The 144,179-nt window shown below is 36.1% G+C and overlaps 1 protein-coding gene across 1 annotated transcript; it reads left to right on the top strand.

Annotated features, from left to right (window-relative positions):
• Positions 1–50,256: 50,256 nt before the first annotated feature.
• Gabrg1 (gamma-aminobutyric acid type A receptor subunit gamma1) lies at positions 50,257–126,692 on the top strand. The gene is made up of 9 exons (XM_051165035.1): positions 50,257–50,642; positions 78,249–78,397; positions 91,801–91,868; positions 104,297–104,517; positions 105,791–105,873; positions 108,877–109,014; positions 109,135–109,287; positions 111,423–111,634; positions 125,193–126,692. The coding sequence occupies exons 1-9, from the start codon at positions 50,542–50,544 to the stop codon at positions 125,460–125,462; spliced, it is 1,395 nt and encodes a 464-aa protein (XP_051020992.1). The 5' UTR covers positions 50,257–50,541; the 3' UTR covers positions 125,463–126,692.
• The last annotated feature ends 17,487 nt before the right edge of the window (positions 126,693–144,179 follow it).

Genomic DNA, 144,179 nt, shown 5'->3' with positions numbered 1-144,179 from the left:
AGAATATAGGCAGTAAGCTTCGAACCCCTCCCAAGACCTAGCCGACGAACATGATATTCTCCACCGTTGAGTGGAGAGTGAGATCTGACTCCCACACGAACTCTGGTGCCCCTTTTCTGACCATGTCCCCCAGATGGGGAGACCTGGTGGCACTCAGAGGAAGGATAGCTAGTTACCAAGAAGAGACTTGATATTCTGAGAGCATATATAGGGGGAGGAGGTCTCCCTCAGTCACAGACATAGGGGAGGGGAGAAGGGGAGATGTGGGAGGGAGGAAAGAATGGGAGGAAACAGGGAAAGGGCTAACAATCGAGATGTAATATGAATAAATTAACAAAAAAAAAAAAAAAAAAAAGATAGGAAAGATGATTCCTTCAAGGCTGCCAAACACAAATCACCAAAATACTAAGAATGTAACATCTATATAATTCCTGCTTGTGTCATGGTTCTTCTTGCTATAGGTAGTTTATTGTATATATGTGCAATAATATAAATGTATATGTAAATAAAAATATTTAATGGATAAAACAAAATAAAATATATACACACCAAAAGAAAATTCATCAGGCTGATTTAAGGCAAATAATACCTTTGAATGGGCCCAAATAAAATTGGGCAAAATGGTTAAACAGACCAGGGATAGCATTTGTGTTCAAGTTTCTAAATGTTGAGAAATTCCAGGTTTAATAGGAGTCCTATGTGGGACAGTCTGAAATACTGGACCAATTGGTATCAGAAGCTTCCTATAAAGCTGTCATGGAAGCTGTCCTGTTCCAATGGGTAAATGCTACTGAAGTGCCTGGGGCTGGAACATGAAGGATGCCGGATGTCAGTGTTCAGCATGCTGAGAGAAAGGAATCTTGTCAAGTCTTATCCAGGATTAGTGTCCAGTTCTTTTGTTCTGAAAACAAATAATTTCTCACAAGCATTATACAGTTATATAATTATAATTGTATGAGGTGTATTGGATGCACAGAAAAATGGAGGCTGGTTCTTGGCTCTTTGTATGAGCAGAAGTAAAACATCTGCAAATTTGTCTTCATGCCATAAAGAATGACATCTAATAATAAGTCACATGGACTGTGACCAACAAGGAGCCTTGTCTATACATATAAGACATTTATAACTCAGCCAGTCTCAGAGCTATTGCCATGTAGTGGGATTATCAAAATAAGTTACCTCTGAATTCTTTCCATCCCAATTGTAGGCCCCTCCCTCATCACATCTGGATCCCATCCCCTTCCTCTCCTAGTACTCAGAAAGGTTAGCCATACCCCCTAACATTTGACCTTAGCCTATCCACTGTAATCTGTACTACCTGTGACCTCTTCCTCTGTAGCCTGGCAAGGCTACCCTTCCAGGGGAGAAGTGATCAACATTAGGAGGCCCGAGTCCATGTCAGAAGTAGTCTCTACACTTTAAACTGTGGAACCCACAAGGAGACTGTGCTGCCTATTTACTGCATCTGAGCAAAGGGGTTAGGTACCCATCATGCATGGACATTGGTTGGCACATCAGTCTCTGTATTGTAATATGGTTATCCTGAGTTAAATGGCTAACATCCACTTATGAGTGAGAATATGCCATAGTTGTCTTTCTGGATCTGGGTTACCTCACTCAGGATGATTGTTTCTAGTTCCATCCATTTGTCTGAATTTTTTATGATTTCCTTGTTTATAGTAGCTGAATAATATTCCATTGTGTAAATGAAGCATAGTTTATCCCTTCTTCAATGGAGGGACATCAAGAATGTTCCCAGATTCTGGCTATTATTAACAAAGCTGCTATGAACATAATTGAGCAAATATAATTATTATATATATTCCCAGGAGTGGTATGGCTGGGTCTTGAGGTAGAGTTATTCTGTGTTTAGCTCTGTACCCTATTTTTGATTGGGCTATTTGGTTTGGTGGTGTTGAATTTCTTCCCCTTTCCTAACTACTTCCAGACCCTCTTCCCCTTTCCTAACTACTTCCAGATCCTCTTCCCCTTTCCTAACTACTTCCAGACCTTCTTCCCCTTTCCTAACTACTTCCAGACCCTCTTCACCTCCTTACCCATGCAACTTTGTTTTCTTCCTTCTCTTTCAGAACTACAACAAAAAACAGAACAAACAAAAAACCAATGACAAACACCACCCCCCCCACACACACAAATACATGATAATGGCAATCAAAATAAATAGGCAAAAGTTCAATAAGACAAAAACCATGTCAAAACAAAACCAAGCAATGTGGGCTTGGTGGTACACTCCTTTAATCAAAGGCCTCTGGGGAGACAGAGGTAGGTAGATCTCTGCGCATTGAAGGCCAGCCTTGTCCACAAAGTAAGTTCAGAACAGCTAAAGTTACACAGAGAAACACACTCTCAAATAAACAAATCCAAACAACCCTCCCCCACACAAAACTAAACAGAACAAACAGTCACAAAAGACCATCAATCAGTTTTGTGTTGACCAGTTGCTCTGTGGCATGTGGCTTGCCATGGAGTATGGTTGATATACTCAGTAACATTCTACTGGAGAAACTGATTTTCCCTTTGCCAGCAGATATCAATTGCAAATAGCTTTCTGTTTAGGCAGGGACCCCATGTCAACTGCAGCTTCTCAGTGTTGAGGCCCCATCTGCCCTGAAACTGTGTAGGTCTTGGGCTGATACCATAGGTTCTGTGACTTCACACATAGATCCGTCTTGTTGTGTCTGGAGAATGTTGTTTTCTTGGAGTCATCCATAACTTCTGTATGTTGCAATCTTTCTGTTTCCTCTTCCACATAGTACTCCCCGACCCCTGGGATGTCCTTGATGGTTGGTTATTCCCCTAACATTTGTGCCACTGTTACAACAGTATATCTTGTAGGAAGGTCATTATTGTAGGTTACAGGCTTCATACCTGAGTGATACTCAGTATGGTGTTTCTCCTCCAGTATCATACAGAGTACCATATGGCACCATGAATGCTCTTCAGAAGGGGAAACACTTCTAGCTAAACAACATCTCAGCTTCTCTGTGTTTGGTGACATAAGTAAGTTTTGGTTTCAACAATAGTATCTCGCCATCCGTTTGTGAAAAGCAACAAATAGTCTTTGAAATAGCTTGTGGTGTTAAATGGATTCCATGGGAATTCTTTGTCCAATAATTCTACAAGCTGTGATCTACTTCTATCTCTGGAGACTTTAATAAGTGGTTTTAAATATCCACTTGGGACATTCTCTCCTTATATTATTTGATGACTCCACTTAAACATATTTCTTATATGTATATAATTCAGTAAGCTTTTACAGTAATAGGTTTCTGATGTAGTCACTGTTCTATTTGCTGTGAAGTTATAACATGACCAAGGAAAGTTCTGACAAAAAGCATTTAATTTAGAGAATACTTACAGTTTCAGAGGATGACTCATAGCACTGTCATGGAAGAGATCATGGATTTGGGGATGCAGGTGGCACTGGAACTGTAGCTGGAAGTTTGTATCTTATCTACAAGTTGGAGTCAGAGAAAGAGATAATTGGTCTGGCTTAGACTTTTGAAACCACAAAGCCCATCATCAGTCACAAACATCCTCTAATAACGCAAAACCTCCTAGCTTTCCAAAAACAGTTCTACCAACAAGGTACCAACCATGTATGAGGCTATGGGTGCCATTCTCATTAAAACCAGCACAGATTTGTTTCAACAAAATAGTAGGGTACAAAATTAACACACAAAAAGTAGTAGCCTTCCTATATACAGGTGAACTGAGAAAGAAATCTTATAAATAGTACCTTTTGCAATAGTCTTAAAGTATCTTTGGGTCACTGTATCTAAGAAAGTGAAAGACTTATATAATAAAGTATTTAGATATTGAGAAAAGAAATTGAAGAAGACACCAGAAGATGGAAAGATCTCTAATGGTCATTGACTGGCATGGTTAATGTTGTGACAATGGCCACCTTACCAAAAGCAATCTACAGATCCTGTGCAATCTCCATAAAAATTGTAGCACGCTTTTTACAGAATTTGGAAAAATAATTATAACTTTATTAGTAATTAATACAATTTCATGATAGATAAAAACATTCTGAATATTATCAAAACTGCTGAAATGAATCGCCATCCCTAATCTCAAATTTTACTTCAGAAGTATAGCAAAAAAAGCAACATGTTATAAAATAGACAACTTGGTCAATGGAATTGATTTGAAAATGTAGATATAATGTCCACAAAACCACCAGCACCAGATTTTTAATGAAGAAATCAAATATACACATTGTAAAAATGATAGTATATTCAATAAGTGATGGTTATCAATTTGGGTGGCTGCACGTAGATCCAACTTATCACCCACCCCAACTCAACTACTAATATATCAAAGCATCAACATAAAATCAGATAAACTAAGAAAAATAAGAAAGAAAGTGGGTTGGATATAGTCGTCAACACATTGGCACAGCAAAGGACTTTCTGAACAGGACACTGGGAGCACAAATAAGAACAGCAATGAACTAATGAGACCTCAGGAAGATGAAAAGCTTCTATATATAAAAGGAAATGATTATTTGAACAAAGCATCTTTCTACAGAATAGGAAAAGTTCTTTAGCCATTAGACATCTAATAGAGGGTTGGATTCTACAATATATAAAGAACTAAATAAACTGAACATCACAATATATAATTGAACTAAACAAATAAATTGAGTTGGCGCAATTAAAATATGGCATACAGAACTTAGCCGAGAGGTCTCAAAAATAAAATACAAACAGCCAACACAGTCTTTAACAATGCTCAAAATACATAGCCATCAGTGAAATGCAAATTATAAAAGCTTTAGCATCCTATACAGATCAGAATTGTCAAGATCAGTAAAACAAAAAATGGCTCATGATGGTGAGGATATAGGGAAAGAACACTCATGCATTGCTTGTAGCAGTGCCCATTGGTACTGCCGTTATGGAAATCAGGTGATTCCTCAGCAACCTGGGCTTAGATAAACCTCAAGAACCAGCTAAACCACTCCTGAGTATGTTTCTAGAAACCCTATGCCCTGCTCCAGAGACACTTCTTTATCCATGTTCATTCCTAGTCTATTTATAATAGCCAGAATTAGAAACAATCTAGATGTCTATTAAGATATGAATGTATAATGAAAACATAGTAAAATTATATAATGCAACACTATTTATATTTCAGGAGACACACAATTATTAAATTTGAAATTAAATGGATGAAGTAGACCAGAACTAAAATAGAAATATTTTATATTGTCTCTTTTGTGTGAAAGTTAGCTTTTAATCTTTCATATATGTACTATGATCTGGATAATAAGAGAGATAAAGTATCTATTAACGGGCCATGGATTTGAGTGGACCTCTTAAGAGAAGGGAAGGAGAATATAGTGTAATGGAGAAGTAAGGAAGAAACTAAAATAGGAGGGTAAAATGGGGGAGGCGAATAGGAAAGCAGGTAATGTGGGGAATATGGGGAAGTGAAACCAGCAATAAAGACAATTTAAACTTGTGCCCTCTTAACAGTGTTATGGTGGTGAAGTTGTACAGCCACATATGTAAGCGAAACCAGCTGTTTGGGGTCTTCCGCTAGTCATTTTTCACAAATCTTTCTTCCTTGAAATTTATTCCTTTCCTTATTCTCCTTCCCACTCTTCTGAACCATGTTTACTTAGGTACCACTCCTGTGTGCTGCTCAATTATTGTGTATTTGATGGTGGCCTCAGCTCGGTAAGACCTCCAAACCCTCCTCACTAAGTTACATACTTATTCAAAAGTCTCAGACAGCTGAACTACAATAAATTTAGAACGAAGCTTACTGGCTTTGCGTGGACCTTATCTTCTGCTAGCCCTTTACCAATTCATAGTGAATGAGATAATTGGAAATGGAATCCCAGTTCCTGTGTTAGAAGAACGTCCATGACGTTCCCTCGGACACGGGTTTGGAGTGTGTTACACCCTCCCTTTCCCAATCATTCATTTCTCCTTTCTGCACTCCCATCCTCAACTCTCCTCATTTCAGTAGCTCACAGGAAGGTATCTCATTATACTTATTTACCACATGGTCTTCCATGCCAGACTGTCTTGATGAAATATGATTAAACAAGTCTACTTCGTGGCACTGAGTCTGTGAACTTAACCTTTGTCTGCCTTCTAAAAGAGTACAACCCATTACAGTCGGTAATAATGATATAATCACAAATGTATGAAGTCATAGTGTTTGTAAAAAAAAATACAGAAAATGTTTACTCTTTTTATAAAATCCCAGAAACTCTGGAAATAAATTATTTCTTGGAATGGGTGTAGCAAAAATAAAAAGCGGACCTACCATGACCTGTACTCACTCAGAGGCAAGATCTGACCTGAAGTGCAAGTATTTTTGGTTTTTCAATTAGAATAAATAGTTCTTTACCGAAATAGAAAAAAAAATACATATAATGGGCTGCAGAACCAATTCCCATTAGTACTGTGGTAAGATATACTATGTGTACACTCTATTACCTTTTGTAAACTATAGGAACATCTGAAGCTGAAGCAATACATGTGGACCGAAGATTTCAGAACAAGAGTCGCTACCTCCATTAACCATAAAAGTTGCTTTGAATAGTACCAAGTTTACTGAAGCCGTCGGTGACTTCCAAACCCAGGTTAGAAATATTGTTGCATATTTCAGTTGTTTTCCAAGTGATTTTGCCTTAGCATTTTCATAATACATTTGCCTGTGAAATATATACTCTAGTACCCAATATATTAACTGGAACACTGTAGAGATTCAGCAAGGACCTAACCAAACCAGTCACCACAACATTTAATTATTGCTTTGCAGATTTACTTTGATGCTAGGATTACAAAAAAGAAAAGGGCAGAATTTGTCCTTGATCTTGTTGCAAGTAACAGTGACCCTAAAATGTAGACATTGGGATCATTTTGATAATGATTATAAATAAAATAGAGAAATCCATTATTGGGTGCATAAGGCTTTGTGGAGGTATTTTCTTGATTCTGATAATATTCAAAAAGATATCATGGTGTAAAAAAGAGAGAGTTAATAAATAAATGCATAAGAGGTAGAACCTGTTAGAGGAAAGTGAGGAAGCATAACTTTACAATAGAAATACGTTTGTCATGGACAGGGAGAAGAGATTAACAGGAGTATGTGTACTTTTGCTCTTAGTTGCCCACAATAAGTAGATAAAACACTTCTGTTGATGATGCCCACATTTTGGTTCTGGAATAAAGAAATGAATAGTAAATTGGTCAAGAAGCTTCCTTTCTGGTTAACTTTAATAGTTCTGGAAGTTGATAGGTAGGTTTCTCAGGAGAAAATACATTAGTGGGCTTTCCCAGTGCCAAGTCATGCATTCACACAGGCAAGATATGTCAAGACTGTTTATGGTGACAACCAACTGCTCTCTCAATCAGGCTGGATGAAATTCATGTCTTGTACTGTAAGTGTAGTCCAAAACCATGAATCTAAATGTCATAAGCACCCAAGGAAATTTACTATTGTTTTTCTTTTTTTTTTTTTTTCAGTTAGTTAGTTAAGGTTTAGTGAAGAGTGGATTGTAATCTTTCATGGTGCTTCTAATTTTTTTTTCTTTTTTTTTTTATTAATTTATTCTTGTTACATCTCAATGTTTATCCCATCCTTTGTATCCTCCCATTCCCCCCCCCCATTTTCCCATTATTCCCCTCCCCTATGACTGTTCCTGAGGGGGATTACGTCCCCCTATATATTCTCATAGGGTATCAAGTCTCTTCTTGGCTACTTGCTGTCCTTCCTCTGAGTGCCACCAGGTCTCCCCCTCCAGGGGACATGGTCCATGTCCCCTGGTGCTTCTAATTTTTTCCTTTCTTCTTATTTTTTTTATTAATTTATTCTTGTTACATCTCAATGGTTATCCCATCCCTTGTATCCTCCCATTCCTCCCTCCCTCCCATTTTCCCCTTACTCCCCTCCCCTATGACTGTGCCTGAGGGGGAATTCCTCCCCCTTTATATGCTCATAGGATATCAAGTCTCTTCTTGGTAGCCTGCTATCCTTCCTCTGAGTGCCACCAGGTCTCCCCATCCAGGGGACATGGTCAAATACAAGGCACCAGAGTACGTGTGAAAGTCAGACTCTCCACTCAACCATGTTCGTAGCAGCCTTATTCATAATAGCCAGAACATGGAAACAGCCTAAATGTCCCTCAGTAGAAGAATGGATAAAGAAACTGTGGTACATTTACACTTTGGAATACTACTCAGCTATTTAAAAACAAGGAATTCCTGAAATTTGTGGACAAATGGATTGAGCTAGAAATGATCATAATGAGTGAGTTAACCCAGAAGCAGAAAGACTCAAATGGTATATACTCACTTATATCTGCATACTAGCCCAAGGGGCATGTCCCATGAAAGTCTTCACTTACCAGGAAACTGGGACAGAGGGGAGGGCATCCTATTGGGACTGTAGATGAGAGAAGCATGGGAGAATAGCAAAGTAGAAGGACCCAGAGGGTCCTAGAAACCTACAAGAAGAACATTGTGATAGGCAGATTTGGGCCCAGAGGTCCCGCTCAAACAATGGCACCAGCCAAGGACAATACAGGCGGTAAACTTCAAACCCCTACCCAGATCTAGCCAATGGACAAGACTATTGTTTTTCTAAATAGTCTGATTTTCAAACTGATATCTAAATGTTGTATGTACAGCCATAGACTAATGTTGCTCTTAATCTAGACAGAGGAAGTTTCTTACTGAAGTGGGTAATTTCATGCAGAGATTTCTAAGTGTTCAAAGGATCAGGAATAAGTGAGTGTAAGTGCTTAGCTATACATAAGGCATCAGTATTAACCCCTTACCCTTCAAGTTCAAGCTATTTTGGATGAAGGGGAAGAAAAGAATTTTAAGAGCTGGAGGATGATGACAGTGAAATGTGTGTCTGTGATACAGACATGGCACAGCTGTTGTAGACATAAACTCATAACAACTCTTATTATCCTCACAAGACCTCGACAAGCTCAAACCAGTTAAAAGTTTCATCGTGGAGAGGGGATGTTTTACTAAGATCCTAGCTGAGACGCTGTTGAGAGTTAAGGGCTGCTGGGGATGGGAAAATAGCTTTTCTTGAGACTGAGGCCACCTGTCCATTTCCCATGTCACATTGGTTAAAGCCAAATTCATGTGCGTATGAACCACACTAACAAGACATAGCTTTTGAAAAGTAAATAAATAAGCTGGGCATGGTGGTGCATGCCTTTCATCGCAATATTGGGATGCAGAGGCAGGCAAATCTCTGTGAGTTCAAGGCCAGCCTGGTCTCTAAAGTGATTCCAGGACAGCCAAGGCTACACGGAGAACCTGGTTTGGAAAAAAAAAGTAAATAAATAAAAATAAAAAAGAGGAGGGCTATATGGATGTGTTCTGGGTATTCCTGGGAAGGTGGAAGAGCAATAGTAGATGTATATGAGCAAGATGCATTGATCTCATGTGGAAAGTTTCAAGGAAAATATAAAGAGTTAGTAAAATTGTTTTTCTCTAAATATATTTCTTCACAAAGGCAGGTGATCAGAATTATCTAAAGCAGATTGTCAAGTTCTTGAAGATTAGAACAGCACACATTATTGTGAATCTGTTAGCAATATTTTAATGAATAGGACTGAAACCTCTTGAATTGATGCCATGAAAGGGGTTATGGTTTATGATACTCTTGACAGTATTCAGTACCAGCAACCAGAGTAATAGTCTTTATTGAAAAGAGGAGATTGATACAATTTGAATCTCTAAAGAAATTATTGAGTGGTCTTGTTGTGTAGTTTCTGCATGTAGTTTCAACATTATTTTACTCAAAATATAAGCATAAGTATTTCAAAATATAAACAACACTGAGCACTTGAGTTAAAATAGAGGCAACAACCTTCCAGTGCAAGGCTAAGCATTAGCCTCTTTGTTCCTTCCAGCTTCACATGTTATTCTGAAATCATAGGCTTTGGGCTCAATACTTAAATATCTTGCATTGAAAATGTATATGTGAGGTTTTTTCTTTTATTTTTAGTGTTTTAGGAACATACTTTTATTTCTTTACAATCAACAATTGTGTTTTGCTGTTTGACAAACAAATAATATTTGCTTTTATGATTTAAAAATAACTACAGTAAAGTTAATTCTGTGTCCATATTATGCCATGAACAGTCAACCAAAAAATGGGTTATATGAAAATTGGTTGAGTAAAAAAAAGAAACTTTACATACATATAGAAATTTTTCTTCATGTACTTTTTAAATGAAAGTAGATTTTCTTTATATAACATGCTCTGATTACTGTTCTCCTTCCTCCCAATTCTTCAACAACACCCAAGTCTACACTATTTCTGGCTTTCTCTCATTAGAAAAGATATGAATATCTTAAAAAATAAAAATAATTATAAAATAAAATAAAATAAAAGCAAAAAAACCTGAACAGAACAAAACAAACAGCCAAACAAATAAACAGAAAAACAAAGAACCAAATAAAAATCACAATAAATGTATATAGATGCAGACACAAACACAAAAATTACATTGACACATTATCAGAAAACTGTAATATACAAGCAAAAGACCTGAGGGTAAGACAACAAAACAAACAAACAGCATACCAAAATAAAGCATTATGAGATACAAAACCTCCTAAAATATCACTGAGACACTTCATTTTGTGCTGCCTATCTTCCGCTGAGCCTGGCTTTAAGAGTTGTTTGTTTCCCTAATGAGACTCTATTGGGAAAAACCTAATTTTTTTATTCACAAATGGTTATTGATTAGAATAAGCTTTTATGTTAGGGATACAGGCTTGAGTCCACTTCCAACCCCAGCAAATGGATCACATTTAGGCTCAGATCTGTGCAGACCTTGTGGACGCTGCCACAGTCTTTGAGTTTGTTTATGCAATGGCCATACTGTGTTCCGAGGGCCTTGTTCCCTTGGTATTATCCTTCCATTTTGTCTTTTACTAGTTTGTGCTTCCTTTCGCCGGCGTTTCATAAGCCATGAGGAAATGGAATTGATGGATATGTCTCATTTATGACTGAGTGCTCCAAGGTCCCTCACTCTCTGTACCTTGTCCAGCTGCGGGTCTTTGTAGTTACTCCCATCTCCCGTGAGAAGAAGCTTCTCTGGTGATAACTGAGCAAGACATTGATCAATTATCATAACAGAATGTCATTAAGAACCATTTTGTTGATATGCTTCTTTAGCAGAATAGTAATATATCATTTACCTCTCGGGCCCTGACCTATTAAGTTGTTGGTTCTTGGCCACCTGAGCAGTTTCAGGAATGGACTCCATCCCATGGATTGTGCTTTAAATCCAACCAGACATTGGTTTGTTATTTCCAAAAGATTTGTATCACTATTGTACCAGAGTAGCTTGCAGATAGGACACTATTTTAGATCAAAGTGTTTATAGCTTGGTTGGTGTCTACCTTTGTCTTTTGGTATCCTTTACAGCAACCTTAAGTACCATGAATATTATAATGTCTATAGGGGTAACAGCTCTAGTAGGCACCATCTGAATTTCTCCTTGTTCAATGAATCATGCAGATATTGTATTCAACAAATAGGCCCTTGTAATCATTTTGTGGTGAACAAGTGATAACACTGGTAGTAGCATGGGTTCTTTGGTCATTACTGTGAGATGCCTTTGGGCAAAAAGTCAATTAGATGTAACCCATTTCTGGAACTGGGGTCTTCCTTTGGAGATGAGAGACTGGAATGTCTAGTCAGCTGGGTTTTTTAAGATGCCGTTTAGATTACTTTGATATAGTCTAGGAAGCTTCTACTGTATTCAGTTTCCAAATGACTCCTTACATGGCTTTTAGAATTACCTGTCTCTCTCATTTCCTCCCTCATCTTCCACTTCTCTCCATGACCTGTTTGATTCTCCCTTTCAACACCCCCCTGTTTATATACCTATCTATTCTATTTCCCCTTCCTAGGATGATATAGTCCTGTCCTCTTTCCCTTACTTTATTCTTAAAATTTTTGGTTATATGATCGTAGCCTGTTTGGTGAATATTTAATATTTAACATTCACATCTAAGTGAATAAGTACAATATTATTTGTGTTGGGTCTAGGTTAACAAACTTGAGGTAATTTTTTTCAAGCTCCATCCATTTCTATGAAGATCACAACAACTTCTTAAACAGCTAAGTGTTTGAGAAAAAGGAAACATTGAAAGGTATTTAAGAATGGAATCCTAGCTGAACAGTTTGGGGAAATGCTTACTCAGTAGGTTTTTAAAAGACAGAGATGGTAAAGAGGAAACCTTGACTATTAATAAAATATAAGTGTGCAGGATGGTCATAATACCTGCATTCAATAGCAGCACCCGAGAGGAAGGCAGAGGCAGGAAGATCTTTGAGCTCGAGGTCAGACTGATCTACAGAGTAAGTTCCAGAGAAGCACTGTCTTGAACACCCACTCAAAAGGAAAGAATACAAGGAAGATTAATTGGGAATTTTCTGCAGTGGCAAGGATTGAAAGGGGACATGTACATAGCGGCCACGTTAAGCTTCCTTCTACAGTAGATGGGAATAAATACAGAAATCTTCCTCTGGACAAGGTGAAACAGTGAGAGTTCTTGGAAAACGTGGTCCTAATTGTGATGTCTCCATCAATTTCTTCTCCAGACTCATCAAATCTTTTAAAAGGGAGGTGCTAGAGTGGAACTTATGGACCCACCAGCAGTACGCAGAGGCTTTTTAATATTTTAAAGCTTAGATGGTTTATCTAGGCAGATTTTCAGCAGTTTTTCTAGCTTAACTCAACTAAGCATGGCACTGTGTCCCTCCACATGGCCAGCCTTTCCTCTCTACTCCTGTTCTCATCCATCTGTTCACCTTAGTGATCCAGTGGGTCTCTCATGTTTTCCTTCTTCTCACAGAGACCCCCCTCTCTCTTAGAAGTTCTGCCCTCCACCTCCTGCCCAGATATTGACTGCCAGCTCTTTATTACATACAATAGGCAGGTGTGGAAGAACACATATTTACAAACTATGAGAAGAGCTATGATCCATAGAAATAACAATATAATATCCATCTAGTAGGCTAACACTTAGCTCTCTACTAGTTTACCAATCAGCAATCCAATATACAGAGACACATCTTCAAACAATGGCCCTAACATCTCTCCTCTTAGTCTAATTAATGGCTTTCTCTCTAACACTAGTAACTTATATTCAATAAATACAATTATGAGAACTATCAGACAAGAATTATATTAATAATGTCTAGTATATTGTATTTGGTAACCTTGGAGAAAGTATTGCACTACCTATCCTATCCTGGTGAGTCCAAAATTCTCTGTCTAAACCATTTTTTATCTGTATTCAAACTTTCACATAAAACATATTAGATTCTAAAACATTTTCTTTGATCCTAAACAACTTATTTTTTATGTCTTTTAATCTTTCTGAATCTAATAATAAATAAAACTATTACTATCTAGTCTTCAACCCCATCAGAGACCTGAGAAGGATGAAGTCTACCTGAGAAACAGGAAGTGCAGAGCAAGCAGCTTCCAAACTAAAACACGACAGAGTCTTGTAGACTACCTGGACACTCACTCAAGATTACTCTGTGTCCTCGGGGCATCTGTCTTTGGCCATCAGGCCCAGAAGCTCTGACAGACTTTTCTGTAAAGAAGGAATTTTGAATGATTTTCCTACCTTATCTCCACAAAGCTGAATAACAGACTTCCTAGTGTCCACAGTGTGGAGAGCATGCTATTTACAGCTGAGGTGAGTACAGTTTTGTTTTTGTTTTGCCCAGTGGCTAGTTTTGCCACATTTGAAGCTGGGTGCTGCGAGCGGTTGATGTGTCTTTCAGAAACGCCTTTAGTTTTTAAACCACCTTAAATGCCATATTCTGTAGATCTCTGAAGCATTTGAGGACCATCTACCTATCTAAATAATTATCATAAACAGTCTACAATAGTAGCTTCTATAGGACTAGAACTTTGCATTATATTTAAATGAGTTGCCCATGAACAATACATTAAACAAGAGTTGAATCGTATATAATATTTATTGCTGCAAATATACCTTAAGCTTCTATCATCATTTGGAAATCCATACCAATATAGAATATTTGATACTTGTTGTTTTCTTAGTTTAGAAGGAGATACAATAACTAGAACTGTACAATACAACAACTCTATAAATATGTGAAATTATACAGGGACAATGTACACTATTCAATAGTGGTTTTCTTTTCTTTTATGATTATTAAAATTTATATATTTATACAATTTATGTCCTTTTTGTAGCCTTATCTCTCCTCACCTACCAGTACTATGCTCCCTCCCTCTCCTCCACCCCCTACCCTGTCCCTCAGAAGAGGGGAGGCCCTCTTTCCATCCACCAAAGCTTTCCTATCAAGACTGAGTGTGTCCTCCTCAATTCTGGCCTGGAAAGGCAGTTCTGCCTGGAGGAAGTATGAAAAAGTGGCAAGAGTCCATGTCAGAGAGAGCCCCTAGTCTGCTTACTAGGGGAGCCACATGAATTCTGAGGTGACAATCAGCTACATTTTTGCAGGATGCCTATGTCCTGTGCAGGCAAGGTCCTTGGTTGGTGCTTCAGTCTCAGCAGGCCCTTCTGGGTGTTGGTTAGTTGTTTCTGTTAGTCCTCTTTTGAAAATCCTGTCCCTTTCAGGTACTTTCTCCTTCCCCCCACTTTTGCACAATGATCTCTACTCATTGGACAAGTTTGGGTGTGGGTCTCAGCACCTATTTCTAAGCACTTCTATGTGGAGCCTTTCAAGGACACCTGTGTTTGACTTGCCTGCAATCATAGCAGAGTATCCTTAATAGTGTGAGGGATTGGTTCTCTCCCATTGGGTGGGTCTTGGGTTGGGGTAATCGCTGGTCAGACCTTCCCTCAATTGCTGCTATATCTGCCCCATCTATATCCCTGCACATCTTGCAGGCAGGGTGAATTTTGAGTTGAAGTTTTTGTGTGTGGATTGATGTTCCCCTCCCTCTATGAGGAGACGTGTCTAGTTAGAAGCTGTCCTCTTCTGTCTCTATGGCTCCTGCTATAGGTGTCTTTGCTAGAGTCCCTCTCATATTCCCTGGGAACCTACCATGACTTAGGTCTCCAGCTTGTCACAGAGATGCCCCTAACCACAGTTTCTCTTTTCTCTAGAGGCATTTTGCCCTCCCACCCCTGCTCTCCCCACGTCTGATCTCCCCCCTCATATCTCTCTGTGTTTCCTCTCCTATTTTCTTCCCTCTCTTCAACCTCTGTTTATTCTATTTCCCCTTCTGAGTGAGATTTAAGCATCCTCCCCTGGGTTCTCCTTGTTACTTAGCTTCTTCAGCTCTGTGCATGGCAGTCTGTAAATCCTGTACTATATGGCTAAAATCCACTTGGAAATGAGTACATTTCATGTGTGTCTTTCTGGGACTGGGTTACGTTACTCAGGATGATTTTTTTCTAGTTTCATACATTTACCTGCAAGGTTGATGATTTAATTCCATTGTATAAGCGTACCACAGTCTATTCATCCATGCTTCAGTTGAGGGACATCTAGGTTGTTTCCAGCTTCTAGCTATTACAAATAAGGATGCTATGAACATAGTGTGCAAATGTCCTTGTTGAATAGTAGAGCATATTTTGGGTATATAGCCAGGAGTAGTATAGCTGGGTCTTGAGGTATCACTATTCCCAATTTTCTGAGAGAGTTCCACATGATTTCCAAAGTGATTGTCGAAGTTCGCACTCCCAACATGAATGGAAGACTGTCCCCTTTATCCATATCCTCACCAGCATATACGTTCACTTGACTTTCAGATCTTAGACATTCTGATTGGTAGAAGAAGAATCTCAGAGTTGATTTTATTTACATTTCCCTGATAACTAAATATGTTGTGCATTTCTTTAAGTGCTTCTTGGCCATTCAAGATTTCTCTATTGAGAATTCCCTGGTTAGTTCTGTACCACATTTTTTACTTGGGTTATTTTGTTTGTTGACATTTAATGTTTTGAGTTCTTTTTATTTTATTATTTTTTTTACATATACATTTATATTATTACATATTTGGACAATAAACTACATAGAGCAAGAAGTACCATGAAAGAATCAGGAACTATATAAATGTTTGTCCTTTGTGGGTTATAGAGTTGGTAAAGCTCTTTTCCAAGTTTGTGGTCTGTCATTTCATTCTATTGACAGTGTCCTTGATCTAACATAAGCTTTTCAGTTTCAAGAAGTTCTATTTACTAATTGTTGATTTTAGAGTCTGAGATGTTGGTGTTTTGTTCCAGAAGTTTCTCCTATGCCAATGAGTTCAAGGATCCTCTCCACTTCCTCTTCTAATAAATTTACATTATCTGGTGTTATGTTAAAGTCTTTGATCCACTTGGCCTTGAGTTTTGTGCATAGTGATAACTATGGATTTATTTGCATTTTCACATGTATACATTCTGTTAGACCACACCATTTGTTGAAGATGCTATCTCTTTTTGATTATATGGTTTTAGCTCCTTTCTCAAAAATCAAAAGCCCTTATTTATGCAGGTTTATTTCTGTGTCTTTTATTTGACTCCATAGATCTTGTCTATTGCTATGCCAATATTATGAAAATTTTATTCCTAATTCTCTGTAGTATAGCTTGAAGTCAGGGGTTGAGATATTTCTAGAAGTTCATTTATTGTGTTGGATTGTTTTGGTTATTCTTGTTTTATTCCATTTGAAGTTTAGAATTGTTCTTTCAAGGCCTATAAAGAGTTATGTTGGTATTTTCATGGGAGGTATATTGAATCTGTGGATTGCCTATGGTAAGATGGCCATTTTTACCAAGTTAATCTTATCAATCCATGAGCATAGAACATCTTTTCATCTTCTGATATCTTCTTCGATATTTTTTCTTGAGAGACTTGAAGTTCTTGTCATTCACATATTTGACTTGTTTGGTTAGAGTTACACCAAGATACTTTATATTATTTGTGGCTACTATGAAGGGTGTAGGTTCCCTGATATTTTCATCCCCTTTGTCATTTGTATACAGGATGAACTATTGATTTTTCAAAATTAATCTTGTATCTGGCAACTTTGCTGAAGGTATTTATCAGCTGTAGGAGTTCTCTGGTGGAATTTTGGCATCACTTATGTATACTATATCATTTGCAAATAGTGATACTTTGACTTCTTCTTTTCCAAATTTTATCCCCTTGGTCTCCTTTGGTTGTCTTATTACTCTAGCTAGAACTTCAAGTATTATATTTAATAGATATTGAGAGAATGGGAAGTCTTGTCTTCTTTCTGATTTTAATGGAATTTCTCTTCACTTAATTTGATGTTAGCTACAAACTTTCTGTATTTAGCCTTTATTGTGCTTAGCTATGTGCCTTGTATCCCTGATCTCTCCAAGACTTTTATTATGCAAGGGTGTTGGATTTTGTCAAAGGCTTTTTCAGCATCTAATTAGAGGATAATTTGTTTTTCTCTTTAAGTTTTGTGGATTACATTGATGGATTTTCATATGTTTAACCATCCCTGTATCCCTAGGATGAAACCTACCTGATAATGGTGGATGATATATTTGATGTGCTCTTGGATTCGGGTTGAGAGTATTTTATTGGCTACTTTTGCATCAATGTTCATAGGTGAAATTGGTTTGAAATTCTCTTTATGTTCATTAGGTTTGTGCCCTTTAATAAAGCAGTCTCTAAACTTTCCTCTTCTTTTCCTTATCCTACTTTATGGCAATGAAATGAATAGGGTTTTGTTTGTTTGTTTGTTTGTTTGTTTGTAATGTGGCTGCCCCACATATACAAATATCCAAGGCCAGAGTACATGGACAGATATCTTCAACACATTGAGCCAAAATGCATGTTTGTCCTTTATAATTTGATTATCTCAGATGTTTTAATAATAGAAAGTTAGCAAAACAATTTACCACATTCATAAGCATTTGTAAGCATATAATGTGTTTCAGTATTTACACATCAATATATGAACTATCTATTATCTATCATCTATCTATCTATCACCTATCTATCTATCTATCTATCTATGTATCTACCATCTATCATCCTATTCACCTTGTTGAACATTGAACATTTTAGTATTTACTGGACTGGCCATCTTGCCAAAAAACATGCATGAACAACAAAAGGTACAGATTTCTTTTTCTCTTCTTTTTTTAAACTGTACTTTCTTTGCAAATCAGATCTTATGGCGATTTGTCATTTAGTTTTCTAAAATTCTAAAAACTCGTAAGATGATCATAGTGGTTAGAAACTCATATGATATTCACGTTGGTTTGAATATAAAATATCTCCTGAAAACTTAGTCTGCATGTTATTACTTCATTCAGTTGTGATACTTTGAGAGGCTGTGGAACTCATATAGGACACGAGGCTTACCTACAGAAGTGAGTCTTGGAAGACTGTAACAAGGCTCTACTTTTGGCTTCTTGGTAATGTGCTATATGCTTTCTAGTTTATAGTGATGGGTAGAGCCCTTTACACAGCCTCTGCAGACATGAGTTGACCTGCTGTGTTATACCTTCAGTTAGATAGCATAAAGCTCCCAAAACTATCAGTCAAAATAATGCTCTCTCTTCCTTTATGTTGCTTCTGCCATGTATAGAAATGCTAGTGTAAACAATAACATGATGTAAAAAACTCCTTTCTCATAGATTCATAATTTAGTGAGATTTCTTTTCCTATGACTGAGATGTGTATGTGTGTGTGAAAGATAATTTTTATAACCATCTCTTATTGTTCACAAGTTTCTACAAATATTATTGTAAATTTTAAGTAATTCTCACAAATTATTGTATAATAAATGTTTGCATTATTTGAATTTGTATCTGGAGAAAAAAATCTAAGAGTTTAAAAGGTACATATCCCGGCGCGTAGGAAGCACGATCTTTATGCTCATATGCTCATTTTGATTGTGCGACTGTTCCGCCACAGACTCTGAATAAAGTCACTTCAGGAAGATGGTTGTACAGAGGCTTTTGGGTGTTGAGAAATTCAGGTTAGTACATAAACTGTGGCTAAGATATTCGTAAAATGATTGACTGAAAATTCATGCATGTCTGGATGCAGCATTTATCAAATCAAGCAGAGGAGTTCTTAGTAGGCTGTTTCCATGCTAGTATTGTCCTTTTGATGATAATGTATTCAGTCTCTCATATTGGAATATCCAATCATAAATTTCTCAGACATCACTGTTAGTAAGTAACTCTTCTTTATTGTGTTATGTGCTCATCTTGAAGATATTCTGGTTCATTCCTTGTGAAAACTGGGTTTAAGCATAGAAAGCGGTTCATCTTCATTCTTTTCAGGAAGGAAAACAGATTTTTCAGGGCAACTTTTTTAAATAGTGTGCCACTCATGCTGATTAAGAACTGCTTACAATTATATGCATTACCAGAAATATAGAAATCAAAGGAGGCTTTAATGAAATACAATACTCTCAAATATGTTTAAAGTTTTAGGCTCTGATAATCTAATTTTAGCAACTCTCCTAGGGCATGATTTCCATATTAAACGGAGATATTACCTGCATGACGTTGTGATGCTATAAACGGCATGGGTATATGTTCGTCTCTATCTCTCCTTTATCTTCAGCATTGCTGATGGCTCTGCCTGGTGGAATTCGTGTAATTCTCTGGATGAGAGTTTTAAATTCAGAAAATTGTTAATCATATTTTATTGTCCCTACTATGACACATATAAGAAGACTTTGAGATAATGTTTAAGTACATGTCTGCGTGCCTAAAATGAGCATAGATATTCTGCTGATTTGTACTTTACATGAGGATTAAATGAGATATATGGTGGTTGTCCAATTCTAGTCTTTTTTTTTTTTTTTTGTCTCCCATATAATAGACTTTTATGGCAGATATATGCTATTTGAAAATTATTTGTTTACATATAATACTTAGTATTTCAAGGTACACAGAAAATCCCATGTTGTATGTTAGTTTTATTTCCAAGATCTATACTCTTTGCTACCCCTGTGGTGTGTGTGTGTGTGTGTGTGTGTGTGTGCATATGAAAAATTTAAGCTTTTGTAGATGATACTATTATATATATGCAGAGGCACACACAAACACACATGTATGCACACATATCTCTACATATACACATACCTATACTTCCGGGACAGGAAAAATCATGTATGTGTGTGTCTTTGTGTGTTTGTGTGTATGTTGTGTGTGTGTGCACGACTGTGCGTATGGTACACTTAAGTGGATGCATGTGGCATGGCATGAATCTGGAGGTCAGGGAAAACCCTGTGTACATTGGTTTTCTTATTTCCCTTTTCCATGATCTCTGTGGAGTGAATTTAGGTTTTCAGATAAATGCTTATACCCTGGAGCTAACACAGGGGCCCATGACTTTTAGTTTAATCTTAAAAGGAAAACAAAAAAAAGGTACAGATTATTCTATGTAAAAAGAACTAATGATTGTGGATTATAACTAAGTTATTTTATGTGTAACTTGCAGAACTCTTAAGATTTTTTCCAGTTAACCATAAGTGGCACCTTGAAGGAATATAATTGGTGATGGAAACCAGTTCTTTGTTTTTAACTGTCAACCAATTAAATATCTTAACTATACATTTTTAGGTGAGAATTTAAAACTTAGCTAAATTATTTCCATGGAAATCTTGAAATTTTTGAATTCCTAGCCTACTACATCATTAGAAACACAGTCATTGTTTTCACTGGGCAATGTTCTTAATCAAAGCATACAACTCTAAATGAAGATTGATCTACTTCTTCCTGTGTAAACTAATCATGTGTGGTGGGTTAATGTGTTTGCATGAATTAATTTTACCCATAATTTAATGCTCATCATAATTTGTGTGTTTATATATAGTCAAGACTTCTCTGTCAGGATTAGTAGATGATACACATGCCGGTTCACACACAAGAGGATCAATACATCAGCCTGTCAGGGATTAGGCAAGGCAGTGATGCTTTTCCAGAAGGGCCTGTGCGTATGGTACACCTAAGTGGATGCACGTGCCAGGCATGAATCTGGAGGTCAGGGGAAACCCCTGTGCACATTGGTTTTCTCATTTCCCTTTTCCATGATCTCTGTGGAGTGAATTTAGGTTTTCTTCTTCTTTCTTTGACTTTTTTCTTCTTCTACTTTCTATGACAACATCATTTGTTTGGCTTTTCTGAACAGTTTTTCACTCTAAATATGAAAGAAAGAAAAAACAAACAAACAAACAAACATGGCAGTAGCAACAACAATGTCAGTACCATCAGGTAAATCTTTTTCGTGATGAATCTTGGGATTTCTCTTCAGAAAACATTCAAGATATAACAATTGTCTACCATATTTTCTTTTGCTAGTATTTTATTTGTGAACCTTATTATTTTACATAGATATGATCAAAGTTTCCTTGGACAGACTTATTGTTGACACTTCCTCTCCCTCTTATGTATTGCACATTGAATCACTAAAATAAGCCAACTTTTGGGTTCTAAACAGATAAGACAAAATAAAAATAAAACAAGCATATTATTAAACAACACTATGGCAAATTATAAAAAAACTCTCTTGAACTTTTAAGACAAATGCTTACAAAGGGGAACATAGCTAGATGATTTGCAACGGATAAATGTATAACAAAAGCACATAGAAATAGTGGGTTACTATTTCTCCACATAAAGAATTGCATCTTATAATTTGTAGGCAGATAAAGTATGTCATTTTAAGTGGAATTATCCAAATGCTCAAAAATTATGAAATGTTCTATCTCATATATGAACGTGAATATGTGTGATATAAAATTTATTCATCATTACTGGAGTTTAGGAAAGATGGAGAAATTAATTAGAGGGAGACTAGAAAATAATTGAAAACACAGACAGAAGAAATGAGTCCTCATGTTCTACCTAACAGTGGGAAGATTATAGTTCAAAATTACTAGCATAACTTTATGATTAGCAAGGATGGAGAAAGTCAAAGATGGTGAACTCAAAGTCATAACAGTGAAGAAGAACCATTGGCTGTGCTAGTTTTATTTTTTCATATCTTATATGCATGATGAATGATAACCACAAAGAACCCTCAAATAAGTACAAATACTATGTTTTAAGCAAAACATAAAATATTTATATAGTATTTGTAGGACACCAAGATGTTAAAAACTCTGACTTCCTCATTGCAAATTATTCACTACTATAGACATACTATAGTTTTCCCTATAAATGTGTACAAATAAAGTAATGATTAATAGAAATGAAAATCACTTTTGAATTCATCTTTATTATTTTATCAATGTAATCAGTTGCTGACATGAATCTTGGGAAGTATTTATGTTTTTATATACCGTCTATCTTCCATGAAATAAGGCTTCTGAATCCCTACACACAACCGAAAATATCAACCCACAAACATTATTTATTATCTGCTTTCTGTAATGAAGTATTATGAATTCCTTAACATTGTGCCCAGATGCTGCTTTGATGAGTTCTGCAAAATCAGTGAAGTCACATGTTATTATGTGTCTTTCCAGAATACAAAGCATTTGACAGAGTCTTAGGTTTTTATTCTAATACTCAGTATACTTATTTTCTTTATGATACACTGAGAGGGATCATAATACCAAGAATTTAGAGGAATACTAATGAATGATAAACAGTATTACTGAAAAAATGTTTAAAGATTAAGTATACACAAAGATCTCATGTTCTCAAGTATGGAAGGAAGGTTAGTAGACTTTAAGTTATAGTTTTGTCAAAACAGTAAGTAAGATAGTTACTGTAGCTTCTCTAATGTCTAGCTTTCGGTTTGACATTTATAAATCATTCCTTAGCCAAGTGACCTCCATTTCAGTGTAACAATATTATTTTGAGGAGCACAAGCAAAGAGAAACAAAGAAAACAATTTTTTTTAAAGATGAGGAATGTTTGATTTTGACAAAATAAGCAACAAAAGTAAAGCAGTGAAAGGCTTATATTTTATAGCAGAATGGATCCCTACAGCTATGAAACAATGAGAAAGGTGGATGAATATCTAAACCTGCAAATAAATAGCAGTGAACCCGAGGAGAAATCACAACATTCAAGGAATATAAATACCATTTTGTGGGTGAGATAAAATCAAACATTGTGGGAGGATATTGATTTTCTACTCTTTTGCACAGAACTATCAATAGAAAAATATAAATAAGATCATAAACTTATTAAGTAAAAATTATTAAGTTTTTTGAGATTATAATAAAATTATACCAGTTCCTCTTTCCTCCATCCAAACTCCTGCATACAAATCTTTGAGGTTTCCTTCAAATGCACGATCTATTTTTCAGTAGTGATTGTTATACACACACATACACCACAACTATATACACACGTGCGTATGCGTATACATATATACACAAACAAAACGTGTTTTAATTGAAGTAGAATTATATAACTTTCCTCCTCTCTTTCTTCCCTCCATCTTCTTTTGGGAATCTTATTTCCAATCTCTCTCATGCTCCTCTCTCAAGTGTGATAGGCTGTTTTCTTTAATTATTGCATAAATATGTAAATACAACCTATTTAGCTTATAAAAATCTGTGGTTTTAATTCTCTTAGAAGCCAAAGGCCTAGAAGAAAGAAGTAAACCATTTTGTTTTACAGAAACTAACTTTCAACTATTGAGTAAAAATAAATAAAATAAATAAATAAATAAATAATAGTTGGATTCTAGAAGCAGTCAAGTAAGTCCATTCTTACTACTGGGTCACATTTTATGGTAACCAAATGCAGATTAATATTATCATAGTGTTTTGTCCTATGAAGACAGAATACATTTTGATATGTTTTTAGAGTTGAAAAAGTTTAATTCTCTAAAAACAGAAACAAAACATAGGATCCTAAAACTTCAGGATACAACTGTAGTGAATTAAAGATGTTATCTCCTACTGGTTCAGATTTCCTGGAGCATAGCATATAGCTGAAAGCTTTATCTCCCTTTAGTGACATGCTCTGTTTTGTGAGATTTATGCCTAGAAAGTTAACAGTTTGGACTGCTGTTAGTTTTTGTATATCACATCTTAACATTTGACTTGTCTTAACTCATCAGCCCAAAATAAGAATGCCAGGCTTCAGTACTTAAGACTGATTTTTGTGAGCAATACTTACTGCACTAAAAGAGTCAAGAAAAAAAAATCAGCTAAACTTCACTTTATCCATAGATGGCTGAATATTGACAGGAAGAAAGAGGGAGGATCATGGGACAAAGCAGCCACACCAAAGTTAGAGAAATGGAAACTTTAACAGAGATAATATATGCATTTATTGGTTCAGATATATCCAGTGCCTGGCAGTAAACATGGACATTGAGACGCCACCTTCCCCTAGAGACTGGAGCATAGAGGCACTTTCTACAAGTCTTCACAAGAGGCAAAAACAAATTATTTGTGTAACCCTGAGTTTTCTCAAGCTTTTTATGGGAACGTTGAGCGATATGACCTTGAACTACTATAAATTTTATTAATGTTTTTTTCCATTCTAGAATCCAAACTAATAGGGAATGGATTTCAAATGAGGTGTCCTGAAGTTTGGCCTTTGTGTGAATTTGTGGCATCACTTGAGACCACAGCACTGCACTGAGCATCTCTTCCTCTCCACTCACCTTCCCTGCTTTTTATCCAATCCATAACTAATCTGTTAAGCAGAGTGCCTTGTCTTATTATTTATTGTCTTATTTTTTAACTACAAATAGTCCTGGCTTTTCCCGCAGTCCTAGTGACATATCAAGTCTTGTCATAGTGACAAATTAAACATTCCACAAGTAGTATTTGTTATCAACATTGTTTTATGTTTCCTTTTAAAACAAGAAAGAAGGATGTTTACTGTGAAACATCTCTGCATTTTCAATACCCATAATTCAACTGTGATAAAAAGTACTGAGACACATAGGTGGTATGGACATAAGTAACATTTATGTGGCTACTATGCAAAAAGTTTAAAGTAAAATATGACTTTAAATACCTTTTATTTGTCCCGGAAACATTGAACTAAAATAATCAATAGAACTTGTCGCTGTAGCTGAATAAATTATAACTGAAAACATCTACTGAAATTCCTAAGCTGGTAAATAATAGTAACAGCAATTAATGGTGTAAGTTATGTAGATAGGACTGTGCAGTTAAGACTGCTGTCACTCTGGATCTCTACCTTGTGATTAGTGTAAACAGACTGGATTTTATTTCCACACAAGTCAATTGCCCTGTACCATTTCTGAGTTTTCCTTCATTTTGTAGGTCAGGCCTAAATTCTAGCTTATCCTTAGAATTTTCTAATGCTTAGGTCATAGTTACTATCATGTCAGTGTATGTGTGAAAGACTTTTTATGATAAGCCTTGGGCTATTTTTTGAGCATCATTTTGTTTTTGTTATGATAATGGATGTGTCATAGTGGCAATATCTGTAGAAGACAGGTCATATTCTCCTCCATTCCAGTCATATGTTATGATTTTTATAGCCAAAAAATACAAATTACACATAATTTTAAGAATGTGCTTCACAGTTTCTGTTTAAAAATAAAAACACTGAGAAGCTTTCTGAGTACTCTCCTAGGATATTTTTGAATTGTACAGCTTTCTTCATGCGACATGTAACAGCTCTTCCATCTCTTGATTTTTAAGTTCCCTGTCTGCCATTCTTTCTTTCTGCTTGGCTAATTTTGTATCACTGTTCATTTCAGCTTATGATGAATAGGCTTGGTTTTGATCTAGTCATTAAAAGGTTGCAATGACTAACAACGGTCTATAATTTTAGCAAACAAAAACAAAAATGTCAGTACGATTAATATGAGATTGGCTTACTTAATCCCTATTGAACTTATTTTTTTAAGAAACATGCTTAAATTATGGGTTTTTTTTCTGTATTGTTTAGAGATTGGGTCCTCTTCACCTTTGCCAACGAGATGAATCACTATAAAATTTGAATTTAGAAATAATATAAAAATTAGAGGTACAAACTTCTGTCTCACCCTCCTCCCTCTGTGGAGAAATTAGGAATATAGTTTTGAGCCCAAATGCTGGAGGAAGATTCTTGGTTCGTACCCTTTATAGGCAGTTCCTCTCAAAAGCCAATGACTGTAGTGTTGCCTGTCTGATTCTTCACCTCCTGGCTGAGAGAGGATTAGGTAGTCATTGCTAAAGGCTTACCCCTGGGTCTGTGTCTATATTTCTTTTTGTTTAACATCCTAAAAATACCTAAGTGGGGCCTGGCACAACTTAACTGATCAAGAAAAGGGTATTATCATTCATTGATTTTTTTTTTTGCATCTTGTTCATTATATACAAAGCCTCTATGAAAACAAGGACACACTATCTAGTTCAGTATTTTGTACAAATGGCAAGATAGACATAAAAGCGTACTTTTAAATTTTCTTTTGTTCACAAATGCACACTGTGAAAATATGTTAGGTTTGAATTGTACTTTTGAAAATACAGTTGAGACTTTATTGTATTTCTTAGGCAGTAAATAACTTTAAAGGAATGCTTAACTTCAATTACCATAAAACCTGAACAGCACATTGAAACTGAGCTCTTAAGACACATTAAGAATATTAACTATACTAGTAGAATGGGAAAACACATGCATGTCAGAACTCAATACTCATGCCTGGATGACAAAATGAATTCAATCTATATCACACTTAAAAATAAAAATCCTGTCATGCAAATTAAACCTGTTTAAATGAATATTTTGAGCATATTAATAGAAAAGATTGACTGTACAGTTTCTCTGTGCATTCATTACTGGCAGCACGAGCTAAGTGATATTTTAATTAGATTAAGAAATTATCTTTCAAATTAACTGAAGAGGAAAATATAGGATTCAGAAAGAACCATACTTATGATAGAATCCTTAATCTTTAATTATCTTCTAAAATGTTATATACTTTAGTAATTATAACTACATTATTCATTAAAATTAAGGTGCTTTAAAGGAGTCACAGAGACTCTTTTAAAGAAGCGTATGCTCAGTTCTGGTGCAACCTGATGAGCCTTGGGGTGGGGCTGGTGGTCCTCTCTTCTGAGGAGTGGAGGAGGTGGGTGAGGGATAGGGAGAGTGAAACTGGGAGAAGAGAGGTAGGGCTGCCACCAGGATGTGAAGTGAATAAAAGAAATTAAAGTTTCCAAAAATGTCGAAATTATAAAAAAAAAATTGTGCAGAAGTATAAATATAAGAGCAAAATTGTTTTTGAAAAAGTCGAGAAAATTTTCTATCATTAATACCTAACTGACCATTATATTTGTTTTAGATATATTCACAGTTTTTCCCCTTCAAAATCCTAACCATTGCTCAGTTGTAGCAGCAAATATGTGTTAGGGTTAGGGCATCGTGCTGGCATATGACATATTAAATACTTCATGATTCAAATTACTTGTAGGCAGACACATAAACAATATTTAAATGAATTGTAGTTTATAAACCGCTTTTGGCAGTCCAAAGGAAAAGTCACATTAACGAATATGCATACCAGATAATGTAAAGGAAGAACCAGAGTAAATCAATAATTTAGGCTCAATTTCCCCTGAGTTTGTTTCAGCCAGTTCGTGCATCCATTTCTACCTTTTTTTTTTTTTTTTTTGCACACCGAAATTCATGAAAAGTTTGCCTTGGAGTATCATAACAGAAATTGAGAACAACTAATTCTTTTAGCGAAACTCATTTAAATGACTGGTATAGTTCAAGGTCTAAGCTGTTGAAGAGGGTGGATACTCCAGGCCTAAGTAATGCTTTGATTAATGTTAAAGACATCATGTAAGACCATTTCTTCTTTTATGATGTTTCTCTTTATAAAGCACACATTGCTTTTCTTTGTGCTGGTCTTTATTCATTCATATTTTATTCAATTTATTTTTAAAAACACTGAGCCCCAGCTGTATTCTTTGCACAATGCTAAGCACTAGAGACATGAAGATGAATAGTGCTCAATTCTCCCTTCAAATTCTCAGTTTACTTAGAATACAAGTGCTAAATATAAATTTTCAAATACAGAGGCAAACGCTCCTGTGATGTTCAGCATACTCAAACAGAATCAAGGCTTTTAAAAGCAGAATTACTTCAGCATACTCAAATAGAATTAAAGCCTTTGAAGGCAAAATTATTCTTGGTTTTGTTCACTCTGTATAGCAGACCCTGATTCTAACATTCAGAAAAGGCCCTTGTGGTTCATACATCAATATCTGAATATGCTCATTTTTGTCTTAACTGAATCCGTTTTGAAGCCCATAAAAATAATTTAGGTTCATTTATGAAAACCATATGGAATTCTTTAAACTACTATATATAGGGAACTCAGAGAAAGAATATCTTTAGTCATCAAAATCTAGTTCTTCATATGTAAATTATAAATTTTACTAATACAACAACACATTTCTGGTTCAGTTTTTACTACCTCTTTCCCACTTAAAAGCAGCCTATGGCTTTCACTTTTTTTTTTTGTTATACTGAAATGTTCATATTTGATTTAAAGAATCTATTTACCAAATAAACAGTAGTAAGATTTTTTTCTGTCGTTCTGGATGGTGTGTGTCTGTGGGAGCTCCACCAGACCCATGTGTTCTCCTGGGCATCACTTTCTGCATGTCGGATGAAGGTGGGTAGCACTGAGGACTCAGGACAGGAACACAAGGCAAGAGGAAAGTGGGTCAGAGGGGAGGACGTCCTGTTGGGACTCTAGATGAGAGAAGCATGGGAGAATAGGGAAATAGAAGGATCCAGAGGGTCCTGGAAACCTACAAGAAGAACATTATGACAGGTGGATCTGGGCTCAGGGGTCCTGCTCAAACTGTGGCACCAGCCAAGGGAAATATAGGCAGTAAACTTCAAACTCCTACCCAGACCTAGCCAATGGACAGGACACTGTCCACCGTTGAGTGGAGAGTGGGATATGACTTTCACACATACTCTGGTGCCCCATGTTTGACCACGTCCCCTGGGTGGGGAGGCCTGGTGGCACTCAGAGGAAGGATAGCAGGCTACCAAGAAGAGACTTAATACCCTATGAGCATATATACAGGGGGAGAAGGTCCCCTTCAGTCACTGTCATAAGGGAGGGGAGTTGGGGGAAAGCGGGAGGGAGGGAGGAATGGGAGAGTACAAGGGATGGGCTAACAATGGAGATGTAATATGAATAAATTACTAAAATTAAATAAAAAAAAAAAAGAAACTGTAGGCATGAACTATTGCAGAGACCAAGGAGGAATGCTGCTTACTGGCTTACTCCCCAGTGATTACATAGCCTACTTCCGTGTAACACTCAGAAAAACAGACTCAGGGGGCAGAATTGCTCACAGCTAGCCAGGTTTTATCTTATCAATCACCCATCAAGAAAATATACCACAGGTTTGCCCACAGGCTTTCTATATCAATTGATGTTCCCTCTTCTGAAATGACTCCAGCTTGTGTGAAGGTGACATAAAACTGTGAGGACCATGGGTTTCATTCAAGTCTCTTTGCCTATAAGATTCTGCTCTATGAAAAAATGGAGCCCACATTTGTGTACATGGTAGTTTCATGATTGCCATGAACAATAGTTCATAACTGACCCTTTAATCACATTTTGGTCCATAGAAGATGGAACACATGCAAGGTTAAATTCAATTTAAAAATAAATTATCAGAATATACAGCAGATTTTACTGGGAACCCTGTCCTGATGGAAGATCTTACAACCTGACAGAGATGTCACTGTTCTGCGTTATACATGACACTAGCTTCAAATATCTTTGAGATATTACTAAGCATTTATATTACTACCACAGAGTTGCTTAAGGCTTCAGAGACCGCAGCTTAATATTTGCTTATATGATTGATTTTTTTCTTTGTACTATTCCCTGTAGTCATCTTTACTGCATGTATTTCTGTGCTTGATAAATTATGTTCATCTGTATAACACTGTGGTCGTTTAATCTTGTCTCTGTGTAAGCCTGTGATGTCTCTGATGAAAGAATCTAATAAAGACACTTAAACTGATATGTGTGAGACTGACTACTTAATTAATAAATTCTGATGCCCTGAATTTAATTTGCAATCATAGAATCCTGATAATGAACCTATGCATGTAATAAGCAAATTAGAAAGAACAAAGGAAACCGTGGAGGGCCTATTCTTAAAATTAGATGGCAAAAGTAGTTTTAGTTATTTAAGTATTCAAGTCCCAAGTTTCATTATGATTATAGAAATCGATGCTTCCTGTGCCATTACCATCCAATTTGCGATTTCCTTCTTTGATGTTCTTCTAGCACCATGTTAGTTAAATAAAGGAAATGCGCTCTTAGCGTTAAGCAGCTACTTAAATCCTTTGAAGTATGGTGGGAAGCACTAGGGGGTTATAGCTAGGAAGTCTGATATAAATATTAGTTTCGCTATAGATACTGTGTAACCTTAGGCAACTAATTCAACTTCTCTGGGTTTCCATGACTCCATCGAGAAAATTATCATAATAATGTAGCAGGGTCCTTCTAGTGACTAAGAAAGTGATAGATCTATGTGAGAAAACACAGATCCCATCAAAATCAATTATCACTCATAACAGCTTTTATTACTTTTAATCTACTAGTGTACTAAATTTTTAGTCAGTTTTAATATAAATATTTTAAAACAATGTCCTGAATGTAAATGGTGATTCTTTAGGATATTTTAGAAGATTTCAGTTAGTCTTGCAGAGCTGATTTTCTTCTTGTTTCTCAAGTTGTCTTTCCATTTTGAAGCATGTTACTTTATTCTCACATGGAATGCTTCACAACTGAAAAGACAAAACATGACTGCTAAACCAGCACTCTAAAGATGCCCTAGGTTTGTGAAGACATATGAAGATGATCCCCGTAAAAAGGCATTTTACTCTAACTACAATTATAACTAAAACTATATATATATATATGTATATATATATATGCACGCGCATACACACACACACACACACACACATATACGGAGTATGTTGTCATAGTAAAATGTGTTGTGACTAACACTTTGAAAAAATTTTAATTTGGAGAGATGACTTGAGAAGGCAAAATTGAAACCAATTAATTTGGTGAGACACTCCTTTAATCCCAGCACTTGGGAGGCAGAGGCAAGCAGATTACTCTGAACATGAAGCCAGTCTGCTCTACAGAGTGAGACCAGGACAGCCAAAGTTACACAGAGAAACTCTGTCTTGAAAAGACAAAACAAGACAAAACAAAAACATAATCTCAAATTAGAAGTTGATTTCTGTCATTAAATATTAACTATATATCTTAGATATTCATAGGTTACATAGAGCTTTTGTTATTTCTGTGGGAATAATACCCAAGTCTCCTTTGTCCAGCATTGTCACTAATTTTAAAAATTAGGTATTTTCTTGGGAGCAATCTGTATAATTTTTAAAAGGCATGAGATTTTTAGAAAATTAGTTTTAAGATGGCTGGAAAATCTTTTTGGAATATTTGACACTAGAAATGCACTTAGGTAAAACTGCGATGTGTCATGATCAGTGTTGGACTACATCTACTCACATCACTCTATGAATTCATTTCCTATGATCCAGATTAGGTAGAGTCTTCTCAAACATACCCTCAAATCTCAGTTAAACTTTGGGGATATTAGTGGCAAGAAGAAGTGTTAATTATCCTACCTAACTGAACAAACTTATTCTAGGCAGAGAATTAATTACTAGATTTATTTCTGTGGAGATAAAACAATTGAGTAAGACAGAGTTATGGGCCTTTGAATATAAGTAGAAGGAGAAATCCAGAATTTTAAAAATTAGACATTATAATTGTTAAAACACGGAGATATGAGGAAGATGCAAGAAGTTTGTTGTTGTTGTTGTTGTTTTGTCTTAAAGATTTATTTAGTTTGTTTATATCTATGAATTTTCTATCTGCATGTATATGTGCAGGCCATAAGAGAGTATCACAGATGGCTGTGAGCAACTATGTGGTGACTGGGTATTGAATTCAGGACCTCTGAAAGAACAGACAGTGCTTTTCACTACTGCCCTAGCTAAGACTCCTAGCAATAGGGGGCATGGAACCTGAAATGGCCACACCTACAACAAGGCAAGACTTTCAATTGAGAGATGAAGACACCAACCCAGGTGCAAAACCTTAGGGTCACAGCTTTTCCTACCTATAAGATGTGCAGGGATAAAGAGGGAGTAGAAATTGATGGAATTGTCCAATGAACAATCCCCAAACCTGAGTTCACGGCATGAGAGAAAGCCACCTGCTTACACTATCAGTGATATTCTGCTATACTTGCAGACAGGAAGCTAGCAAAGTTGTCATCTGAGAGGCTTCATCCAGCAGCTGAAGGAAACAGATGCAGAGACCAACAACCAATCTTTAAGTGGAGATTGGGGAGTTTTATGGGAGAAGGGGAGGAAAGACTGTAGGAGCCAGAGAGGTCAAAGACACCACAAGAAAATCTACGGAATCAGCTAACCTGGGCCCACAAACCAGAGAGTAAGCGTGGGATGGCCCTACGCCCCATACACACGTGTAACAGGGGTACAGGTTGGTCTTCAGGCAGCTCCCCTGAGGGCAGGAACAAGGGCGGTCTTTGTTGCCTACCGTTGGATCCCTTTCCCCTAACCTAGCTGTCTGTCTATCCTCAATAGAAGAAGCACCCAGTACTAGTGCAACTTGATATGCCAAAGCTGTGCGAGATCCACTGAAGGTCTTCCCTTCTCTGAGGAGAAAGGGAGGCTAACGGAGGGAAGGCAGGTGAGAGGGAGGGACTTTGAGGAGAGGAAAGAGGGGAAGCTACATTCGGGATGTAAAGTTAATTAATTAATGAATGAAAAACAGAGATACTTTATACACTTACCGCGCATTTGCGTTTGTGAGCGTGTCTTTGTTTTGTCCTGTGTACACTTTGTTCTACCTGGCTCATGTGTAACAGAACTAAGGTCATCATACTTGGGAGATAAAACCTGTCTTTAATGAGTCATCTCCTTAGCTCAACAGCACACGCATTTTTAATTAATAATATGAGACTTTCTTAATGCACATTTTAATTATACTTCATCCATTTTCCCAGAGCTCCCTGTCTCCCTACCTGCTCATTAGACTTTCTCCTTTTCTTTCCTTTTCTTACTCCATGACATCCAGTTTTGCATCCCAAATACACTTAGGCGTAGTGCTAAGTCCTGGAGTGTGCTCTACCTACAATCTGTCACACCCTTAAAGAGAACTTTCTTCTGGTGTCTTCCAGTTGTTGACGGCTTCTCAGATAACGATGCAATTTTGCATCCATCTCTCCACTCCAAAATGGCATTTTTGTCTGGCTTCCATATATACAGGTCTTGATATACTCTTACTTTCTTGAAAGTATTTATTTGAAGTACATTAAGCTTAACATGTACTTTATATATACTTTTAAAGAACTATTTTAATTCTTAAAAATTATTTTTAAGAATAATGAATATTATCAAAGTACATAATATGTGCGAATGAAAATGCCATGATAAAGTCCTCCACTGCGAATATTATCTAACTGAAAGGAACTAAGATAATGAAGATAAAAATAAAGATTAATAGTGTGCTCCTTAACCATTGTAGGCAAGCCGGATTGTTTCTGTATTGTTGGTGTTCTCAATCTTTGGTAATGATGGTAATCCAAAACTACATTTGAAATTTTCTTTTTATTTGTGCTGTACATGTCTATTTCCACTTCTATTTTAATAATACAGTTTAAAATTATACTTAAGTTGCATTTTCATGCTAATAAACAATTATACAAAATAATTGCCCTATCCATTATACAAAGTTGAAGATTGGCCTCTTGAAGTTGAATAATTTTTTTAACCAGGGAATATAAGCTTATCAACAAGGGGATTTATTGTTCTATAGTTAATAAAAGAGCAAGACATTACTTTTTTTAACCATGGAATATAAGCTTATAAACAAGGTGTTTTATTGTTCTATGGTTAATAAAAGAGCAAGACATTACTTTTGGACTTATTAATCCTAATTCTACACAGGGAGCTTTGTTCGGGTAGCTTTTACGTTTTTTTCTTTTTAATTTGGTTTCCATTTATCTTCAGACATCTACAGTTTAACAAGGTCTAGTAGGTGGTTACTCCATTATCAGTATATTTCATTTGAACTTATTCTTTATAATTTCATAGATGTATAAATGATATATAATTATATCTTATCCAAAGTTTCAGCTGCAAAACGCTTCTGGATCCTCCTCTCCCAACTTCTTGTCTTTGTCTCTAGGCATCTAACCAGGAAGAAGAATGTATTTGCCCACATGAAGACTGATATACAATTGTCTGCAACACAAATTAGAAGGCAATAACCTTTTGTTGAATGAATAAATGTTAGAACATTTAAAAAATACAAAAATAACAATAAAATGACCAATATAATGACAATGTCTAATAATCAGAATCTTCGATTTATATTAAATAAAATATATACATATATAAAATTGCACAATTTATGATTTCATTTGTAGTACAGAGTAACAGATGAAAGATATACAAATAGAAATCGCATCAGTGATTACTAAGGATGGTCTACATTGGTGAGCTGAGTATAAAGATATAAGGTGAAATTTATGGTTTATAAAAATATTTCACACTTTCCTTCAGATGGTAGGCTTGTATCAATAATAGGATATATTCTACTACTTGTAAATTATTCTTAGATTGTCATGGTTTAAACAACCCAAATGATGCTGTTTATTTTTCCATGTTAGAGTGAAGAAGTTCAATGACGTCATCTTATAAGAGAAGCTGCTGTCTTGGAGACCATTGTGGCAGAAAGAAAACTAAAATGTTTATCTCATACTTAAATTAGTATGAAAATTAATATCATGTGGCCTCACTCACTTATCATGCCACTTCCTTATATATTTGGTGATCAGGTCTATAGTAACTTCATTGAAATTTGACATATCAAAATTGTATGTTGCTGGTATGTAGTAAAGAGCAACAAACACACGAATCAATCACTGTATGGATATCGGAGCATCGGTTACTAACCATTGAGGAACCCGTTCTTCTCAATGATAACTCTGCCAAGACAGGGTAAGCCAGTCCTCAGTAGTGCCTGCCTCACAAATATGTATGTGAGACACTTGGGCCAGAAGGCTGAAGATGATGCTCCAGCGTTATAGAGAGTTCAGGATGACTGTTAGGCAGCACACTGGCTCTGTCATCGTCTCATTCAGGAAGCTGCTAACTTGCATTCCCTCTATACTCAGGCAATTAATTTTATTCCTTTTGAAGTCACTGATAGGGTTGAAGACCAGATAGTTCAGTTTTACAATTAAGCTTATTTGTTTAGGAGTTAAGATGTTTTTAGTTTTAGATAGATGTTTTAAGTTGATAATAATGAGATATGATAGGTATTAATTTACGTTCAGAGTTTTAGACACACCAAGATAGGAAAGATGTTTTCTTCAAGGCTACCAAATACCCATAGCCAAAACAGTATAAATGTAACATTTATATAATTCATGATTATTTCTTGTCCTTCTTGCTGTAGGTAGTTTATTGTATATATGTGTAATAATATAAATGTATATATAAAATATTTAATAAAAATTTTAAAATATGGAAAATTTTCTGAAATTTTAAATGCATAGGTAGTACTATACAAGACCACAAATCTCATCTATAATTTTATTCAAATGTCAATAAATCCTCAAAGGGAGTCCAGCAAAATTTCACCAGTTGGTGAATATATATTATGATATAGAAAATACTTTAAGCTTGTCAGAAAAATAATACATTTCCCAAAACCATAATCAAGTCTTCTATGTATTCATTGTTGGTTATATAGACTGAAATTGCCGATGTATTTTGTATCTCTGACTTAGCTTCTCTTGCATGAGAATCTCTTGAGAGGGCTTGAGAGATGGTAGAGCACTTTAGAGTAAGTGCTGCTCCTCTGTGATTCCCGGCATCCACATGGAATCTCACAGCCAACACTAACACCAGCTCCAGAGGACCCAGTACATCTGGAAACGTAAGCTGCTTGTACACACATGTACTTTGCCCCTACACACATTTAATGAAATAAATCCATTCTTAATAATCTCTTGACAAATGTCTTCACCACATTCATCCAGGATTCACCTATTCAAACTGTCCATCAAATTATAAAGTGTCAGGAGGTTTGCATTTTTCAAGTCTTCAGTAGGTCTTTTTGTGAAAACCCAGTGTAAAAAATGTGGCTAAAAAATAAGTATTACCAGGTTCACGGGCCAATGTTTTCTTGCCTTTTTATTAAATCATATCCTGCATCCAAATCAAGTATGAGACTGTCTAATTTGTACTTTGTTTCCTCTACCATGAAGAATATTCCCCATAACAAATACAATGTAAACAACTATGGAAGATTATTTCATTCATAATAACCTTAAAGTATATCTTTGGAGCAGAATGAGTTGCCATTATTATTAGCAATAATTAACGTACTTAGTGTAAGATTGACTTCATAGTTAAAATAACGTTTATATTTTCAGAACATTTTGAAAATACTAGTGTTCAAAATATCTACAGTTGAAGAAGTGCCTGGGAACTCTTAGGCAAATGTGCAATTCTGTTAAAGTAGTCACAACCACATGCACATATCTTGTGAAAAATCTCTCACAGATTTCTCCTCTTTTTCTACACCACTTGTAAACTTTTCTGACCTCTGTCTTATGTGTCTTATAATGTTGCAGACTTTAATGTAAATATTCCTGACATAATTTGCATTTCTACCTTTCCACTCCGATTTTGTGCATTATATCACAATTATAAGGGTTCACCTGCAGCAAAGCTGGAATCATTTTTATTTCATCTTTATATCTCTCTGTTTTATTTATCAGTCCTGTGCTGCAAGGTGTGCTGACAATATTTAATTCTTGGTTATTTTTTCATGACAAAAAATTATCATTTTACCACTGCTTAGTGGAGCCTCTCAGAGGACAACTCTGCTAAGCAACTTTCTAGAGGCATAGGAGAGTATCATTAATAGTGTCAGGTGTGGGCTCTCTCCCATGGGGTGGGTCTGGGGTTGGGCCAGGGTTCGGTTGGACATTCCCTCAATCTCTGCTCTATCTTTACTCTGCACAACTTGTAGTCAGACTACATCTATTGGTTGAAGTTTTTGTGGGCTGGTTGGTGTTCCCCTCCCTTTACTAGGAGTCTTGTCTGGTTATAGGGTCTCTGCTTCAGTCACTATGGCCCCTGCTGCTACATATCTCTTCCAGAGCCTTCCATATTCACCTACCCTGACTTATGTTCTCCAGCTTGTCACAGAGATTCCCGGCCCATAGTTTCTCCTTTCTCTGCAGACCTGCAGACATCTTGCCCCACTTTATCCCAGCAGCAGCTCAAAACAGATGTTGAGACTCACAGCCAGACATTGGGCAATGCTTAGGGAGTCTTGCGGAAGAGTGGAGGGAATGAGAAAAGGACCTGAATGTGACAGGAGCTCCACAAGAAGAACAACAGAGCCAACTAACCAGGGCCCAGAGGGGCTTTCTAAGACTAAAGTACCAAGGGCCATGAATAGACTGGACCTAGCCCCCCATACAGACGTAGCAAATGGGCACCTCAGGCTTCATGTGGGTATCCTAGGAAGGGGAGTGGGGATTTTCTCTGTTATGGACTCTGTTGCCAGCTTTTTTATCACTTCCCCTTGGTGGAACTGCCTTGTGGGGCCAGAGAGGAAGAGGACACACTATGTCCTAATGTGAATTTATGAGATAGGGTGAATGGGAAGTGAGGCTCCCCTTTTCTGAGGAATATGGGAGAAAGGAGGAGGGAAATGGAGGGAGGGTGGGATTTGGAGGAGAGAAGAGATGGGCCTATATCCAGTATGTAAAGTGAAAACTTAAAAAATATATCATTTTACAAATAAACTACTTACACATAAACTCAGAGTATGATTGTAAACATTTAGTTGTCTGTTTTTGCCATTCCAACCAATTACATTCAATTATTTGCAAATAATGTCATGCTTTCTTTTTTCCCCCCTTATATAAATAGCTAAAGGAAACCCTCAGATACTGTATAAGTAGAGTCTGTAGATAGTACATCTCAGCTGGAATAAAGAGTACAATATTGGAGCTTATGGTTATCCATCTAATTCACTTTTTATAAATGTATAATTCTCAGCAAAAATAACTATTTAATTCTATACCTGTGTCATTCACAGTAATACCTTTCTTTCCTGCCAGGTTTGCTTTGTTTAGGCATGCGTTAATTAAGAACAGGACTGGCTGGAGAGAGAGGCCTCTTGATGTTTACCATGCAGCTCATCCCCATCCCACTAATCTGATTTTGAATATTCTATTCTGTTAAGGTTTTTTTTTTAAAGTGAGAATTCGCAGCAGGCATAAATATATATCTTCATACCCTATACTTGTTTAGATTGTCCATCTAATTTTTTTCCGCGCAATCTTTCTTATCACCAGTTTTCTAATGTTGTTTCTTGTGCCTCTGAGTGTTGGCCATGATCTATAATTAATGTACATCCTACCTTTATGAGGCTATCATTTCATCAAAAAGACTCTAAAACTTACATATGTTCAGAATGTCCTGGAAATACTACCTTTAGCACTTTATTACACATAAACTCAGAGTATGATTATAGAAACTTAGTTGTCTCCTTTTTGCCATTCCAACCAATTCTATTCAGTTATTGGCAAATAATGTCATATTTTCTTTTTTCCCCTTAGATGAATAGCTGAAGGAAACCCTCAGAGAAACTGTACGGGTATAGTCTACACATAGTATGTTGCACCTGGAATAAAGAATACAGTGTTGGAGCTTATGGTTGTCCATCTAAATCATTTTTTTATATCAGGTAGTACTAATGAAGCATAATTGCCACTTCACAATGGATTTGTTTTCATACCAATTTTATGATGTTAGTCAGAATGAATCAGATCACAATGGGTACTTCACGTTATATGAAGTACAGTCCATGATTAGTAAAAATGGTTAATAAAGGTATCTTATAGCCTTCATATGACTTTCCTCAAAGGGATTTATGATTATTAAAAATCAGTGTGTCATAAATTCAAAGAGTCTGGTTTAATGCCATCTACAAATATAATAAACAATAGCATCATTCTTTGGACAACAAAGACTAAAAAGTAAATTTACAGGGTAATAATTTTGTTTGTATTAGCATACCCGAGGTTTTGAGAAAGGCTAACAGAAATAGATAAGATGGTCTTGTTGTTATTAAACTAACTCAGCTGATAAATTTCCTTATCATATAAGGAATATTGTGATATTTTTCTCCTATATTCATCCATCAGTGAAGCTATAGAATAATCCTTTAGTTCAGTTCTAAAATTACGTGCGTAATATGATAACAATCTTAGTTTGGCCTAGTCAAGCGGAATAACACACTTAAACATAAGGCATGTGTTTCTCATAAGTCTGTGGGTTTGGAAATACAAGATCATGAACCCATCAGGTTTGTTGTCTGGTAAAAGCTTACCTTCGTGTTGTATGCTTCCACGTCCAAAATAAAATTTCTCTCCCAAGATTATTCTTATAAAGGCACTAATTGCACTTGCAGTGGCTCCACCAGCATAGTGTATTTACATCACAATGATCGCATTACTCTATATCTTCTAATTGGGCATAAGGTTCAACCTTAATGAATTTTAGGGGGAAACACTATGGTAATTACGTGACCCTCGGATTCTAGAGATCAAACTCATGGCCTCACACATGGATGACCAGTGTCGTACCAAATGAGATATTTCCCAGGCCCTACATGAGACAATATTGTTCTTAAATTATGATGAATACTTTATGTGTTCTGTTGTGCACTGATGTAACCAAACATACACAGCCTCTGGTAAGTTCTGCTCCTTAGTCCTGCAACCCTCTGACAGCATCATACCAACGAATGATGGCAACCTCTTTATATTTACGCTCAGCATTATTTCTCCTTCTAAGTTTTGATCTGTGGAAAGTAACTGTTACAGAGAATTTAGAATCTGCTGGAACTTGTTTCAAAAACACATTTAGGCTAAGAAAGAAAGTATATCTAGAAGACTCAAACATGTGCATGGGGATGGCTTAGCAAGTCTTACAGGATTTGAATATCTAATTATTCTTCCATACGTCTTTGGAAATTTACTTTTTATCCAATGGCATTTCGATTTAATTAATGTATGTTACCGTAAACCTATTAGAGAGGCAGAAAAGTACACTCTTAGGAGACACTCTTTCTCTTTGTTTTTATCAGATTTGTTATATTTTCTAGTGCTCTCCAAGAATTTCTGTGCTAAAACATATTCCTTACCTTGTGGTGATATTTTGAAATGTTCTGGAATATTTAGGAAGTCTGGTGTAAGTGGAAGAAATGGGTCATTTGAAGCATGCCCTTGAAGGAAGGATTAATCTGATGCTTTACTAACCTTACCACTAAGTGAAGAGATGGCTCCTCCAAATACATTTCTCTCAATGATATATATTCTGTCTCTCTGTAGAGTAAGCATCCATGGAGCAAAGGCCTAAGCACTAAAATTATTGAAGTCATGAGCAAAAAGAAATACTCCTTCAGTAAGTTAAGTTAGGTGCTTTGTCCCAGTTATACAAAAGTAATACAATAGCAAATGTAGATTCTTTTCTCTATGTATTGACATCTTCGATACATTCTCTCAAAGGAGTATTATAATCTTTTTATGTTGATCAAACATCCTTATATATAATTCTCAAAGGAAATTCCAATATTTCTATTGTGTAGAGATTAGCAACTCTTTTGGTGTTAATGGCATCTCCTTGGGTGGACTAAGAAGAGACTTGATAATATATATTTTATTACCATTGTCATGCAATTGTTATGTCCCTTGGTGTGCCAAGGACAGGACAAGTGAGGGGGAAAGTATAAAGTAGAATCTTCCTGTCTTTCTCTCTCATTTGTTCTGCTTCAGTTTCTCTCAGTCATAATGAGCAGGAGAATTATGTTATTCTTCAACTACTAGTCATGGTCACAAAGGTAGACATATTATGTGCTATAAACCTGATGAGTAGGGAGTTAGGTGCTGGATAGGTCCCATCTACAGGTGCTCTGGGGCTACTATTTCAATGTAGATCTGCTAGCAAGACATTTAAAAATAAAATATATTAGGCTATATACAAGATGAGTTGAGTAATTACATAATAAAGCTCCATCGAAGCCTTGAGGGTTTTCATTAAATGTCAGGCTACAATAAATCTTCAAGTACTGGACTTCTTTCCTGTAAGTATCTTATAACTTAAATAAGACTATATATTTTTGAAACATAGCTGATTGAAAGTCATTCTTCAGAAATTCTTTCTCCCTCTTGACATTTTTATGCAATGACCCTTTAAAGTGAAATATGAAAAGTTTTCATGTCAAATATGGCCTAAAATGTAGTCACTGAAATAACAGTATTGGTTAGCCAGAGGGACAAAGATCATTTTGAAAGAAATATGAGCCCTTTCTTTAAAGGCATGTGCCATAATTTATTTGTAATGGGTACCATGAGGTAGCAAATCCAGACATGAATTCAGAAACCTTACTCTCTAGGTTCATATGTGCTTCTTCCAGGCCCTTAATAACCCAGGAATATTAACTCTGTCATCAGATTTCATACTTGAAGAATAAAGGAGTCATAATAATAAACAACAGACAGGACTTTGAAACCATTTAAATATGCTAATTTATCCAAATCAAATAACTATTTCCCAATTGTCAGCTCTGAAGAGGAAAAATAATACGAACTTCTGAGTCATCAAATATGGTAGTCTAGAGAATAATATACAGCGTAAAATAATGATTACAAATACATTTTAGAATAAAATATATCTTAATTCAAGAAACATATAATGTGATAAACTGTTTGGTATCTTTAGCATACTGAAGAGTGTTTGAGTCCCAGGTGTTCTGTGGCCTTCTTGAGCTAATTGAATCAATGAATTATTATAATACAGAATAGCGTCAGGAAGGAAATGTGCTGAGTGCCATTAGATGTGGTAATTGGATGATTAATTCATGTTGAGAAGCCAAAAGTTTCTTGGAGGACATGTTCTAACTATTATAAGAAATGATTGAGTACTTTAATAAAAATTTCAGAGTTTTACTTTCTAAATAAAGGTACAGGCAGATATAATCAAATAAATAAGGGATAGACAAATCAGGAAACAGACTGTGATTGTAAATATCCAAGTAGGAGCTGAAGCCAATTGGAGTAATTGTCAATAGAGGTCTGAATAGTTGTGTGATAATATTTACAATTAATATTGGTGTTATATTCATATAGGTAAGATTGGAAAAAGTCACATGTTGATATAATAAGAAAATAAGCTAAGCTGGCATTTTATGAGTACAAAATACTAGTGCTAAGAACATAGAAGTAAACTTAGTAAAACCTAAAAACAAAGCCAAAGGCATGGAGAGTTGGAATAAAAAGATATTGTTGAAATGCAGGCTTTTGAAACTGAGGGAAGTGGCAGCTGGATCAAATGCACCTGATTGGTCATACGGAGACTACCTACCGGCATTATCAACGGAGCAGCATTACTGTAACAGAGACCAAAGCCAAACAAGGATGCTTAGTGAACGAACATGAGATGAAGCAGCAGAAAATAAAGATAGAAAGAGCAAAGGCTTTTAATTATTTATATTTTAATTTTTGAGATTTTAATCAAATTACATTTTTCTCTTCCTTTCCCGTCCTCCATACCCTCCTATTTACCCATTCCCACTCACCTTCAAATTTATGAGGGCAAAGACTTTTATAAACCCTCTGTGCAAATTGTAGTGGTATACATAAAGATATATTTGCATGCTAGTGAAAAAATTAGACACAAAGAAAAATTTATATATAAAATACACCCATTTAAAATCCCAAATAGACATGATGTGCTAGCAAATAAAAACCCATTATATGAATGGGTTATGTCTCACTGAGTTGTTTTACTGTGGGTCCCATAGTTCCCAAAAAATTACAGGATATTTCCAATGTTCTTGGTTATCATCCAGAAATTGATGGTGAGATCCCCTTGGTAAAGACAAGTCATAAAACAGAGACTTCAAGTTGGTATTGATGAAGAAACTTTATCCCAACAATGTAGAAGGTGCTATGAATGCTATTGCAGGATAAAAGTAATCATCAGTCTTACCTAGCAAGGAAACCTTTGAGTGACTAGAATGGACGTCCTGGTTCACTAGTGCCACAAATGTTAGGAAAGTAACTATACACTTTTTTAAAATTATATTTTTGACATGTTCCTCAAGATAGAACCAATACCTGCCACCATAATCAACAGTCTGTGACTGATAAGTCATAGACCCTAGGGAAAGCCTAGTACTATTACTGTGTTGAGTGAACATAGTATTAAAATGACTCCTAGTGACTTGTTGCTAGCCTCGTAGATTAGTGCATCTTTCAATGTTCATTAGAGAAAATTCTTTCTGCTGTTGATTCAAACTAACCCTGAGATTTACAACTGGTCAAGATGCAGAGAATAAGGAAACACAAAGTATTCAGTCATAAATAGGCCATGTCTAACTCACTTGCCTTACTTGGGGCTTTGTTGCTGTGAGGAGGTACCATGGCCATGGAATGTTTTTTAAAAACAAAACCAAAAGCAAAAACATTTAGTTTGGGCCAATTTACATTTTCAGAGCTTAAGTTCATTATCATCATAGCAGCAAGCACGGCAGCATCCAGGCAGACATGGTACTCGATTAAGAGCTTAGAGTGCAATCTTGATTTATAGGCAACCAGGAGAGAATGGCTCAACACTAGGCATAGTTTGAACGCATATATTAGACCTCAAAGCCTGCTTCCACAGTGACATACTTCCCCCAGCCAGGCTACACCCACTCCAACAAGGCCAGGACTTCTAATAGCACCTCTCCCTATGGACCAAGCATTCAAACACATGAGTCTTTAGGAGGAGGAGGACTGAGTGCACACTTGCTCAAACCATCACAACACCTTTCTTCTCAAAGCTCAAAGAATATCATGGAAGGTGGGGCAAAATGACTTCAAGAGTCAGAGGTACTAGAAGAATTCAAATTAACCCATAGTATTGGTGACACTGTGCACAAGACATGGGCAAATTTAAGCCAGACTAATCCCAATATGAAGAAAGGAGTGGGACTTGAAATTAAATCTCTACCCTCAGTGCTATTGGTATGTAATAGTGAGAGGAATTCTTTAAGGTCATATAGCCTTAAAGCAACTCCTCATCCAAGATTAAATATTTGATCAACAAAAATTGAACTCTATGTGTTAAGAGAACAAAAAGTAGGCATGATGTTTGTGGTTAGGGAGTGGAATAGGGAGAGCAGGTGAATAAATAGACAAAAATGCAAACATACAAAATTTGTATGAAACTCTCAAAGAAATAAAAAATATATATTTTAAAATAGTCATGCACACTTTCAAAGGGTTACAAGCTGAAGATTATGTCCTTGTTCATGAATGTAATCACTAAAATGTTTCTGAAACCTGATGGCTCTGACTTAATCAGTGGAATATTCTTTAGATAGATACACAATCTGATGCAATTATTAGGAGTTTGTGGAACTAGAAGGTGGAGTCTGCTTTGAGAACTTCATTATTGGAAGCCTACATTTGGAGACAAAATTCTTATTCCAGATTCTTATTCCCAATTCCCAGGTGAGGACTTTACTTATTTTAACCTTTATTGTAAAACTAATATATTTTTTTCAAAATTACTTACTACACTTATCTATTTATTGGAGAGTATGTGTATATTACAATATAGGAATGGAGGTCAGAGTACAACTTACTGGAAATGGTTACCTTCTTTAAGGATATGAGTCTTATGGATCAAACATAGATTATCATGCTTGGTGGCAAAATCTTTACCTACTAGGTAATCTGGCCCTGATATTTATAGTAACAAGGTGCTTGCTTATTTATAAAAAAGATAAAAAGTGAAAAAAGATACCTGGCATGAGGATTGATGGGATGACTCAGCAGGAGAGAGGAGTGCAGCCCTGATTAGGATCCCAGGAACTTAAGGAAACTTGTTATTAAGGCTTGTTCTCTAACCCCAATAGGCAATGCACTAATAAAATATGATAGGCAAACACTAAGAATAAAAAACACACTAATAAAAAAAATCTCATACATACAAATAAAATAAAATAATTACAAATAATAAAAAATGTAAGCCATAGAACAAGAGAAAACTTTCCTAAATCTAGGTTTTGTGAAATTTGTGCTATTTCTGTTTCTTTACTTTTAGTCCCATTCTTTGTTTCTGATAGTCATAAGTTGATCATAGTTTTGCTGTACTAAACATAATGATATTCTATGTACTTTTAAATCAGCCATGTATGAGCCACAGTCTCAAAAGCTGAGAACCTGAAAGCCTTCTTTTTCTTAGTTGTCATTTGCAAATTATTTGCCATAATGATAAAAAAAATACTAACACAAATGAACATGTATAACCATTACTCTAAAAAGCCATAGGTCTGCCCTATAACGCAGAATACTTTTCAGTGAGCAATCAATACATTTTTTTTTTCAGAAAAAAATTACAATTAGAAAAATGATGAAGTGTCTTGTAGACAATGGAGCTGGGAGAACCACGGTCTAGGATACAATGTGAAGGAAGAAACACTGCTATTCAGTTAGATCATTGAGATCATAACAAAAGCATATCAGGACAGATGAAAATTAAATTAAAATCTATCTTTTCCAGATCGCTGTGAGTTCGAGGCCAGCCTGGTCTACAAAGTGAGTCCAGAACAGTCAAGTCTACAGAGAAACCCTGTTTCTAAACAAACCAAAAAATGTATCTTTTCTCTGAAGAAGGCAGGTACAAGGATAATATTGAGGACATAAGAGATCATCTCCATCCTTCTTCTGTACACTTCAGACGGTGCTATAACAAGGTCAGAGCAAAATTACTTATATTTGAAATATACCATTGATAGTACATCAATAATAGCTGACACTTGGATTTATTTCTATTATTCAGGCAATTCATTAATTTTACATTCTATTCAATGTAATCCTGAAAACAACTTTGTTAAACTCCAGAGGATACAAACACACAGAGAGATAGATGATAGATGACAGGGAGAAAGATAAATAGAGAGATAATTGATAGATGATAGATAGGTGGATAGGTAGATGGATAGATAGACAGACAGAATGGACTGAGTTGTAGATAAAGTGGATAAAGTGCTTGCTATTATCCAAGCGTGATCACTAGAGTTTGGATGGCTAGCAAGCTCATTAAATAGTAAGCATGACATGGTTGAATGCCCACATAGCTCATTCTGGGAGACAGACAGGAACATATGGGTCTTATTAATGTCTCACTGGCCAATGAGACAACTCCATCACTACCTCCCTGTTAATAAGAGAGCCTGCCTCCAACAGAAGGTGAAGAATGGTAGAAGTGGTCATTTCAACTGATGTTGAACTCTGGCCTCCTCCTGTGCATGCATACCTGTACCTGCACACCAGTGTGCATAAACACACACACTTGCACACTCATGTGGGAAAAAAAAACTAAAACAAAACAAAACAAAAAGAAACAAAGGGACAAAGAAGTACCTTTATAGCCACTGTACTTTAATATCAGCCTTTGTACCTAGGTCATAGTTTATAAATGACAGATTGGCTTATAACTTATTCTTGTTGGCCAGTGTCAGTGATGCACATGGCATCATGAATCCACTGTGTCACAAGTTATCTTTTGAGATGATGAAATGACAACAACCTTCAAAGTATGATGTGTGGAAACTTTAAATGGTTGTTACTATAATGCTTAACCCATTAGGTCCACCTGTACGTATAACAATGGTTTTATTTTAAAGGGATTCCAAAACCAGAAACAACCCACAAACCTTTCTAAAATGACAAGTAGTGAGCCTTCAAGTTGATAGTCATTACACCTACATATAAGACTTAACTGGTATGTAACCGGCACGAGTATAGCAATATATCATTTGAAATTACTTTATGGCTAGTTCCTTTAGCAAAATAAGATCAGAGAACCACTCAGCTGTCTTTAGAGTTGAAGTTTCTCTTTGCATCAGATGGTAAATAATACATGACCACACCATTGACAACCTGCAGAGACTGAGAGACTTTGGAGTGCTCAGGCCTAAATGGGATGTTATCAAACACATCCCTTCAATGATCAGGGCTCTATGTAAAGGAAAAGACAGGGAGACTGTAAGAACCAGAGGTAGTGGATGGCTCCAGAAAAACAGTGTGCTCCAGATACAAAAGACCTTATAAATGTAAGTACTTAGAGAGACAATGAGGGTACATACAAAACCTGCACGGGGCTCATAACAGACTTCCAAGATAGAGAAAGGGAAGTAAACACAATGTCTTACCCCTATTCAAGAAACAATTTGTAATTGATACCTGTTGGGAGAGAGGAAATCAATATTCTCCAGGGTATGTTAGCCATGGGCCAGGCCCCATGGTGAGGAGCAGTTGACTGACATCAAATTGACTCCATATTTCTTTTTATTTTTAACACTTAAACATTTTTTGTGTATGTGAGATGATTTTTATCGTTTCTTTTTTTCTTTTTTTTTTTTTTTTTTTTTTTTTTTTACTGTTTAGTTTGTTTTGATTTTTTTTTCTTATTTTTTGAGAAAAATTGAAAACATTAAATGGGTGGATAGAAAACTGGGGATGATCTTGGAAGGGAAACATGTTCAAATATATCATATGATACTTGTTTAGATACAAAATTGAAACATAAAACGAACAGGTAATGACCGAGGGTCAGTCATTCAGAAGGATGTGTAAGGAAATGGGGGCTTTAATGACAGTCAACGAAAAACTATTTGTAACTGTGGTAAAGTCTACTCACCCACCCTCTTCGCTTGCAGTGGAGGCCTTGCATTCCCTGGTGCCAGTGAGATTTTGTGTTGAATTCCTCATCATAGGAAGAGTGTTTTTTTTTTTGTTTGTTTGTTTGTTTTTTGTAAATTTCAGAATATAAATCAAACATATTGGCTTCTATTTACTAACATTCAACAGCCTACTCCAACTTTCCTCAGTCCCCATGGCAACAATGAAAAATATCTCCCAACATGACCAAATCTCACGGGAGCCAACTGTCCCCATGTGAAAACAACCATCGTAATGAGATCTCTCCACGTCCACACCTGTGGCTACTCCTGGCCTCCTAACCTTGAGTCAGTAGGACACATGGACTGTCCTTCCTACGTGAATACTCCTGAGACACATCAGGTTTTTTGATGGATACACTGGAAGATATTGGGTGGTTTTAGAACTTAGGCACCCTAGTCACAATATGCCTAAGGCTGTTTTATTTGTTAGGGTCAAGTGCTCCAGTTGTAGCCAGTACACAAACCTAACATGTCCCTTTCCTTTCAAGTTGCAGAGCCCTTCCATCGATTTTACATATTGTAGTGTGAACTGTGATTAGCCATACTAGCTACAGACAGTGAGATATTTAAGAAGAATGCCTCAGCACATTTGGGAAAATTATATTTTGGAAAATATAGAAAACTCCCATAGTTGTAGCCTTTTCCATTTTATGGAAGTAACTAGGTACCTTGATACCATCCAAGGCAACATCTTTCACTTTTCCTGTCCATTAATTTCTTGTAACTGCTGTCAGCGCCTTCCAGTCACATATGGGAAGAATAAGAGCAAGTCCTTGTTAAAAGTCGTTGGCAAGATTACCGTTGTGGAATGTTAGATGGTATTGTGTTTCCATAAAAATGTGGAGAAAACTCATTTAATATAAGCCAAATTCAAGGAGTAACCAGAAAGTATTCACTCTCCACTGTGCTTCTAGTGAATTAATTCCTGCCTCAGTGGCTAATCAGATCCTTGAATTTGTGGGTGCATCCTGGGAAACAGCTAACTAATCATGCAGAACACATTGTTAACTGATATAGGGGGTAAGCAGCTTAGATTTATATTGAGGTCATGGGCCACTTAAATGCTCTTATTTCAGAATCTACTATAATGAATTTTAATTACTATTTGAATTATTAGATGTGAGGTGCTTTAGTCCACATTCTTTACGGAAGAGAAAAATGGTACATAGTGTGGAGAAAGACAATAGAATCAGGAAGGTCAATATGTATTTTCATTTGATGAGGAGTCAAAGAGAAGAAAAATATTGCAATGTCTGCGACTCTGAACAACAGAAAAAGGAAAGGAAGAAAGGAAGGGAAAGAGACAAAGGAAGTCGATCAGTCTGTAGCCCTGTAAGGCTCATCTCGTTCCTTTAATGGAGTTCAGTGGCTACTGTAGCAACAGTTTCCTTCCTGCCTTGCATGCACAAGCACTGTTGCTTCTGCTTTGAACTGTTTGCTTCTCAAGTCACTACATGGTACATTTCACTTCATCTCCGAATTTGGGCAATTCCAGGTGGTGTGGAGTGATTAATGATGCAGCCTAGGACCCCATCCTTGGGCGACATCCCTGGGATGCACAGATTTAGCAAGGCGTAAAGGCAGAAGATGGCTGGGCACTGAGCCTATTTCTCCACAGCCACGGTCCTTTGCAGTACAGTTGTTCCAGCTGCCAGAGGCTTTCTGGTTGCCATGACAACACTTGGGCTCTGTTGAGAACTCAAAGCAGAGCCTCTGAAGTTAGGAACCAAACACAGGGGCTCCACAAATGCAAATGAAATGCGCTTAGGCAGGGGTAAAGGAACAAGATCATCTGTGTCAAATGCTACAACGCTTTTGACTGGGGGAGCTAGGACAATCAGTTTTGTGGGCTTTTGTGTTTGTAAAATGACAGAGCTCTTGCCAGGTATTCTTCATTCTTGTCATCTTCCAGTGACTGATGGAGGATATACATTGCAAATGAGCACACTAGAACGCAGGCAGTAGGAGGGGGTGGGGACGAAAACGTGACTAACTGGAATGTACCGAGCCTGCTCATTCATTCAATGAGTTTTACAGTCCCTATCTCTAGAGAGCTCATTGTGCAGGGCATTGTGTCAGGTCCTATGTTTGCAAAAAGAAACAAGACACTGTCCGGAATCAAAATTAAGTGACGGTAATTAATCAAAAATAACAGCATTCTCGCCAGCGCAGAGAAAGTCCATTAGGCTCTGTCCTCAGAGGGACACTTCCGGGGGAGGGGGGAGGTCTCTTGAAGACAATTAAAAAAAAAAAAAAAAAACAAATAATCCCTAGCTCAGGAGAGAAAAGAGGTAGTGCCCCCGATTGTAGAACGGAAGGGCAACGGAGAGGCCGGGTCTGCCTGGTGAGCCCGACTGTCAAGGCCAAGCCAATGTTTCTCTGGTGCTGGGAGGGAGAAGAGCTTTATTTTTCTATTATAGAAACGGAGTCCTTTTCCCCACTGGGCTTGATTTCTAGTATGGGAAACCCCGCCTTTCTGGAATACTGATTGGTTGAACTCTTTTTGAGATAATTTATGCCGGCATCCTCCCAGTCTGATTGGCTCCTCAGCTCAGTTCTGCTGGGAGTTGCATCCTACCTGGTTCGGAGGTGTACTGCTTTTCCACAGTCTTGTACTCAGCGGGCTGCTGCTGAGGCAAGAGGCAAACTCTGCGCTTGGGGACTGAGCTAGTGGAGGAGGGACCATAAAAGCGACTTGATGGGTTCTAGGAAAGCCTCCCTCTTTCCTTCTCTCCTGTGGAGTCAAACTAGAGGCGTGAGGTTGATATTCTTGTTACTAACCCTGCATTTGGGAAACTGGTGAGTAAATTCAAGGACTTAAAACTGTCTCCTTTACTTTCTTTTTCTTTTAAAAGAAAAAAAAACCTTCCAAGTAATTTTCATTTTCCACGGCTATGTGCAATATTTGCCATCATTGTATTTCCTGAGACTGTTGACTTGGAGACAGCATGAAATTAGCCTATTTCTGAAGCATGCATGTTAGTTCACATGTTTTTAAATCCTACAGGATTATAAACTAATACAGGCGTCATTTCTACAAAGAGAACTAGGAATAGAAATGACTTTACCCTTAAACTTGGGATTGAAGCTGTTGACGAACTTTCTGGATGATTCTGCATTTTAAAGGCCAAGTTACTTCAGAAACTTTTTGCTATTTAGCATGATATATATGCTGCCTGTGTATAAGCCAATATTGTGGGATTTTTTCTCATTCATTGTGGGGTAATTTTCTTGGTTAAGTCAGTCTTTTATAAGCTATATTTGACTATGTATCTATGAGCTGTGAAATATATATGTATTTAAATACATATATTATCATAAATGGTTACGTATATTTTATTAGAAACAACTTAGAAAATCTTCATTGTAATTGCTTGCCTATTAATTAAAATTTATGATACTATGCATGTCTATGCATGTCTTGGCTGTATTTGTGTGTGATATTACCAGGCACAAATCTCTAGTCTGACAGGAACAAGACTGGACTGTAAAACCTTTCAAAAACTTTGAAGTCGTGCTGATACTGAAAGCAAATGCTCATACTTGGACTGTGGAGAAGGCAGAGTGTGAAAGAAGTTGTCACATTTGGTTAAGGCATAGACACTTTAAAAGATCTTTTTAAAAATACACCATTCATAGTTTGTTTAACTTGTTTTTAAGTAAATTTGCTTTCATGTTATGGTATTCCACGCCTTATTGCTGCTTAGAATTCCAGTAAAAAACAATTGCTATGAAGATAATTTTTGTATATAGATTTTTGTTGCCATTACCAGTAGATAGAACATCTGTATATTCTCAGAATGTGAGCACTGGATAAAAGCAGAAGCAATATCGCCCTTTCTGGATTCAAATTGGATGTTTAGTATGTTTATGTTTCATTTGAGTATTGCAGTTTTATTTGTCCTTTTGCCTTTGGATTTTAAATGTCCTCTATGTACAGACAACGTAATGGATGATTCATTCTATGAACTGCACTATAATCACTTACATACTTGACTATGTCATGTTTTACAGAAGATAGGTAAGGAGGACAGATACTTTCAGACCACTGCAAAAAACAAAACAACAACAACAAAAAAACACACAATCAAATTGGTCCAGTGGTTTTGTGGAGTAGCAACCTTCATGCTCCTTTTGTCTTTATAACTGCACATTTCTGTTTCAATCATGTGGGCATACTGTCTCACAAAGAGCATATTGTCTATCCGAATAGATGTTTCGTTTGGAGTAGATTTACATTACATTCATTGTAGCTGTCTCCCAAACTCTGATCAAGCTGCTCAGGAGCAAAAAGCTCTGTGGTCCAGTGGGCAGGGAACCTACTGTATGCATGCTCTTACCTGCTACATCTCTTTAAAATTAGTAGATACAAGAGTTTCAGCTATAAAATGTAGGATAGGAGTAGATCATGTCTGACTGCTTCAAATATTCACACTTAATACATCTGAAATCTAAAATGTAATACACAGTGATTTAAGGGTCTATTCAAAGGTCTGAGTAACACTGAAAAGGAAAATTCTAATATGACTAACACATTCTTCTTTAAATTTATGTATGACAGAGTGAAAATAAGTCACAAGTTTAAATTTTATAATTTTTTCATTTCTCATTATTATATAGATAAACTTGATTACTTTGTCAGATGAACAATACACGTGAAAACAAACCTAAATATTACCATTATCCTATGGATGAATTATATATTCCTTCAATACATTCTTTGAAAAAAATTATCATCAATACTTATAAACTATGGGTCTTCATAAATATCACTCTTTCCCCCCATTCATTTCTCTTCACAACAAGACACAGACATTTCTGCCTGTAAAAAAATTCAATGTCATACTAGTTTCTAAGACACACCTTCAAAGTAATTTATTTGAAGATTTACTAACTGGGATTATATATCTTTTTATATCAAATCAATGGGGAGGTCTTGTTTCCTTATTAGTTTCCACAAAGAGCAAAAGGGGGACAGTATATTGATTTTCCACACAGCTGAATTATGAAAACCGATCCCTCTGTTCTATCTAAAAGCTTTGCTCATGGATCCTGTGCTACATTCTCCAGGAGAGTCCGTGGCATCTTGATAACTTGGTTTATGTTTCATCAGCTGGATTTCACTTTTTGTAATGTTAAAATAAATGGATGTGCAATCAAGTTTGCAAAGAATTGAAAAAGTGTCTTGAGAGTTTAGCTGTTCTAAAAAGTAACCCATGGTAACCTTTGTATGAAAGTTACATTTTTGGAAGTCTGAAGATATATGACATTATTTACATTTTTCCCATGGATAAAAATGCATTGCAGCAATCATTTTTCCATATTAAAATATTCAATGCAATTAATTTTAAAAATCTATTATTCTAGGTCGTTTCAAGAATAACTGTATGAATGAGTTAGTTAATAAAATATTTTTCTTTGTGTTTCAACTTTTAGGCTATTTTTTCTAGTACAATGTCAATGGCAATCATGTAAATGCTTCTTTGTTACATCTTCAAAGGACCCAGAGGCAAACTGATTTTAAGATGAGAATATTTTAATTGATGAAAGTTCTTGATAGAGAGTCCTTTAGATTGCCCAAACACAAAACTCCAGGCCAGTTGCTTTCCATTCTATATATTGAATCATTTGTTGGCTAAGCAATAAAGGGAATACTTCATACCGAAATCAGGTTTTGTAGGTATTTGGGACATTTATATACATGGGGTTCTATTTGTTTAGTAATTTAAGAATAAAGTTAGAGTTCCAAGGAGTAGAGGTAGGATAGAAAACTGCATAAGGACTGTTGAAGTTCTGGAGAAATGAAGGTCCCTGTGGCAAGTGAACCCCGAAATGAGAGAGAGCAAGCAGGAACAACATAAAGGAAAATTTCAGGTCAATATGCTATCATGGGAGGTAGCAAGCGAGACTCTTGGTCTTCATCATCAAATTTCAATTTTACGCTCAAGTCTCATTCCTTCCTGAGTGATTTCAGGCAGACCTTTGGGGTGCAGAGCACTTATTTTCCAAAATTATTTCCAGAGTATTAAGAAATTTTTTTTTGGGGAAAACCAACACATAACAGATATTCTGAAGACCCAGCATCATTCTAATATTATTTATCCTTTTAAGGTGGTTTTAAGTACAGTAGAATTAAATATTGAATCATTAGGTATTATTAACTATCATTTAAAATTTGATGAGAACACCCATTTATTTACCAAATGTATTTATTGAGCACCAATTGGTTATAAATGCAGTGAATGTAGCTATAATCTATCAAATAAGATAAACATAACTTTAAACAAATGGAGCTTGTCTCACTGCTATGTTCTATATGTGGTGTATTAAAAAAAACTATCTGGCCAAAATATGGAATCAGAATGTCAAGTGTCCAAAGAAAGTTTGCTGATAGTTCTTCACTTAAGGATGAAACCTTGTGAAATCCCCCCACCCATGCTAGGGTGTCAAATGGCATTTGCTATGTAAGTTTTGTATGGGCAATTATAGTGTTGAGAGTTCATGGGTCATGTCTTAAAAACACTGTCTAGCACTATGGTTCTCAACTTGTGGGTTGTGATTCCTTTAGGCTTGCATATGAGATATATCACGTATCAGAAATTTACATTATGGCTCATAACAGTAACAACATTATAGTATTAATATAGCAAGGAAATAATTGTATGTTTGGGGACCACTGCATCATGAGCAAATGAATTAAAGTGTTGGAAAATTAGGAAGGCTGAGAACTACTGGTCTAGCAGAAGGTGTCCAGATTCTTTTGCCCTTATAATTGTTCCACCTCCTCTTCTTCAGTTTCCCTTTATATCCTTAAGTGTAAGGGTTGCACTGTACATGTACCAATTGAGGATGAATTGCCCATGGTCTCTGCATTTAGACCAATTATGAATCTCTTCAATCATCTCTATTTGTTGGGAAAGAATCTTTTTTAAATGAGAGGTTAGAGCTACTGTTATCTGTGAATATAAGAATAAGTATTGAGGATACAGTTAACAATTATATTAGTTTAGGGAAAATGTGGTAGGAGGCGCATCTCTAGGGTTCATGATATCTCTGTTCATGGTAGTTAGCTAGGTTACAGGATCACTCATTAATTTCCCTCTGATTGAGCAGGCCTTAAGTATAATTAGGCAGCTCTTGGTTACCAAACAACTAAATAGTTCATTGGTATAACAGTGATGGTATCTCATTAGGTTGGTAATTGTTACGGTTACTTCGTTTTATGCTGGATAGGACTATCAGTTGATTTTCTGTCTTGGCAGGTTACTCAGCATTTTCTGATAACATGGGAGCTAGTACTGAAAGAGAGGCCTCTCAGATCACCTACAGCATGGTTGCTCCAAGTCCTGTGTCTGAAATGTGGGGTGTCTTCAGCAATAGTGTTTTACCTTTGCCTTCTCGGAGGCAGCCAAAGGCAAGGATAATAGTGTATACTGTATATGGCTGTGGTAGTCTGTTTGATCCACCTGACCAACAGCTCAACAGGTGGCCTCTCATGCCTGGTACTGAGGTTTTTTTTAGTTTTGGGACATTAACATTAACATTAGGACAACATAACAACTGCACTGAATTATTAAGTCAGAAAAAAGTGAAAATTGGTTTTCTCTAGGAAGGAGCTCCCCCTTAGCTCATCTAATTACAGTGCTCAGCTGACGTAAGAGCAACACTAAATGGATTCAATCAAATATACATATATGTAGTAGGGTTTATGACCTCTCTAGTCATGAAGAGCCTAGCTGTATACGTACTGTTAAATAACACATTAAAGGAGATGAAATACTGGATACTTCTATTTACAAATAGAAGTAAAAATGTACAGACACTTTTAAAATATATTGAGTATCTTGCAGTTAAGTGCTAAATTCAAGGGATAAATTCCTGTGTTCTCTGGCCAGAACCTAAATTCTTAATACCAAACATTTCATATACCAAATGCATTATAAGTCAAAACAATGAGTGTGGTTCTTGCTGAATGGTGACTGATGAAGAAAGGAAGAAACAGGGGAAATACCATGAAAATAGAAGAGGAGAGAATGAGACAGAAGAGAAAGAAATGGAAACCCATGAGAGTGTAGTTGTAGGCTTATTGATGTGAACACAGTGAACAGAAAATCTAGTAGGTACTTAGCGCATAGTTGACTGGCTATCTTATGCAATGCTATATTCATTATTTTAGGGAAAATATTTGGCAACCTGGAGTAATTGATCATTAAATTTGACAACTGAGAAAATAACAAAAAGTAAGGACATACAGTTTAGGTACAATTTGTTTTAAGGAATGGCTACTTTTTTTTTCAGGGTTCTATAGAAAACCATGGTGGAATTTATTGTATATTGGTGTACCATACACTACAGCCAAGTAATGAAAGTCAGAGGAAGCCACATTTTCTGCACGAAGAGATAATAGATGCCTTATCACCAGACCTACTCAAGCAGAAGCTTGTTAGAGTGTTCTTCTACTCAGTGGGAGGCTGATGAGATTTATGGTTTTTATCTATTTTTAAGCAGTATCTAATTTTCTCAGTACTAAAATAGTTTGCCCAATTGAATTCTAATGCTTTAACAAATAGCCTTACCTATTAATCCATTCAATGAATACTTCTTGCCCATTATTCATCCAACAACTGTTTACTCAGTCCTCACCATGTGTTAACCAGTGTCCTGAAACCTGATGCTAAAGTGATAAACAAGAAAAACCTTTGGTCCCTTTCATTTGTAAGGTATAACAAGGATATAGATAGGACACATATGCTAGATAGACAGGACAGAGACATGAGGTCTTATTTCTATCGAGCTTGAGTTGTTTTGCTCAGTGTGTTGATGGCTTGTTACTAGAAACAAGTAAATAAAATAAACTCCAGTAAGTTGTGCTCCATATGCTTGGTGAGGAATAATGCTAATGGTGAATACTCTGCCATCAATGTAAATTCAAGCAAAGATTATATGTTATGAGATGTAGTAAGCCAAATTCAAGTCAAAGTTATAGAATGAGAGCTGAAACAGGTCACAGTCCTGTCTGTCTGTCTGTCTGTCTCTCTCTCTCTCTGTCTCTCTCTGTCTGTCTCTGTCTCTCTGTCTCTGTCTCCGTCTCCATCTCTGTCTGTCTGTCTGTCTGTCTCTCTCTCTCTCTCTGTCTGTCTCTGTCTCTCTCTGTCTCTGTCTCCGTCTCCATGTCTGTCTGTCTGTCTGTCTGTCTGTCTGTCTCTCTCTCTCTCTGTCTCTCTCTGTCTGTCTCTGTCTGTCTCTGTCTCCGTCTCCGTCTCTGTCTGTCTGTCTGTCTGTCTGTCTCTCTCTCTCTCTCTCTCTCTCTCTCTCTCTCTCTCTCTCTCTCTGTGTGTGTGTGTGTGTGTGTGTGTGTGTGTGTGTGTGTGTGTGTGTGTGGCTACTGGAAGTTTGGTACTTTTGGAAATTTTCTTTGATCATCTCATGTAGAATTAAAGTAGAAGCAGCATTTCTGTAAAGGCTCTGTAATTTCCTATGACACTGAAGTTCTGAATTATAAGAATCATTTTGACTCTGAAACAGTGTGGTCTGTGGTTTGACATTTGTCTTTCTGTTTTGACAGCTGACTAGCAATGTTAAGCAACTACTAAAACTCAGGCACAGGAAAGCACACTTAAAGATTCTAGACTGTAACCTGCAGTTTCATGGGTAGGTCAGAAAAATCAATGCTTTGCAGATGTTGGGTTTAATATTAACATTTCACTATTAGTGTGATCAAGTTTTAAAGATAGGTTTAGAAGTGTTAATATAAAGGGTTCTGGCCATTAACTTATCACTGTGTGTACTCCTGAGACAATCACTTACGGATGTGCAAAATGTGAATTTCTTAAATGCAAGGATGTGTGTGCTCCTTAGCCATCCTGGATGTATTTGATGAGCAAAACATTCATCTAGAACATGTAGTTCAGTGTCTTTAGTAAGGAGCACATTTTCTCTAAAGAACTCATGTTAAATACATTGAATTTGATCTTACTGAGACAACTGCACTCTATAAGATCATTTGTTATTTGTGCAAGTGATTTATGAATAAATGGTTATTTCCAGGATTTGTGTAGTAGCAATTCATTTTTAACAGTCTCATATTGTCACAATTAGCATATGTGAGAAAGAATCATTGCTTGTTTCTGCTACACTCATTTGTATCCTTTGCCTTCTGAAGAGAATTTTCCAAAAGGATCTTATGTTAATGGATATTGTACTCTTATTTTTAGATCCCAGGACAAGAAACTCATATATATGCTCTTTTTATTTGGATGAATTAATTCCCAATTCTTTCACTTAAAAATATTTTAACATCATCTGCAATCGAATAAGAAGCAACATGATGCCTGTACTTTGCAAAACTCTTGCAGATTTAAAGCATTTATTGGTGCATAAAGGCATCAGAGATATAGAAAATGTAAATGTCTTGAAGGATTGTATCATATATAAATCTAATTCATGTTCTGTCAGGCCATGTGAACATAAACTGAAATTGAAACTTTGCTGTTCCTCTTTATATAATTTATACATAGTGGCCACTTAAAATATACTAGCCTAAAGATTGTGCTTGCTTGCTTTTCCTAAAAAAAGAAACAAAAACAAAAACAAAACAGAACAATACAAAACAAAAAAACCTCCCATGGAAGTGTTTACAAAAAGCGTTTACAATCTTTGTATAATCACTGAAGACTTTCATACAATGCACAGTTCCTAGTTTTCTAAAGTCAGTTGCAAATGATAAAGAGGTGACTTAGCAGTTAAGCCAGCAGAGTGTCTTCAGATTACCAAAGTTTGACTCCAGGAATTCACACTAGGTGGCTGACAACTGCCTGTAATTCCATCTTCAGGGTCTCTATCACTTTGTTCTGACTTCTAGAGGTACTGGTGCTTGTGTGTATGCCCCCACTTCCACATACACACAGACTTAAAGTATAATCTCTGATATAAAAGACAGAAAAGAAATAAAACATATTAAAATAAAAATGGCAAGTTGCACCTTTAGTAATATTTGTTACTATATTTTGTACCATTGTATGGATCAATAAAAAATAAAGTTTTCAAAATGGCTATCTAAAATACTAAGAAAAAATTATCATTTTATCTTTCAATATTCCTTCTAAATATACGCTTCTAGTCATGATGGTTTTTATTATTAATTTGTTTGTTCACGTTCCCTCCTGGTCATAGCCCCCTCTCCCTTGCTCTCTCCTTCCGGTCTCACCCTTCCTTCACCCTCCATTCTCCCCTATTCCTCAGAAAACAGGAGTACCCCTACTCACGCACCCCATCTCATCAAGTCACATCAGGAATGAGTTTGCCCTCTTCCTCTGTGGCATGGCAAGGCAGTCGCCAGGAGGAATTGATAAAAAAAGCTGGTGACAGAGTCTACGTCAGAGGCAGCCCACTCCCTGAAAGGGAAGCCTGAGCTCCCCACGGGCTATTCTATGGAGAGAACGTAGGTAGAGTCCACGCATCCTCTTTGGTTGGTGCTTCAGACTCCACAGGGCCTTCTGAGTCTTGGTTAGTTGTCTCCTTTCGTCTTCTTGTGGAGCTCTTGTCAATTCTAGGTCTTTTTATCCTTCCCCTAACTTTTTCACTAGGCCCTCTGTGCTTCACGGAATGTTTGGCTGTGAGTCTCATCATCTGTTTTGCATCGCTGCTGGGTGGAACCTCTCAGAAGATAACTCGGTTAGGCTCCTGTCTGTAAGCACAGTAGAGTATTGGTAATAGTGCCAGGGGTTGTCTCTCTGCCATAGGGTAGGTCTTGGGTTTGGCCAGGCATTAGTTGGACATTCCTTTAATCTCTGCTCTACCTGTTCTGTCTTTATCCCTGCACAGCTTCTAGGCAGCGTAAATTTTGGATCCAAGGTTTAATGGGTAGTTTGGTGTTTTCCTCCCTTCAGAATTTCGAATGGCTCAGAAGTACTTAAAGAAATGTTGAATGTTCTTAGTTATGATGTTTTTTTAAAAAGTCTACTCTGCAATAACTCTCTCTCTCTCTTTCATTAGTGAAAAAATTTTAAATCATATAGCTCTATTATGATTAAATAAGCTACATTGCAAATGTTTAGGAATGTATAAAATATTTTTAAAAAATAATGACCTGACAGTACCTTACTCCTGTGGGAGGAGATTATGAGCAGTTTATAGCAGCTAATGGATGGAATGACACTGTCTCTCTCTTTGGGGACATGGCTGCTCTTGTTATAGACAGAGTAGCACTAATGGATGCAGGAATAGCACTAATAGGACTTAGTAGGTTATTAAAAAAACAAAATATAAAAAAAGAGGATGTGAATCTGGGGAGGAGGTGGGTTAGGCACTATGGGAAGTTGGAGTGAGATAGTATGTATGGTTACTATCAAAATACATATGTGAGATTTTCAAATAGTAAGAATTATAAAATGATCCAAGATAAGCAACAGAAATAAAACATACAGCATCAAAAAAAAAAAAGACATTTTTATAGACCAATGTATTTAACTATTTTTAAATGGTTTAGTATTTTATACTAATGATAAGCTGTGGTTTATAAAAGTATTCTTTAATACATATTCTCTGAGTTTTCAAACATGATTGTGTATGTATGTGCATATATAAGGAATATAAATGCCTTTTATTTTAATAAATTAATCAATATTTCTAAATTATTTCACACAGAGCAAGTCTCACATTCTACTAATTGTTGTAAATGCCGTTTATCTAGCTTTTCATTTCTAATGGACCATTTAATATTTTCCCTGTGTGATCCTTAGAAGTATTGTTATATTTTAATCTATTTTACATTACCACCAGTGAATTCTCAAATTCATATCATATATCTTCTTTCTCGAGTGTTGTCTAAAGTGCATGTTGTCATAAATATTTTCCAATTTTTCTGTTTCCTATTGTCATTTCTATATGGCCTTTAATAGTTGGAAATTTAAGACTTTTTAAATTTAACTATATCTGCAATTTTCTGTTAGGAATCTGACTTTTATTCCTTCTTATTTTTTAAGGTGCTTTCTTTAATTCTTTTTTATTTTATTTTTTAATTTGTTCACTTTACATCTCTCTCATCACCTCCCAATCTAACCCTCTCTCTCTGATACTCTCTTCCGCCCTCCTCTAGTACTCAGACAGGGGAACACTCTCTCCCTAACATCTTGACGTCAGCCTATCAAGTGTTATCTGTACTACATGTATCCTCTTCCTTTGTGGCCTGGCAAAGACACTCAATTAGGAGGAGGTGATCAGCATGGCGGAGGAGGACAGAGTCCATGTCAGGAGTCCTTGTCAGAAGTAGTTCCTACTCCCCATATTATGGGATGCACAAGGAGACTGTGCTGACTAGCTACAACATCTAAGCAGAGAGTCTAGGACCACTCATACATGGTCCTTGGTTGGTGTATCAGTCTCTCTACTGTTGTGTGGTTATCTTGTATTATGTGGCTAATAGCTGCTTATTAGTGAGTATATACCACGTGTGTCTTTCTGGGTCTGGGTTACCTCACTCAGGATGATCTTTTCTAGTTCCATCCATTTGCTTATAAATTTCAAAGTATACTTTCTTTGAGTAGTATTCCATTGTATAAATGTACCACAGTTTCTTTATCCATTCTTCAGTTGAGGGACATCTAGATTGTTTCCAGATTCTGGCTATTATGAATAAAGCTGGTATGAACAGCTGAATTAATTTCCTTGTTGTATGGTAGAGCAGCTTTCAGATATATGGCCACGAGTGGTTTAGCTAGATCTTGAGGTAGAATTATCCAAAACTTTCTGAGAAAGTGCCAGATTGACTTTTATTGCTTGTAATTGAATTAATTACAATTTTAATATAATTTGCTAGATATTTCACTATCTTATTCCTAAGGAAACTAGTCATTTTTTCCCATCCATCAAATTTCCACACCATTGGATCCTGTTCTATTTACTATTACTTAGTAATTTTTGTTTTGTAAGTTTAAAAAATTCAATTTATTTTAAATATTTTTATTGTTTGAGAAAGTTTGCATGCATATAATAAAGGCTTAAATAAGAAAATTCCCCATAGGGACTGACTTTCACATGAACTCTGGAACCTCATTTTTGACCACGTCTCCTTGATGGGGAGGCCTGGTGGCACTAGGAGGAAGGATCCAGGCTACCAAGAAGAGACTTGATACCCTATGAGCATATATAGGGGGAGGAGGTCCCCCTCAGCCACAGACATAGGGGAGGGGAGTAGGGAAAAAGTGGGAGGGAGCAAGGAATGGGAGGATGCAAGGGATGGGCTAACAATTGAGATGTAATATGAATAAATTAATAAAATATTTTTTAAAAAGAAAATTCTCCATAGGATGTGTCTGTTGGCCTAATCCTCCTTGAACATGGGTGTTCACTGCCACTCACCCACAATCTTACAAAGTTCAAAGACACTAAAAGAAAAGCTTGTAGGACCCAGAGGAATTGAAGACACCACAAGAGCAAGACCTAAGGAATCAAGTAAGCAGAGTTTATAGTGGCTTACAGAGAATGAAGAAACAAAGACCCTATATGGGACTGAGCTGGGTCTTTGCATATGTGTTATGGCTGTGTGGCTTGGTGTTCTTAAGGGATTTTCAACAGTGGAATGATAGGAGTGTCTCTGACCCTTTTGTTTATTTTTGGGAACCTTTTACTGCATTGTGTTGTCCAACCTTGATATAAGAGTTTGGGCCTAGTCTTATTTTAAGTTGTTAAGCAATGTTTGGTTGATATCCCTGGGAGGTCTGCCCTATTTTTATTTTTATTTTTATTTTTGAAGGGAAAAGGAGGAGCAATGGATCTCCAGGAGAGGGGAGGTAGAGTGGGAAGAGAGAAGGGAGGAAAAACTGTAGTTGGGATGTAACGTATAAGAGATGAATATTTTTTAAAAGTATGAGCCAAAGAAAAATGGGAAAGATGAGGAGAAAAGAAAGGAAGAAAACAGGAGAGAGAGAGAGAGAGAGAGAGAGAGAGAGAGAGAGAGAGAGAGAGAGAGAGAGAGAAGCTTTGTCAACCTCTTCTAGTGCATGACCTAACAGAAAAGACTCATCTTTGGAAATCTGTATTGGTAACAAGAGAGTCAGGTGCTTTGGGTGCAGCCTGTTGCCACTGAACTGAACAGCAGGTCTCCTGCTCACTGCAGATTACCAGCTTTGTATTTATGGAGGAGCAAACGTCTTGTGTGCACATTAAATTGCTATGTGCTCTTTGAGCTCATGCAGTATCTGGCTCTGGAAGTGGAAGTTGGCCCTCACACTTCAGAGCCAAGCATATTTTGTCTCAATATGTCCTCCAGTGTTCCCTTTCCTGAGTTTTACTGTCCCCTCATTCTGTGAGAGGCAGAAAGAAAGACAGAGCAGACAAGAGTAAAGTCACTGTGGTTACCATTTATCTCATGATAGATATAAAAATCTATATCTGCCACTCATACTCCAAAGCAAAAGCATGGTTCTGGTAGATCACTCTGTGCACTTATGTTTTCTATGGGGTCATCCTGGGCACTTCTCAAACCCCACTGTGTTAATGGTATATACACAGGCAATATTAATTTATGTGTGCAGTTTTGGTTCAACTATCTTTTATTAAGGTGGCGTTGCATTGTACTATGTTCCAAATCAGACAACTGCCATCTCATCAGTATTATTGACTTGCAGAAGATCATCACAGATAGATTTGGTGACTGTTCACTTGTCAATGTTATTGTTTTTTAAGGTGGCTAGGTGTTTTTCCAGAGCAGAGGAAAGTTCTGGAAAACTTAAGGAAAAAAAGGAAAAGAAAATTTCCCATGGGATCCAGTGTTTGAACACTGTTTCCACACTCTGGGGCCCTGTTTATGGAGCTTTAAGAGTATGTCCATATTACGAGAAGTAAGTCACTGGTGTAGGCATTGGGATTAGCAGCCTCACCTCACATCATTTCTAGTTCAATCTCTCTACTTTCTGCTTGTTGGTGGTGTTTTGAGCTCTCTATTCCATTCCTATTTTCATGCCTCACGTTGCTGCAGTGCCTTCTGCAGTGGTCGAATCTTATCCTTCAGATGTTTAAGCCAAACAAACTCGTTCACTAATTGCCTAGGTCATGTGTCTTATCACAGCACTAAAAAAAGTAGCAAGCACACGTGTGATGTGTTTGATAATGCCTCTATCCCTCCTGCCCCAGTTTCTAGTCCGTCCTGACTGTTACTTCCTTCCGACGTTATGTGCTCTGTTTTTCTCTTTCCTCCACCAAGTCTGCCAGTAGACATGTGCACATATCTAACAACAGATACTCAACTGCCTGCATCCTCTTCCTCTGAGGCCTGGCAAGGCTGTCCCACCAGGAGGAAGTGATCAAGGAGCTGGCCACAGAGTCCATGTCAGAGATGGCCCTAGCTCCACATATAAGGGGACCCACATGGATACTGAGCTGCTCCTCCACTACATCTGAGCAGGGGGTCTAGGTCTTCTTCATGCAATGTCCTTGGTTGGTGCATCAGCCTCTGCAGGCCACCCTGGGCCCAGGTTTATGAGCTCTGTTGGTCTTCTTGTGGTGCTCCTGTATCCTATGGGTCCTTCTATTACCCAACACTACCTGTGCTCTTCCCAAAGTTTGGCTGTGAGTTTCAGCATCTGCATGAATCCCCTGCTGGGTAGAGTCTTTCAGAGGACATCTGTGCTAGATTCCAGTGCTGTTCTCTTGCTTCAGCCACTTCTCATGGGTACTATATTTTCCCTTCTGAATAAGAATAGGCTGTGGTCAGATGGTAGGGTTACCTCCTTCTGAGGACTTGGTTAAAGGAGTTGGGGGAGAGAGGGAGGAAGGGTGAGATCAGGAAGAGATGAGGGATGGGTCTACAATTGGTATGCAAAATGAACAAATTAAAACACACACACACACACACACACACACACACACACATATATATATATAGAACATCTACTTGAACAGGAGTATTACTCCTAAGGAATGAATTCTTAAAGAAAAATAGGCTTTCTTTCTCCCAGCAGGCTTTACTCCCAAAGGATCCCTACCTAGGAGTAGGGCATCATTCCACCTTCTTAAGACATTATAGGAAAGGTACACATTTCTTTCCTGAAACCTGTCTCTTGAGATATCAGCTCATTGGAACAATCTTCATGTTTGCTAATAAAGGGAAAAATTAATGACATTGTAAAATATCGTAAGAAAACCTACTACCATAAAAACTCCCTAAAATATTTACACACCTACATATAGAACTTAAATTGAGTTATCTTATAATTTGGTGACAATCTATTACTAGATAGAACAGGCTAACAAATAAACAGTCTAGTTTCAGAAATGGGTTATTATTTTTTGAAGCAATTGTCCAGTGAAGTCCTATTTCCCCTTATAGATTAGTTTGATTTCCCTTTATAACTTTCTGGTTAGACCCTATTACTGCAGATACTATATACTTGAATCAGAGCACATAGAAAAATAAAACTGTAACTCACATGGAAGATTCAGACCTACTGGCTAGCTTTCACAGTTCTAGAAGGAGCAATGCATAGTGCCAGAGTACAGAGTACAAAAATAATAATCAATATTACAAAGTTCCAAATGACTGGCATTGTGAAATATGTTTATTGGTATAATAGCGGCACAACTGTAATGGGCTAGGCACCCATCACTTTGTGATTAGACTTAAGACCCACTCAAGCAGGTGAAAAGCATACCAAGTGCTGTTGTTGGGTAGATGAACATATGGCTTCCCAGGACAATCTGTTATGATTCTGCTATATGGACATGTTTTTAAAAGAAATCCTCATGAGCTATTATACCCACGGAGTAGTGCAACTATGCATTAGATGATGATTAATACAGAGACTCTCAACTAGGCAAAATGCAGAGGATAAATGAGTGCTGAGTGTTTAGTCATAAGTGGAACATCTGTATCACGTCTGTATCACACTCTCCCCTAAGCGCTCAATGGACAGTATGGAAGAGGGGCAAAACGTTTGAAAATATTTGAGTGGGTGGATGATAGAGATACAATGGGGATTTTATTCATAAGAGCTCAAATTTTTGTGACATTATTCACAAGATGAATCCAGACAAAACCCACCATGAATGTGGAGCTTCTGGATGAGGGCAAGACAATTTTCTTGCAGGGTGTGGCCCCTGGTATGTGGACCATACTCCAGTGGATGGTCATACATCCAAAAGAATAATTTTGGCCTGATTGGGGGGAAAAGGAAAGATATGTAGGTAGGGAAGGCGAGTCTCTGAAATAGGGCTAGGATTTTGAATATGATCAAAATGAAGTGGGAGGAGGGAAGAATGGGAGGAAACAGGGGAAGGGCTAACGATCGAGATGTAATATGAATAAATTAATAAAATGAAAAAAAAAGAATTGTTAAAATTCTCAAAGATCTCTGAATTTCTCTGCTTGGAACTCCATGAACTTAACTTCCCAAACTCAACTGTACTTCCAACCTCTACTGGCCTGTCTCCATGAACTCTACAGTATCCCTGTATTGCACTTTCCTTCTCCTGTCTATCCATCTTCTATCTGATCTCTTCACAGTACCCTACCCTACTGGATAGTCTTCTCTACGCTTTGTCTCTACTCTATCTCACTCTACTCTCCCAAATCTACTGTGCTGCTCTTCAGTCAGCTCTCCTTCCTGTCTGTTCTCATGAGAGTGCATGTATCCTATCTCTGACTCATTCCATCAAATACTTCTCTGATTCCTCACTTTGTTGACCCTAAATCAGATGTCGTTTACAAATATGGATGCTTCCTTCTTCAAATTAATTTTACCATCACTATTTTGGATTAAAGGTACATACTAAGGCTGTATTCGTATCCCAGCCAGAGAGATTAAAGGTGTGCCATTTCAGAAAAATGACACAGATCTAGAAGGTCTCTGGATGTGATCCGAGAGCAGCTGTTTTGTTTGATTAACATTCTACTATAAAGGAGGTATGGAATTTATGTGTGGCCTGGCAAGGCTGTCCTACCAGGAGGAAGTCCACAGAGTCCATGTCAGAGATGGCCCTATCTCCATGTGTAAGTGGATCCACATGGAGACTGACATGTTTGTTGCACATACAACATAAGTAGCTTAAGAAATATCCATGATAAATGTTTGAAGAGAAAAATTTGAGAAGGGAGACCAGAGTGAGGGATCTGGTTACATAGAAAACCATCACACTAAGATCCAAGAATCTTAAAATGAAAAATAAATATGTATACAAGTATGCATGTCATACCATGCCATGCATTTTTATAGTATTCAGTGGGTGTTGTATTGATAATTTAGTACAGGAATACAATGATTGAAATCGCAAGATCTAAGAAAGTGTCTCCAAAAATTGGAACTTCCTTGTTAATTCTGTCTTTATTTTATTTTGTTTTTTGAAAGCAGTTTAATTATACATCCATTTAATAAAAACATCAGCAATCAATTTTCAGAGCTATGTTAAAAGTAAATCCATCACAGTTCATCTTTTGGCATATACATTTATATTATTACACATAAATAAAATAAACTACATACAGCAAGAAGAACCATGAAACAATCAGGAATTGTATAAATGTTACATCCATATTGTTTTGGCAAATTGTATATGACAACCTTCAAGAAAATAGCTTTCATATCTTGGTGAGTCTAAAATTCACAATGTAAATCAATATCTATCATATCTCATTTCTATCAACTAAAAATATCTATCAAGACCTAAAAACATCTTATCCTCTAAACAACTAAGCTTAGTTAAAAAGACCAAACTACTGGTCTTCTACCACTTAAGAGACTTGAAAAGAAATAAAATGTGATTACCCAAATAAACCAGAAATGCAGGTTAGCTAGAATCTTTCAGAAACTTCCTTGTATTTATTTATCAAAATAGGACATAATGCATAAATTATGTTGGGCACATGTATATGTGTTCAGTCATGAGCAAATAATAATTGATATCCTATTTTATGCAAAGCACTATTGTAGGCAATAAGGCTACATGAGAAAACAAAAGAGGAATATCTCAACAGAGTTACCTTTGCAAATGCATGTTCAGAAACCATCTGAGAGCTTTTTTAAAAAAAAAAAAAGATTGTTGAAGAAATGAATTTCTTTCACTTTAAAGAACTTTTAAGATCCTCAGGGGAAGGATTGTCCAACTTTTGCTACTACTTGAGGAATGCACACCCACACAACACAAAGGTTGGTCGATGAGGGATGTACACCCACACAACACCCAAGGTTGGCCGATGAGGGATGTACACCCACACAGCACAAAGGTTGGCCGATGAGGGATGTACACCCACACAGCACAAAGGTTGGCCAATGAGGAGTGTACACCCGCACAGCACAAAGGTTGGCCAATGAGGAGTGCACACCCACACAGCACCCAAGGTTGACCGATGAGGGATGCACACCCACACAGCACCCAAGGTTGGCCGATGAGGAGTGTACACCCCACACAGCACAAAGGTTGGCCGATGAGGGATGTACACCCACACAGCACCCAATGTTGGCCGATGAGGAGTGTACACCCACACAGCACAAAGATTGGCCTACAGTTACAAGGCCTAATCTAAAACTATTCCTCAGGAATTTACTGACATAATCAAGATTACCATGACAAAATCATGGCACATTGTAAGAGTAGGACATTAAGAAGATTGGATTTACTCTAACAACATAATTTGAATTATATAATTTGAATAAAGAACATCAACTAGAAAAAAATTGGACACCTAATTCTTATTGAGCATAAAACATGGAGTATCCCAAGATTAGTTCAGTTGAGCAAAGCAGAACCAAAGGTGGTAAAATCAGACTAAAAATGTATATACAAATATGAATTCCTTTCCTTTTTATCGGAAAGCTTCCTGGATAATAGAAGAAGCCATGTAATTTTTTTTTATTCCATGCTTATTATTGTTTTTCACAGAAAATCAGATTTAAATATTTTCAGTTGATGGTGGAATAATGAGCATTTCTAAGAGTGCTTTGCTAAATATATATTTTCAATGAATGCTCAGCATGTGCTGGGAAATCCATCATCATTTGTCTCCCTATGTCTTTAGAATCATATCTTCTTTTTTACCAATAAAAATAAAAAGGACCAACTATCTTTTCTTCCCCTAAAGATGTGTTTTAAACTATATGATAATTCTCATACTAACCCAAACCTGCATTCAGGCATACTAAACAAGCTAAGGATATGTACATGATCGATGTGGAAGAGGAGACGGGACAATTTTAAGAGCCACAGCCAGTGACCCCTTGGAAACAGCGTCTTCCAGACACAAGGCTGATGTATGTACGAATTTATGGAGACTGTGCACATGAATTCACAGGACTTTCACAAATTCAAACTAGACAACATGGCGACCTAGAGAAGAGGAAGCCCGTACAAAGTCACACACCAGCAAGAAGCTATTACAGGTTACTCCAATACATTATACTGCATATAGAAACACAATACAGAACAGGCATCATGCTTAGGACTAACTGACCAACACAAAATGGACTTCATCGTGTGTGTGTGTGTGTGTGTGCACTTTTTTTTGGTCCTTTTTTGTATTTGTTTTTGTTGTGTTTATGGGGAAAGAGTGATAAAGAACGAAGTTTGGTAGGCTTTGGAAAGAGGAAGGTTTGGAGGACTTGAGGTAGGGACAAAAGTATGATCCAAATACTTCGTATGTAATAAAGGAAAAAAGTACTATCCATTCGGTTAGTGAAAACAAAATGATATAGAACCTCAAGAAAAAAATAATAATTCTGATCAATTCCTTGTATAATTTGATCTTTTGCAGGATCTATTTAATTTTAACTATTATTTATTTATTTATATAATTTTTGTTTTTTCTAGACATGGTTTCTCTGTCTTGGCTGTCTTGGGCTTGCTTTGCAGACAAGGCTGGCCTCAAACTCACAGAGATCCTCCTGCCTCTGCCTTCCCTAGTGCTGGGATTACTGGACTGTGCCACCACACATGGCTAATTTTATACAATTTTTTGTAAATGAACTTTCCTAAGACTAAAAGTTTATGTGTCTTGTAGGATGGTTATGGTAATGATCAAATCCATAATACTACTTACATGAGTTGTGGTGACACTAATGCATTTGGAGCTGTTTGGGTAACCAAGAACCAAAATCAAAGACGAGCTAGCCAGCAGACATCATAAAACCAGATATTATTTTTCTAAAATGAAAAAAAAGTAGTAATTAAATGATTCCTAATGAGTTTCTACTATACTTTCTTGATGGCTTTGCTCAGCCACCATTAGAAAAGCCTCCTTTTGCAGAAGATGGGAATAAATACAGAGATGTCCAGGCAGACATGACTCACAGAGTGAGAGACCTTGGAACACTCAGACTCCATCAGATCCTTCCCCCAGAACTCAGAGAAACCTGCAGAAGAGGAAGCAGTGAGAGTTTAAGAGACAAGGGAATGGAGAACACCAAGTAAACTAAAGCCTATGAATCAACATGATCAAAACACATGTGAACTCCTAAGACTGAGTCAACATGCACAGGGCCTTCAAGGGACTGCCCAAGTCCTCTTTGTATATGTTATGGCTTCCAATTTAGTGTTTTTATAGGTTTTCTGAGTGTAATGTGGGGGACTCTGACTCTTTTTTGTTTTTTGAGACTTTCTAAGAAAATTCAGACTAGGGCTACCTCAAGACCCAGCTATTCCACTCCTTGGAATATACCTAAAAGATGTTCCACCACACAACAAGGACATTTGCTCAACTATGTTCATAGCAGCCTTATCCATAATAGCCAGAATCTGGAAACAACCTAAGATGTCCCTCAGTTGAAGAATGGATGAAGAAATTGTGGTACATTCATACTATGGAATACTACTCAGCTATTAAAAACAAGGACATCTTTAAATTTGCACGCAAATGGATGTAAGTAGAAATGATCATCATGAGTGAGAGAACACAGACCCAGAAAGATACATATGGTATACACTCACTTATAACTGGATACTAGCACAACATGGATGTCCTCTGAGAGTCTTCACTCAGCAGGGGATCGGGAAAGATCCTGGGACTTGCTATTGGGACTCCAGGTGAGAGTGGTATGGGAGAATGAGGAGATAGAAGGACCCAGAGGATCCAGGAAACCTACAAGAAGACCATCAAGGCTGGTGGATCTAGACCAAAGAAACCTGCACAAACTGCTTTACCAACCACGGACAATGCGTGCATTAAAAATAGGTGCTTTATAGTCGGCATTATTCTATTTTACTCGTGTATTATTATCAGCAACCTATTTTCCTAGCATGCATGGAAATTACATAGTGTTTGGTATTCATTATACTTACAAAATGAATTATGTGATTATATCTATTCATCTATGCTATCCATGTATTTATCATTTTGTGATAAGTACATATATGGTCATATACAATAGCTATAATATTGCCATTTGATATGACCTTCTGGCATTAACAAGAGAGAAAGTAGATTGTTTTTACCTATCCCTTAAATGCACGGTGAGTTCATACATAGTTGACATGGGTACTATCATCTATGGTTTTATACTTCTTAAGAGATTTCTTTCTACCACGATGTCATCTTCTTATCTCATAATTGTTTACTAGGTTTATAGACTGAGACACTCTGCCTGTCTGTCTTCATTTGAATTCAGCCCATCACAACTACACGACAAGCTTTTTACCCACTGAATCCTTCCCAACTCTGTGAATTGACAGTTTAATGTCAATTCAATCTTTAGATTGTCAATGCAAAATCTTTAGAAAAATCTCTGTATTTTATATTTAGTTATCTTTAAATGAAATTTAAAATTCTCAACTTGAATTTATTTACTGAACTTTTTATAAAAATATTAAGACATGTAAGACATATTTTGATACTCATTTTTCCTTGCAAGGGTACTTAATCACCATGTCTTTTTCAGCTCAGTCAACCAACATTAACAACTATTCTAAACAATATAGCTAACTTTATTAATATTAACATTACAAGATTAAGAGGTTCATCTAGTTAAATGTACAGAGTGTTGTGAAAATAAGATCAAAACTTCTAGTCATAATATCTGAGTATATTATTATCTTTTTGAAAATGTCAAATAATGCCAACTCACGTTCTCTGTCCAAGTACACTCCTCATGTATCATTAAGTGTCTGTTATACATTCTTATTTCTGGAAAGTAAAGTTAATATAATCTCAAAAATAGTAGTAAGGATAATGTAAATTACCAAATTTGATAATTTTCATAAATGTAGTAGTAGTAGGAATTTTGCTTGTGATGATGCAGCAATTAATTAACTGATCCCAGATCTGGAAGCATGAGTAACAGCAGCAAACTCTGTATTTGTTACCTAGGGGTTTCCTCTCATATAGTCTCAGAGCAATAAGCAGTCGTCATCCTGTCCCTTAACAGAAAAGGGAATACAGACTTGAAATTTATGGCCTTGTCATTGGACGTTACTTGAAATTATAATCTTTGTTTTTCAAACTATATAAAAAAACGGACAGATGATACTCCTTTAGAGTTTAGGAATTCATTAAGCTGATCTGGATTACACTCTGGCTTTTTTTCTTTTTATAAGATTAATGAGAGAGGCTCCTCATGTGTCAGAAAGAGAACACACTGCCGCTTTTATGTGAACTATCTATAAAGTTACTCTATAATTCATCATCCTAACTAGGTCACTTTTTAACAGAGAAAGAGGTGTTTAAAATTATTCCAGGGCAACAGATCTAAAATAGCCTTATCCCAAGAATACCAAAGGAATATTTATTTTATGCATGAAAATTGATCAATAGTATTAGATTGATTTGCTTTAGGCACATGCATGTTACCGTAGTGATAAACGTGACTCCTCTCTTGATTATATGATAAAGTCTAGCTCCTCTTTACTTCTTAAATTATCTCTTAAACAACAGGTGAAAATACTTGCTACATGAAAAATGTGTAATATAGCCAGCAGAGTAATTTTCATATGTGATAATGTGTCATAAGAGAGCTCTGTGTAGTGCATTACAGGGAACGTTTAGAAAGACATGGTACATATGACTGAAAAACTTTCCTCAGTAACTAGTTGCAGAGAACTGTAGAACCAGAAGGTTCAGGGTGTAGTACAGATGCCAAAAATGAGGTAGAACATGTTTTAGATACTCTAGAGGAAGGGGCGGGAGAAGGTAATGGAGCTGGGGCAAAGAGAAGAGAGGATCTTTGTGCAAAAACACGTACTTCATACCTGTGAGGCTAGGGAGGAAAGAGGAAATTTAGATCGGATGTCTCAAAAATACACTGTTCTTCTCAAGAAAGGCCTGGTTTCCAGGAAGCCTTAGAAGAGGCAAGCATCTGGCAGGAACAGGTTTAGTACTGCCTCTGTTGTTCTGCACGGTCTAGCTGCTGGTAGCCAGGGTCTGTCTAGCCCCAGGGCTGCTCCCCGGTGGTGCCTGCGGTTGTAGAGGTTGGAGAGAACTGTCCCAGGCCAAGGAATCTAGCAGCACGCAGGGCTGCCATGACAATTAGTTTGGCAGAAAAAAATGTTCTACTTCACCCCATAAAAGGCTCCATTTAATTATTGAATTTTTATGATTAGAAATTCAATTCAGAAAACTTTTGGTATAGATGAAGCAGCAGTTCATTCTTAGGCTGTGATGTTTACTATATTAGCTTTTCTCTGTGCATTAATATTGCAAATGATGTACTGGAAATTTGTATAATGCCATTTAAAAAAGGAAAAACTTCTATGATTTATCTTGTTTAAAATGTTAGGTATGTACGTTACATGTTTTCTCACCAAATATTTAGAATTACATAGGTGAGAAATCGCTTACTGTTGTTTTCATATGCTGTTGTGATCATAATATCATATTTTTATAGCCTTGGTTAAGTAATCCTGGAGATTAAATTCAAGACTTCTTGCATGCTAAGAAAGTGCTTGACTCCTCAACTGCTTGGCCTAGTTTCTAGCTCCTTTTACAGATTCTTTATGAGCAGTAATTGATTAGATACAGGCAATCTATTACGTACATATTTATTTATTTACTAAAACATACTCATATTATCTAAAATGTCTGCTGTTTTTAATTCAAGAAGCATTGTTATGCTCGATGTTTCTCAAATCCTTTGTTAACTCCATCGGCCCCATATTGGGACACTCACTGGGTCAGGGAGGCCTTCATTTTTCATTTCCAGAATGCCACACATTTTAAATACACGGCAATTTCTTAATGAATGAATGTAAGCTGTGTCTTAGAGATCAAGCTCCTTAGAAAGGCTTTTTCCCCATAGAGAAAGTGTTATCCCTCAGTATTCACACTCTCGGAATTGTGATCCCTGGAGGTTATTATTTACCATCACTGAACAAAAGAATGAGTGAGGAACCCTCCTAGGTTTACCTAATCCCACCAGCGTTTTAATTACATGCCCTATATACTGTGCTCATTCAAAGTAGCAAATCCACATCTCATCATCTGGATTACTTAGTAAAGATAAATCAGGTGACTCAGGAAAACTTCAAAAGAAACATTTTTTTTTGATTATCTAAATTTTAGAAAAGAAGAAAAGGAAACTCTTTTTGTATTTAACCAGTGACATGGCCTGTAAAACAAGCCCTATCTTGTCTGTAAAATGTGATGTATATTATTTTCCCTAGAATTAATGCATATTAGAAAGTATAAACTGTGAAAGTAACCACCACAATATACTTTTTTAGGCAAAGTTCCATAAGACTATAAATATTTGGTAGGCATAATTGCTGATAACAGAAATAAGACAATCAGTCACTATAATAGACTATTAGGAAAATTATATATTCAAGAATGAAAGACTCATTGAGCTTACAATTACATAAATTTAAATTGCTTGTAAACTTTTTTGAGAATTATTTCAGAAACATTATAGTGCTAGTAAGGAAATTTAGTATTGAATATTAAGTTTCCATAAATGAATAGGTGCCCATAATATGTCAATCTGCCATATGTTTACAAGAATGACATAACAAGTAGGTGTAACCACTATATTTCAATAAATGGTATTTTTAATTATCCAAGTAAGATTGAAATTATATTAAAATGCTTAAAAGGTATTCAGAAACTGATTTGGATACTTTGAAGAAGGGTTAGAAAAATTAGCATTAGTTAATTTTATTTTATGAGATTAAGTAAGGAAAGATAGATCTGTAATATTGCCACGGTCAGTTTTCTGTGCTGCCTGGTGAAGGGGGATTACAATTCACTGTGAATGTGTGTTTTTGTTTATCAAGATGTTGTGACCATACAAAGTAGGGTGAAAAGCTTTTAATTTATTGAGCCACTTATATATTCAGTGGCTTTTCCATATCCACCAAACCGTTCCTTCTGTGCAACAGTGATTGAGAGGTGAGAGGAAGTGTAAAATAGTTCTTTTTTGCTCACTCACTAGAAGTTTACCCACTTGTTATAATAATATTCCAAGATGTCTCACCTAAAATTTCAGTGTTTTTGGTGTCTTAGTGTACTAATAATGTACTTATGTATTTTATAGAAAGCAGTTGGATATACTAAGGGAAAATACTATAAGGCGATATGAGAAGAATACACTAAATACACCCAAAACAATTAAAGCAATAAAAACTTGTGTAAAAACCTAATAACTAAATAGACGTGGAAGTTTATCTTTTCATCCTTTGTAATAGCTCCCACATCGTTTGATGTGTAAGAGAAAGCCTTCATCTTCATTTATAAAAATAATTTCCACAATGAAAGGTGTATTTCATTTTCTGAGCAGTGCACTCGTTAGAATCGTAGATCCACCATTGGATCAGAGTCAAATCAACTCACTTATCCCTCAGGGACTCTTCCTCAATCTATAAAGTACAAGAATACAGGTAATATGGCAGAAGCGTGCAGCTGTGTTTTGGCAATTTTCTTGTGACTGTACAAAAGATATTCCTTGAGGCTGTGCAAAAACTACATTTTGATTATTTTTACTTCATCACCTTTTAAAAGGGATAAATTTCAAGGGCAAAGACCAGACTAAATCTGATGCTTAAGATGAATCACTGGTGAGCGGAACTGACGAAGGTTTGAAGAAGTCAGCGGGAGGAAAGATGTCACAGGACATGTCCACCTGTTTCCTAAGGTAGAAAAGGAAAATCAAGCCGACTGCGGTGGGTTTACACATAGGAAGCTACCAGGTTAAAGTGTGTCGGTAACTACTCTGAAACGTTTGTGGCTTACAAACCTAGGCTGTTTGAACACTTTAGCTACGCCATTGCTTATCCAAGCCACCTTTGTTCTTGGCCTGAACAGATGGCCTTTAATACAACTAGTCATCTGGCATGGTAAATTTGTACGGCATTAGGATTTCTGCTTGCCTATGGTAAATAATTTCATTTTCAAAACCATTTAAAGAGTCAAATCTGAGTCCAGGAGGCCAAGGTTTGCATAACCCTCTTGCAGAAAAAGATAGCCAACTCAAAAGCTAGTGGGCTGATAGGTATGCCTGGAAAGAAAAGAACAAACAGACATGGAAAAAAGTAAACACAACTTACTGTAAGCTCAAAACATCAGAAAGACTGCAGAGGTGAGCTATGAACCAAATACTTTAAAACTCAGTGTTTCTTTAGTGTTTTATTTAGTACTTCATTATTTGCCTTTATGGACTATAAAACAGAACTGATACAATATCCATGTGTGTAGAAAATTCTCATTTTGGCCCATGATTTTGGAGGGTTTACCCCATCGTTGTGGGTCAGTAAAGTCACATGTCAGGAAGGTGAAAGCAGTATTGGCCAACGTGCTTGCCTCCTGGAAGTCTGGAAGCAAGGAGGGAGGGAGACAAAGGGCACAGGGGCACGCCAGGCCTTTCAAAGGCACATCCTAATTATCTAACTTTGTACTATTAGTCTCCACTTCTAAAGATTGTGTTGCCTCTCAGTGTTTCTACAGGCTGGAGATCAAAATTTTACTCCTGGGTCATCAAAGGAACTTTAACATAACAACACACACACACACACACACACACACACACACACACACAAACACACACATACACACAGAATAACTAAAGACAATAAAACAGAAACTGGAGCCAAGTCTGGAATGATCAAATCAGAATGAGATGGTTAAGTTTTGTCTGATTAAAACAAACAACAAGCAAAAAAAAACCCAAAAAAACAAAAAACAAAACAACAACAACAACAAAAAAAAAACTTCACTACTTTCTATTTTTGCCTGCATTTAAATATCTTTAAATGCATCTTTTTCTGTGTTACTAGCCCGTCTCTAACTTTATTTGATAATAAATTTAATCCTTATACTTGTTATAAAGGCATCTTGTTTCTTTGTGTAGACGTAAGCAAATGTACATTGGGGCACAGTATAACATGAAAGGAAGGGAAGGAGAAAAGTTAAGTGTAAGGAGGTAAGGACTGAAGAATGTATACTACGGGCCTGAGCCAGGAGAATGTATAACGCTGCTTGTGCTCTAGCTCTAATTCTTTCTTGGGTTTTGTTGTTGTTGTTGTTGTTTTGATGGTGAATAAATGCATAGACTGTTTGTTACTGAAAGTATAAAATGCAATATGGTTTTCTATAGCCTAATTTTACAAATTGTATGTAAGTTCAATGACTTGTATAGACTTTGAGTCTTTCATTTTTAGTGTGTGATTTTTTTTATTGATTTACAAAATTTTAATAATACATTTAATAATAGACAATACAATCAATAAATATTTTCAAAAGAGTACAGGTGGGTTAGGAAATATTAAAGTGTTACCTAGACTGTCACTGCTTTGTTCCCAGTTTTGTGGCTAAGGAGATTATACTTTAGCTGGTTTCCCATGGTGGTATTCGTTTCTCATTTAGAAGCTAAACTCTTAATATTTAGTACTCAGGTTCTTCATGTTCCTTAAAATATATTAAGAAGGCAAGTGGCCCTGTCTTGATATGATAATTAGGAAATCATTAATGAAATCCTTGAAATAGTAAATCTGATTCTTCGGTCTTGGATGAAAGGATTATAAATACAAAGTGTTATTCTTTGTTTAGTAAAGTATTTTTTCATACGCTTTTCTTGATTATTTTAATATATTGTGTTTTATATATTTTACTGGATTATTGTAACTTCCCTCATGGTTGTTCACTTTTCCTTTCTATCATTTCTTGTGGTCGTTATTAGGTCACCATATTCAGCTCTGGATATTATATCCTGAACAAGAAGTCCAGGGAGCAGCATTCATATTTTTATTGAATGATCTGTTTAAGTTATGGGCAGTTTAAAACAGATTAAGTATTTACTTTAGCATGTTTATTGTGCTTTAATTTTAATTTTTCTTACTTTAGCACTATCTTGTAAGTAAATACAATTCTAGAGTAATATATATGTTTGTCCTGTTTCCATACTACCATAAAAGTTACAATAATTTTTAAGTAACCTATGTATTTATAAATACACAGGTTTTGATAAAATTTTTACTGTGCAAATTCTTTTCTGAAACACATAGCGTTGATAAAGCAGATGATGAAGATGATGAAGATTTAACTATGAACAAAACATGGGTCTTGGCACCAAAAATTCATGAAGGAGATATCACACAAATTCTTAATTCATTACTTCAAGGCTATGACAACAAACTTCGTCCAGATATAGGAGGTAAGTCTGAGTTATCAATCTTGAACTTTGCTGACTTCAAGGGATCTATTTTAGTCATTAACTCATATTTAATGGATGTTTTAGACTGTTGTGGTTGAGGATTGTTGGCTCCTGTGGTAAGTAAGTGTCTTTGAGGAGATTGAGAGGAGAAAAAAATCAAACACTTTTACAGTTGTTTGTCAACTGTAGTACACAAAGTATTATCAGGGAATTTTGATGAATCAGAGTAGTGATAGAATTGGGACATAATTGAGGGTTCTGATTTTATGGCAATGGAGCACATTTTATTAGCATATAACTACAAGTAACGATGATAAAGCTGGTGAAGACCATAAACTTTGTTCAAGATAGTATCTCTAACTCCCTTTACAGCATGTATGCACTTAAGAGTACAATTAACTGGAAGTTTCTCATGGTAACTTTAAAGCAAAACCAAATAAACAAAGACAAATCTTCAAAATTTTAAATTGTAAAGTTACAATTGTGTTAAAATTACAGTTAACAAACTAATCTTTTCTAATTGAAAAGTTCATGAGGATAATATATTTAATGGTGTAAATAGTTTTTTGCTTGAAACTGTTATAAGAAATGTTACTAAATATACTTGGATATGTTTGAAGTTTCATGAACAGTAATTATATCTTCTTAAAATGTACATTCAGTTTATATGAATAAAATCACTTTTGTGTATTTACTCAAAATTTGGTTAACCTTCATTTTTACTGTTAAATAACTCTGCATTTACTTTATTAACACAAAGATGTGATTATCTTTGCATTAGTGAATACTGCACTTCTTTAACTTCATTTGGAATAAAGATGTTTTCTTCAAGGTTGCCAAATATAAATAATCAAAACACTATGAATATAACATTCATATAATTCCTGTTGCTTCGTGGTTCTTCTCTTTGTATGTAGTGTATTGCATTTATATGTAAAAATTTTTAAACCTACAAAAATAAATAAATCATAAAAAAATAAAATTTCTCTGAGGGACTTGAGTAGAGTACAATAATTTTAAGAACTATTTCGAATTATCAAAGGCCTAATTCAACTTTGGTTAATATACAGGAATGATGGTGGCTATGAGAAAATTTTAAGACACTCTGCCTGCTACTTTTTCTTCTTATAATGCAAAGGTTCTTTTTTTTTTTTATGTGCACTTACATTAAAATTTCAAAAATTAAAAATGAATACAATATAGAAAAGAAGTATATATATCAATATATCTCTGGGATGATAAATTATTATCAAGTGTCATCTTTTTTCACATACATTTAATTTATTACACATGCAAAAACAAACTACATGCAGCAGAGAGAACCATGTAACAATCATGAGTTCTATAAATCTTACATTCATAGTGATTTGGCTATTTGTATTTGTCAAACTTGAAGTAAACTTCTTTCCTGTCTTGTTGGGTCTAAATTTCTGAATGAAATTCAGTATCTATACTATCTCATCTCTATTATCTTACCTCCTTTATCTTGATCTAAAAAGATCTTATCTGCTAATCAACTAGATGGTAGAACTAAACTATTTGTTCTTCAAGACCCCTCAGAAACTTGAGAAGGAATATGACTTAAATTCCTGAGTGAACCAGCACTGTGGGTTAGCAGCTTCCAAAGTGAGCAAAATGCCTGAGACAGTTCACTGCCTGAGCAGTCACCCAACACTCTCTATCATCTGTGTCCTTCTGGCCCAATGTCTCTGCCAGATTTATTTGCAAGGCAGGAAATGTTGAGGACTTGCTTACTCTATCTTGGCAGAGTTTGGCCGTTGACTATGCCTAATGCAAAGGTTCTTATTCCCCCAAAACTTTAAATACTTTTTGATGTAGACCATATTTTGTCAGTATTTTACATGTTCTCTTTTCTGCAATTAAGTTTTAATAATTTAAAAGCTTCAGTCAAAATTTAAGTGTGTCTTGAATGTGGGTTTCTATGCTTAAGTGCAGTGCTCCTGGCAGTCAGTAAAGTATTCAGATCTCCTGGAGTTAGTTGGAAGTACAGACAGTTTTGAGCTGCCTAATATAGGTACACAGGACCACACTCTAGTTTCTGCAAAATCAACGTGATTTCTTAATCATCTCTTTAGCTGCAAGTCAATTTTTCCTTCTCTTCAAAATTAGTCAAGGTATTGTTAGACTTGTTTTTTAAAACTGCCATTACATTATATTTTAATTTTTTCTAGAATATCATTAGTATGCAGTTTCTGTATCTTTATGCCACTGTGAGGCTCACATGTTAATTTATAACTCGTAACTCATTTTATAAAAGCATATCTGTTTATATGTGATAGTAACTTGTCATAGTACTGTTTGTGTTATACAAATGTTTTGGAAAATAATTTTAGTGACATATACATAAGAGCTACACTTGACCTCTCTTTTATTTGCTATCTACCTGAGAATTGATGTCAATACGTCCTTAAATATTAAAAAAAAAAAAAAAAAAAAACCAGAAAACAAAATTTAGGCTGGGTTAGAGTGTGATTTATGGGAAACATCTACAGTATATAAATGTTTTTAGTAGGTATAATTACACATAATCTTAAATTTGTTTCCAGTTTTGATGATAATGTTACAATTAGTTTTATGTATTGTAAAATTACCCATCTTAAATAATTTTATATTATTTTTGTGTTTTTAGTGCTCCAACGGTCAGCAAATTTCCATTTATTAATCATTTTATTGACAATTGACTTCTTTATTTAATGAAACCATCTTGAATAATGTTTCAATTTTAATTTTGTATCAGAATTAAAGTTTTTCTTTTTCCAGTTTTCTGTGGTGAACAATTGCATGACCACTTCATTGCTCTAAAATATTTCATTTATTAAATTAGTCTATTTTAGCACTATTTCATTATCAGTTTTTCTAGGTTTTTTAAAATAATTTCAAATTAAAATTGAAATAATCAGAACTATCTGCATGTCTACTTCAGTAATGTTGACATTACAAACCCAATTTAAGAGTAAATAAGAGAAGACATTGTCACAAAGCTATCATTTATTCATCAGATCTATCCTATGGCTCTCCAGCACACTGCAATGTTTGTGTTTATGTGAGCATAATAAATTGATAGAGAATATTCCCTGATAATTCAGGATCAATGACATTCTACACAGAGTGTTTTATATATACACAGATTTGTGTGGGCCTACAACAAAAGGGTGATTAATAATTTCTTTTGTCTCATATTGAAAATATTTTTATACAATATATTCTGCATTTTTCTCTCTCCTCTCCCTTTCCATGCAAATTCAGACTCTATCTCTTATTAGAAAACATAAAACTGAGGAATAGTACTAAAATAAAATACAATAAGGTAAATTAAAATGAACAAATTAGATATGACAAAACAAGCCAACAAGAAAAAAACCCAAAGAATACACCCAATAAATGCATATGGACGCAGAGACAAACATGTTTGCATACAGGAATTCCTCAAATGCCTAAACTAGAAGCCATAATGTATACAAAATACTTATAAAAAAAAAAAAAAAAGGCCCAACAACATTTTGAGACATCCAAAGGTGTTGAGTTTGTTTTGTGTTGGCCATCTCGTCATGGCCCTTTCCCTTCAAATGGGTTTGTTTCCCTAGTGAGACTTGTTTGGAGAAAATTAATTTTATATTTGCAAGTGGCTGTCAGTCAAAGATAGCATCTGGGCTCTGGGAGGCGCACGGTGGGTGTCCTTTCTTAGGTCAGCTCCTAGACACACCATGTGCTGCAGACACATCCTGTCCCTGTGAGTGCTCCACCCACTGTGACCTCACTGCCTCTTCTGAAGAGGCCCTGAGGGGAGGGATTTGTTGAGTTAATTATTTCAATTGGGAGTACACAGGAAGGATTGGAGGGAGGAAAGAAGAAGTGGAAAATTATGTAATTGCATTTTAATTTAAATGAAAAGATAACACTGGAGTGCCTTGAGTTAAAATTGGCCTAAAAGTTTTGCCACTTTTTTAAAATATCCTTTTGTCTAGAATACTACAGCAGTGATGCAGTCTCTTTCAGCACTCTGCTTCAGGGAGGCACTGCTCCGTCACAGTTCAACTTACTGCTTGTGATATTAACGTTGTTAATATGCTTAAGTCTTCCAACTTTCTCCGCTCAAGAATTTGTTTCCCCTTTTTCTGATATTTTAATGTGATACTGTGAAAGTATGCAAAACTTTTTCAACACACTCTTTCCTGTCCATTATTCCAGAATCATTAGTAAGTCAATCCTCTGACATTAGTTCCTGCTGTATTTTCCAAACAGACTGAATATTTTCATTATTCATTCTATGCATATTAACTATGACTCTGTCGTAAAGTACAGTGGCTCTTTGCCTCGCAATTGCTTACCTATTATTACTAGCGTCAACAAAGACCATGAGTAATTATTTTGTTTCACATTTCATAATCTATTATTGTCATTATTCACTGTATTGTACAAGGTGAAACATTCAGCCACAGGAGCCTCTCAAAAACTGTTTTCTTTGTTTGTGTGTGTGTCCCTATTGTTTTGTTAGCTCAGGGTTTGTTTAAATCCAACCAGACATTGTAGCCCATCTTGACACAGAACCAGAATGTGCTCATCACCCAAGGACACTGAGCTTTGTTTTGTTTTTTGCAACGACATTTGTAATTCAAGATCTAAGCCCCAAGTATATTCATTACTACCCAGTTTCACTCATTTCTTATCCTTTCAGTGGGTGACAATAGAAAACTACGTGTTTTCTACACATATTATAGGCATCAAGGCTCTTATATATTTCTTTTTACACGTGCATTATGAGGCATGATTTTGAACTGTACTTTTGACTTAAATACAAATATCACAGCATTTATTCTAGTCTGGAATTCTTCCTTTCTAACAGCTCCCCTTTCTAACACATATAATTTGGTTCTCATGTCTCCACAATATATACTCATATATGATTAACCCTTATAAACACTTATAATATTAGAAATTGAAGTATTTCTATGAACAATTTAAGTCTTCAAAATAAAATTTCCTGCTGACTGAACAAACCATACTTAATTTTATGCTTTATATTTATTTTTCTCTTGTATTTAGAATTAATCCCTGAATTTAGGTTAAATTCTTATAATAACAAATTGGAATTCTGTTGATTAAGTATAATGTATTATTTTACTTATTACTTAAGATATTTTCTTATATGTTTACTTTAAGTCTTTAATTTTGTATTTTCTAGTATATTGTTTGAATATATCAACACTGCCTTTTGCCAATGACATTAAATATAATATGGAGGCTGAAATATTTGCATTAATATATTTTAAAGACAGTGACATCTGATAATTCTACATGCTCTCCTTACATGTTTTTGAATAGATCATCTTTATTTCTAATATAGTTGTCTTAAAAATTTTGCTGCTTTTTATAGAAACAGTACTAAATTTGTAGATTTACTTTGAGAAAACTGACAGCTTCATAAGATGAAATAGTCTAAAGAAGGATGTGGGCTAACTTTCTATTTGTTCATATTTACTTTGTGATCTCCAAAGGTAATTAAAGTTCCCTATGTCGTTTCTTCATATCTACTCCACTTAATCTTAGGGCTTTATAATGTTATAAGGAAGAGTTTCTCATCCATCATATCAGAGATTGGTAATTTATAAATCCTCATTGCACGTTGTGCTCTTTTATGATCTTTATTCTGAACATTATTTTTTATAAATTTTTAAAATATGCCATAAGAGCATATTAGATAATTATCTCCTGCTTGTCAGTTAATATGCATTCTCACTTTATAATGTTTCCTAGTAGTCTAGCTATCTTGAAATATTCTGCTTCCTCACAGAAAATATTTTCTAACTAGGTTTCACTTTGTTCTAACATCTTATTCTATTTCTGCATTGTTAAATATAATAATTATCTTTTTTTCTGTCTCATTTGTGGTTAGAACATCCTCACATTATTTATAAGTGGGAAGCCTTGTTGTTTGTTGACTTGGTCTTCAGTTGTAGAATATGCAGATGTGAAAGCGTGGGTTCCCTCTTTCTTTTGAATTGAGTTTGTTCTTGATATGATATTTCGCCTCTCACATGATAGGCTTGTTTCCCTGCGCTTATTTGATTTTGAGCTTTTCTTTCTGAGAAGGGTCCTTAAAATATTTTAATAGTTCAGAAGAATAGCTTCCCTAACATATACCCAAGAGGCATTCAGTTTAGTTAACTTTTCCCCAAACTCTTGATCTTTTTAAAGGTAACTGGGATTTTTGTTGTTGTTAAGTTTTGTTCTTGTTTTTTAATTCCGGAAAGATTTATTTACTTATCTATTTATTTTATATGACTCCATTGTCAGTCCTATTCTAATGTATTGCATTCCTTGTGGCTTTAGTTATCAATAAGTTCATCCCACTTGCCTGCCTTGTGTTTGTCATGTATTCTCCTGTCTTTATATTGATCACAGTCCATTAGTAAATCGCCACTGTATTCTCATCGGTCATCTTATGACTCCATGTTTGTGCCCCTTTTCACATCATGTGGCAACTGGCTTCTTGTTTTAAAGGACAGGGATTGCGCCCAGGCTCATTATCTGGATTTCTTTCTTTTTTTCTTTTCTTCTCTTTCATTTTTTTTTTTTTTTTTTTTTTTTTTTTTTTTACTTTTAAGATAGTTTAATGGTTTTTTTTCTCTTTATAACATGTTCAGTCAAAGATTCCTTTCTTTTTACTGTTTGTTCTAGTCTCAAAACACGTTTTTAAGCACCTTCAGATTGATGACACACAGGTTCTCTTTAATGGGATTTTCACATCAGTCTGGGGCTTGTTAATGACTCCCTTCTCTCACAGACGTTATTTCATTCTGTTAACAGAAGAAAAAGTTGTACATGGAGTGAGACAGTGCTTAAGGTGTTTCTAACACCAGTTCTTCTCTCTTCTTTCTCTGCCTCACTTCTTTCTCCTTTCTCTGTTGTTTTCTGATTCTGTCTTTCCCCCCAGAAAGTCATTTGGGAACTTGAACATAGATGTTTTCTGTCTTCTTTGTATCACTATTTCCCAACTTTTTGGTTAATCTATTGTCTTGTTGGAAATATTGAGGGCATTAATATACGTATTTCTTGAAGTGCCACTTTGGCTACAGGGAATTTATTCCTTTTTATTTTCTTCCTGGACTTATGGGAAATTAAGTGAATATTGCCTAATCTTAATATTTAAGCAGTATTTTAGAAATGTTTTATCACTGTATATCTCTTCCTACCGCGCAATGGTGATTTAGTTGTTTGAGCTGAAGGGTCGTACTCAGAACCTGTTTCTTTGGTTGCACAGATACCCTGGAGTAGCTTATTTTCTCACATCGTCATAAATATTTAGAAGCATTTTATATTTGCTTTGTCAGTATCACCAGTACAAATTAGAGATAGAAGATATCTGTACAAGTTTCATGCAGAATGCCCAGCCCCATTCCAAGTCCTTTCCCTTCTTTTTTAAAAAAAATTCTTTTACTTGCCTAATTTATTCAGATTAGAACTCAATTTTTATCCCATCACCTGTATCCTCCCGTTCCTCCCTCCCTCCTGCTTTCACCCTATTCCCCTCCCCTAGGTCTATGACTGAGGGGGATCTCCTCCCCCACTATATGGTCATAGGCTATCAAGTCTCATCTTGGCAGTCTGCTTATTCTTTCTTTGAGTGCCACCAGGTCTCCCCACCAAGGGGAGGTCATCAAATATGGGACACCAGAGTTCATGTCAGAATCAGCCCCCGCTCTCCACATAACTGTGGAGAATGTCCTGTTCATTGGGTAGATCAGAGTAGGGGTTCGATGTTTACTATTGTATTGTACTTGGTTAGTGCAGTAGTTTGAGCAGACCCCCTGGGTCCTGATCCACCGGTCATGATGTTCTTCTTGTAGGTTTCTAGAACCATCTGGATCCTTCTATTTCCCCATCTCCTATATTTCTCTTACCTAGATTCCCAGTAGGATATCCTAATATCTATCCCAATCTCTTGATAAGTGAAGATTTTCTTGTGGTGTGCCTTTTGGGCTAGTGCCCAATTATAAGTGAGTATATACCTAAGAAATTAAACATCTCCAAACCAAATAACCCAACTGAGAAATGGGGCTCAGAACTAAACAGAATTCCTAACAAAGGAAAATCAAATGGCTGAGAAACAAAGAAATGTTCAATGTCTTTAGTCATCAGAGAAATGCAAATCAAAATGGCTCTGAGATTCCATCTTCTACCTATCAGAATGGCTAAGATCAAAAACTCGAGTGACACCACATGCTGGTGAGGATGTGGAGAAAGAGGAACACTTCTTCATTGCTGGTGGGAATACAAACTTATACAACCACTTTGGAAATCTATCTGGCACTATCTCAGAAAACTGGGAATAGAGCTTCCTCACACCCAGCTATTCTATTCCTTGGAATATACCCAGAAGATGCTTTACCACACAACAAGGACATATGCTCAACCATGTTCATAGCAGCCTTATTCATAATAGCCAGAACCTGGAAACAGCCTAAACATCCCTCAGTTGAAGAATAGATATAGAAACTGTGGTACATCTACACTATGGAATACTACTCAGCTATAAAAAATAAAAAAAATAAAAAATAAAAGGAATCCCGAAATTTGTCCTTTCCATTCTTGGAGAGAAGTTACAGCTATTTCAGTAGGATTTGGTAACATTTTCCCCCCAACTTAGTGAGATAGTACAAGCTGTGTTATGGATCTGAGGTTTTCTTTATTGAAAGATATGCAATCACAAACTCAATGTCTTTAATAATTCAGGAATTCTTCAATAATATCTATGAGATCTTTTAATGCTATCACTCTCTTAACTTTGCTTTCATTTTTTAACATTTGTTCCCCCAGATTTTTTCTCATCTCTGCATTATTTAGTGTGCTTACATCCAAAGTATGTCAGGATTTTCAAATACACGTATATGATGTTGTCACTATATATTTGTATTTACTTTTATTTCATGTGCACACTTTACAACCACAAGAACTATAATGCTAGTACTAATATATTGATACTGATTATTCAGATCTCATTTTGAGTAATTTCAGTAATATATTTATAGGCTAAGGATTCAGCAAAATAGTAATTATCTTTTTGTTTCTATCTGCCTTTTTCATATTTGTAATAAATGAATAAAGTTAAAGTCTCTCTATTCCCCTCCCTCCCTCTCTCTCTTAATATGTATAATCTTTGAGGAAATTTTCATAAATCTTTGAGCATAGTTTGGTAACTAAACTTTGTATTTGAAAAGAGCTATGAAATGTGAAAGCAGCCATTGTAAAAGAATGATTAAACAAGGTGGCTCTTTTTATGCATGGGATTGGGTTTGTGCCACTTGTAAACGATAATATTATTGGTTTCAAGAAGTTATTTTTTTCTTTTTATTTATTTTTTTAAATTTTTTTATTAATTTATTCTTGTTACATCTCAATGTTTATCCCATCCCTTGTATCCTCCCACTCTTCCCTCCCTCCCATTTTCCCATTACTCCCCTCCCCTATGACTGTTCCTGAGGGGGATTACCTCCCCCTGTATATGCTCATAGGGTATCAAGTCTCTTCTTGGTAACCTGCTGTCCTTCTTCTGAGTGCCACCAGGTCTCCCCCTCCAGGGGACATGGTCAAATGTGAGACACCAGAGTATGTGAGAAAGTCATATCCCACTCTCCACTCAACTGTGGAGAATGTTCTGACCATTGGCTAGATCTGGATAGGGGTTTAAAGTTTACCACCTGTATTGTCCTTGGCTGGTGCCTTAGTTTGAGTGGGACCCCTGGGCCCAAATCTGCATATCATAATGCTACAGAGGGTAGAACATTAAAAAGTTATTTTTAAAAGCAATATAATTCATAAACATTAACATATGGCATTTTGTACCTAAAATTTCTCAATTCTATGGTTTAATTGTTTTAAAGACTATTTGTTTTTGACTGCATGTCCATCTATGTGAGGGTGTCGGATTCCCTATAACAGGAGTTACAGACATTTGTAGCTGCCATGTGGATGCTGGGAATTGACCTGGGTTCTCTGTAAGAGAAGCAAGTGCTCTTAACCACTGCACCACGGCTCCATGCCCCCTAAGTCATATATATATATATATATATATATATATATATATATATATATATATATATATATATATATATATATATATATATATATATATTCTTTCTCTTTTGTGGATGCCCACGTTGTCCTGAATCTCTGCTCTTTCTATATATTCATTCTTTCTGGAACGACTGACTCTTAGAGTCTTGGTGTATGTTTGTAGAAATGCATTTAATCCAAATGTGAGCCCTACATGGGCATGCAAGAGTGGATAGAGAAAGAAAGGGCCGTGAGGCCTCAATCCTGAACAAAGAACTATAGGCAACTGAGGAAATCTTGGAGCAGGAAAAGTGGTCACCAGGAAGGGAACACCAATTGGTGATGCAATGCCAAGGGTCATACTTTAAAGCAAGCAATATTATACTGACAGGTAAGACTGTATAGAGGAATATATATGTTTATATGTGCACACGTGTATACACATATATATGCATGTGATAATAATTAGTGAAAAATAAGGCATGAATTTTAAGAAGAGTGCTGGGTATACGAGAGAGTTTTGGAAAGAAAAAAGAAAGGGAGAAGTGATGTAATTATGTTGTAATTCTCAAAATAAAATTTAAAAATAAATAAAATGTATAACGACTCAGAAGAGAATATTTAAAACCTCAGCTCAGAAAGGACTCTTACAAAACTAACTAAGTGTCTGTATATAAGAAACATAATTTTTCTTGTCAGTGCATGGGTTCTTATTTATATTTAAACTGTGACAGAGTCAATCTTTGATATCTGTGTGTATTGATGAATTAAACATAATCTGTGCTGAGTGTTAAGAAATCATTTAAAGAGGGCAAATAGTATTTCTCCCTAAATTGCATTTCTCTCATGTTGAGCTAGAATATGTTTTCCTCTTTTTTTCTTTTTTTCTTTTTTAGGAATATACAGTTCTCAAAAATATATTGGATATTTCTTACCCAAATTTAATTTTCTTATACAATAAGTCAGTCATTTATATAAATGAAATATTAAAATAAGAAACAGAATATCTATATCAAACGCACATATTTACTGTAAGCTGATGATGAGCCTTTCCTTTTAGAAGCCTCAGTGGCCCTGTTTTATTGTGCTGGGTAGCAATTCTTCCAATAGCAGACCATCATGTCACCTGTGCCCTAACAACAGAGATAACGTTTGCCTAACATACATTATACTTGGTCCAGAAAAATTGATATTATTGAGTCAGAGTAACTCATTAATATGTAGAAGTTCCCTCATTTTATATGACAAAATGTCTTGCAAAACAAATATGCTGAAGAAACATTTGTTTTTACCATAGGCATATCCAATAGTAAGTCTTGTGCATTAAATGCAGAAACAAAATATTTGTTGAATTATGAGTATAAATGAAAAATCTGATTATTAAAGAGTTATGTGTTTATATTTGTTGTAATTGCTTAGAAATGGCAATAAATATACTTATAATTCAACTAAGGAACCTGGTATATTGCTAATTGGCTTCATAAAAATTATGTTTTAAATCCTAGCTGTGATTAGCTTAATTATCTATTTATTGCCTCTAGTAAATAGTTAGCAGAAATAAATGACAGCTAAAGGCACTCATCTCAGAAGTCATCACTCTTATGTAAATTTCATATGTCTAAATGATGTGGCCTGTTTTTATTTAGGACATGAGGCTAATAACTTAAATTTCCTTTTCTTGTGCTATATCAGTCTGAGAACTCAACTTTCTTTTAAACTATTTCAAAATGACTTATTTATAATTCTCACTAAGAAAATGTGTGCAATTCTCATTATTTTTGTCTGAAGGAAAATATAGACATAGCTCTGTAGACCTTCAGATGCTAATTATTGCTATGGATTCAGAAAAGTAAGTGATTTGGCTTTGTGAGTACTGTTTATCAAAATGCCTACCAATTTCTACTGAATATTTGTAGCTTAAGAGTTTTGTCAGATAGACCAGTAAGCCTCATCTAGAAAAACATTGAAATTGATAGATTTGTCCCTGTGTGAAAGAGAAAGGGAATCCAGTGAAGGCTAGCCTGACCCTTGATCACGGGTGATGAATATCAGGTGAGACCAGGAAAGTGTACAAGACTTACTTACAATGGTGGAACTGTGACCTGAAAAATTGCAACTAAAACCACGCTGCAATTGCAGACAGACATCTAGCCACAAGGTGATTTTTCTTGTCACTCATTTTCTTTATCATGTATCGGGAAGACAGGATGGATCTTCTCCTTGAAATGTTTGTCCTCTCATGTCAACTTTGTGAATACAGTTACGCTATTTCCTCAACTAGAAGCCAAGGAAGCAAAGCAGAATGATCCTCTGCATGTTATATTATAGGGATGATGAATACAGCTAAAGAAACTATGTAAAAATATTCTTCATGGCAGAAAAAAATTTCCAAATATTCTGGTAAATGTCATTAAAGGGGATTTTAAAAGAGAACAATGGTCCTCAATCAGCATCAGATATGGGACTGTAGTTGATAAGCTTACTTATACATTATATGACTTTATAAGCATTTAAAATGGTGGCCATTGATGTGCATTTTGATAGAGTATGCAAAGATTAGATGTATCATCTGAGGACTACTTAAGAAACCCCTAATAGCAACATAGAAAGCAAAATATATAAGGACCATAAAAACGTCTATATAGTGATCATTGAAACAACCAACTATCAACAACATAAAGGAACACTGTTAGAGAGTGTGGAGGAATGAGTGAATATTCATTTGTTAAGACCCTTATGTGACTCACACCTGCAGCAGTTTGTTACACACATTGCCTCCTTCAGTACATATGCTACTGCCTCTCCAGAGACATTTCTGCATCATCTCTACTCTGTATTTAGTCACTTCATATTGTATCTTTAAGTTAACTATCCTAGGAAAATTAACCCCTTAGAAATCAGCAAAAGTCAGAAACCAAGGCCTTTTCCCTTATTCTCGGAGAACAAGACTCACCAACAAACTGTTCCCTAACTTTAAATAAAAGTACATATTATTATGTACAAAAATATATTCTAATCCTAAAGGCTTAGAAAAACAGAAAAAATTCTCTGGTAAACATTTTATTGAATATAAAGTCTTCAATTTAGGTGAACAATTTTTGTACATCTGTATCTTCAGATTATAACCATGAAATATTTTGTCAACCCAATGATTTATTTCTCAATAAGTAATTTCAAACTGAAATGGTTTTATGATTTTGTAACTGGCTCTTTTCCTACATTTCATAATGAGATATATTATGATTGAAATAATATATGATACATTACTAAATTTAAGGTTTCTCTAAAACAGTCCTTGATATTAATAACTACTTTGTGCTCCTTTGCAGTGAGGCCCACAGTAATTGAAACTGATGTCTACGTAAACAGCATTGGACCCGTTGACCCCATAAACATGGTGAGTAAAAACTGTTACAATATCGGATTCACAAGTGTGCGCATCAAAGCAGAATGAAGTGAGTAAAAATTGTTACAATATAGGATTCACAAGTGTGTGCGTCAAAGCAGAATGAGGTGAGTAAAAATTGTTACAATATAGGATTCTCAAGTGTGTGCGTCAAAGCAGAATGAGTAGATGTGTGAATTAAGGTAGTTGATTGTGAAGTAAATCAGGTTCAGGATTGAAATTCCTATTACAGTGGTCAGTTAGACAATTTTACACAAAGTTAAATTATTCTGGGTAGAGAGAACCTCAAATTAAAAAAAAAAAATGACTCTGTCGGTTTGGCCTGTATGCAACTGTGTAGGAATTTTTTTGTAAATTAATTACAGATGTGAGGGAAGGAAGCCCACGTCCCACTTTTGGTGTGCCATCTCTGGGCAGGTGGCTCTGGGTTGTGTAAGAAAGCAGGATGAGCCAGCTATGGAGAGCAAGCCAGTAAGCAACATTTCTCAATGGTCAATGATTCAGTTCCTTTTAGAGAGGTTTTTAGCTTGGCTTAATTCCTGCTGAGGCTTTCTGAATGATGGACTCTGACCTGTAAGCCAAATAAGCACATTCTCCCTCAAGTTGTTTTTGGTTGTGGTCTTTATCACAGCAGTAGAAAATAAACTAGGAAAACTGTGTGTCAAGTATTGGCAAGTGGAGCTAGAACACTCCTTAGGGAAAAACCAGTATCACATCTTACTCTAGTGGATTCGATTTCTCATGCATAAATAATTATCGCCTGACTATCAAGAGTTAACCTCAGGGAAAATCTAGGAAAAAAAAAATTTGAAACCCCAATGAGAAAACTGTCTGGGAAAACAAACTAAGTAAGAAAATAGACATAGTTTATGCTAGCAATATTATGATTAAAGGTATTAATTAAGAACAAGCATTTCAATGTTCCAGGGAAGCTACCAAAACCCCGTTCCCTAGAGACACACTCCTACATAATAGGGTCAGTAATGTGCTATGATATGTAGCTCCACTTACACTGCCATCAGCTATTAGTTTTCCAGGGTTGCTGTAAGCAGAGACTGTTGTGAGAGAAATTCACTTCAGAGCTAGAAGGACAGGCATGGGCATCGCTCACGGCCACTTTCTACCTGGATCCTCGCAATGGTGCCTTGTGCTTGCCTCTTCCTCGTGCCTCTTCAGAATGTTTTTAAAGATTTGTTTTTCTCCATAAAATTATGTATATGAAATTACATTATTCTTGGTTGATATGCTTAAATATAAAAAGTTTAAATTTAAGAAGTACATGTGTCTGTGTGTGCATGTGTGTTTGTGACTGTCTGTCTGTCTGTCTGTCGTCTGTCTGTGTGGATATGTACTCATGAGTACAGGTATCCTGGAGGCCAAAGACTTCATATGTACCTAAAACTGGAGCCACGGACAGTTGTCAGCAGCTCAGTGTTAGTGTTTGGAACTGAACTCTGGTCCTATGGAACAGCAGTACATGTTCCTTATCACTCTGACTCCTCTTTAAGTGTCTTTATGTTCATTTCTAATTATAAATCCTATTGAATAAGACACACAGTAAAACTTTTATTTTAGAGTAGCATTTTTCTTAAAATTTCCTGTATGCCAATAAGGTCACATTCTGAGGCACACGACAAGTAGAATTTAGTATGAAACATTTTTCTCTTTTGTTTTCCATATTTGAATTATTCAATATTACAGAAGTCAAATTGTGTTTTACTGTAGACCATAAGTGCTTTTAATGAACAGTCCTTCCTAGGGGTTGAGCTCAGAACCCCCTAACCTGCCAGCCAAGTGCTGCACAGCTGACTTACGTGCTAGCTCCTTAGTCAGTTCATTGCTGGACATCTATCATGATTTCTGCCTGTTTCTTCTCATCCTAATAGTACCAAACCAAACTCCATTTCTCTCTTTCTCCTTGCTTAGCAGTTAATCACACTGGTCATCTCCACAAAAGACCTGTGTTTGATTCCCAACTCCCATATGTAAACTCACAATCATCTATTACTCAAGCCCCAGGTCTCATCTGCAACTCAGTCATCTGTATCTCGTCTCTTCTGGGGGACCTTCACACATGTAGTGCATGGATACATATGCAGGCAAAACACACATGCAAATAATAAAATGAAATTGACCAGTTCTCTTTCTGGGTATGCTGCTCTCATGCTTGGCACTAACTTCCACAGCTGTTTGCATTGATGGCTGTAACAATGGCATTTTAGTTACCTCTAGCCAAATGAGCACAAAGTGGCTGTTAAAAGAAACTTGAAATGATAATGTGTTGCACCATCAGACTGCACTAGGAGATGGTCTTAGTTACGACCTAACACTCAGGGGAAAGTCAGAGCTACAGCCAGGTCTTCAAGAATTATCTAAACCCCTTTCTTTGAAAAGCTAATTAAACAAAATTACTACTGACACTACTGATGCTAAAATACATATGAAAGAAAAATAACCTCCATGGAACAGTACATAGAACTGATTGTAAAACAAACAAACAAACAAAAACCCACTGTTATAAAGAAACTAATAAGAAGCCTGTGTGGAAGACAATTTTAACTAAGTAGTTTAGGACAAATAGAACTCACATTTCACAAAATGAACAAAATTGCTTTGATGTGAGTATAGTCAAGTAAGGGAACATAAGTACAATTTAACAGACAAGAGGATAGCTTCAAAATTTTCTCAGTAATTGCTCATACAGTTGAAGTACGAGAGAAAATATTCATGCACCGTTATAACTGTTTTATGGAACAGATCTTGCTTTGTTACAAAATGTTTCCTTCTCTTTTGAAAGTTGTATACATTAAATAGCATATTATAAAACCTAAAACTACATTTTATAATTAGATATATACTTTGTTCTTGTGTTCAAGGTTTGATTATGAGTTGATAAATCATATCCATATATTAATGATATAACTACATGAATGGATCAGCCAAATAATAGATCATTTCTTTATTTCTTATTTTGAGAATTTATATTAAAATTATACAGAATGAATTCTGAAAAGAAATAAGTAATGTGAAAAATGATTATATCTTTGTTTACATTCTGATTAAAATGAACAACTATAAATAGAAAAGCAGGTGCACCCAGATCTGAGTCACAATAATGTCCAATAAAGTTAGTATAATGGAAGTAAAGTACTTTCCTCCTTGTAAATTGTAATCTTTCAGGAGTGGATAGGATTTTACTTTGCTCATTACTTATGGATTGTTATTACTTTCTGAACTGTGTGTAAAACTATCAAGGGTTAGAGCAATTCCTCTGGTGAAGACTAGCAAAGGGAAGCCACTAGAAAGTAAGAGATCTCCTGAGTATGTAGAGGAAACTATGGCAGGAGATTAGCTGGTGTAATGCCTCTTCATTGAAAAATGCACAGACTGATGGCCCAGTCAAGGACAATGCATGCAGAGTTTCTAGACACCCCTGTTCAGATGTAGCCAATGGACAGCTCATTTTCCACCTCAGGCATGGGAGAAGAGGCAGAGGAGTGGGAACTGTCTTTGATGTGAAATCCTGTGCAGAGATATGATCACTGCCTCTTGGTAGGGCAGCCTTGCAGGCCTGAAAAGGAAGGGGGTGCAGGCTAACTTGATGAGATCTAATAGGCTGTGATCAGCTGGCGAGGGAGGAGTCTCCACAACCCACTGAAGCAGAACTTTAGGGGAGGTGAAGAGTGCAGAAGAGGGAGAGAGACGGGAAGAGGAAGATAAGAGCAAGGGGATAACAAGAGAGATGTAATATGAATAAATTATAGCAGGTTAAAAAAATTAAGAAGAAAGAAAACTGCAACCATGCAGTAGATGAATTCCTTTGTGGGAGCACTACAAAGGAAAGCAACCTTTAAAAACATGTCGAGGGTAGAACCCAGACCAGATTTTCAGAATGTAACCCTTCTTATCATACCCATACCAGTGGCCTCCCACAAAGTCACATAACACAGTACGTCAAACTGCATATATTTTTCTTGCTAGGATTTCTAAATGGCTCTGCTAAGGGAGAGAGAGAGAGAGAGAGAGAGAGAGAGAGAGAGAGAGAGAGAGAGAGAGAGAGAGAGAGAGAGCGCTGAGGACCAGGAACCCAGATACAAGGTGTGTAACTCAGAGACTGTATTCCAAAATAACAGACTACCACAGTGGGCCACGGCCAACAGTACAAATATGATCGGATCAAATTGGTAAATTAAGTGAACTTATATTAGCCAATATAGAAATAATCAATGGACAAAATTGTTTTAAAATTAATTTTACATCCTGTACACTACCCCATTCCTTGATCCCCTCCTAGTTTCACCCTCCCTCCTCTTAATTCTACCCTCCCATCCACTTCCACCATAACTTGCACGACTGTCCCTACCCCACCAACCCACCCTGGCACATCAAGTTGCATCGGGACTAACTAAATGCCTCCTTTTCACTGAGGCAAGACAAGGCAACCTTGTTAAGGAAACAGAATCCAGAGCAGGAAACAGTCTCTAAGTGAGAGACGGCCCCACTCCAATTGTTAGGGCACCCACTTGAGGACCAAACTGTCCATCACTTTATATGTGTGTGGGCTAGGACGAGCCCATGCATGTTCTTTAGTTGGTGGTTCAGTCTCTCTGATCCCCCATGAGCCCAAGTGAGTCAGCTGTGTCGGCTTCTTGTGCTGTCCTTGGCCTCTCCAGCTCCCTCAGTCTTTCCCCTAACTCTTCCATAAGTTTACCTGAGTTCTGCCTAAATATTTGTTGTGATTCCATGTATCCATTTCCACTACCTGCTGAATGAAGCCTCTCAGATGACAGTTATGCTAGGCTCCTGTGTGCAAGGATTGCAGAGTGTCATTATAGTGTCAGGGGTTGGGTCTCTCCCATGGGGTGGGTCTCAGGTTGGCCAAGTCATTGGTTGGCCATTCCCTCAATCTCTGTTTCATCTTTTATCCTTGCACATCTTGTAGGCAGAATAAATTTTATGTCAAAGGTTTTGTGTGTTTCAACTGGGATGTAAAATGGACAAAAAATACATTAATGAGGGGGAAAAAAGGGAAAGAGCTGAGTAGCAGAGTGCTCCGTAACAATTTTGAAGCTCTGGGTTGAGTTCAAGGTAACTCCATCATGATAAAGAAAATAGACTTTTTTCAGGAAAAAATAAACAATGACCTATTTTATTATATCAATATAAAATAAAAAGAAATAACATTAGTCTTACGGGAACAGGATACATTAAAACAAAGAGCTTCAATGTTAGAAGTCCTGTTCACAATGAAATAGGAATAGAAGGTTGTTCGCTTCTAGCATAAGCAAGAGACTTCATAACGTTTGCTTTTCCATGAACAGAATAGAAAACTGTCGAAAGTGTGTGTGTGTGTGTGTGTGTGTGTGTGTGTGTGTCTGTGTGTGTGTGTGTGTGCGCACACACACGCGCATCTGTATTTATCTGTGTGCTGGGGATAATTAAATAATATGTTTGATTTATTACCATATTGTCTTACAAAACATCATAGCAGATGTAGTTCCTTCAAGTGTCTATATGTTGCTTCTTGACCCCCATTTTTCTCTCTTCTCTTCTTCTCAGTTCCTTCTACATTTAAGAACAAAAACCCAAGATGTACCTTTTACACATCAAAGAAAATATTTTTCTTTTACTAAATTAACAGGAAATGTTCCTATGCCAAGTGCATTAATGTGGGAAATTATGAACAGGAAACATGGCAAAAGAGTAAAGCCTTTTTTCTTATCAGATTAAGTAGCCTACATGTGCTGTGAAGTGGAGAAAATAATTTGGGTATTGTGAAGTGAGGAACAGTTGTTATGTTTGAAGAAACCCACCTGCAGTTTTGACTTTTAAGTTTATTACCTTTGTTTTTATGATAGTTAAAAAAAAAGTCTTGCCATCATAATTTAATTTTATTACTCATGCAGCCTGTATAACTTTTTGTCACCAACTACTTAAAATTGACTTTTTACCTCACATCTTATTTTAGAACATTATAAAAGATTTTTAATATAGCACTAGCAGAGAAAATTTAGTTATACATGATTAATGAATAAGAGTTCTCTCTCCTGGCCTCTTTAATCTGGTATGTTCATGTGCAATGAACTTACTTATGACATTGAAATTATGTTAATGTTTAAATACCCAAAATTCAAGATAAAATGAATTTTTGTCTTAGACAAAACTGTTTTTTTGTTTTTTGTTTTGTAACTTCACTTTGTATATTCCTGAACTATTTGCATTTATGATGTTTGTGTATGTAGGTACATGTACCACAGAAAGAACATGGAAGTCAGGGGTCAACCGTGGGGAAATAGTTCCCTTCTTCCACCCTTGACCAGGCTTCTAAAAGTCAGGCTCAGGTTATGAGATTTGCACAGGAAGGACTTTTACCTGATGAGCCATCACTTTTAATTTTATTGGAATTCGTCATGTTCATTGTTGCTTATCTGATAAAAATTTGTGCAATTGCTTGTCAATTGGAAAGATAAGAGGACTTTCTATGAGAAAGGCAAAAGAAAACTTATCAGGGAAGCTGCCAAATTTTGACAGATAAAGTTATTTGTTAGCAAGTAGATAAATAAATAGACATCAAGATCTATGTATGAATCTATATTGATTTAAACTTTTCATGGTGATCCTATTGACATTTGTTATAAAAGAAGAGTTGACATTGAGTGATACTTACTTATATTGTAAAATAAATGTGGGACTAGTTATTTAGGCTGGTGATGCAAATCATCAGTAACTCTGGTAGGGAGAGAGAAACTGTGGAAAGGAAGAAGGAAGTGAGAAAGAAGAGATGGAAGGAAAGGAGTGGAGGGAGAGACTGACGGAGGATAGGAGAGGAGAGGAAGGGAGAGAGCGGGGGGGGGGGGAGGGATAAAAAAGGAAGGAACTTGCTATGTAATAGTGAAATTACAGTTATAGCAGTTTTAACCAAAATTTCCTAAACGTTGCAGGCCTTTATGATGGTGCTCCCCTGCATCACAATTAGGACACACAATCAGAGGAGCAGGAAAAGACAGAGTTTGCACAAAATTATAGACTCTAGAAAGAAAATGAGAACACTTTGAGAAAAATTATATTTAGTCATCTGTGCAATGAAATATCTAAATGTGCATATGAATACACTCGTGTCTTACAAATGATGCTTCACACACCCAATTCTGACTCCTAATGCCTTTTCTGATTACATTTTCTGAGAATTTCTCTGAATAACACTTGACTTCAGGGTTAGCCATTTCTTTCTAGAATTATCTTATCAGTAAAATTCAGATACAGTGGAAACACAAACATAAACCTTTAAATGTAAATTGTTTATTTCTCCCATTCAGCTGAGAAATATACAAAGCTGAATAAAAAGATGAGATGAGATCTCATGTAAACAAGTGTGAACATTTCTTGAAAAGTCCAGATGGGACTTGAGAGACTGAGGTCAGATGTTAGGAGAGGAGAGCTCCCCGTTCTGAGGACTAGGGCAGGAGGGAGGAAGAGTGGGATCTGGAGGTGACGAGGGAGGCGTCTACAATCAGGATGTAAAGTGAACAAATTAAAAATTTTTTTAAATTAAAAGAATGAAAAATACTAATGTGAAAAGCAAAAAAAAAAAAAAGCAAGAAAAGAAAATAAACGAGATAATTTTCCTATCATTCCTTATTCCTTGTCTAGAAATAGCGAGGTGGGTAATTTTTGTTAGACATTGCAAACCCAAAGCAAGCTAGCCATTACCAGTGTGACAGCGTTATGATGAGTGATTTCTGTGTTACTTTGCCTTGGTTAAGGTTTCTAGTTATTTGTCGAAAAATACTATCCCGGGTTATTTGGATAACGGTTTTTAAGTTACTAACACAGGCTACAGCAGTTTTTTAACAGAGCGAACTGGCTTCCGTTATGGGGGTGAGAGTCACTCAGTTATGTGAAAGCCTAAGAGAAGAAATTCAGCCCCCTCAAAGGGGAACTTGGCCTCCGGAGTGTCAGCTTAAACCCGAAGCATCACCTTCTAGCTAGCTGCCTGTCTGCTCTGAAGACTTTAGCTACCATCAATCCTATAGGTGTGGCCGATCTCCTTTCTCTTTCACCCATCCTTCTAACCCATCTTCTCTTCCTTTGGAGACACTGATCAGCACAGATCCATGGAGACAGCTCTGTGCGGATCTGAGTGCTGAATGCTTAGACACCGGTGCTAATGTTTGCCTCTCTGTTGTGCTATAGTTTCTTTTCCTTAACACCCTGGATGTTCTAATTCTCTATACTACGGCTAGAGCTTTGTTGTTCAGTAGCCATACTAGGTCTGATATTTTACTCTTTGAAGTGGCACGGGATTAAAATGAAACTTACAGCTAATAGTAAATACGTGTTCAAGTACGATACAGAAAATCAACAAATGAACTATTAGGATTTTAGGATTTTACCCAGTAAAGTAGCACATAGATTTGGGGCTATATTTATATCCCAGAAAACAATTGAGAATTTTACATTAAATTGATAAAAAGCCTAGAAATGTAAAATATCCTGTGTATTTGACGAAAGGATGCCTTTCATACACACAAAAAAAGACCATTCATTTTTTTTAGTGAGGTTTATGCTCCTTCATAGTTTTACTATGTTCTGTATAGAGTCTTATTACCAATTTATAAATTGCAGTGCTTCGCACATTTCAAACTTCTGACTACATGTGCCATATATCAATAAATCATTTAAAATTACCCCCAGCTAAATAGAATTTCTAGCAGCTTATTTCCACTTTGCTATACCTATTCCAACTTCTATTGATTTTCAAGTGTTTATTAAGCTCATATTCATATCAAAGAACTTTCCAGTGTTATCCTTTTGAATCAAAGAAATTGAAAGTGCACAATAACTAGACCGAGAAAAGTGTTTGCTGAGCAAGTTAAGTTAGTAATCACGGTCTTGTGTGGTATTTGCAAACTACATTCACAGATACAAACAGACCTCAGAGCTGAGGCTCACAACTTAATTCAAGATTCATGGGAATTGCCTGAGTCTCTTCCTTATTATTATATCATAACCTTCATCTTCTCACTGAAATATTTAGAAAATTATGCCCATCAAATATCTGAATTATTGTGATATTCTCAAGAGGCTTCTATTTCTACAATAATTGAATGAAATACAGTTGATAACTGTGACCTGTTGCCATTAACACTCCGGTAACATGGGTTCACTTTCAACCCTCCTGCCCCGGTCTGTATATTTATTTTAGTTTACAGATGATGATGGTTTAACTTATTATTTCATTTGGCCATATGACTCAATAGTTTAATGAAATATTAATATGAAGGTAGACAGAGAAGATGAGGATCTATCAAACTGTAGAATACAGTTATACATCTCCGTTACATGATTAGGAAGAGTATGCATTTTGTGTGAAGATTTTTCCTATTCTGAAAGAACAAAACCCCACCTGCAATACTGTACAGTTGACATATCCAACTTTGGTTACTGTAGTATTAGACACCTATGATTTTTGTCTGGCCATCTTATGAGTCTGAGTAGCACATTTTTCACATTTATTCATTTTGTTGGTTAAATTTCAAGGAGACAGTAAATTTTACAAGGTATGTCAGATCTCAAGTATTAAATGTACTGTTCCTTATCTAAAATGTTTTTCCTAGAAGCTATTGTACTTGTTCTGAGTCAGTAGAAACTCCATTTCAGATCTTTTCCTTTCTTTATGCAGATGATTATAACCTTTAAATAGGAACAAGAACATGGTTTGATCATTTTCTGGAAATTACTCTAATATGAATGAGTAAACAAAAAGTGGATTTTTATTACATATAAAATGGCACAGACCTTAATAACTTTCTTATCTCAGTAAGACATTTATTAAGAGTTATCAGTTTGAAAGGGCTTGAGGGGGCAGCTCCTGCAAGCCTTTGTGGAGGGAGAGTTATCAAGAAATGTGTCCTAGCGCCCTCTGACCACAGGATAATAGTGAGTAGAAACCTTTCACTTTCTGTAATCTTTTCTATTTAGGGAAATTTGACCTCTTAGAAACCATGAAACCTCCAATAGAAATGAGCATATTTGGAATCTTGTGTTATGAACTGAAGTCCCATGCTGAGCATATTCCCATACTGGTAGAAAGCCCTGCATTTGTCGCCCACAATTGAGATTAACACATTCCTTGAAGCTGCTGAATGGTATTTGTATTGTTTGCAAAATTCTATTACTGGAAGAAATAGTTCTCAAATGTCCCTTTTCATGCCATCTTAGGAATCCTGAAGTTAAGTGTGGCTGAGTATCATGATGCTCCTCATAGCAGCCAATGCTATTTTGCAGACCACAATCCTGCCTGGTTTCTTACGAATTTTCTTCTGTATTTGCTCATCAAAATGTATGTGTAAGGATGGAGTTGACCCTGCCTAGCTACCTAGAGAGGTATTTATTATAGGCTTTTCAAGGTAGAGTCTATGGCTCAAGAGCACAATGTGCCTTCCAGCTCCTGAGATATAGATGCACTCTCTCAGGCACTAAGCCTTCAGGCTGCTTGGTGTTTCTCTGTGTGCTCCCTCACTAGTCAAGGAAGCATGGGATGTTAACAGGACAGTTGTTCTCAGACATTAATTTTGTGTATCCCGTGTAGCTTGAAAACTACAGTGTATCCTGGCAACTGCAACTGTACTGAATCTGGCAAATGTCAATATATTCTTTCTCTGATAACAGTATTAAAAAGTGGCATTGCCCTCAGTAAAACTACCACAGACCCCGTTTTTCTGTGGCTCCTCCACGCAGCATGATTTAATTCTAACCCAGTAAGTGCAGGAACTTACAGGCTACATTCGCTTTGCAGGCTGTGCTGAGCCACCTCTCTGCTTACATGTACTGTTACAAACCATCCTTCCTTCACTGGCAAAATTACTGTTGGGCATCAAAAAGTTAATCATTTGAGTAAGTGAAGAGGATATATGAACAAATCTCAAGTGATACCGAATATATATTAGTGACATTTGTCCTGACAAGAAGGTGATAAAGAAGTTAAAGATAATAACCTTTTATTTTAAGGATAATAACTATTTTCCACACAATTCAAGGAGCAGTTGGCCCAGTGGCAGTTATTAGAAATACATTTTCACTGCTAAACCAATGCAGAGATTATGTAGCATGTCAAAATAATATTCAGGAAAGATGATTAATATGTCTGTGGTAAAATGAAGTTTCCCCCCTTAACCTATCTCTATATTCCAGTAACTGAATGACAAATAATCTTTCTGCAATCTAGGATTTGATCCAAATTACCTATTGATAAGTCGAATCCCAGACTGTTTACTCATTAGTATCCCTGGCTTAAAAATAGATATTAAACACTCCTTAAGCAAACTCACACTCATGCTTCCACTTTTTATGGAAAATACTTCCTTTTAGGAAAATTCACCAACTGCAAATATCACACCAAGAGTGAGGACTCACTCTTTCCTGCCCCAGGTAGCTAAATGATACCTCATATATTAACCTGTTTTTACTTCCTCTTCTAATGCCAAGGTTGTGTACACATACAAGCAAATGTCCACACAGAGGCAAATTTTTTTCAGGTCCTGTCCTTCATGCTATTTATTATTGTTCTTTCCTTAAGTTTTAGGAAAAGTTTTAATGCTTATAAGATGGCACACATTTTTTCAGGTTAAAAACTGGGTAATACCTGATTTTATATTTGTGATTTATAATCACACTACTTTTTTTTTTTGGTAGCTGCTTCCTATGAGAAGAGTGCTACAACCTAGGTCCTCAATCTCAGAACTGTAATGGAAATTTGACATTCAGCCTTGTAAATAGCCAGTAGAGATTATTACCTCTGACATGGAGAAAAGTTCTTTACCTTTCATCATTTGAGTATTTGAAAAATAATTATTATTGTGTTGTGTACTTCAAAAATTCTAGAAAGTTTTAATAGCAGGATAGGATATAGAGCCAATAATGTGATTCTTTGCATGGTATAATTGCTTAGTTGGTTTTGGTATACTCAGTAAGACAGTTAACATATCTGCACTGAAATAATGAGAATCCAAATTTTAGACTAAAGATATTTTGAGTGATTTCAGATAATTTGACAGATATTTGCTTCTTGATTGGATGTGTTTATAGAAAGTATGATGTAAATATAACCATATTAGTAAATAATGTTTATTAATATTTAATAATAATAAAACACAATTATTAATTGATAAAATTGAAGATTGTGAAACTGGAAAAAGCAATTAAAACCACAGAAGACAATTGGAATTATTGGATTTTACTTTATGTGAGTCACATGAGATTATTTTAATGGAAGTTTAAAACACCAGAATTATTCCTTCAAAGAGACTCAATCTAAGTGCTATTCATTTACAGGAAATTTGTGCTATAAAAATTCAAATATCTGAGGTAGCATCTATAATAATAACCTTATTAATTTATCATTATTTTTAATCTTGTAGGAGTACACAATAGATATAATTTTTGCCCAAACCTGGTTTGACAGCCGTTTAAAGTTCAATAGCACCATGAAAGTGCTTATGCTTAACAGCAACATGGTGGGCAAAATTTGGATTCCTGACACTTTCTTCAGGAACTCAAGAAAATCTGATGCACATTGGATAACAACACCTAATCGCCTGCTGCGGATTTGGAGTGATGGAAGAGTGCTGTACACTCTACGGTAATACTGATCATAAACTGCAGTCACGTTGGTAGCTCCCAAACAAGCCTTCTTCATACCAGCTGAGCAGCACAAAGGGTCTCCTTTCATTTGCTAAACTCTGAAATGGAGAATTGTTTGGTGACACATTTTTATAATCATAGTTGCTATGAATTGAAAGATCAGGGGAAAAACATTCAGACTTCCTACTTGGAAGCAGAAAGGTTTAAGCTTATACTTTAGTTTTTAATGACTCATTTATGAATTCAATGTTGTTTTCAGTACCTTTATCTTATATGTATATGGATTTTGCTCGCAATTTTTTGAGTCAGATAGCACTGGTTGTCCTAGAACTCATGCAGTAGATCAGGCTGGCCTCGAACTCACAGAGCTCCACCTGCCTCTGCCTCCCCAGTGCTGGGATTAAAGGTGTGCACCACCACAACTCAGCCTTCCTTCCATGTTTCCCACATTCATGCCTGGTAGAAACGAAAGAAGAACTCTTGTCCTCTGGAACTGGAGTTGTGGATGGTTATGAACCACTGTGTGAATACCAGCAGCCAAAATGGGTCCCTGCAAGATTAGTGGTTGTGCTGAGCTGCTGTGTCATCTCTCCAGCCTTGGCTTATATTGCTAAACATATAATGGAAATTACTGTCATTTTTCTTTGGAATTTATTATTATTCAATTTCGAGCAGTGTAGTAAGACATCACTGTGAAATGAAAAGACTGTGATGTCTGAATTTAAATCTACAATTCATTCACATCAACATATATGCTTATAAAAATAATTTATTTTTACCATTTTAAGTTTACTTTTGAGACTATAATATAGCTACAAATCTCCTTTTTCTTCACTAGTTGTTGTTACATACATAGATATATATGTTAATGTGAATGTGCATATGCATGGACATATATACCCCTAAATATAACCTGTTCAGTTCATATGAAGTTACTTGTATACATGTTTGGATATATGTATTCATAAAGTTATGGAAATTATCTGTTTTTAAAATATAAATTTAGAGATTGATGCATATTGAGTATCTACTTAGTTGGCTAGGGAAGAAATGTTTGAATATCATACTCAATAAGTAATGTTATAATATTTATCATTAAACTAAGCTTATCTTAGATATAAGCTAAGTTATAAAACTAAGATTACAGCATTCTGTTATACAATAGCCCATTACAATGAGGTCCAAATTATGTTTTAAGACATCATTTTTGGTACTTTAAGTTCTTCCTTTTAATGTAACACTTGTTTTTTTTTTTTTTTTCATTTAACTAGATTAACAATTAATGCAGAATGTTACCTCCAACTTCACAACTTTCCAATGGATGAACATTCGTGTCCACTGGAATTTTCAAGCTGTAAGTGAAAAAAAAAAGATAATTTACACATTTTAGTTTCAAAATACTTTATTAATATACAAAGTGAAATAAAATATTAGAAGCATGCAGAATATTTGTCAATTTTTAAGTAAAACAAGACTAAATAATACATTTACATATTGATTTTACATGACAAATTGAAAACAAATGTATAGTGAATTATATATATAAAATCTTCACAACTTTTAGTTTCATTTCAGGACTTTTACTTTTTCTACCTTACTTTAACTGAAAATATATTTTAACAAGGAAATAGTTTAATAAAATATATTCTGATTTAAATTCCCTCTTCCTCAACTCTTCCAAAATGCCCCACACCTTCCTACCCATTTGAATCCACAACCTTCTGTCTTTCCTTAGTAAACAAAGAGGCCCATGGCTGCTTCATCAGTCTGTGCAGCCCCACTGGCCCCCAGCCCAGATTTGTCTGCTCTGTTGTTCTCCTTGAGAGCACCCAGACAACCAGCTTGACACAGCCCATAGCCAGCAACAGTCTCCTTGTGGGGCCATAATATGGTGAGGAGGGGCTACCTCTGACAGGGATACTGTGGGGCCATAATATGGCGAGGAGGGGCTACCTCTGACAGGGATACTGGGGCCCGCTTGTTGATCACTTCCTCTTGGCTGGGCAGCTTTGCCAGGCCACAGAAGAAGAGGATGCAGGCGGTCCACATGAGACTTGATAGGATGGGGACAGATGACAGAGGAGAGGGCTCCCCATTTCTGAGGACTAGGGGAGGGGAGAGGGGGAATGAGGGAGAGTTGAACCAGGAGGAAACTACAGAGGGAGCTACAATCACTATGTAAAGTGAATTAATTAAAAATAAAAAGGAACCAAAAACTAAAGAAAAAGAAGACAATCAGGCATCTAAAGAATAAGAAAATAAGATAAAACAAAATCAAACAAATTGGAATGTGGAAAGACAAAATAAAGAAGAGAAAGAACAAAAAGAAAAAGAAGAAGAAGGAGAAGAAGAAGAAGAAGAAGAAGAAGAAGAAGAAGAAGAAGAAGAAGAAGAAGAAGAAGAAGAAGCCAAACAAATAAAAAGCATTTCTCATTCTTATATTCATCACTCAAAGGAGCTGTGAATCTAGACTTGCATCCAAATGTTTTTACACCATCAGAAATAAAAATTTTGTTTAAGTTACATTAATCTTCCTGAGGTAACATTTAACTTTATTAATTGGCTTTTAAACTATGTTTGTTAATGGATTGATTGAAAAGTATTTACTGTGAGAATAGAAAATATTTGAGAAGACTTTTGTGAGCCGAATAAACCAAAGTACAAATAAGTATATTTAATTAAAAAAAATTAGTGAAATGCAGAAAAGTGTTTAGACCTCAATGATTTGAAAATGAGAACCAATCAGTGTTTTTTACATTGTGATAGTTAAGCTTTTTGAAATAGTAATTAAAATCAATAATTATTAGTACATTTATATTCATGTATCCTTTATATAAACATATATTTATCTGGATCATAATCAATTCTCAGAAATACGTAGTCAATCCACTTAATATAATCAAGTGGTATTGATTATACTGGTAAGTTATTAAGAGGCTCTTTTCCTTCTCACAAATCATACTTTTTGTTTTGAGTCTTGGGAACTTCCTATTTGAGTGTGGATTAGCCATTCAAAAGTTTTACCCAACTTTGTTTCAAACCTCTCTAATTCTTTTTACTTCATTAATAAATTTTTGGAATATATTAATAAGTTTGCCAAACTACAACATACTTCTATATGAATCAGCTCAGATCTCAGTTCTTTGCTTTCCAAACTTAGTCTCAAGTAAATATTAAAATGAGATACATTTTAATTCCCAGCAAAGACACTATTACTCAAGACATACTTTAGAGATAAAGAGTGAATTTTATGGTAGTCATTGTTTTTTCTTAAAGATTCCATTCCAAACTCTGGGTGTGATCTTCACTTGGCTTTGATTGCTATTTCTTGCAACTACTATATCTTGTAAAAATAATTGTGTGTCACCTACACAGACATATTAATTACAGTCAGTTTTTTCAGGTTGATTAGTCAATTCCAGAAGGAAAATTCAAATTTTTGATTTCAGTATTTCACAAAAAATATAGAAGATTCTATTATAGGCTAATTGCAAAACTCAGCTCCACAATTCAGTGTTTAGCAGAACCCATAATAACATATGACTATAATGTATATTTTCTCTACCTACAACGAATAAAAGCAAGCAAAACAGAATGTGACAAGATAAAGGAGCAAAAGAATAAATGAAAGAGTAAACACTGTTAAATATATCATCAGAGATGACATATATTTTATTGATTTAATGACAGGATATCCTGGCAAATAATGTATTTATTTGAAAATATTTGAAGTGGTGCATGGACATAGATTATGTAATATATACCAACTCTTGTGTAGAAACAATTCAAATATCCTTTTTACTAAAATGTTTAACAAACTATACATGATTTTAAAAATTGGAAACATTTTACATACAAGCATTCATATAAGTAATTATAACCAGAAAGGTAGGCTTGCAATCAACCTAGACATGAAAGTATTTGAAAAACATGTTGATGTCATGCTTTGGTTTGGCAGTATTTAAGGGAAAAAGTCTAGTAGAAAATAACAATTGCCAGCCCATGGTGGTATAGACTTGTAATTAGGTACATGAGATTCTGAGATGACTCCAACGTTCTCAGTCAATTATAACTGAGAAAAAAATGAGATGCATGAATAAGGACAATAGGGCAAGATCAAACCATTTCCTTTACTCTTAAACCACTCCATGCTAAAAGAAAACTTACAGTAACCCTCATAACACACACTCACACAAACACACACACATACACTTCAGCTGGTATTTTCTATACTTTACAAGCCTTGTAATACTGAGTGATAGAAGAATTTTCAGTAACCATTGCTTGGATGATGTTGATATTTATTGCAATGGTAATTTACATGAATTTTGCTAAACTACATATATTTTCTCTCTAGATGGATACCCTAAAAACGAAATTGAGTACAAGTGGAAAAAGCCCTCTGTGGAGGTGGCTGATCCCAAGTACTGGAGATTATATCAGTTTGCATTTGTAGGGTTACGAAATTCAACTGAAATCTCTCACACAATCTCTGGTAAGGAGGAAATAGAAATAATGAGCAATGCTTGCAGTGAAAGCCATTGTTACTAAGTTGTTTAAAATATGATGTACACTTTATATTTTACTCACTTTAAAACATATCTATTTCTTATAGGAGATTATATCATCATGACTATATTTTTTGACCTGAGCAGACGCATGGGCTATTTCACAATTCAGACATACATTCCGTGCATTCTAACGGTTGTTCTTTCTTGGGTGTCTTTTTGGATCAATAAAGATGCAGTACCTGCCAGGACATCCCTTGGTAAGGCTATGCTATTACATAATAAGATCATAAACATTTATGATGCATATGTTAGAAATATATTCTAGACCACAATGAGGTAATAATGAATAGAAAAGTTTAGTATTATAACAAATTGAAAGGACTTAAAAAATTGAAAATCACATAGTAAAGAAATTGGAATTAGAAAACTCAAATTCTTGTAAACAGAACACACACACATATATGTATATATATTTATGAATTAATACATAAATGTAAAGAAGTAAATATCTGAACCTCATTTAATCAATGTTTTAATAGGTTTATAACAAAATTTGCTTTTGTTTTAGCAAAATCACAAATAATTAACATTCATTTACTGGTGAATGCTGGATCACAAAAAAATGCTTAGCTGTTCCAAAAAACAGATATCCAGAAGGAATATAAAGCTTCCTGGCTTATATAACATCAAAACAGTGTAATTAATTTGTTACTCTCAGTGGTTCCTGTCAATAATTATGAGTAAGTTTTAATTCATACATTAGAGAATAGCTCATCCTCTCCATACAGAGGTGTGTTGTGGTCATTATTTACATAAAAAATAAATGATTGAATTTATACATGTGTATAAGAGAGTGACAATCTATTTTCTATTTTACTTGTAGAATCTACAAAGAGGAGTCTTTAATCAATTGATTCATTTTCATTGTAAAGTTTGAATCTCAATACAACTATAATTGTATCTAAAGTACAAAGTTTAGTTTTATTTTCTGTGATGAGTAGTTTTTCCTGTCTATGATAGCTGCCAAACAAGTTCATTTAATAAATATAGCTAAATACAAATCAAATAAATATGCCAGCAGTAGAAACTGAAGCATCAAGTATCAGAAATATATAGGGGGTCTTATCATAAGTGTTGAAAAGGTGAGTGAATGAAAGTTCTATATCTAAATTTTCTTTATCTTAACTGACGAAAATATTTATGTTATTTTTATGATAATAATATGACAGCTTAGTAACTGGGATGCTGATGGCACTAACTCATAGATATAAGAATATATTATTAAGAATGTTCTTAAGAAAACAACCAAAAGCCTGCAGGGCAAATAAGTGGGGAGTCAGAAGTTGAACCTAAATTTGCTTACACTTATCAAAATCTACCGCATGTGTATCATTTTTATATCTAGTACTAATTGTCCATGAAAGAAAAGTGATGTTCATGTTGGAGACCTCTTAAAGCATGTTTCAGTGAGCACATGAGAAAAAATGGTTCCTCCTGCTTGCCCCCTAGTAAAGACATTTCAGTAGCCTTTTCTACTGATTTGTTTTTATATTGAAAGATCTTGCCATTCCACTCATATTTACAATTCAAAATGTATTTAGCATTATGTTTAGTATGTTGAAGAGAGTTAAACATTCCACTCATAGATTTATTGTTGGAGGAATAAAGGATAAGAAAGGGTGTGTCAGGAGCTGGCCATGTAGCATGGTGGTTAAGAGCACATTCTGATCTTGCAGAAGACCCAGGTTTGGTTACTAGTACCTACGTAATGACTCACAACCATCTGTAACTACAAGGTCCATGGAGGCAGATCATGTCTTGTGGCTTCTTCTTGCAATATCTCCACTAACTGTATATACCTCATCATGTGATAGACATACAAATTGTGTGGGTATATACAAAGAAAACGTCTTCTCGTGGTTTAAAGTTACTGGGTTTTGGTCTTTGTATCACAGTAGACCTGAGGAGACAGAAAAAGCAGGACATCTCCAGCACTGTAGTGCCTTCTTCCATATCTTAGTTTCTAGCTTAGCTCCTCTGGAAAGACACTATCCTGTGCCCACACTCTGCTGCAGAGAGGGTAGTCAACAAAACTGTTTTTCATAAAATCCACCTGTCAAACAAAAATGGTTATATTTTTAACTATAGAGGACAGCAAGACTGAATATTAGGAGCCAACCTGCAATCCATAGTAATTTAAATCATTAAAATTTCCTACACAAAGAACACAGTGAACATAGTGTAGCCATGGTTACTCGTAATTCTTTCTGGCAATCATATCCTTTTGTTTCCCTTGTTTATTTCAGCTGACAATACTGTCAAATTAGACAAAAGATTACAAATGTTCTCTTATATTACTTTTAGTTATCTATTATTTTCCTTTTCTTCACAGGTATCACTACGGTTCTGACTATGACAACCCTCAGTACAATTGCCAGAAAATCTTTACCTAAAGTTTCTTACGTGACAGCAATGGATCTCTTTGTCTCTGTTTGTTTTATTTTTGTGTTTGCTGCACTGATGGAATATGGAACCTTGCATTATTTCACTAGCAACAATAAAGGAAAAACCAAGAGAGAAAGGAAGAATAAAAACAAGACTGCGGTATGTTTTATTTTTAAATTTTAGCATTAATATTTTAATAACTTCACACAGGAGCATTGTATATACATATCTGTTTTTCCTTCCTTTTCTTCCTCTCCTTCCTCCTTTCCAAATTCACACTTTCTTCTTTAATTATTATTGTTACATATACAAACACACATACATACACACACATGTGTAAATATGTGTGTAAATGTATATATAACCCCCTGGATCAATTTAGCTTATATGTGCATTTGTTCAGGGCTGATCACGTGGGAGGATTTTCCTGGGGCCACTGGTTCTCCTTTTCTCAGCAACAACTGACCTCCTGTGACATCATTAACCTATGTGTGGGAAACAACTGACCTCCTGTGACAATCAATCTATGTGTGAGACCTTGTAGAATTTCTCCTCCCTGCAACTAGTGTTGTCATAATGGTCTTTTTCAGGCAAGTAGGTTGCTGATAATTCATAGGCATATTTTCCTATCATGCCTGGGAGACATGGTCTGTCAGTAGACATCCTTAGCCACTGTCTACTACAATTTTCCACTCCCTGTTCAGTGATTCCCACTTAGCCTTGGGCTTTGCAATTGTAATGAAGACATATATCTTGGCTAGCACATCTCACAGCCACTGATTCTCAGTGTTTTCATTAGCTCTGTATCTATTTATTTGTCTCCTTCTCTTGTACAAAGAAATCTTTTTGATGAGCAGTGGGTGCTACATGTATCTGTGGATATAAAGACAAGTACTTAAAAGTGGTTAAAATGTATTAGATTAAGAAACTGGCATATTATGTTTTCCTCTTAAGTTTATGACAAGTTCAGCCACTGGCAGTTGGCTATGTTTATAGTACCATCATGGATTCTCTCCTGTTGAGCTAGCAATAAGTCCAATTAGGCAGCTGTTAGTTATGTCCAAGGAAAAAGTATCCTGTATTCACCAATGTGGACACCTTATTAGAACCTTATTTTAGTTATAGATACTTTTCTCAACATTTATGATGGGTTTTGTTATGTAAATGGAATGATTAAGAAACTATGATAAAAGATAAACAAGCTAAAACTAAGCTATCTATAACTGCCCAGTCAAAAAAAAAAAAATTATTGTTTGTAGTTTTCTCTACTGGATCCTCCTTACAAAACCTGACTTAAAAAAAAATACTGTATAAAGTATCCAATTTTGATATTACCATCCCCCCTACCCCAATTAATCTCTCCCAGGACTCCTAGCCTCACACTTTCCTGCTCATTTCATGTTCTCCTTGTATATATGTTTATTTTACAATGCTTAGTCTTATTAGCCCTGGTCATATGCACATATGCATGGACTCATCGCTGGAGCCTGGACAATCTTCCAATGGTAATACTCTTAAAGGAACATTAGCTCCTCTCTTCAAGCAACTCTCAACTCTCAATAGTTTCTCATCTAAAAGTTGGGCTTCGAAGGCCCAACCTGCGGAAAGCTAGAATTTTTAACTGGCTTTATCCGATGTAAGCAATTTCAGATGCTAAGAGTTCACATGGCGTTAAGCCATGTCCAGAGGACAGTATTACACCACAACTGTCTTACAATCCTTTTGTCTCCTTTTCCTACTTTGGGTGTGATGGCGGTGATGTAGATATTCTTTCTGTCTATGACTGAACCCTCTAAGTTAGCTACAACACTTTGAAGAGTAACCATTACCCAATGAAGTAAGAAGCTTCTTGACAAAGTTGGGGCCAGCACAAGTCCATGGATATAAACATAAGCACTTATAAAGCAGTTAGAGAGACTGGCCATTTAGAAGAACATCAATGTGTTCTCATCTGTAACCTCAAAGACTTCCACAGACATGTGTTTTGATCATGTTTCAGCACCTATCCTGTGAAGCAGGCCTCAGATATGTTCAAGAAAACAACTGATCAACTCATAAATAGAATTTCATTATTGTACCAATGGAAAGATTCCATCTGGCAGGTCAATATTGTAGCATTCAGTGCTCAGTACTAGAAAACATCTTTGAATTCCTTACCCCCCATCAACCTGTATGACACCTAGTAGCGCTGTGTCAGCACAGCTGCAGGTAGAGGTCCCTGGTCAGCTCGGGACTGACTGGTTTTTCTGCAGACTCAATCAATATATGTAATTTCTTTCAACAACAGAGTCTAGTTATGGTGAACAAACTCGAGTAATGGCAAAAGACTCTATTGTTTAGGGTAGTTTTGAGGCCTTCCCGACCAAAATCCCTAGGAAGGTAACCCATTCTTTGAACTAAGGTTTTCATTTAACAGTCCATCTCTGCTTGTGTTACTATCCACTAGTGTGTGCTTTTTCTGTTCAAATTGCTATTTAAAATATTATATATTAAATTAGTTTACAAATAAATGAGGCTTCTTGGAGCTCCTCTCTGTATCCTTAGTTCTGGTTAATTCATCCTCTAATCCCCTTCCCCCTTCTGTCATCATTTTAGTTACTGGCCTATTGCTACAAAGAAACACTGTGAAAGAAGCAGAAAGCATTGAATTGGGGCTTTCTTAAAGATATACAAGGTTAGCCCATTATCATCATGGTGTACGAGAGAGAGAGAGAGAGAGAGAGAGAGAGAGAGACAGAGAGAGAGAGAGAGAGAGAGACAGAGAGAGACAGAGAGAGAGAGAGAGAGAGAGAGAGAGACAGACAGACAGACAAACAGAGACAGACAGAGACAGACAGAGAAAGAGATACGAGACATGGATTCTGAAACCTCACTGTCACTACCCCTATCTCCTCCAATAAGGACACACTGTAGATCTCTTTTTAGCTTTGGAGTAACCTACATACTGTTTTTCTGAGTAGCTGAGGTATACTGTACTCCCATAAATAATGTGTAATAGTGGCCAAAAAAAAAAAAAAAAAGCCCAAGATTATATGAAAGGAACATTCATCAAGACCAAGATAGCTTCATTCCAGAGATGCAATCATGGTTCAACAAATGCAAATACGTATGTGTTATCTTTTCACAATAGACTAAAAGACAGAAATAATGTGATCATCTTATTATGCACAAAAAATCTATTTGAAAAACTTAATTCAACCCTTCTACATGGTAAAAGTTATTGAGCTTAGTGACAGAAGAACATATCTGAACATAATAAAGACCATATATAAGAAAATCATAGCCAACATTCTTCTAAATGAAAAGAAACTTAAAACATTTCCATTAAAATCAGGGACAAGACATGTGTTCTCACCATTATAATTCAATTAGTGTAAGATTCTTTTATACTACATTATTTTACATAGGTAGAATGAAACCTAATGTTATATGTTATTTAAGATATATTTTGTAGCTGGTTGTGGTTTTTCACACCTGTTATTCCAGAACTTGGAAGGCACAGGAGGGGACTGTCGGGTATGCTGGGCTATAAAATAACACCTTGTATTATTGGGTCTGGAGTCCTGCAAAGGAAATATCAAGGACACCCTGTGGTGGAGCAAAAAAGCTTTGATTTTCAGGCTACAAGTACTGGTAGCCAGGGACATGGCTTCAAGCTCAGGAGTTAAACTATGACCAAGTGTAAGCTTGTTACAGTCTTCATAAAGAAAGAAAAGAAACAAAGAAACCAACAGGTATGTACAGGAAGGGAGCTGGCAGTTTTATCAGACGGACTCATTATTTTAAACAAGGCAGGAGTCAGCAGGTTTTGATAAGGACCAAGGAATCAGCAATGTGTGGAGTCAGCAACAACAATCTATCTTAGGACTGAGACCATTCGTCTGTCCTTGGTTAATAGTTAGCCCCTTTATTTTGGTAGTTTTTTCTCGGAACTGAAGGTCTGTGTGTGTTAAGATGGAAGACAGCCCTAAGATAGAATCTAGTTTGCTAGTCTTTTCAGTGTTAGTACAATAAATCAAAACATTAATATCATCAAAGATTTCTCTTTGATTTCTATTTAACAAGTATCTTGGGATTTTTCATAATGAATGTCACACAGAATTAGCTTCCTTTTAGAGAGTATGGTCTATTTTCAGGTTAAAACTCAGCAGAAAGTCAAAGCTGGTCCATTCTCTATGGCTTCCTTCATCCCAGATTGTCAATCACAGTGACAGTGTACAGACTGCATCATTTTACATGTCAAAATTGATTTTAATGATTTGAATACATGTAACAATTAGATGATTGACTGTAATTTCATTTTATAAAAGCAATTATAACAGTCTAAATGTAATCTCTAAAATTCTTTGAGAGCTCCAGGAAATGACTGGACTGTTTTACATGCTGTCATTTATGTTGAAAGAAACCACACAGACACAACTTCAGTGATTTTCACAAGGACAACTTTGTTAGTGTTCGATCCAAGACTCAAACCCAGGTCTTTTGTGAGCCCATAGCTCCAGCTTGCTGTCTTTCATTTTTACATTTTCTTCAGTTCAAAGTACTTATAAAGGTAGGATTGCATTTCACTAAAATTGACAAAGTGACAGTATACTATTGCTTCTAGCAGATACTCTCAAAGTAATCTATGCCAAAAGTCAAATAAAGGCAGTTAAGATATCCATCCTTGACAACCAGTTTGTAAGTCTTCTATAATGTGTGTGCTATGAAGCTCATGAGATCATATTACCCATTTATAATTCTATAAAATATTTCATGTTACATTTTAAGAGGGGGAGCCTAGTAAATTTTGATCTTATCTTGTATTCTTTATAGGAAGAAGATATTGCTAACTAGCTGTAAAAAGTTTGAAGACTTGCTTTCATCCGTAAACCTATGACTGTCACAAATTTACATAATTTTAAAAGATCATGTTTGTGACATGATATCCTGCACAAGAACAATGATTTTTAGCTTGTATAAACACTGCTATCTTTAAAATAAATATTAATTTTATGAATAGCAGTTATGTGGAAGTATGTTCTTACATATACCAAAGGATACATGAAGAGACCAAAGAACAACATTATAGAGTAGGCTTCTTCCTTTTGTCTTTATGTGGGTTGCAGAAATCAAATTTTGATTGTCAGGTCTCCAAAGAAAGTATCATACCCACTGAGGCAATTTTGCCAGCTTGTCCACTGATAAATTTTAGACAAAGAAACAATATTTTTTCAGCTATTTTCCTGTAACCAAGGCTAAACACCCTCCCTATTTTCTGTGTAATCATTTAGTCCTCATTTTAAATTTTAAATGCCGATAGCTGTATGTAATAATTGTCTTTATTTTATTGGCTTTTTAAATTTTATATTAGCTATTCTTCAAATAAGAATAACTCTATTAGCACACAGGTATATTTACTGCCATGTGATTTTTATAATTTCTTTCTATGGAAAGAACACATGTAACACGGGTGTATTACCAAACCATTCCTTCAATTGGATTAACAGCCACCCAGTGTAAGCCCAGAGGGTGAAATACTGAGCAGAGCTCCCAGAGACACATAGACTAGAGAGAGATGAAGCATAGAAATGGAAACTCTAAAATATGATGTTATCTTTATTATTAACTTATCAAAATGTATTAAGAACTATCAAAGTCTAGACATCCTTTTACTGTACTTATTTAAGAACAATAATCTTATACTTAGTCTCGTAAATTTAGCAACAACCTAAGCAAATTAAATACTAAAAATGGAAAAGAAATAACAATGCAATGGCAGCCCTGAAGTACTAAGTGACAAATAGCTCACAGCTGACACACTATAATTGACTGGAGCATGTAAAAATACTTTATAGCCACTCAACACAACACTTTCTGACTCTCATGCTTACTGAGCTACAAATTTGTATTAGCTTTTAGAGCACTATATGACAATTATAAAAGCCATGAACAACAATCAAATTTATATTCCTGCCTGGATTGTGTTCAGCCACATGGTCTTGGCTAATCTGGTAGACAGACCATGCTGATAAGGAAAATAGACAGGTCTGACCATTTTGTCTCACATCTTCCATTAAACACCATGGAATCTACATTTCCATTTCTTCTAAGGAAAGAGTGCAGCCCAGGCCCCAGGCTCAGATCCTGCTTGCACTTGATTCTCTGATTTTGGATTGCTGTTCTCTCTTCTCTCTACCTGCTTTTCCTTTCATAAGTAACTACACTTTCATTAAGATGAGAAATGTCTGAGTAGTCTGCAGTGCAGCATTTTCCCACTTCATTGCTTACCATAGGAAAATTAGAATGTGCTACATATTATCTATATAAATATAATATAATTATGAATTTAACTACATATGAAAATATGCCATCTGAATACAATATATTTAAGAATAAAAATATGCACTTTAATTAAAATGTCTTCTACTTTTTCCATTAAATACTTTATTTTATTTTTTCCTCCTCCCTTTTCACTTTCACCTTTCTTTCCTTTTTCCCTTTAATTCCGTTACTTTCTTTCTTTTATTTATTTTTTATTTTTTCATTTTTGATTTTATTCTGCCTATTAGCGAAATCTAGAGAAATCAACATCCCAATCAATATGTTGGCTTTTCTTTCTTTATAACATCTACTATTAAATTATTTGCATTAAGTTGTAATGCAAAGAAAATCTTAGAAGTTAGGTTAACTATGCTGTACTGTGAATGAGTACTCTTGCGGATGAGGTGAAGAATTTAGAAATATAATATCTATAAACCTGCTATTTGCAATAATGAACATTTCATACTGAAGCTTCATTCATAGTATACTAGAAAATCTCATAAAGCCAGGGGTACATACACTTTGAGACAGATATGCAAAACTGAAGACAGTACTTGATTAATTTTAGGATCTTAATTTTGTTAAAGTGTAAAATCATAGATATTTCTATATTTATCAGTGTAGCGGCAATATGGAGACAAAAGAAATTGAACGTGTCTTCTTCTCCCAGGAATGTCTAGAGTTGGTATAAACGAGCTTGACATGCAACCATGGTGTCTAGTGTTCTATCCTCTACACACGCAAATACCGGCATAGCCATGCTCTCTTCACAGGAAGTCTCCCATGTTTACCTTCGCAGATCCCAGTGGACGATGCTCTCTCAAGTAAAAACAGGGAGACAGTTTATAAGTATTAGCACTGAAGGTTGGCCTTTAGCTTCTATATGTACATGCATCGGCTTTTCACAGAAATTAGCCTGAGTGGGATTTTGAGGGTTGGAGAGCTCTTCCACCTGCTATCTTTACTCTGCACCTATTGCAAGCAGCACATTGCTTCTGGCGCTACTACCTCAGGCTCCAAATTTATCACTTTATTTTGCCAAATAAGCATACGCATTATGTATGCACATTCGTTTAAGAACACATGTGAACTCACGTGTATACACACGCACACGACAACAATAATAAATAATTTGCAAATTCAAAATAATCAAATAGGATATGAGAGAATTACCAGTGAGACTGTTAGTTCTAAAACGTTTTTTGAAAGGCAAGGTAGTTTACTAAAGTAAATATCAATAAGGTAAAGGTTGTTTTTTAAGAGTGTGAGCGCTGTTATTTTAGAAACAGATAACTACCCCAAGCTGGGCCTGTACAAGCTATGCCGGGCGTCCACGGATCACCTGAGACACTAGGTAATGCGGCCTATGAAGTCTAGATTTAATAGACGCACAGTGTTGAAAAGAATGTTATGCGAATGTGGGTCACACGACACTCGGAAACTTTCCCTTTCATTTCAAGTGGAAAGAATTCACATATAGAGCACTTAAAACGAGTCTTTCAAAAAAAAGTTTGAGAGAAAGAAAATGTGTCAGAGACAGTGTAGCACTTTTGAAGCAGTTGTTTGGAGAATAGGTTGCAGTTTTCAGAATAATAAACGTGGGAGGACATTTAAAAGAGGCAACAGCACACGAACTGAATTGAGGTTTGTAGATTGGGATAGGGAAAGGCTACCTAATGCCTAGAGACGTGACATCTAACACAGTAGCTGATAGAAACTGGTTAGGTGGATTCAAACTGATACGTGCTGAACAAAATTCAAAATGTAATGTTTCCATTGCATTGTGGCACCACATGCTTAACATACCCGTGCAGCCTCTATAGTGGGTGTAATCCACTGGATTCCACTGCCTACAACACAGGTGCCCTGGGACATCACTACCTGTGCTGAAGATAGACAGGTAATCTGTGGGATGCATGGGCATTTCTAGTGCCATGTCTACAGCTTTTGTCCTTTCATCTCTTGGGTGTCACAAACTTTCTAAGCAGAATGGCACAGCAGCATCTATATGAAGTATATATAATTGAAGATAAGTACATAGTGTGTATTCTTATATTGCAAAATAGATGAGCTCTAACTTTGTAGGCTACTGGAAAAGCTCAAGAAGCAATGCACTATAGAAAGTAAAAACTGAAGCCTCAGGGGGGAGATACCGTCTGGAAGGCCCCTCCCAATCGTCTAATTCACAGTCTCCTTTCTGCAAAAGGTTGATCTGCTTTCCAGCCAGCACATCTCTGCGTGAATAAACATCCATCTACCCTTCAGAGGCCGTGGTGAAATAACAAACACCTGTGTCAATCTTCAACCTCACAAATAATAAAAGACTTTATTTTTTCATCTGAAATGGTGTTTGACAAAGCTCTCAGGAGGTATTTTGTGATATTGGAGATATGAAAAATACAACAAAAAAGTCTGCTTAAGTAATTATAAAACGTCAGTGGATGGTGGGATACTTTGTGAGGTGGTAACCGTTTAAGGTCAACGGCAACATCAGCTTGATAATTTGCTTCCACACACATCGCGGTCCCAACAGTAGTCAGCTTTCTATTGTGTCGTCATAACAGCTTCCTTTCATGTTACTGTTCACAGACTAAATAAATAGATTAACAATCAAATAAGACTCTTGTTAAAAATCTAAATTTATACTAATAGTAGTAATTGAAACACATGAACAGATGTAACAATAATGTGTATGTAAAAATGGAATTCTCTGCCTAGCTTGGTCACAGAGTTCGAAATTGAAATATTATCTTTTTTTTTTTTTTTGGTTTTTTTCCAATAAACTTTTCACTATATCTAATACTTGTATACCATATGTCATAGCGTCAAAGATAGACAAAAGAAAAATATTTATTTTCATATGAAATACATATGCTATCTTCCCCCACGGCTTCAGTTTTTATATTCTATAGTACATATAGTCACCCGTATATTTAGCACTTCTGATATTGCTAAGATTTTATGTTTAAATTTTTAACGTTTAATTTTTAAATTTTAATTTATTATAATTTATTCAGATTACATCCTGAATGTTATCCCCTCACTTGTATCTTCCCATTCCCACCCCCACTTCCCCTTCTACCCTATTCCTCTCCCTAGGCCTCTGGCAGAATGGGACCTCTTCCCCCACCATATGAACAACAGCCTATCAGGTCTCATCCACATTTAAAATTTTAAATTCATATTTATGACAAATCCCAATGTCACTTTGTTACTTCTAACCTCTAAATTTATCGTGTTTTATAATATAAAACAAATAGAGACCAGCTTATTGACCATCTTACTTAATATTATTATCTTTTGTTTCCGTAAGATTAATTCTTTTTCCAAATGATTCATTTTATCATCTTTAATTATGTGTATGTCTGGGTATATATATGTGCATATGAGTGTAGGGTTCCTTAGAGTTCAAAAGAGGACACAGAAACCCTGGCACTGTATTTACAGGTATTTTCGAACCATGCATAGTGAGCGATAGAATTCAAACTCAGGTTCTCTGCAAAAGCGGTATGCCATATATGTACTTAAACATTGAGGCATTTTCTCATTCCATTCTTGATTCTTTATTATAAAAATGCATGTTTTCTCCTCTAAAGTACTCATTAAGTTTTTCTTCTATTCTTGAGAATTTATGTCTCCATTCACTCATCTTCAATTCTGGTTTTTGTTGTTGTTGTTTGTTTGTTTGTTTGTTTCATTTTTTCGAGACAGGGTTTTTCTGTGTAGCCTTGGCTGTACTGGACTTGTCTTGTAGACCAGGCTAGCCTTAAACTCACATCAATACTCCTGCCTCTGTCTTCCAGGTGCTGGGATTAAAGGCATGTGCCATCATGCCTGGCTCTTCAATTCTATCCTATGCCTCTCACCCATGTTCTCTCCTAAAATTATGGGGTTTGGGGTTTTTTTTTTTTTTTTTTTGGTTGTTTATTGCTTTTTATTCACTGAGTTGACTTAGTGCTACTAGTATGTATGCAGATGTAAAATCAGCCACTGGACCACATGCTTGAAGAAGATTGGGTGTTCCTTTCCTCATCAGCAATCAATTGCCAAAACCTCCTCAAATATGAATGAGGTTTCATGAAGCCTTCCCCAGTTTACTCTGGGACTAGCAGCATTGGCAGGCTTCCTCTTGTGTATGTGCGTAGGAGGTTTTTCCTCCTGCCCTAGCTCCTGGAATAACAAGTGACTCATGGTAACTATTTACAAACACCTAGGCAATAAACCTAGGCGCCTCTCTGACTAGTTCACAACTTTCAATAACCCATTATTCTAATTTACATTTTGCCACATGGCTGGGTACCTGAGCTCAGGCACTATGAATCCATCCTCTTCACGTCTTGCAGGCTGAAATCTTTGCCCCTTGCTCTATTCCAGAATCCCTTCTGCCTGCCAGATGTCCCACCTATTCCTGCCTCAGCCATAGGCCATTGATCTTTTAATTGACAGGCGTTACATCCATACAATACACAACAACAGATTTCCTTCTACACACATTCCTTCTGCATTTCTTCATGTATATCATGGCTTCCTGTGTGCAACAGCTCTGCAATGTCTAGAGAAATTGATTCACTGTGGAAAACCATGACCTTTGGCTCTAACAGTCTTCTATCCTCCCTTTCCATATGACCCTGAGCCTTGCTCAGGAAGGTGATGTCCTGTATCTACAGCTCTTATTTTCTGTGTATTGAGTTTTGTGAGCCTCTGCAAAAAGAAATGTCTCTGATGCAGCTTGAGAGGTGTGGTAATTTATAGATTTTTATTTCCTAGGTATCATACAGTCCAGATTTTTTTTGTGATATTTTACTTTAAATTATATTTTAATTGGCCTACAAACTAGTATTTCTTAAGGATTCTTTATGCATCGTTTATTTCCTCTAACCCATCCCTTCTGCTCTGCTTTGCTCTCCTCTCCTCATTCCCATGCTGTCCTCATTCTCATTTACCCTCTTATCCTCCACGATTGTCCAGACCACCCATGTTATTTCACGTGTGTTCTACTTCCACCTTCTTGTGAGCCACCATCACGTTTGCATCCAGCTTTCTCATACACAGTCCCTTTTGTTCAGCTCTTACCTCACTCCTTGTTCTGCCGCCGCCATCAGGACCCCCAGAACAAAGCTTTCTGCCTGTAGCACTCCTCTCTGCCTTCAGGTTCCCTTTATTCCACCATCCTCCTCCTCTGATTGAATCTCATGCATGGACCATTTTGAGTTTCCTCACTTTCACTTACACTCCAAAACCTAAGATAAAAAGCAAGGAACCTCCACTTGATTGAGGTGTGGCCTTCCACTGAATCCTGGGCTCACTAAGTATGCCAGTAGAAGTACCCAGATTACCCTGGGGCCCTCTGTTGCTTCTAACTGAGCTCTGTTGTAACTGACAGCCACCTCACCTACCTGGCATTTCACTTGCGTTTCTGCTTTCTATCTACAGAGCTATTTCTTATCGGCCTGCACCTGCTAAATTTTTAATATTTATTTGTCTGTATTCTCACAAAATATGTCATGTCTATGAGATATACATTTTCAAAATTCAGCATAAGACTTGATAAGGATATACCTTAGAAATAATTACTCCCAAAAAATGATTTTTATATTCTTGACTTCCAATTTACTGCTTAGATGCAACAAAACCAAGAGACTCACATGCCATAGATTAGTTATTTCACAATATTCAGTTCTGAAGGACAATGATTAAAGTTGCTGTCTTGCCATTTTAAAGGACTGATTTTTTTCTAGTAACCACTCTTCTTGTTAGTTGTGTGTGTGTGTGTGTGTGTGCTCTAGCATGTATTTTTTGCCTGTTTTGACATGCCCTTTTCAGAAGGCAATAGCAGCATAAAAGCAGCAGCAGTAAGTACTGTTTACTTGCCACCAAATGCTTGTTGTACATGCCCTGTTTAATCATCAAGCCTGTGTGTAGTATTGCAGTTGTCACTTTTGCGTGATATGCATCTAAATTTAAAGGAGTAGCCACATTTCTTATCAAATTCACACTAGCCTTTTGTGGTGGGAGAGATGTAGGTCAAGTTTGTTGCATGCTAAATTTTTCTTGTTTTATGTTACACAATTTTGACTCTTTTCTGAGCTATGATATTTTCGAATATTATTTTCACTATGTACAAACATTCAGATCCAGAGTCAGTAGGGTTTCTCAGCAGGTAAAAACACATGCTACCAAACTTAACAACCTGGGTTCAATCTCTGGTCACAAGAATTTCACATGTGGGATTGGAAAAATGATTTAACGGTTAAGAGCACTCACTAGCTGTTCTTCCAGAGGATTCAGGTTCAATCTCCAGGAGCCACATGGCCCTCTGTAACTCCTGTGCCAGGGCACTGACACCCTCTTATAGACATGCATACAGGCAAAATACAAATGCACATAAAAATAAATAACACTAAAAAAAAGAACTTTACATGTATTCTGTAACATATGTGTGGTCATTCTTAGGCACATACACATTAAAACACAGAAGAAATACAATATAAAATAAATGTAATAAGAACTTGCTATGAAGTTTTAATTTGATATGAAACTCAAATAACTCTGATAAAGTAGGAGTTATTGTTATCATCAAACAGAGTATTTATTGTTCTATAATACCTTATATATTGTACTTAGGTGCTAATATGATTTCTATAGGGAGGATTGTTACACAGTTCAAGTGAGCATAGTTGAGTGCTTCTATTGCTCCTAAGGCTGAGTTTTAAAATCATTACATTGTGGCTCCACGCAGTTACTCAATCCTATATGTGCCATATTTTTCTGTCCTTTCTAGTTTTTCAAAATGTTTTTACAATCATAATGTCTCCTCTTGCTATTTTTTCTCATACTAAGTAAGATAAGTATATTACATAACATACAACAGCAAAAATACGTGCAGCATTATAATTATTTGAATGTCAAACATGTTGATTGCCATGGGCCATCTCAGTCAGATATAGGTCCTTGGAAATGGGAGTTCTTGAAGTGTTGGTGCACAAGGATTTGATGGTGACATTTATACTTAGGTTCATGGTTGACAATATTTTTGTAGGATAACTCTTTAGAGATATACAATAAAATTTATTTCCTAAGTTACTTTTCCTACTTACTTTTTTGAATAGAATATAGATAGATAGATAGATAGATAGATAGATGATGATAGATAGATAGATGATAGATAGATACGTGTGTATGTGTACATATGTATATATACATATATATATAGTAAACGGAATAAGTTGCAATATAAAAATATAGTATAATTGAACATACCCAATATTTGGAAGTCGAAGTAGCTTTTTTTTAATTGATTATCAGTTTCCTAGTGCAATCTAGCAGGGGCAAGTTTATTTTCCTTTTTGCTGCTGGCGTTTTGTTTTGTTTGTTCTGGTTTTTCTGTCTCACAGCCCACGTCTTGTTTATTCAGGTATCTCCAGGTCTCCACGCTGGATCCACTTTGATCCCCATGAACAGCATTTCTCTGCCTCAAGGAGAAGATGACTATGGCTACCAGTGTTTGGAGGGCAAAGACTGTGCTAGCTTTTTCTGTTGCTTCGAAGACTGTAGAACTGGGTCCTGGAGGGAAGGGCGGATACACATACGCATTGCCAAAATTGACTCCTATTCCAGAATCTTCTTCCCAACAGCTTTTGCCTTGTTCAATCTTGTTTACTGGGTTGGATATCTTTACTTATAAATTCTATTAATAGATAAAAATCATAAAAGTCTGGCTTAGTCCAATGTAATCATTTTGAATTCAGTAACACGATGTTTAAATTGAAAATGAAATTCCACTGGTTAAAGTCTGAACGGTACAGTTTTAAGATTAGCATTTTCATAAGTAAGTAAGACAGAAGTGTTCAGGCTAATTTAGCTAAATGGACATGAAATTGTCAAATACAGCACACTGAAATCGTAACATATATTTTTACTTTAATTTTCTTTATTTTGCTTGGATATTATTAATATGTGGATTTAATATTTCTGTAAGACATATTTTGAATATGACATAATTTTCATAACTATTTTATTTAAATGTATCTATTGTTTATAATGAAAGACTAATGCCCAAAATTAAGGCATTCTTTACCTAGATTGGTCTTTATTTTGTTTTTATTTCTTGCTTTCTATTTGGTCTGATTGGGATATAGTTTGTTTAAAGCAAAGCCATGATTTCCTTGGATAATATTTCCAAGGTATGTTACTCCTTAGAAGAAAATAATGTGTGTATTAATTACATTTTACATAATTTCTCTTGTGAACTGACTGTTTGTAATTGCATATGTTTCTATATTTAAATGTTGTCTTATGTTTGAAATGTAAAACAATTAAATCAAGCCATTTGGCAATTACAGTTTCTAAAATGGCCAATTTTTATCTCTAATTCAGTTGATTTCTTGCTCAGATATTAAACAGAAGTCAAGCCACATTTAATTTGAGAACTTTTAATCTAGGATGGAAAACACTAAAGTCAATTTTTGTTTTGCTTGTAATGCAAGGTAAAGAAAAATAATAAAATTACTTTCTGCCTTGTAGGATTTATGAGGTACAAAGAGGTTAACATTAAAATGTTAAAATGTAACAACAATGAAATCAAATGGGAAATGTTCTGTTTTTTCTTTACTACAAAAGAGTTTCAGAAGTTCAAAAACACATTGAAAAAAAGTGCTTGACTTAATGGGGCTTGAAGAATCTTCTGGCACACTAAGATGGCTTGTCTTGAGAATACAACTTAAATCCATACTACTGACATTTTATAGAGCAGATGTATTTGGGAAATCTTGTCAAAAACTATTTATCTACCCACCGATTTCTGAGCTGACTTTTACAACTGTATTATAATCACTGTGCTCTTTGTTTTAGACATGTGGGGAGCCTCAAAATTCATTTTACAAATGGACCTTGTGAGAGGCAGTTGAAATGACCTAGGGTCACTGCAAATCCATACAGTGAGGAGAAGAAAGACCTCAGAGAGTCTCACTGTAGGGAAAGATGATCACACCGGAAGGTGCCTCATCTGTGAGCAGAGGCTTCAGTTTGGAAAGGAGCAGTAGAAATGCTCACTGTTGAGCTGGAGAGATGACTCAGCATACAAGAGCACTTGATACTCCTGCAAAGGACCCAGGTTCAGTTTTTAGCGTGCACATGGCGGCTCCCAATGGTGTATAATGGGACTCTGAAGCTCTCTTCTAGCCTCTGCTGAGAGCGCATGCACATGGTGCACAGTCAAACATGCAGACACTCATATAAGATAAAAATAATAAATCCCATGAAGAAAGAAATTTTCACAGTTATCACAATGAAAGGTTTTATGAGCAAGGGTATGTTGGGTTTGAAGAGAAGGCTGCCATGTGGGGTTTTGACACACATGCTTTTATGTCAGTAATTGGTCCCCCTGGTATGGCATCTTTGGAGGAAGCTTTGAATGTATTACAATGTTGGTACCCCAGATACATGTAATTCTTCCACCTTCTTCATAAACATATGAAATACATTAAATTAAAACATTGACCTTTTATCCAATGAAGAGACAAAAATTTGGCTCTGTGCATATTACTTTTTATATTTTCCATCCATTTATGCTGACAATTATTAAACATTGGATGTTAATAAAATGGACATTTATTTAAGGGATAACAGAAGTAGGAAGTAGTCATTTAGGCATAACATTCTTCATTATATTTTAATGGCTACTTCCATATTTTTATCGATGGCTTGCTCGTTGTTAAGGGTGTTTAATTTAGGGGCTCTCTCAATTGTATCTAAGCATGGCTAAATGTAAAAATACTTTTAAATGTTTGATATAAGTACCTTTAATTTTCTCATTACTGTTTTATTAACTAGGCTCTAAATGTTGACAATAATAAGTGAAAATAAAATTATTAAAAATGCTATGTTTCTACATATAGTCCATGTATACATATATATCTTCAAATAATCATCACTTTCTTTCAAAACCTGTGTTATTTTATTTAGTTATAGTGATGAGAAAAACAGATGTGGAAACCTAAATAATTCTAAGCTTAGAAACAAGAAGATAGCATTTTTATTTAGATCTTAAGCCATCCTATAGAGCTTAAGGCTTATTTTCAATGGATTAAAAGCCAATTCTTTTTTATTTCAAATTTAAAGTAAACTATGATGAAGTATTTAAATAAATATATCTTCTTTTTCTGAATGAGTTGAAATAATTTATTAGACTAATTTTTCCTGAACACACGGGAAAATTTTTAATAATAATGTAAACCAAAGATATAGTCACTAGGAATGACAAGCAAATGTCAAACAGGAAGACATAAGAGGATCGCATGAAAGAGTGTTGATTCATGTAGACCCAGTTTCTAATGACGCAATCAGGATTTGAAAAGTTTGGGAAGCAGAATGCTCATGCCAGCATTGTATCCTCCGAGATAAAACAGCATAGGAGCATTTACCACATCCTTGGGCTGCATCCTGAGTGGTTTTCCATATAAACCACGTTGTATCCCAGAACATTATTTTGAGCAAGAATGTGCTCCTCACACTCCGAATGCAAACACAGGAAGAACCAGCTTTGCTAGCCGATCCCATTGAAAGCGATGGTCATATATAATCAAAGTACAGATCAAACTTAGTCAGAATGGATTTACTTTAGACACATTTACTGAGAGGGACCCTTGGTCTGAAATTGGCAAAAAATACAACCTTCAATGTTGTCTGTACTGGTAGAAAAGAGTCATCAGTTTTAATTATTGAACAAAGACATCAGGTGAAAAAAATTGCCTACTTGCTCAAATGTTGTGGTTAATTAGAGGTATGGCCTAATGAATGTTTATTATGAGCCGTGTATTTATTATTACAGTGGGAGTTTCTAACCTGTTAGCAAGCAATGAAAATACAGACACTTGTTATATTTTTAAGTAGCCTTGGTTCACCTAGGGCAGGGCAGATATTAATCCTCTAAGCTACCTCCCATGTTGGGGCAGGTATCCCATACCCAGCCCCAATCCTATGCCATCTTCACCTAATAATTCCAAATCAGATACCTCTCACCCATCATCCCAAAATCTTGCTAATGTTCTTTGTCTGGGCCGAATCCTCCATCCATGCCCACATGTGCTTCTCCTCCACCCAAACCATGACATGACACAGGATCCCTCCTCTTCTTGCTCCTCTCTCTCAGATACTCTTCTGGTCTCTCACTGCTTCCTTTCCCAACAACCTCTCTGTACGATCAGCAAACGTCCTTAACCACCCTATCCCATTTGCCCTGCCCAGGTGTTTTGGCTATTTATTGGTCAAACAGGAATAAATTCTTAGGCAAGGTTACAAGCATTTTGGAGGCACATTAGTCTGTTCATTTGGGCAGCAACTGAACCAAACACCAACACTGAAATATACTTTCATTTAGACTAGTTGATGGCTTTTAAATTTTTATTCATAAATTCTCATTTTAACTTTACAATGTAGTTAATGAATTCTCTAAGTTTCATATCAGAAGTTCATTATTTAGGTTAGATAAAAAATTTCTTTGCCCACTAAATTTTTAGATATGCTAGTCCCTGTTTTATTACAGGACAATGTGAAACTATAATGATTTAAGTCAAACAAGTTTAATTTTAGATTAATTTAACTTAAATTTCAGATTAATTAATTTAATTTTATATTAATAAATATTTCCTTGAGATATTCGAGACAAAATGGGCATTACTAAAATTGCAGAGGTTTCATGCTATGGGTGTCCATGAATATTGGGGGGTCAGGAATTACTTAATTAATTAGTGGGGGGTCTAGTACTGAAAGATAGAGATCATACTGTTGACAGATATTATCAATTGTGAGTAAATAACATGAATACAAGAGGAAAAGACTAGCTATTAAATTTTAGAAAATAAACAAAATTTACTAAGACATACAATGTGTTTGGGGGCCTGCACATGAACATCTTAAGTTCCTACTTGCATGGTTTTGACTAAGACAGTAAAGCAAATTGTGATTGCCTTACAATTTTTTTTACTGCCACACTTTAGTTCCCTTTAAATTTATATGACCTATACTGTTATCTCACTATGGATGAATAAAAAGGATTATATCCCCAAATAGATATTATAAGTGATTTGCCCATGGAATTATTGTTATTTTTATACATATTTTTATTATAATGTATTTTCATTACATCTCAATTGTAATCCACACACTCTTATCTTCTTCTTCCCACCCTCCCTCCCTCATCTGCCCTATTCCCCTCCCCTAGACCTCTGACTAGTGGGGTCCCACTCCCCCACCATCTGACAACAGCCTATCAGGTCTCATCTGGATAGCCTGCATCCCCTTCCTCTGTGTTCCTACAGGGCCTCTCTGCCAAGGTACAATGATCAAATCACAGGCACCAGAGCTCCAATCAGGGGCAATCCCCTGCTCTCCCTTCCCCATCTCCATATGGAGAATGAACTGTCCATCGGCTACATCTGAACATGGTGTCTAGGTTCTCTGCTTGCAATGTCATTGGTTGATGTATGAGTCTGTGCAGGCTCTCCTGGGTCCAGATCCATCAGCCTTGATGGTCTCTTAGCAGAATTTTTGACACCCACCCCCACCCCTGTCCTTACACTCACCCATTTCTTCCATACAACTCTCAGCTCTTATTTTTAAATAAATTATCTTCCTTATTGAAGAGTTTCCATTCCAAATAGCACTATTTACAACCAAGTAATACGTTCTTCCTCCTCCCACACATTTTGACAAAAAGAAAGAAAATGTTATTGTGTGTCAGATGGTAAAGTGGCTGTTCCACAGATATGGTGTCCTGACTTTGGATCTCCAGAACTCTTCTAAAATACTATGAATGCTGCTACATGCTAGAAATCACAGTGTTGGTGAGTCAAAGATAGACAGAACCCTAAAGTTCAGTGACTAGTTAGTATGTTCAAATGAGTGAGCTTCATAGTGGGTGTGAAGCTCTGTTCAAATGGTGAGGTGAAGAACAATCTACTTGATGTAGAAAACTTGCCTCCACACATACAGTCACATGCACACACGCGCGCGCACACACACACACACACACACACACACACATGCATACATCACATAAACACAATTTCATACAGACAAAGGCACATAAACACATGCAAATTTTAATGTGAACAAACCATTATTGGGCCTGATAAATTCATAAAGCTGTGTTTTTTATCTTTGACCTACAAAGTACCTCTGATTATTTGTCACAAGAACAAATTAATTTCTCACCATTAGGTAGTGAGATTACAAGGACTTGTTGAGTCTGTTAATAAGAATGATTGTGATAAGTGGAAAACAAGTAAGGAGAGGGGATTATGTAAAGACGGCAAAGTGAATGTACTGAAAAGAAAATAGTTTTGTCTTGATAAGTAACTGTAATAACAGTTATTTGTATCCATTAAGTGTGCACAGCCACCTCACATAATAAAGTTTCAGGTTTGTGATCACAGAGACTTTTGTTCTGCTTCTACCCCCTCATTTTGCAGAACATTTGCAAACGTCTCACAAAAAAAAAAAAAAAAAATGCAATTTTGAAAACATTTTGTACCTTCCTGACTCTAAGTATAAAGTAAATCCAGTAACTTTTAAGACACAAAGAGTTCCTGACTACATTCTCTCAAAATGTGTCCTTTCTGATAGTTCCAGACACGATAGGACATTTTTAAAGCAATTAAACTATAAGAGATAGAGTAAATATTAGGTTTATGCATGATTTTCACTGGTAAGTATGTATTTTTGCATTATTTTAACAATTGATGTTGTGATTGGTGTCAGAGCTTCCTCGGTAAATCTATAGGAAGGAAGGAGGGTGTGGTGTGTCTTGCGTATTTCGGTGTTCTGGGTTGTTATTGAGTCAGTCGGATATTAATGTTTTAAGTTTTAAGGAAGAGAGAGCTGTTTGACAATGAGGAAACAGAGGCTCAGAAAGATCAGTTCTCCAAGTTCCATGTATCTGGAACTCAAATTGAATTTGTGGACCTCTGCACTCATAAAGCTTTTTTTCTATTATAATCCTCCTGATGGCAAAGTGGCTGCTCGCTTCCTGACAATTGAATGTATTGCTTTCACAAGAGAGATGAGGGTTCAGGAAAGAGACAGTTTGCTCTATTCTCTTCAAAAGATGAATCAAACATCCTGAGCTATTCACCAATAGGAGCATCTTTTTTACTCCCTCTTGATTATTCCAAAAGTGTATTTTGTTTCAGCCGGAATCCACCTACAGCCACTAGGTTTTAAGAAACCCACCTAGTTGGGAAAGGAAACCCATGACTTGACTTTGAGCCCTGGGCAGTTGTGGCAAAATCACCATGACCATGAAAACACTTAGGCTACTGTAGAAAACCCTGTAATAAAATAGACAAAAACGAACTGTTTAAACAAATAGAAAGCAAAATTACTGTGATACCAAACCAAAATACAGAAGTTCTGGCTTTTTTGAAAAAGATGCAGTAAACCACAGGCTCTCAGGTTGCTTAGGTTACACACACGCACACACAGACACACACACACACACACACACACACACACACACGTTCATCTGCATATTGCTATAACCTGGGCCTCCTTTTCAGCTGTCATGAGAGTGTAGTTGGTATACCAGAATCAAGTTTGCCAATACCTTTTTTTCGCAGCAGATTTACAGTGCCAACTAGGAAGCACCATATCTAAAATATAACTTTTAAAACACCTTCTCTTAAATTTTAAACTTTCAAAATAAAGATCTTGGTTAAATCAAGTGTTCTGTAAAGTAGTATACTTGATTTACCCACCCACTCCTGGCTCTTCAATTAATCTAACAAAGACTGATTAATTACACGCAATTCTTTTGAAAATATCTGTAAATTAATATACCTGTCTGCTTCATTAATAGAAATAGTTGACTCATAAAATTATTTCAGTGTTACTTGCCCTAGACAAAGCAGGATAATCTAGACATGAGCTCCAAACATCTTTGCCCCTGAAGTTGACACAAGATATTTAGATAAAACCTAACTGATAGGTGTACTTTGATGCCTTCCCTTTGAGACAATGTGAAGTGTTTAACCTTTCAAAATGTGTACGACAACAAAAACTTGCGTTACCATTCTGCACACACTAAAATGCCGCGGCTCCGTATGAACAACTTCTGCTACATATTTAATTTGCACAACACCATGCTTTCTCTCTTCAATTCACTGTGTGTATTTCTGCTTATAAAATTTACATTTCAAATACTCACAAAATAGTTCAACAAATACACACATCATTTAAAAAGTAGGACACAGTCTTTATTTTTTAAAAAATATTTAATTCATTATGACTTATTCAGATTGCATCCTGATTGTTATCCCCACACTTGTATCTCCAGTGCCCTCCCTGCCTCACTCTTCTGCCCTATTCCCCTCCCCTAGACCTCCGACAGAAAGGGACAGCCTCGCGCACCATATGACCACAGCTTATCAGATCTCGTTCTTAAAATTAATTATGTAAATTAGGTAGTCTGAAGTCTAACATTCCTTAAATTTGTTATACTTTAACTTCTTACCTTCAGATTATTTTATAATTTAAGATGGACAAATATTTTAATTAAAATTAAAAATTACCATTATATGGTGATAAAATTAGCCATTTTTATAAAAATTAATAGTTTTACGGTCTACCTCTAAGCTTAAAATATTAAAAGTTTAATATTTAGTGTTTATGTCTAAACCAGAGATAAATTTGAAATAAAGAACTACTTTTATTCATCTTTCTTTGAACATGCCTCATCCATCATTTTTCATTTTTCCTTTTTAGTTGGTCATATGTATATGTTGAAAACCTGTATTTTCATACAATATATCTTGATTATATTTTCCCTGCCTTTGTTGCTCCCAGTTCCTCTCCACCTCCCCAAACATCACATCTTTCAAAAGCTTTCTCTTAACACAAAATTTAGATTTTGCAAGCCCTTACTAAAAACTGTTAACATAGTGTTTTAATACATTTGCTTTTTATATTAATGATTTCAAGTTGCCGGGGGCAAACCTGTCGAGTAGGATGAAACTGTAGCACATAGTTCATTTAACAAGTTAGTAGGGAGCCTGAGGAATTAGACACCATTACACGTTAGAGTGCAGGGTTTTGTTTTATTCCTCTCGCCTTTTCTTACTTTGCTGCTCAAGGATAAGTAAGGAACATTAGACAATTTACACTCATCTTAAAAAAATGCTTTCAGTGTGCATTTAAGAGTGCCAAGTGATGCTAAAATTGTGTGTTTTGGAAGCTCATAATAATTACATACTTTAAGAGTTATAGGAAAGAGCTAGGAAAGCCACACAAAGAATGTCAAGTCTGGAAACAAGTTAAATAGAAAAAAATTGGGGCATAGGACTGGAAGATAGAAAGAAGATACAGAAATAACTCAAGAAACAGCTGTGGTTCCTAGATCTTACATCTGGGCAGGGCTAACAATGGTTCCTCTTTGTCTCTGTCTCTGTCTCTGTCTCTGTCCCTGTCCCTGTCCTTCTCTCTCTCTCTCTCTCTCTCTCTCTCTCTCTCTCTCTCTCTCTCTCTCTCTCTCTCTCTCTCTCTCTCTCTCTGTGTGTGTGTGTGTGTGTGTCTTGGCTAGAAGCCTAACTCTCAGATCTCTCAGATCAGGTTCAGTTTGTTTCCCCCAACCCTGAGTCCTAAGCACGTAATATCCTCAGCAGTGAATGCAAGCCTTGGAGTTCTGGAAAACAACAAGGGCAACGGCAAGTGGCAGGACTTTTTGTTGTTGTTTTTGGTTTTGTTTTGTTCTGTTTTGAAGACTTTTATTCCCCCCCCCCCCCGAGGAACAATTGAAGACGTTTATAATGCCTGTCATTTTGTTATCAGTCTATGGTTTGGTGGGAGGAAGCATTAGTCCTCACATGTGAGATAATTCCATTAAATACACAGACATTTTGTAGTTTGAGTACGCTTACAAAATATTGTTCCATATGGCTGTCTCACACGTCCTTTAGTGCCATCTCTCCTCCCCTATCCAAGTTAAGAAGTCTGAGACTACAGGCGAGAGCCACCGTATGTGTGTGTGTGTGTGTGTGTGTGTGTGTGTGTGCACGCGTGTGCGTGCGTGTGTGTGGTGACTGTTTATGTAAGTATGTGTGGAGTGTGTGTAAGTGTGTGTGTGTGTGGTGACAGTGTATGTGAGTGTGTGTGTGGAGTGTGTGTGTGTGGTGACTGTGTATGTGAGTGTGTGTGTGGAGTGTGTGTGTGTGTGTGGTGACTGTGTGAGTGTGTGTGTGTGTACGGTGACTGTGTATGTGAATGTGTGTGGAGTGTGTGTGAGTGTGTGTGGAGTGTGTGTGTGTGCATGTGTGTGTGTGGTGACTGTGTATGTGAGTGTGTGTGTGGAGTGTATGCGTGGGGGGGTGACTGTGTATTTGAGTGTGTGTGTGTAGTATGTGTGAGTGAGGTGTGTGTGTGTGGTGACTGTGTATGTGAGTGTGTGTGTGGAGTGTGTGTGAGTGTGTGTGTGTGTGTGTGTGTGTGTGTGTGTGTGTGTGTGAAGAAAAATCTCCAAATGATGTTACATAGCACTGAGCAATGGACAATCCTTTTGATACCACAGAATTAATTCAGACAATGTATGGAGTTAAGAAGCAAAACTACGGCCAACAGATGCTGGGTTCGAGAATACTGGATGATTGCATCCTGCAATTTATATATTGTATACTTTATATGTTAGTTTCTGATTTTGCTAGACAAAATCTTCTAATATACCTTAGATTTGGCTTGAATTCATGATCATGATCATCTGAATTAGGCTCCTGAGGTTTGAGATTACACACATCTGTTCATATGTATAGCTATATACACACATTTTAACATATGCATATAAATACACACATATGTACATATCCTCTCCATACTAGATATAGGTATGTGAAATAAAAATTGGCTTTTATATTTAGTAAAATTATAAGCTCTGCTGTGTAGCATTTAAAAATTCTACTTGGTTCATTTCACTTTTCCCACACATTAGATTGAACCCATGGCTTTGGCATTGCTTAGCAAGTACTGTCTTCATGATATCCCAGTTCAGAATGCAACTTTGAAAAACGCAAAATTCTTTCTGCTTCTGGGTTAACTCACTCATTATGATCATTTCTAGCTCAATCCATTTATCCACAAATTTCGGGAATTCCTTGTTTTTAATAGCTGAGTAGTATTCCATAGTGTATATGTACCACAGTTTCTTTATCCACTCTTCTACTGAGGGACACTTAGGCTGTTTCCATGTTCTGGGGGCATGTCCCACAAAAGCCTTCACTTACCAGGAAACTGGGACAGAGGGGAAGGCATCCTATTGGGACTCTAAATGAGAGACGCATGGGAGAATAGCAAAATAAAAGGATACAGAGGGTCCTAGAAATCTACAAGTAGAACAATATGATAGGCAGATTTGGGCCCAGGGGTCCCGCTCAAACTAAGGCACGAGCCAAGGACAATACAGGAGGTAAACTTTAAACCCCTTCCCTGATCTAGCCAATGGTCAGAATATTCTCCACAGTTGAGTGGAGAGTGTGATATGACTTTCTCACGTACTCTGGTGCCTCACATTTGACCATGTCCCCTGGAGGGGGAGACCTGGTGGCACTCAGAGGAAGGACAGCAGGTAGCCAAGAAGAGACTTGATACCCTATGAGAATATATAGGGGGAGGTAATCCCCCTCAGGAACAGTCATAGGGGAGGGGAATAATGGGAAAATGGGGCGGGGGAGGAATGGGAGGATACAAGGGATGGGATAAACATTGAGATGTAACAAGAATAAATTAATAAAAAAAAAAGAAAAAAAAGAAAAACGCAAAATTAAGCTCTTCTTGCTAATTTTATTTTTCTATTTTTTTATTTTTTAATTTAAAATTTTTCCATATACATTTATATTATTTCACATATAAAAATAAACTACCTATAACAAGAATAACTATGACACAATCAGGAATTATATAAATGTTATATTCTTAGTGTTTTCTCTATTTGTATTTGACAGCCTTGAAGAAAACATCTTTCCAATCTTGGCTTGTCTAAAATTCTGAATGTAAACCAATCTCCATCACATCTTGTCATTATCAACTAAAACATCTACCTAGACGTAAAAACATCTTAACCCCAAACAATTAAGCTTCACTGCAAAACTAAGCTACCTAGTCTTCACCTCCATCAGAGACTGAGAAGGAATAAACTTGATTACCTGAGTATGCCGGGAGTGCAGGTTAGTACCTTTCCAAAGGAGAAGATGACAGTGACAGTTTGCTACCCTTATAGTCACCCAAACCTCTCTATTATGTTGAAGCATCTTCTTCAGCCTTCTGGACTAATATATTTGACAGACACATTTGTGTGGCAGGAACTATGAGGACTTGCTTACTCTTTTTGGCAGAGTTTGGCTGTCGACTCTGCCTGCATCTGCCTGTGGTAGAATTCTCTCTGAGGTAGAAATGAGGACATTTTTCCTAGTGACTTGTTTGCCACATTTGAAGCCATCTCCATAAGGAGGTTCTTTGATGTTCATTATCCTCTTTGAGGTAGGCTGGGCATTGCCAGGAGTTAACCTGCCTCATTGTCAGTGAATCTTTAAAGTAATAAAAACATTTTTAAATGCTATATTCTGCATGTCTCTGAGGTGTTTGAAGACCTTATCTAACTAACCTACCTTATCTTTCTATAGAATCAGCTAATTTTATTTTTATAATTCTGTACAAATCACCTAGTCTTCTAATCTTTGGATTTTTCATATATATACATATATACATATATGTATATATAATATTCATATATATATATATATATATATATATATATAATGTTCATCAAAATGTTCAACATCTGCAGCTACTCAAAACTTTCAAGCACCATTTCTGATGTTTATGTGAGGTAAAAAGTTAAGAAGGGGATCTCTGGAAATAATGATCCTGTGATTCAGAACTATACTTAAGTCAGCACCAAGGAACAAGTGGGAATGTATCTCTAAGTGCAGAATTCAAGTTTATATTGCAGGTGCAATAGTTACTGAGTATGTGACAATCCTAGGTAGATTGTGCCACTGCCCTTTCTAACACACAGAAATGATACATTTCCTGCTGTAACCCAAGTCTTAACAAATGTGTCTCAGCCTTTCACTAAACAGAAGCAAGCAGAAATAAATGTTTCCTAAACGTTTCCCTGACCACTGTGGATGAATCTCAGTTTGTACACTGTTCCTTCAGCATCCACAAAGTGCTGGGTGCATGTGCCAGTACCTGTGATATCTGTTTGAAATCCCAACAACAGGCAGGTAGATACAGGATGAACAGAAATTCAAAGTCATTCTCAACTACACTGAGGGTGTGAGATCAGCCAGAACCACGAAGATCCTTCTCCATAAGTAAAATAAAAACAAAAGAAACAAAATATAAACTAAATAACCAATAAAACAAGCTGTCAAATAACGAGTTTGATCTTATAACCCACAAAATGAAGAGGCATGCACGCACATGCACGCGCATGCACACACACACGAACACACACATGCACACTAAATATTTACAATAAATGACTTTACAGTACAGTATAACATAATCTAGTTTCCATTAGCAGTATATAAGGCAAGGCTTAGACTTCTGTTTATCAAACTTTATCATTTTTCTCAAGTAAATTATTAGTCTGATATACGAAGCCAGTCTTTAGAGGAATCTGCTCTTGCCCTGCCTTTTCATCCTATCTAGAATTAAGACATAAGCCCCAGAGGTGAAAGAATAAAGTTGTGTTATTTTGTAAGTGTCATTTAAATCTTAGACTGCTTATTTCAGAATTTATTTTCTTTATGGACTAAATAAAATGTAATATATAACTATATGCATATATTATACAATGTTATGTATCATATATGATAGTACATGTAAGTAAATAGACATATAACACTCTATATCAATGTACAAGATTAAAGGAAGCAAGTGGCAGAGAAAACTTGGTGTAGTGATTTAAGTCACATCAACAGCAAACAGGCCTGCCGAGCACACAGCTCAGAAGTTTCATCTTTCGCACTGACCTGAAAATGTGTTCGTAGGGAATCTATAATCATGTGATGACAGATTTTTTTTATTAATCTCTTAACCCATTTCATTGATAGTGCCACGAACTGCCAACTGTACCATAGGTTTTATCAGTTTCCCTGAAGCTTTTTACAACCCATGATTTTGTTTTGTTGTCTTTGTTGTGCTAGGTGATGACCTCAGGAGCCACATCACCAGCCCTTGTGTTCATGACACAATCTTACTGAGTTGCCCAGAATCACTTATACTTAGCAGCTTCCGTTTCGGCCTCCCATACATAGCTGTTCTACCACAGTCGCCAAGTGCCAATGCACTCAGATTGATTTCCTGAAAAGTTACGGAAACAGATAATCCAGTTAATAGAAATATAATGCAAAGACTTCCAAAGAACAGGCAAAAATCATTTCTGGTATGAATTTTACTGCTGCATTAAAAATATTCAAAGTGCATCTGGCTTGGAATATTTTGATGAATCTTAAAATATCTTGTGGAGAGTAGCACGTCCTTGCCATATGCTCAAGCCTTAGCTCATTGATTGGTTTATCGAGCTGTGCTGATTTCCTAGTGTAAAGCTGATTCAATTTCTAATTTATCATAGGAAAAGCTAATGAAAACTTCTGATGCTTTTTCTGCCTTCCTAGAGTATGTGTCTTTCCTAATGGCTTTTAAATGGTGTGGCTCTCAACCATGGCTTTTATTGCATCTTTCCAAGATGAAAATTAAGAAAGCATTGAAATTAAAATGTGGTATTCAGTGAAGTAAAGATGTTACTGGATCTTAGAAAGACACATGGACCTTATCATATTTCATAGCTCATTATTTACTTAACTAGCATGTTCCAATGTGGTTCCCGGAAATGGTTAGAGCAGTATGTCTCAATGCATACACTTGAACAGTAAGACTATGATTTGTCTTTCATACAGGTCAGACCTAGGAATCTTCTTTATAGTCTGGAGAGGTTTGAATGGAAGGCAAAGTGCAACTTGAGACTTGAGACAACTCAAACATGTTTCCAGGCAGTATGAGTAACAGAAGTGTAGATCCCGGGTTGACATGACACCATTAGCTGGGACAGTAGATCCCAGGTTGCCATGACACCATTAGCTGGGATGGTATCGTCAGCGGTGTACGTTAGTGGGCACGGCCTTTAGGGCCAGAAAAATGCATGAGTTAATTATTACTACATCCCAATGAACTGCCTAGGTAAGAAGTTGAAACCAAACACTTTGACTGTCGTGGGATTTGCCTCCTAAAATACAAAGTGGAAAAGCAGAGCTAAGAAAATTTCACCTTGCTTCAACATTCTTCATTAATGCATGTAGGCAATGCATCCTTATATAAAATTCTAGCAGATAAAATTCAATAGAGTTCCAAAGCAGAGAAAGCACTCCCTAAATATTACCATTATCTTCTGGAACAGAAACAAAGAAGTTTGTGAGCAGCAATAACTCACAGAGATCACAAAGCTGTAGCCTGAGCAAACATTTTCCGGAGGCTAAAGTTCTGATTCTGTGGGTTGAATACAATATGACATCTCATGCAAGTGATAATTTAACATTCAAAAAGTTTTTTATTTGTGTGTGTGTGTATGTGTGTGTGTGTAAATTCATATTCTTTCCTTAGCATGATCAGGGAGGTCAGGAAATACCCCTTAGAAGTACTTTCTCTCCTCTATATAACACAGGTTGTCAAGCCTGGCAGTGAGTAATTTTACCCACTGAGCTAACTTGTTGATTAGCAAATGGCAAATAAGAAAGAGCATATTGCTCCTAGAAGATACATTCTTATGCCAAACTATCCTGCCTTTTATAACTTTTTTACCTTGTTGCCCTCAATGATCCTTGAGCCTTAGGTACAAAAGCTGTATTAAAAATGGATCTTAAGGAGTAGGCTCCATAAATACTCATTGAGATTGGTTCTCGTTTTCCGTAATGGTCTAGAAATATTAAAAGCTATATTCACAAAGTCTCAGGAACATAAATAAACATGAACTGAACAAGGACAACAACAACAGATATGTTAACTTTGGTGGGGGACAGTCCAAGAGGTCCCAACCAAACATAAAGAACTATAGGCAACCAAGGAGAAAATGAGAATTCAGCCGTTTACAGCACACCAGCTGGTTACCCAATGCCAAATGGTAGTCATCACTGAAAACATACATACAGGTAGCATTGTATAGTCAGGTCGTAACTATGTAATATATAACTATATGCATATATTATACAATGTTATGTATATCATAGATGATACTACATGTAAGTAAATAGACATATAACACTCTACAGATCAAAAAGGTAATGCATTTTAAGAAACAGAAGTATTAGGGAAGGTTTGGAAGGAGGTAAGTGAAGAAAATATAATAACTATGTAATATGTATGTGTGATAGATATAAAATGATAGACATGTAACAATTAATAGTAGTGAAATAGGACCTAAATTTGAAAAAGCATGGGTGTATGGGAAGGCTTGGAGGGAAGAAAGTGAAAAGTGTTTGTTGGGCACCAATTTTATATATAAAAATAAGATAATGATAGATACAAGGTACCAGATATTTATTTTATATGAGGTTTATTAAATGAGCATGGGGGAGAATCAAAGTAGGAGGGGTTACCCCAGAGAGAGAGACAGAGGATGAAGAATGAGTGGGGAGAGAGGAAGAGGAAGAGTGAGGAGAGAGAGAGAGAAATAGAGGAGTAAAGAGAAAGAGGAGTTTATTAAATGAACATGGGGAAGAAGGAAAAGTTGGAGTGGTACCCCAGAGAGAGAGACAGAGACAGAGATGGAGGAAGAGAGGGAAGAGAGAGGGAGGAGAGAGAGAGAGAGAGAGAGAGAGAGAGAGAGAGAGAGAGAGAGAGAGAGAGAGAGTGTTAGGGAGAGGGGGCTACTTTGGCGGTTCATCCTTTTATGTGGCCCTGGGCAGGGCCACGCCTCCGTGGCAGGTAAGCAATGGCATCATAGGTAGATGGACTGAAGCAGAATCATAACAAAGGAAAATTAAGCATTTATGTTATAATTTCAAAAAATAAGGGAAAGAATTTTTAAGTATGTTGTTGGTGTAAGTCTTAGAAAACATGATAATAATAACTATTCCCATATTCCAATTCACATTTAATAATACAAGGAAAATTGTGTGAAAACAATTTAATACTTACTTTACACAATTTCGCAAGTGTTAAAGAAATTTCAAAATAAAAGAAAAAGTAAAGTCATGTTTTAACAGACTTTTAAAACATATTTTTATTTTACAAAAATTAATACAAAACTATCAAACCTTACAATATCTGCTGCTTTAATTTTCTTTCCCAGACACCAGCTTCATGTAGCGGCATCCTTTTTTATCACTCAAGGCTGCCTTTAAGCTCATGAACTCTGTCTGTGAATGTCTTGGTTCAATTTCTTGAAAATTTCTAATGCTGTAATGAGGATGAAAAAAAAAACAGCACTATAAGAAAGAACATTCTCTGTTCTATATGCCTGAATACTAGTATCATCTGTTTCATTGTTTCATATATTTTTTTATTTCTTTTTGGTGAAGCTGTTATTTTAAATTAGGAAGAATAACTTTGGACCCAGAGGTATTAGTTCAGGCCATGCTGTTAGGATCCTGCTTCATTTTGCCTGTGATGTCACTGCTTACCTGCACGGAGGCGTGACCCTGTCCAGGGCCATATAAAAGACAGACCCTCCACATGGCCCTCTCTCTCTCTCTCTCTCTCTCTCTCTCTCTCTCTCTCTCTCTCTCTCTCTCTCTCTCTCTCTCCCCCTTTTCCTTTCCCTCTGTGGGTACCTCTTCCCTTTTCCTTCTCCCCCATGTTCATTGAATAAACTCCGTATAACATAATATCTGCTGCCTGGTGCCTTCTATCTATCATTGCTTTAATTATTAAATATAAAACATGCAACTGGGAAATGGTTAAGTAAGAACTGTATTTGGCTTTAACCTAAGGACAGAGTCTATGTCCACACTATCCAGTATCCCTCTACCACTGTGGGCATGCGTGCGTACACACACACACACACACACACACACACACACACACACACACACATATATATATTATATGAGTAAGTGCATGCCTGTGTGTGTGTGTGTGTGTGTGTGTACCGTCTGTGAGTCCATACACATGAGAGTGCATATATGCACCAAGAAGTCTATATCAGCTGTTTTCTGTATTTTCTGTACCATATTTTTTAAGAAGGAGCCTTGTACTGAGCCCAGACCTCACCAATTGATTAGAGTGGACTGACAGATGTGGGGAACCTCCAACCTTCACTAAGCCTCACATGGGGTTAGGACTCACCAATTTACTATTTTCAACAAAACAGGATACAATTCTCTCCAAGTTAGCTGTCAATTGTTAACTCAAAACAGCTCAAAACAGCCCAGAGTTATCTGAGGAAATCTCAGGGGATTGTCTCCATCAGATTGTTCTGTAAGCACGGAAGGGAGATATTTTAATTGCTAATTCATGTTGGAAGGCTCAGAGAGTAATATCACTCATAGGCAAGTTGGCCAGGACTGCATAAGAAAGCAAGCCAGGCTTAGTAAGCCAGAAAACTCTATGGTTTCTGCATCAGTTCCTTGCTGGGTATCTGTCCTAACTCTCTCATGATAGTCCTACTGGAAGTAGAAGCCAAATTAACCCTTTCTTCAACAAGCTACTTGTGGTCATGCATTTGTTTATTTGTTTTTATCTTTGTTTGTTTTGTTTATTTATTTTTAAACAGAAAAGCAACTAAAATATGTTCATGTACTTTGAAACTTTTCTTGAGAATTTTAATCTGGAGTTATGTCTATACCCAAAATAAAACCTGTTAGTCAAATCTATTTCAGTAGGTATTCAGATAGAAAATTGTATCTAGTAATATTAATAATAAATGTAGTAAGGGTAGAGATAACGCTCAGACAAAGATGGTGTCTGAACAAATCTTGAGTTCAATCCCTTTAACCTACATTAAAGGTAAAAGGGAAAAAAATTACCTCACAAAATTTTCCTCTGACCACTAAATGCACATAAAAAGTTCATCCACACACTCAATTATACACATATACATAATAATAAGTGAGTAAGTAAATTATTTTATATAAGAATGCTAATGTAGGAATGATAATACTGCATGTACTCCAAGTGATCAGGAGGTAGAAACAGCAGGGCACCAAGAGATGTGAACCAGATTCCCTAGAAGGTAAAAAGGAAAGAAAAGCTAATAAAATTCTTAATTATGAGAGCCAACTGTTAAAGGAAAAAGCCCCAGCATGTTAGTACATAAACCATGTTTTTTTAAACCTTTTTTTATTAATTTATTCATATTACATTTCGATTGTTAGCCCTTCCCCTGTTTCCTCCCATTCTTCCCTCCCTCCCACTTCCCCCC

This window comes from Acomys russatus, chromosome 22, assembly GCF_903995435.1.
Source record: "Acomys russatus chromosome 22, mAcoRus1.1, whole genome shotgun sequence".
Classification (NCBI taxonomy): Eukaryota; Metazoa; Chordata; class Mammalia; order Rodentia; family Muridae; genus Acomys; species Acomys russatus.
This window is presented reverse-complemented; position numbering and strand designations above follow the sequence as displayed.

What these genes read in the sequence shown, in the direction of transcription:
- Gabrg1 (XM_051165035.1), top strand. Translation starts at nt 50,542, where the DNA reads ATGGGTTCTAGGAAAGCCTCCCTCTTTCCTTCTCTCCTGTGGAGTCAA. An exon ending in ACTTCGTCCAGATATAGGAG is followed by an intron (nt 78,398 to 91,800) that starts GTAAGTCTGAGT and finishes GCTCCTTTGCAG; the next exon opens with TGAGGCCCACAGTAATTGAA. An exon ending in ACCTGCCAGGACATCCCTTG is followed by an intron (nt 109,288 to 111,422) that starts GTAAGGCTATGC and finishes TTTTCTTCACAG; the next exon opens with GTATCACTACGGTTCTGACT.